Genomic DNA, 144,179 nt, shown 5'->3' with positions numbered 1-144,179 from the left:
TCAAATGTGTGTGCGTGTGTGTGCGCGTGTGTGCGTGTGTGTGTAATTGTGTGATTTATCTAAATGTGGTCCATGTCCAATATATATATTGTGTGTGTGTGTGTGTGTGTGTGTGTGTGTGTGTGTGTGTGTGTGAGAGAGAGAGAGAGAGAGAGAGAGAGAGAGAGAGATTTCATACACTGCAAGGATATTTTAAGAAACGAGAGGCTGCTTTACGATGCAAATAAAGGCTTCTTCATGCACAATCGTGTATGCACGATTGTGCATGAAGAAGCCTTTATTTGCATCGTAAAGCAGCCTCTCGTTTCTTAAAATATCCTTGCAGTGTATGAAATCTCTCTCTCTCTCTCTCTCTCTCTCTCTCTCTCTCACACACACACACACACACACACACACACACACACACACACATCCGACCGATATAATGTACAATTGTATTTTTTCTTCTATCTATAGAGGACTATAGCTATAGGTAGGGCAAAAACTTGTTATTTAGGGTTTTCAAGTCTATGATCTACAATTTTTATATCGTGAACAAGGTAAACATCTCATACATTGCTACCTAAGGAAGCATTGATGTCGAAGCAAGTAGCTAGAGTTTTTGTTTGTTTCATCTACCGTTTGATGTATTCTGAAGAAGCACACCTTGTAGCTTCAAAACCTTGTTCTTAAGGATAAACAATAAGCACACATTGTAGCTTCAAAACCTTGTTCCTAAGGATACAATTAGCTAATTGACAGTTATCACTTGATTCATCCATTATTTGTTGGAATTTGAATAAAGCAAAAAATTGTACCCATAAAGCCTTGTGTTTAATGATAAACAATCAACCTCAAGGGACTTTTGATATAGCTATCAACTTGACACGGTGATGTTTTGGTCACAGGGTTTGCTTTATTTTCAACGAGTTTCCTTGGCATATAAGCACATTAGAAGCAAAATCAATGGAAACATCTATGGAGCCTCCTAAAGCCTCTCATCTCATTTGCATTATCTATTTAAACCCAGATTGTAGCTAATTTATAACTTGCAAATAAAAATCTTGTAATTGGTGCGCTAATTAAACATGATAATTGAATGATGTAGACATTCAAAACAAGAAAATTTAGACATTGACACAATGTATAGGGTCAGACTTTCTAAGGCCAGCCCCCCCTTGAAAGGACTTTTTCATTATGATGAGAATTACAAGGACATGCTGCATACAAGAAATATTCATTTACTGAGCTCTTCATTACTAAGGCGCTTTATGAAGGCTTCAAACTTTGCATTTGAAGCAGTTTGATGTAGGCAATCCTGACCCTGCTACCTTCTTTCCATAAGCTTCTTCATTAGAAACATTGTATTTGATGCACTCTTACCATCCCATGCTAAGCATAAAGTCTCCCACAATTCTTTAGCACTGGTCTTGTCCATAATAATGAAGAGCATAGACTCACCAAGGTGCAATCTTATAGTTCAATTCAGGAGCATCAAGCTCCTCCCACTAATCATCAGTGTACAAACCCTCTCTATGCTCTTTCAATGGTGATGCAAGTCCTTTGTTGATTAGCACATCAAGCACACTCTATTTCCATATAGTGAAATTTGTGCCATCAAATTTCTTAATGTGATAATCTTCTTTCTTAGAAGATCTAGCCATACTGACGAGAGTTAACTGCAAGAGAAAACACAAAGAACTTATGGCTTTTTTTAAAAGATAACAAATATTCAAGCGTGCGAAACGACACTATAAGATTAGCCAAAAAATGATGGATGTCAAAATCAGCTGGCAATAATTAGGGGGGGGGGGGGGGCGGGGTTTACCACCAAACGCGTTTGGCTCTTGTGAGCTCATCAATGGTGGTGTTAGCGGATTGTGTTTGTAAAAGAGGAGGAGGTAGGGGTTTATAAAGGGAGCTTTGAGGATTATTTTTGAGGCTTATATCTTGGGGGACATCATTTTTTGGGAGGAGTGGAATTAAAGGCCAAGTACTAGGGTACATGGAGAGGAGTTATGGTGAGTTAGGTGTGGATGTAAGCTAAGAGACAAGGTTCCAAAGTACAATTTTTGGGAATGAGAGGTTGGGGTAGAGGTGTGAATAAAAGGGAGGCTAAAAAGAAAGGAAAAGGAGAGGGAGAGGTTAAAAGCAAGCTCAATAAGGATTTGGTAAAGGTGTAATGAAGTGTCCAAAGGATAATTCAAGGGGAGGGAGAAAAGTTTCTCCAAAAAATTATGCTCTAGATGGTGCTAGCATAAAAAAAGGGGGGGGGGGGGAATCTCAATAAACTATAATTTTTTAAAGATTGTGTAGGATAGATGTACAAAAATGGTTTGGGGTTGGCTTGGGAGCTTAAGAAAGAGAGGGTGTGGGAGGTGAAAAAGCAAGTCAAGGGGGGTGTGAACTATGCACCAGAAGGCTGTGGATGTTGGGGCCTAAAGTCCAACAAATAGTAGGCCTAGGGAGGTGGGAAAGGTTAGCATCCAGCTGGCAAGCTTTGGAAATGGGATTGCTAATACATTGAGAGGGTAGTAATTTTCTAGAGGTAGGTGTGAAGGGGATTTTGAACACGGTGGGTGGATTTTTTGTTATCTTCTGCAAGGGAAGGAGGAGAGAGGTGCGATTAAGGTAAGAGACCTTGCTGAAAACTTTTAGGAGGAAGCTGGGAGGGTAGCCCTTCGCCCGAAGGCATAAGTAGAAGAGGTTGCGGAGATCGACGTATCCCTTCAAGGTTGATTCTCTAATACTGTACCTTTTGAGCTCTGAGATGATGAAAGCAACCTTTTGATGTGTAGGGTGCCATGAGATCCAAGGGATGTAGTTGTAGGCATTTAAGGGTTTTTGATAGCAATGGGAGTCCAAGAGGCCAGATGAAGTGAAGTGGGCCCCTTTAAAAAATTCAATGTCAAAGATAATGGCATGGGTATGGGAGATGGTACTTGAGATTTTAATGTGCTCTTGCAGAGGTTCACCATAAGAGTTTAAGAGGTGTGTAAGGGTATTGAAGGATCCCTTCCATAGTCCAAAAGAATCGTCCACATAGCGCTTAAAGTAGAGGAGGTTAGGGTTGAGTAAGAGAGGGCAAGAGGCTTCCAAGTGACAAAGGAAGAGACCAGCATAAACCACAGCAAAGTTTGAACCCATGGCAGTGCCTTTGGTTTGTTTTCAAAAATTTCCTTTGAAGGTGATGTAATGATGAGAAAGGATAAGGGAGGCAAGGGAGAGGACAAAATGGGTTTTGTGAGAGTCAAAAAAGTTAGTAATGGTAGATTTGAGAGCAATGAGGCCTTGATTAATAGGAATGCTAGGTAGGGTATAAAGTAGGGCGTTTGGTGGAAGGCGTTTGGTATAAACTTTTCCTTGCTCATTTCACAAAGCTACTCAAACCCATTGCTTTGAGATCTGGCTCTACATCATTCACTTAACCCCTTAAAATCCTCCATATAACCAAATTCAAGATTGAGATACCTAGAGCTCCTTCAGAACCCTACAAAACTTGGTGATAACTTGAAAATCTCTCTCTCTCTCTCTCTCTCTCTCTCGCCCGCGCATGCGTGCGCGCCATACCGAAGCCAATTTAGTAATGTGGAAACTATCTGAAGTCAACATTGTTTGCAAGATTCCTCATCTTTAGGATCCCATTATTGTTGGATTTTCTATCCATAGTATTGGAATTTCCTATTGCAACTAATCTACATCTTGTAACTCAGACCAATCCAAAACAACCCCTGATATAACCCCCTTACAATTACACTGAGCCTCTGAGGTCCCAATCATGCCTACATTTTTTTAGTATAGTTCTCAAGCACCCCAACCCCCATTATTTCAAGCTTGTTGAAACCTTGGGTTTATTCATTCTTAAACCTATGGATCTAGATTTCTTCCCCCTAGTATTTAAACCCAAACTTTTTCCCTCAATTTTAGAACCTTAAAACAGACTCCCTTAAAAAATTGGTAGCACTCACCCTCCTAACCTTGAAAAACTACAAACTTTCACTTTCACTTTCAATTTATGGTACCCCACACTTGAAAGTTGGTAGTAGTCACTTTCTTTACCTTGAAAACTGATGGAATTATGAAACCCATGGTATTATTTTCTTGAAAACAATCCTCAAGAGCTAAGTCCTTACATATTTTTCCACACTCTACCTACCCATCGTTAATTCCAACCCCGCCCCCCCCCCCCCCCTTCCCTCCTTGCCCCATTCTATATAAATCCACCAAGAGATTGTATTGTTTGCCCTGATGAGACCTATAATGGTCGAAACGCGTTGGCCATGTCAAATGCAATCTCTTTAATCAATTTGTGAACTTTTCCCTCTTCCCTTATTTTTTCGCTCTATTTCCTTAGAAAGTTTCGCACGCTTGGCTTATTGTATTATATGGTAAGGGAGTTTTGTAGGTGTTGTTTTTGGCGAAGGAGAATTGGATAGAGTTCCAAATGGAGACAAATAGAAGCCTTCTCAAAGAGGTAACCCTTATAGGAACATATAGATCGAGAGACGATGGATGGCTTATGTATTTTAGGGATGAAGTAGATAGGACAAGGTTTAGGGGGTTTGTTAAGGGGGAAGAGGATAAAGTTGCGTTCCAAAGAGGGAAGAGCGGAGTAGCGGAGGGTGATAGAGGAAAGAAGGGAAGCTAAGAAGGTAAAGGGAATGTTAAGGCAAAGCTCATAGGTGGAGTGGTCATTGAGATGTGAGAGGGCATCTTTCTCATACTGATCTAATGGTAGGATTACTACACCTAGGTTTTTGTCAGCGGGTTTTATGATTATTGAAGGGTCTATAAGGAGAGGCTAGCTAAAGCTTCAATGACAAAATGAGGTTACTTTGAGAGGGGGGAATTGCAAGCATTCAGAATGAGGTTAAAGTTATGCCGATTAGTAGACAATATCTAACTTTACCAAATTATTTTCTCATATTAAACTGATCATTTAATGTGGGAGAATAAATGGGAACAAGAGTTAGAATAGAGACATGTGCTTCTAGACCTATCTCAACACAGGACCAAAAGGAGAGATGGTTGCATCTCAATAGGGGTCCAAAAAAGAGAAGGTCTATCAAAGAACAATGTGCAATAAGTGCTTCTAGGCTTACCTCAGCAAGGGACCAAGAGGAGAGATGGTTACATCTCAATAAGGGTCTAAAAGGAGGAGTCTATCAAAGAGCAATGTGCATCTAATGGAGCTTAAAAGACCTTAGGGTTAGCTTCATTAAAGACCTCCAATGAGTCTATTGCCTTTAGTCAGAACAACAAAAACATACACAGGCTAAGTGAGGGGCAAGGTGCGCCCTCACCTTATTTATAGAGTTTTGAGCTGCATTTCCATGAGCGTGATCGATGAGAGGCAAGCCACCTTGCTGTGTAGCGTCTTCAAGAGATGCACAGAAAGCCTTGCTAGGGAGATCCATACCCAAGATGCGCACGCCGCCTACCATTTACAATGAGAGCTCAACGTTTTACTCACGCCCAATTCTAGGAGAGATTTGTTATGCAAGGGCATAGTCCCATAAGTTGAATGTAATAAGTTATTATCCCATGAGTGCTTCAAGGTGGGGGGGGGGGGATATAAGAGGAGGAAAAAACTAAAGCCTTAATAGTACCACAGTGTGTGTGTATATACCCGCCCTAACCCAGGCACCACACACAATGGGTCGGTAGTAGGCCTATTGTGTATGGGCCTACTAACTTATCAGAGAGATGAGACTCTCTTTATGAAATAATAATCCCGGCCAATTATGTCGAATGAGAGGTTGAATGATGGTGTTACGGATATGGTTTTGATTAAATCCGTCATTGCAGTATTTTTTAATTAGTACAGAGATTTCTTCCCATGCCATGGAGGGTGTAGATGAAGAGTTGCAGATTAGGTAAAGAAGGCCCATACATGAGCAAATAGAGGCTTTGTATGGCCTATTGCTATTTCTTTTGATGAATTCTATGTGAAGCAGCTTAAGAAGATCCTTTCTCCATATAAATCTAAGGTCGTATCCACCTGTAGATGGGGAGTGAAGTGATATTGAAAGATTAAGAAATTGGGCTGATTTGCAAAAGTTCCCAAGAGTCGAAATATATGGGATGGAAGTAGGCTCAATTTTTAGGCAGTGGGGGTATATTTGATCAATCTCAATAGAGAACAATCTGTTGTTAATACTAAGCAGGTCAATTATATATCTAAAAGTATGATTGAACAGTGGAAGTTTTTTATGGTTGGCTTCCATGTTCTTAAGACACCATTTGTATTCAAAAAAAGCCAGGTAGATGTTACACATCAGTGGTGAGCAAGAGAAGCCCATAGGAATGCCAAGGCATTGATTAAAGCAACAACCGTCTGCAATAATAGTGCAGTTATTCAACAGCCAAAAAAATATATGAGCAAAGTTTTGTTTCATTGAAGTGTAGAGGGTGTACGGAGTAAGAAGCATGAATCCATCTGGGTTTCTTGGCTAGGGAGATATAATGATGCTTTTTTTTTATAGCATTGGTAAAGGCTAAGTTAATAACCTTGGCTAAAACCGTCTTAAGGCCAAGATCCCCACTAAGTGGGATGTTTTCGTAGCATTGTGTAATATCAGCTGTAAAAATGTGGAAAATATGTCGAGGAAGGTTAAGTGTGACTACTGTGGCATTTTTTGCCAGCTAGAAGGGATTGTATTGGATATTTAGGAAGTCCTTGCAGATTTTTTGCTTCTCAATACAAATGAGTTCTAATTCTGTGAGAATAATATCAAGGCAAAGAGTAATATCTTTGGTGATATCTGTGAAGATATAGTTAGAGGCATCAGATATCCATCTGAATTTATGTTTGTGGAATTTATATGTAGGAAATAGTACTGGTAACTTGGTGTTGCTAATAGAGTAACCAAGCTGTTCTAAATGTTTAGAGATCTTGTTAGAGATATCTTGCGGCGTTTTGTTGGTATGATAGAATTATTTTTCTGATACTCGATCCCGAGCTGCTTTCCAAGCAAGGTATTTGCACATAATAGTAGGGTAGTTAGAGCTTTTGTCAAGCCCGAACACAAACCATTTATCTTAGATTAGTTGAAAGTCAAAAGCTAGCTGAGGTGTAAGCCAAGAACTCTCAGAAGAAAGCCACTTTCTAGGAAGTAGAGAAATTTTGTAAAGGAAGCATTCCTTCACTAATTCCTTTAAGTCCGGTAGGACTGTCATCTCCAGTCGGAGAGCACTGGCAAGGTCAGTGAGGCAGCTAAGTAAAGCTGATAGTGCAAGGTAAGGGTTTTTTGGATAGTTGGGTATGTGATTGAGTCCTTTGGCCAATACCTTACGTATTGTGACATTATCTATAATACTAAGGTCCTGAGTACAGACATGGTTCCCAAATCCTTCAAAATCCTTGCAGAATGAGGTAAATTGTATGCATGTATGTTGAAGATGATGAAACAGGAAACAGAAGGAAGACAGCAACTCAGAGTAGGAAGAAGATGGAGAAGGAGAAGACACAGAGCTTGTGTACGAGATCTCTGTAGTCTCTCTCTCTGTATTGGAATAATAATTTGTGTATACAAACTCAGAGCTACAAAGCTTATATGAAACCCTAAGAGATAAGGTGTCCTTTCACACCAGATGTCCAGGGGGAAAAACCCAGTGGGAGAAAAGTGCCCCTGGTGAAGCGCGTATACACACTAACACTACTACATGTCTACAAATCCCCCCTGTAGTGATAGTGTGAATCCGTACAAGGTAGCAGATCATCATGTGTATGAGAGTAAGCCCAAAGCTTTTCGGAAAGCTTCAAACTTTTCTCGTGATAACGCCTTCGTAAATAGATCTGCAATGTTATCCTGTGTAGGACAGTAAGTTAGTGTGATCTCCCCTGCATGTAGCCTTTCCCTGACATAGTGGTAGTGAACCTCTATGTGCTTTGTTCTTGCATGAAATACTGGATTCCTTGCAACTGCCATAGCACTCTGACTGTCAGTGAAAATGGTAGTGGGTGCCTGTTGACACTCACAAAGATCTGCCAATAACCTGCGTATCCATACACAATCAATTGTTGCCATGAAAGCTGCCCTGTACTCAGCTTCACAAGTTGATGTAGCCACTGTGGGTTGCTTCTTGCTTAGCCAAGATATACATGCATTTCCCAAGAAAAAACAATTGCCACTTGTGGAATGTCGTGTGTCAAAATCACCAGCCCAATCTGAATCGCTGTAACCAAGAAGCTGCATAGAATTGTGCTTTCCATACATATCCCCCCTTGGAAAGAACATGGCAAGATTAGGGGTACTTGAAAGGTAACGAAGTATGCGCTTCACAGCCTGCCAATGATGCATACCTGGGCTGTGCATAAATCTGCTTGCTTGTGAAACCCCAAATTGAATGTCTGGACGAGTGTTGCCTGCCAAATATATCAAGCAACCAACCGCTGCTGCATAAGTATGTACATCAAAAGTTTCTCCAGCATCATGCATGCTCAACTTTGATCCAGTTTCTACGGGTGTAGAGATTGGCTTACAATTTTGCATACCAAACTTGTCCAAAATTTTATGCAAATATTTTGCCTGCAACATGTATATGCCATCCTCTGATTGCACAAACTGAATACCCAAGTAATAATGTAGCAAACCAAGATCAGACATCTCAAAGGTTTTTCTCAAAGCATCTTTAAACGCTTCAATTTCATTTGCATTATTTCCTGTAAGAAGCATATCATCCACATAAAGTGTTAGCATAATGAGAACTCCATCTCTCTTTTTGACATACAAAGTACTTTCTGTTGGACTATTCTGAAATCCCTGGCCAATCAAATAAGTATGTATCTTCTCATACCATGCTCTTGGAGCATGTTTGAGACCATACAAAGCTTTACGCAATCTACATACCTTTTGCTCTTGACCTTTTACAACAAAACCACTTGGTTGAATTACATAAACTTCTTCCTGCAAATCACCATTCAAAAAAGCAGTTTTGATATCCAACTGATGCACTTTCCAACCATGATGAGCAGCAATTGCAACTAGTGATCTAACTGTGGACGCACGAGAAGTAGGAGCAAAGGTTTCATCATAATCTATGCCTTTCTGTTGCGCATAGCCTTTTGCCACAAGCCTTGCTTTGTACCTGTCAACAGTACCATCTTGTTTCCTTTTTACCTTAAAAACCCACTTTGTACCAATAGGCTTTTTACCTGTAGGCAAGTCCACTAGATCCCATGTATGATTCTTATGAATAGAATCAATTTCTTGCTGCATAGCATCTTTCCACTGAACACACTCTAAAGCTTGTTCAAATGAATCAGGCTCATCTGCATCACAAAGAGTACTAAAGCAAGCCAAATCTACTTGCTCTCTGCCAAAAGTAGTACCAGCACGTGTTTTTCGTGGCAACGGTGCATCCAACTTGCTATCCTGCAAAGTTTTCTGAACCCATTTAGGTAAGGTTCTTTCTTCCCTGAGAACTTCTTGCTCTTCACGCACAATTTCCTCTACATCATGAGGTGTCACATGCTGATCAAAAGATTGATCAAGATTATCAACCTGTTGTGATTCTTGATTCTCCACAAAAGAAGGAAGCAAACCTTCAAATACATCATGTGTCTGCATATGAGGTACATCAAAAGCAACCATAGGTTGAGCAGTAGTTTCTGCAAAAATTACATCACGACTTTCAAAAATCTTGTTTGTAGCAGGATTGTAAAGTCTATAACCTTTACTTCCACTACTGTACCCCACAAATATACATTTGATTGCCTTATCATCAAGCTTCCCACGTAACTGCTGAGGGATGTGAGCATAAGCAAGACAACCAAAAACACGAAGATAACTGACTGAAGGTTTTTTGTCATACCAAGCTTCATATGCAGTAATGGTCTTCAAGGCACGAGTAGGACACCTGTTCAAAACATGTGCTGCACAAGCAACTGCCTCCATCCATAGCTTATGAGGCAAACTCTTAGCTTTGAGCATACATCTAGCTGTCTCCATTAAAGACCTGTTCTTCCTTTCTGCAACACCATTCTGTTGTGGTGTGTATGGCATAGTGCATTGGTGTTTAATGCCTTTCTTTCCCAAAAAATCCTTAAATGCACCTGACATGTATTCACCTCCTCGATCGGTACGAAGAGTCTGTACTTTGCAACCTGTTTCATTTTCAACCATGGCGACATAATGTTGAAAAACTGCAAACACGTCTGACTTTGCTTTGAGTGGATACACCCAACAAAACCTGGAAAAGTCATCAATGAAGGTCACAAAATAAAGGCTGTTTCCTATAGATGGCGTCCTCATAGGACCACATACATCACTGTGTACAAGTTGCAACTTTCGAGTCGCTCTAACTGAACCATCCTGCGAAAATGCAAATCTGTGCATCTTTCCAAGAACGCAACCTTCACATACATGTCTTGGTGGCATCTCCAATAAAGACAAATCATGCACCATATTATGACGTTGTAAAGTCATCAAACTGCCATAACTAACATGCCCAAATCTAGCATGCCACAACTCAGCATCCTGCATGGCCTGAGTCTTTGTTTCTGCAATACATACCTGAATCTGCTTTTCATAACGATCTAGCACAAATAGTCCATTTTCCAGCGTACCTGTAGTGATAAGAGAATAACCATTCTCTCGATCTCGTACAACACATCTGTCATCCTCAAAAATGACCCGAAGACCATTTTTTGCAAGAGAGGATACAGACAACAAATTCTTCTTGATCCCTGGAACATATAAGACATCTGGCAAGCATAAATCTGAACCATCTGAAATGGTAATCAAAATCTTACCAACACCTTTGATTGGATAAGAAGCATTATTTGCACATGTCACCTTCTTTCCTGCTGGAGCTGCATCCAATGAACAAAACAAATCCTTCCTTGAAGTAATATGCCTGGATGCACCACTATCAAAGTACCAAATCATTTGTGTCTTGTCAACACTGTAAGCAGAAAAATCTGAACATACTACAAAAGCATAAGAATCCTGCACAAAGTTTGCAGACTCTTCTTTAGCTGTAGAAGAATCACCAGAAGCTGAAACAACCAAACTTGACTCTTTCTTCTTTTCTTTAGTAATTCGCTTTTTACACTCACTAATGTAGTGACCAGGTTTCTTGCAGTAGTGACATTTACCTTTCTTCTTGGACTTGTCGTAATCACCTTTAGACTTCTCAGAAGATTGTCCTGCACTAGACTTGGAGTGATGAGCACTCTCTTTACCCCTGTTTTTGTTCTGTACAACAAGAGCATGATCCATACCATCCACCTGTAAAGACTTGTTCTTACGTGATTGATCCTCCTGCAATAGCAAAGCCACTAACTCTTCAAAATGAAGAGGGTCAGGATTAGCTCGCAAAGACAGAGTCAAAGAAGTCTGAAAAGTCAAATAAGATGGTGGTAGTGAATTGAGTGTTTTGGAAACCAAGTCCTTCTCTGGAATCACTTCATCAATGCTAAGCAATTGCTCTTTAAGATCCCTGATTTTTGTAAGATGCTCGACAATATCGTCACCTTCGTCCATCTGTATTTTGTCAAGTTGTTTCTTCAAAAACTCTATTCTGGCAGCGTTTCTTCCTCCAAACATAGCTTGCAGAGTGTTCCAAGCATTCTCAGAAGTTCTGCAAGATCTGATATGTGGTGTGATTTTCCTCTTTATGGTTAAGGCAATCACAGCCATAGCCTGTGCATCTTTAGTATCCCATCTCTTTTGCTCTGGAGTGACTTATGAGGGTCCTGCACCAACAGCTGCACCACGACCAGGCATGGCAGGTGCAATGCTACCTGGACGAACTTCATCTCCAGATACATAATCCCACAATCCTTTACCAACCAAAACATTTTTGGCCATAAAAGACCAAAGAGAATAGTTGGTACCATCCAATTTGTCTTCGGATGTAAACGCACCAAAAATCTCTTTCTCCGTAGATTGAGCCATACTGTAGATGCACACAAGAGAGCAAAAGAACCTCCAAGAGATTCACAAATCTCCTCTCCAATCCAAGCAAAACTCTACACAAAATCTCAGCACAAAGCTAAGACAAGCTGCTTCCCAAAAGAACTGTTTACCTGAAGAAAATCTGTCAAAAAGCACACCCTCTTGATCTAAATGCCTCGGAAAAGTAACTTCTGCTACGCTGCTCAGAACGAAATTCTGAGGGCTCGAACGGCTTCGAAAGGGGGGTAAAACCCGAGGTCACCTGATCAGAATACTCCCGGAACGTCGAAGATGCTCCCACGAACAAATTTTCCGAAAACTGCCTGAAAACTGCGATTGCGCGCGCGGACGCGAAAACGCAAGTAGAGGCTCTGGAAATCACCTCGCTCTGATACCAATTGTTGAAGATGATGAAACAGGAAACAGAAGGAAGACAGCAACTCAGAGTAGGAAGAAGATGGAGAAGGAGAAGACACAGAGCTTGTGTACGAGATCTCTGTAGTCTCTCTCTCTGTATTGGAATAATAATTTGTGTATACAAACTCAGAGCTACAAAGCTTATATGAAACCCTAAGAGATAAGGTGTCCTTTCACACCAGATGTCCAGGGGGAAAAACCCAGTGGGAGAAAAGTGCCCCTGGTGAAGCGCGTATACACACTAACACTACTACATGTCTACAATGTACAATAAGGGATTGTTTCTTGTCTAAGAAAGTCATTATTTAAAACTAATCCTTTTATAGGATGATGATATTTCCATCCAATGAGAATATTGTCAAGCAATTTATGATTCCCAAAAAATAAGTCAAAGCACTCACAAAAAAGACTTTTTGGTAAGATCCAATCGAGAAGTATGTTGTGAAACAAACAGTGTATGTAGATAGCACCACAATTCGAATCATCTTTGCTGAGGACTTTTCTTCCACATGGGTTTGTAGAGACCTGCAATATATTCAGGGGTTAGATTTCAGGGAAGTTTTTGATTGCAGGGAATCTGCCTCTCCCTCTTGTAAAGCTACGAGACTTTCCTCGATTAGATGAGGAGCTAGGTGTGAAAAAAGAGGTGAAGGAGTTGGGAGAAGCTAAAGAGTTAGCTCTTTTTAGAGCAGGAGAATCATCATCTTCAATACAAGGTTTAAGCAGATTTGTGATGTATTTGACTCCTTTGTAGTTAGCATAAGTTGTGAGGTATAGACCGGGCTCATCAACTTTAAGTTCTTTCAGAATATCATGCATCAGACCTCGGAAGATATTGAAGGCGATTTGTGCAATCACAATCTGCTTAGCCTGTCCACCTAGCCATGAGCAAATTAGGGATAGATGAAAGTCAACTGGTTTCTCTGGGAACAATAGATCCAAATGGTTGAGGATATACCATATTGCATGATCAAACCACATGATACTTGATTCACAGGTAGCTTTTGGGTCAAGAAATCTGCAGGCACATTTTACATAGGGGCGGAAGATATTCCAGATTGACTCTGTGTAGAAATCTGGGTTACTTTTTGCGAATTCCATGCTACCCTTAGTACGTATGTACAATCCAGCATTTGAGGGGCATTTGGAGTGGTTGATAAGATGAAGGTTAAAGGGGGCTTTAATCAGTTCTCCCTTGTCCAAGAATTGCCCACCTTTAAGAATCTTAAGCTTACAATCTTCCACTGTAGAGGTGGGGAGGTTGGACAAGTATACCCAGGTTTCACTAAGAATAGGAGCCAGGAAGGCTTTGTTTGGTAGAACCCATAGTTGATGGTCTACTCCGAGAGATTCAATTTCTATTTGTCTGATTGGTAAGACATGAAAGACTTTTGAGATTTTAGGTACCATCTCAAGGAGGTTAACATCATTGAGAGAGCAAAGATTATTTTGAAACTCTTTTACTGCTTCTAGAGCTGCACTATCTTGATAGAAGATGCCACTAGTAGGAGGGATGGAGAGGGTATTTGGGGTGCAGACAAACGAGGGGTTAAGCCCACAGAGTTTTCTAAGGAAATTTGACAGTTTAGCTCCAGATCAAGAGAACAGGGCAAGCTCTTGCTGATATTGTGAAGCAAGGACAGGAAGTTGGGCAATATATAGGGATAGCAGATTAACACCTTCTAGGGGGTCTTTGTCCAATGAAGCCAGAATTTTTACCCAATCATTAAATGACAACATATGCAAGACAGAATTTCTTTTGTCCGAAACAAGAGCTGAATCATAAATAAGTTGTGAAGCATCCAAACTGTTAATACATCTAAGGACCAAAGAGGAGGCAACAGAGAGGGGCTCCGCGGTAAGTTCCAATCCTTGAGATAAAGCAAGAGTCTGCAAAAAGAGTGAGGTCAGGTTTATTTTTTCTTGCCATAGTATGTGATACATAATTTGGTTTTCCTAGCAAGGAAAGGTCTAGTTCTAGCAGCTAATTGGTGTACGGTCTTTAAGGTAGAGCTTAATCTGATCAAGAATCTTTGCATGATTCTCAGGGTTGTGATTAGTACTCATGCGAGCTGTCATTCTATAACGTGAGCAGTCCTAGAACAGAGGTGATATAAAAAATTAGCAAAGTGTTCTAGAATGTAAAGTCTTTTTGGTCCTCAACCCTTCAACCAGCAAAGTCTGAGACTATGGTAGCCGTGAGCAGGGAACCAGAAGAGAGTCTAAAAGGGGCCACCTAACACCAGTCTACCAATGAAGGATTTAACGACTGTGGGTCCAATTTAGAGCTCCATTCCTACGATAATTTCCTAGGCCAGCATCCCAGTTTCCCCGAAGAGGAGAAACCTTATGTATAGGATGTGTGTGTAGTTGTTTAAATCTTAACTAATAAGACATAATTGAATTTTTCCATTCAAAAGACAGCTGGCCAAGGAACAATGAACTGATATGTACAAAAATAACTCAGTATCAGAATTATTTAGGTACAATGATTGTAGGAAAGAGGTCCTCTTTCAGTAGGGTTGGAAAAAAAGACTTCCCCTTTCCTCAGTGGGTATTTCATCATAGTAATGTTGCTTGCCAAAGAAAAGAAAACCCTCCAAGATAAGATAGAGTCCTTACCTGCATCCATCCAAACAAAACAACAATTCAGTTAGCCTTGAATGTGTTTTACAGGTATCAATGGACTATATCAGTTTTTATCCGTGTCCATCTTACATAATTTACTTACTTTAGACAAGCTTTTAGGTTTATCAGTTTTTAGCACTCTTTACATATTCCTTCCAAAATCAGTGGTATAATATACTTTTCTACTATGAGTGGTGAAGTCCATCATCAAAAAAAGTTTTTAAGAATAGTGAGGTTTACTTGTTAAGCCATAGCTTGGTAGCTATGCTTGAGCCCATAATAACAACCATCTACTTACTAAGCACTAAAGTAAAAAAACACCATTTTTTACCAGTGGAACCTCATTTCTCGAGCCATATCTCGGTATTTATGCCAAGTTTTGAGGGTACCAGCCATATACTTACCTTCAATCTCCAAAGATTTCTTCATAGCTTGGTAGTTATGCTTTGTACTAACATTAGCAACCATATACTTACCAATCAAGTGGAACCTTATGTCATGAACCAAAGGCCTGTTTTTTTTGTTGAGAGTATATACTTACCTTCAAAAAACTTCAAGTTTTAAGTATTCAATACAGTTCGGCAGATTTCAGCCCTATTTTTCTCCAAGATACCTCCATTGTCCTGGGTGCTAAATAACCTTAACACCTTCTCCCCATATGAAATCATGAGGGAAGGTATTATGCCAAAGTCCTAGAGTTGCCATATTTCTTAACACAGAAGAGCCAGACATCTCCTTGTTGGTGTTTAGACAGAGTTTTATTACCAAAACAATCATAAGATTTCAGAAAACTCAAGGTTCCATTCACTTCTCATGCGGTCACTAGCTTTAGCTATAGGCCAGAGCAAAAGTGTATTAGCTATATACTTACCCCCCCTTTTCCTAACAAAAGCCAAGTGATTAGTCATCATCCAGAACACTGTAATGTTCGGTTACTATCAGGCTTGAACAAAGAAAAAAAGACCAGAGTCGGCTTAAAATAGAGCCCCAAAAAAACCAGTGTCGCCAAAAACAACGCCTAGCAAAAAAGCATGTATCAGCTAAAAAACAGAGCCATCTTTTTTGAACACACTTTAGTTAGGTTGGTAAACGACAGGACTTGCAGCGGCTTAAGCCAAGCCAAGATACCCAATGATGCATATTTTTCTCAACAAGATCAGTCAGCAAATCCCCCAATCCTTCTACTAAATCCCATTAGTATACATTGCTACCATTTTTAAGGGCTACAACAGTTTTTATGAAAAAAACCAGTCTACGCAAAGTATTTCCAAAACCACTTCGTAAAGAAAAAAGCCTTAATGAATGTCATTTAGTTCTGTGTTATGCTATGAGAACTACTGCAAGTAGTATTAACTAACTGTTTTCGAAGCAACAAATAACCAAAAGATTTTTTTCTCAAAAAAGATTAGAGAAAAACCTGAGTGTTTTGAGCGGCGAGCTCCATAGCTCGGACAGTGAAACAGACAGTCTATTGCCTTTAGTCAGAACAACAAAAACATACACAGGCTAAGTGAGGGGCAAGGTGCGTCCTCACCTTATTTATAGAGTTTTGAGCTGCATTTCCATGAGCGTGATCGATGAGAGAGGCAAGCCGACCTGCTGTGTAGCATCTTCAAGAGATGCACAAAAAGCCTTGCTAGGGAGATCCATACCCAAGATGCGCACGCCGCCTACCATTTACAATGAGAGCTCGACGTTTTACTCACGCCCAATTCTAGGAGAGATTTGTTATGCAAGGGCATAGTCCCATAAGTTGAATGTAATAAGTTATTATCCCATGAGTGCTTCAAGGTGGGGGGGGGAGGGGAACATAGGAGGGAAAAACTAAAGCCTAAATAGTACCACAGTGTGTGTGTTGTTAAGTATGGAGCCTGATTTACCCTTGTAATTTTCTGTGGTACAAGCACACATTTGTAAGCCCCCATTATGAGGAGAAGCCATCGTGCGTGAAGGAAAATCACTCATCGGAAACCAAAATTTTCACGGACAAGAATCAGGGACAACTTTAGAGGCCTCGGGGGCGGAGGCCCCCGAGACTTTTTTTGTCGGAATATTCCTTTTCGCCGAAATATTATGGCCGGACGGCGGCCGGAAAGTGGTTGGAAAACAATCGGTTGATTGGCCGGTGGTCGGAAGTCAATGGCCGGTGGCCGGTGGCCGAATTCAAAAGCGGACTTGTCTTCTCAAGGGCGGCCACACATGGGCGGATTGGAGGGTCCGATTTGGACTTATTCGCACAAGGGCGGCTACACATGGCTGTCTCTCATAAGAGAAGGCAACCCTTTTGGCCTATAAAAGGAGGCCATTTCTACACACATTTCATAGTGTGAAGTTGATGCAACAAGGTGAGTGTGAGGTGGTGAGAGTGAAGCAAGGCGGGAGCTCTATCAAGGGTTTAATCCCTTTGTAAACTACTTCTTCTTTTGAAGTGCTAAAGCCATTGAGTGGCTGCTTTCCCGTGGACGTAGCCCACATTGGGTGAACCACGTATATCGTGTGTACTCTCTCTTTCTCTCTACTCTATAATCTCTTGTGTGTGAAATCTATCTCTCTCCATTAAGTAATCTACTCAAAAATCTATTTAGCTACGTCTTATTTTCTATCAACTGGTATCAGAGCAAGGTTTGCTCGTAGCTAAATTATCTCAAGGAAAGGATTCCTTGAATTGAGTGGGAGTTATGGCGGAGGAAGGGAAGCTCAAGATTGAGAAGTTCAACGGCAAAAACTACCAACACTGGAAGATGCAGATTGAAGACTATCTCTACCAGAAGGACCTCTATTTGCCACTAGGCGGTCTTGCGAAGAAGCCCGCAACAATGGCAGATGAAGCATGGATTGTCCTTGATCGAAAGGCACTGGGAACAATCCGGTTAAGCTTGGCGTCAACGGTGGCCTTCAATGTTTCGGAGATGAAGACCACGGAGGACTTGATGAAGTCACTTGACGACTTCTACGAGAAACCAGCGGCATCCAATAAGGTATTTCTTATGAAGCGCTTGTTCAATCTAAAGATGGCAGAGAATGGTTCAGTTGCAGAACACCTAAATGACTTTAACACAAACATAAGTCAACTTCGATCAATGAAAATCAATTTCGATGACGAAGTGCGAGCTCTCCTTATACTATCATCTCTACCGAATAGTTGGGACAGCCTTGTGATGGCTGTAAGTAATTCTATCTCTGGCACAAATACTCTTAAGTTTGATGATGTTGTGAGTGTTCTCCTAAGTGAGGAAATGCGAAGGAGAAGCACAGGAGAATCATCAAGTGCTGCACTATCAGTGGAAACAAGAGGAAGGCCTAAGGAGAGGTTCAAAAAACCAAAAGGGTCGTGATCGCTCAAGGCAGAGCAAGTCACGCACAAAGTCAGTTCTTGAATGTTGGAACTGCGGCAAGAAGGGCCACATCAAGAAGGATTGCTAGTCCAAGAAGAAGAAGGAGACAGAGTCTCAAGACAACAAGCCAACATCGGAGGCCAATGTGGCAGGTAAAGTAGAGCAAGATGCTCTAATTCTCTCATTAGACAACGTGTCTAATTCCTGGATAGTAGATTCCGGGGCTTCATTCCATGCGACACCACACAAGCAACATTTCCAAGACTACACCAAAGGTAATTTTGGGTATGTATACTTGGGAGATGATGAAGCTTGTGAGATTGTCGGCAAAGGTACAGTTTCTGTCAAAACTGCTAACGGAAATGAATGGAAGCTTAAAGATGTTAGGCATGTTCCTTCTCTTCGCAAAAATTTGATCTCTACAGGACAATTGGACGATGAAGGTCACAACATTGCATTCGGAAACAAACGGTGGAAGATCTCAAAGGAATCTTTGGTGGTTGCCAAGGGAGAAAAAGTCGATACACTTTACTTGTGTACTGTTAGCACGCAACCTTCAGCTTGTGCAGCAACTACAGAAGTTGACAGTGCGGTGTGGCACTACCGACTTGGGCATATGAGTGCCAAAGGAATGCAAATCCTTCAAACAAAGAAGCTTCTACCAGGTTTGAAAGAAGTGGACTTAGAGTTCTGTGAAGATTGTGTTTATGGTAAACAAAAGAGGGTAAAATTTCAAAAATCAGGAAATGAAAGAAAAAATAAAAAACTTGAGTTGGTTCATTCTGATGTTTGGGGTCCTGCAAGTACACCATCACTTGGTGGCTCATTGTACTATGTAACATTCATAGACGATGCCACTAGAAAAACATGGGTTTATGTCATGAAGAATAAATCCGATGTATTTTCCATATTTCAAAGGTGGAAAGCCTTTGTGGAGAATGAAACAGGTACCAAGGTTAAATGCCTCAGATCCGACAATGAAGGCGAATATTGCAGCTAAGCTTTTGAAAGCTTTTTTGCTAGAAATGGCATTCGGAGGCAAAGGACAACCCCAAGGACACCTCAACAAAATGGGATTTCGGAAAGGATGAACAGGACAATCATGGAACGAGCACGAAGCATGCGGCTACATGCAGGCCTACCGCTTGAGCTTTGGGCGGAAGCTATAAGTACGCCTGTGTACTTAATCAATTGGTCACCCTCAACGGCATTGGATGGGGGAGTTCCAGAAGAGGCATGGACAGGTAAACCGGTGAATTATGCATTTCTCAAAGTGTTTGGGTGTGAGGCTTTCATGCACATAGATAGAAGCTTAAGATCAAAGCTAGATACAAAGTCCAAAAAGTGTTTCTTCATTGGCTATGGAGAAGGAGACTTTGGTTATCGCCTATGGAATCCTGAAGATGGTAAAATCTTAAGGAGTAGGGATGTAATTTTTAACGAACAAAATATGTACAAAGATTACTTGGAAAGAAAACAAACAAAAGAAACAGGTGATGAGTACATGGAGCTTCAGGACGGTGAAGACTCAAGGACTGCAAACGGTGACAATGTGCAACAACGTCAACCAAATGAAGATCCTCAACCTATTCCCCGAAGATCTACAAGAGCAAGTAGACCTCCAAAAAGGTTTGTTCCTTCCTTCAACCATCTCTTGATCTCAGATTCTGGAGAGCCGGAATCATACGAAGAAGCTATGCAACATGAATCCAAAGAAGAATGGACGAAGAGCATGCAAGTGGAGATGGACTCACTACATCGCAACCAAACATGGGAGTTGGTTGAGTTGCCTAAAGGTAAGCGGGCACTTCAAAACAAATGGGTATACAAGCTGAAGGAAGAAGAAGGTGGGAAGAAAAGGTACAAGTCTAGGCTTGTGGTAAAAGGTTTTTCTCAAAAGAAAGGTATCGACTTCAATGAAATATTTTCTCCTGTTGTAAAAATGAACTCAATTAGGCTTGTCTTAAGCCTTGTGGCTGCTCATGATCTAAATCTCGAGCAAATGGATGTAAATACGGCATTCCCTCACGGTGGCTTAGAGGAGGAAATCTACATGCTTCAACCAAAGGGGTATGAAGTAAAAGGTAAGGAGAAAATGGTTTGCAGATTAAAGAAGAGCTTGTATGGTTTAAAGCAAGCATCAAGACAATGGTACTTGAACTTTGATCGATGGATGTTGGATCATGGATTCACAAGATGCAACTCGGATCACTGCGTCTACACGAAGAATTTGGGAGATGGGAAATTCATCATCCTAATGTTGTATGTTGATGACATGTTGATTGCAAGTGCTAACATGCAGGACATCAAAGACCTAAAAGAGGAGCTTTCCAAATCTTTTTCAATGAAAGATTTAGGTGCTGCAAAGAGGATACTTGGTATGAAAATATCAAGGGACAGGACGAAGAAGACAATAAAGCTATCTCAAGAAGATTACATCAAGAAGGTACTAGAAAGGTTTGCAATGCAAAATGCAAAACCAGTTTCTACACCTTTGGCTGGTCATTTTAAACTAACGAAGGATATGTGTCCAAAGACACAAGAGGAGATAGCCTATATGTCTAAAGTTCCATATGATGCAGCGGTAGGTTCTCTAATGTATGCTATGCTCTGGACAAGGCCAGACATTGCACATGCAGTGGGAGTTGTGAGTAGGTTCATGGACAACCCAGGTAAAGAGCATTGGCAAGTTGTGAAGTGGATACTGAGGTATCTAAAAGAGACAACAACAAATGCTTTGTATTTTGGAGGAACTGATATTTTTCTAGAAGGGTATGCTGATGCAGATATGGCAGGTGACAAAGATACTCGAAGGAGCACTACTGGCTATGTGTTCACGGTTGGAGGCACAGCAGTAAGCTGGGCTTCAAAGCTACAGAAAGTGGTTTCACTTTCTACCACAGAAGCAGAGTATGTAGCAATGACGGAGGTGAAGGGGATCGGGGAGCACCACAGACGGAGAGTGTGAGAGAGAGAAGGAGACACACACACGATCTGGGTGGGGAGACTCAAAAGAGTGAGCATCCCCCTATACACTTATGCTATGTATAAGGTATACAAGTCAGTGGGCACCCAGACTCTGGGCGGCCGGGCAAGGCACAGACGCCTATACCCCAACAACCTCCCACTTAAAGGCGACTGTGCCTTTAAGCAAGGGAACCTAGTCTAAAGACTAAAAAAGGTGAGAGAAAACCACTCTCAACCGATGCCCACTGGCTGGCTGTGATCGTGTGCATCCGACTGTCCTGCTCCCGTGTAAGTCCATACACCACCAGACGTACCGCACACGTACTGCAAGTATGTACGCAATACCTGCAAACCTCCCCTATGCTCTATGCCGAGATCAGTCATCGAACGACTAATCAACCCTGCTGCAAATGCTCCCACTGCAGCTGCTATGTCGGGCCTCGAGATCAGCATCTCGCACATAAGGACACCGAACGTTGATGCAACCCTGGCAACCTCTGCCACCTCCAACTCATAACTCAACACATGGCAATCCTGTCCCCTATCATAGAGACCATGGCACTCTGACTCCGAGCTCTGGAGTGACTCCTCGTGCCCACCACATATCACATGTGTACCAAGTGTATCCATATGTCCTGAATCTGCATCAAGCTCTGGCATAAGCATATCAAGAAATGACTCCACAATAGTCGACATCTCAACATCCATGTGAGTCATCTCTGTCATCACCTCTGATGACTCATCCTGTTGTGACTCACTAGAGCTGTCCCGCTCTACCTGTGCATCCGTAGACGCAACCTGCACAACAAGGTCACTGCTCTGCACTCCATGCAAAGCATCCTGCAACCCACAAGCAAAAGAGACTCGCCTGCTCTCTCGCTCTCTACCTGGCTGCGTGATCACAGAGACAACACCGTCTCTCGTGTGATCCACATGCAATGGGTAACGTGTACCACTCCTGGCACCTCTCGCAATCACTAGCAAACCCAAATGCATCACAAAATCTCGCTCTCGTAGCGAAATCTGACATCCACAATCTCTTAGCTGACCAATCGAGATCAAACTCATTGTCAAATCTGGTACATAGCGCACATGTCGTAACAAGTAAGATGCACCACTCGGTAATGACAGTCTCACATCTCCTGCACCTGCTATCGCATGCATCGATCCATCGGTCAAACGTACACTCCCAAGCATCCCGCTAGAATAGCTACAAAACCATGCACGATGCGGCGTGACATGAAACATAGCATCTGCGTCTAGCAACCACTGCGAAGGGAGTGCACTATCCACATGTATAGCATCTCGTGCATAGCTCGAGGTAAAAGTGACATCCCCGTCACTAGTATACTCCGACACTACATCTGCATCAACTGTCAAAGCAACTGAGTCCATGGCATCACTACATACATCTCTGAGACTGCCATGTCTCCCACGATGTCGCATACGACGAAAACAGCGCCGTCTAACGTGTCCAGAATGACCACAATACCAACATGTTACCTGTCGGCGTGCTCGTGAATGTACATGTCTCACACGAGTCCGTGATGACTCAGATCTATCATACATATCATGTAATCTGCGCCAAAGTGCTCTCGAAGTAGTCTCATACATAACAAGAGCATATACAGATTCCGCAAGGTGCAAAGAGAGCGTAGATAGTGCCATCTCCTCTAGCTCCTGCCACTGATCGTCAGACATGTTTGAAGGTCTACCTGCATCACCACTCAATGGTCGATGCAACCCTCGTTGTGTCAATGCATCAAGCATACACTCTCTCCATGCCACAAAGTCTGACCCATCAAACATGCGCATCTGTGAGAGGTCACAATCTGATCGATCACCTGTCTCTGTCATGAGCACAATGTAGCAAACTAGAAAGCAAAACCACCTCACCAACAACACCTGGAAATTGTCTACAAATATGGCCAGAAACACAATGTAAAACCTGTGAGACACATTCCAAAATAGAGCTCCCGCAATGTCAATACAAGCCTCGCCTGCTCTAGTATCACACTGCAATCTGTGAGCTAATCACCAAGCCCACACTGTGCGGTATCGATGCATACACACGCACAAATCTCCCACCAAGCCCACCTGCAGAGAACACCGCACACAAATGCTGAGTGCAACCCGCAATCTCTACCTAGATCGCATAAATGATGCGCATAAAACTCCTGGGAAAATTTCGCCAGAGTTTCGTCAGTAAAACGGCCACAAAACCAGTAACCAAACTGACTGCACGCTCAAAACCATGAGCAACCAAAGCGCGTCAAATCACACTCCAAATGCATGCACCAATCTCCACATTTTGCATACATCATTGCAAACACCTGCAAATCTAGTACACAAATATCTGCTCTACCTGTGACTGCCAAAAAACATGCTCGAGGCATACATTGCCGAGCTCAAAATGCAATCACATTAGTCTCCCTGAGCATCAAACCACATAAGGCATACATCGTATCCTCCCACCTGTGAGGAAACTTGCAGCAAATATCACTCTCACATCTGAGAGCAAACCATGTGTGGAATCCTCGACACACAATAAACAACTGCTGCTGCAAAAAATTCAGCATTCAGAATTTTATAATTCTGATATGACAAGTGCGTCCGGAGCGTGCCAAAACCCCAAGGTAGACTCCTGGATCATATGTATCCGAGTCCGGGTGTGAAAGCTATGCCAAAAACAGTGTTTTTGGGACCCGAAAGTGCATAAATAAACTTGCTGCTGTACCTGCTATAATTCAAAGCATAATTTCAGCAAATAGACATCACCATCGCGTCCGGAGCGTGCCAAAACCCTAACCTAGACTCCTGGATCATGTAGATCTGACTCTGTATGACGAAGCTACGCAAAAAACTGCGTTTTAGAGCCCGAAAATGGCAAAAACGAGCTGCACATAGTCTTGAACCTGCTCCTGCTCCTGCTCCACTCTGCGTGATGCAATGTCCTCTCAATGCAAGCTCCAACACAAGAGCTCTGCCACAACAGCATCCAAGCACTCGAATGTCAAGCTCTCCTCCGCCGAGCACTTCTCTAACGAGCTCCACTGAGGTCAAAAGCTCCTCTCACCAAGGAAGCCGCAACCGCCTCCTCGACCAAGCTTGACCACACCAAGCTCCTAAGCTCCAAAGACAATGCTCCTCAAGCTAAAATCGCTCTCCGTGAAACTCCGCGATCGAACTCCACCGTCGAGAGCGAGCGAGCTATCGCCTCGAAGCTCTCAAAGCCGTCGTGCTCTCCGCGATCACCATAGCTCTGATACCAATTGAAGGGGATCGGGGAGCTCGGGGAGCACCACAAACGGAGAGTGTGAGAGAGAGAAGGAGACACACACACGATCTGGGTGGGGAGACTCAAAAGAGTGAGCAGTCCCCTATACACTTATGCTATGTATAAGGTATACAAGTCAGTGGGTGCCCAGACTCTGGGCGGCCGGGCAAGGCACAGACGCCTATACCCCAACAGGAGGCAAGCAAAGAAATTCTGTGGCTTCACAGATTCTTAGAAGAGCTTGGATTAAAACAAAACAATTGTGTCTTGTACAGTGATAGCCAAAGCGCTATCCATCTTGCGAAGAACTCAGCCTTTCATTCAAGGACAAAGCACATTGAGGTGAGATATCACTTCATATGCACTCTTTTGGAAGAGGGACAACTAAAGTTAGGAAACGTGCATACAAGTGAAAATCCTGCAGACATGTTTACAAAGGTGGTCAACAAGGAGAAGTTGAGCTTTTGCTCATCTTTAATCGGCATTCAAGGATAAGAAGCCAGAATGGAAAGCAGTCACAGGTTTGGTTTGGAGATCAGTCTCCAAGTGGGAGATTGTTAAGTATGGAGCCTGATTTACCCTTGTAATTTTCTGTGGTAAAAGCACACATTTGTAAGGCCCCCATTATGAGGAGAAGCCATCGTGGGTGAAGGAAAATCACTCACCGGAAACCAAAATTTTCACGGACAAGAATTAGGGGCAACTTTAGAGGCCTGGGGGGCGGAGGCCCCTGCGACTTTTTTTTTTTGCCGAAATATTCCTTTTCGCCGGAATATTATGGTCAGCCGGCGGCCGAAAAGTGGTCGGAAAACAACCGGTCGGTTGGCCGGTGGCCGGTAGTCAATGGGCGATGGCCGGTGGTCGGAAGTCAATGGCCGGTGGCCGGTGGCCGAATTCAAAAGCGGACTTGTCTTCTCAAGGGCGGCCACACATGGGCGGATTGGAGGGTCCGATTTGAACTTATTCGCACAAGGGCGGCTACACATGGCTGTCTCTCATAAGAGAGGGCAACCCTTTTGGCCTATAAAAGGAGGCCATTTCTACACACATTTCATAGTGTGAAGTTGATGCAACAAGGTGAGTGTGAGGTGGTGAGAGTGAAGCAAGGCGGAGCTCTATCAAGGGTTTAATCCCTTTGTAAACTACTTCTTCTTTTGAAGTGCTAAAGCCATTGAGTGACTGCTTTCCCGTGGACGTAGCTCACATTGGGTGAACCACGTATATCGTGTGTACTCTCTTTTTCTCTCTACTCTATAATCTCTTGTGTGTGAAATCTATCTCTCTCCATTAAGTAATCTACTCAAAAATCTATTTAGCTACGTCTTATTTTTTATCATGTGTGTGTGTGTATACCCGCCCTAACCCAGGCACCACGCACTCGCAAAGTATGGGCACAATAAAAGAAAATTTATAGTTGCCAATTCAGATGCATCTAAAAAACCCAAGGGGTCCAGGGATCCTCTCTCTCCTGAGGATTTTGATAAAGCCAAGAAGAGGCCAAGAAAGAGAAATTATGTTTTCAATGTTTAGGAAGAGGTCATGGAAAAAAGGATTGTCCCAAGGGGAAATCTGCTGCTCAGGGGAAGGAGAAAGCAGTGCACACGGTGCAACTGCTACCTCTTGAGTCTTCCTCAAGATTCTCTATAGTGGAAGTAACACACACTGAGGTGGTGCATGAATGCTGTCTCACAGCTTCCATGTGGCAACCAACCTTTGGACCACATGAGTTAGTACGTATGCACGGATATCTGCAAGGGCACAAGGTGCGCATCTTGGTAGATGACGGTGCTACTCACAATTTCATCAAATACGGATTGGTGAAAAAACTCAAACTGCCTCAAACTCCAAGTACCCACTGCTACAAGGTAGCAATGATGAATGAACATAATACTAAAATATGGGATACTCAATGCCGAGTTGTTCCATTGGAAGTACAAGGTACTCTACATGTTTGGATTTTCAGGTTATGAACATGGAAAGGGCTGAGGTGGTTCTTGGTAGGGAGTGGTTGCATAGCCTAGGACCATCACTGAAGCGTAGCTATGAGCACAACAGCTTGATGTTTGAATCCCATGGCGCACATGTGTTGTTGTTAGGAGAAAAAGATATACCTTCATCACCACTAATTTGTACCGCTGAGCTTATGCAGCTCGTTTCTGATAATGAAATAGATCAGGTTTTCCTGTGTTACTCACTGTCTCATTTTCTTTCTAACATTGAGTCTGTTGAACATTCCTCAACGCCGCATGCTTCTCTCTCCTCTATTCCACCAATTGCTAATTCTAAACAAGCAAACGTTGCTAGTCAATTACAAAAATTATTAAAGGAATTTCAAGATGTATTTCTTAATGATTTGCCATCAGGATTACCGCCGACACGATCAGTACAACATTGCATTGACGTGGCTGCATACTGTAAACCTGTTAGTAAACCACCTTACCGTATGAGTTATTCAGAGGCTGCTGAGGTGGAACATAAGCTTGCTGATTACCTTAGCAGAGGGTTTATACAACCCAGTTCTTCACCATGAGCTTCGTCTATCCTCTTAGTGAAGAAAAAGGACGACAGTATGCGCATGTGCGTAGACTACCATGGCTTAAATGCGGTTACAGTTAAGAACAAATACCCATTGCCAAGAGTAGATGAGTTGTTTGATAAGCTCACTCATGCTCATATTTTTACGAAAATAGACTTGCGGTCAGGATATCATCAAGTCCTTATTCGACTTGCCGATATACCTAAAACTGCATTCTGAACAAGGTTTGGACACTACGAGTTTTTGGTGATGCACTTTGGGTTAACCAATGCGCCCGCAACATTCATGACACTTATGGATAGTGTCTTGAAGCCATATTTGGGCAAAATTTGTCATTGTTTTCCTCGATGACATCCTAGTCTATAGTGCTTCTGAAGAAGAGCACTTGCAACATCTCAGGCAAGTGTTTGACTTGTTACGCGCAAACAAGTTATATGCCAAGGAATCTAAATGTGATTTTCTAAAAGATGAAATTCATTATTTAGGGCATGTTATTTCAGCTAACGGGCTATACATGGATCAATCCAAAGTGGATACCATCCGGAAATGGCCTCCTCCTAAAAATCTTGAAGAATTACAGATATTTTTAGGATTTGCAGGTTTTTACCGTAGGTTCGTTAAAAACTATGCTCAAATTGTTGTTCCTATGACGGATCAACTAAAAGACAAAGGTAAAGCTTTTCAGTGGAGATCCGCTCAACAATACAGTTTTGATACGCTCAAGGAGGCATTAGCTACAGCTCCTATACTGGCTATTGTAGATCCTTTGAAACCATTCATTTTGGAAACGGATGCCAGTGACTGTGCTATTGGAGCAGTCCTATTACAAGACGGATGGCCGATTGTATTTGAAAGCGAGAAGCTTGATGCAGCTCAGCATAACTATTCTGCTTACGAATGCGAACTCTTTGCAATAGTGTCTGCCTTAAAAACATGGCGGCATTATCTGTATGGTGCTCAGTTTGAGATTGTGTTTGACCATGAAAGCATCAAATGGTTTACACAACAAACGGATTTAAAGGGTCGAAAAGCCAGGTGGGCCGATATCCTTCAGGAATATGATGCCAAGCTAAGGTATTGCAAAGGCCGATACAATGTAGTGGCAGACGCTCTAAGTCGAATGCCAGAGATCAATTCGCTCTTGTTCATGGAACTTCGTAGTGAATTTTTAGATTCTCTCAAGGGCAAATATGAGCATGATGAAGCATATTCCAAAGTGTGGAGCCATGTTCAAAAGAGGGATCCTTCTCACTCCAATGACGGTAGTGTACATTTAACCTCCACACCTAGTTCTCCTTTATCAAGTGATGAACTACATCGATGGAAGCATTTTACCATCGACAATGGGTACCTACTCCACAAGGGGAGAGTTTGTGTACCGACAGACACAGACATTCGACGCCAAATTCTTTATGAATGTCATGATAGTCCAAGTGCAGGGCACCCGGGGATTAGAAAAACTTATGCTCTCGTACGACGACAGTTTTACTGGCCAGGTCTACATGGCTTTGTTCAAGCTTATGTCTTGCATTGCCAAAAAAATGTCAAGTTAAGAAGGCAGAGCGCTTGAAATCAGGAGGACTCTTACATCCTTTGGAGATCCCCAATGGAAAATGGGAAAGCATCTCTATGGATTTTATTGTAGGTTACCAACTACTGTACGAGGTCATGACTCAGTATGGGTGGTCGTAGACAGGTTGACTAAACTATGTAAGTTTATTCCGACCAAATCAATGGTTAAGACACCAGAACTAGCCAAGTTATTTGTGGACAATCTATACAAATTGTATGGTTTGCCGAGTAACATTGTTAGCAACCATGATCCCAAGTTTAATAGCCACTTTTGGAGAGCTGTATTTAAACGATTGGGTACACAACTAAACCTCAGTACAACTGATCATCCAGAAACGGATGGTCAAACGGAACGGGTTAACCAGGTGCTACAGGAATATGCTAAGAGCATATGTCAGCAAAAAATAGTCAGACTGGGAAGAATACTTACCTATTCTCGAGTTTGCCTACAACAGTGCTAAGCATGTCACAACAGGTTTTAGTCCTTTCATGCTCATGTACGGGTTTCAACTTAGGTCACCAGTTACGGTGGGGTTGGTAACCAAAAAACTCCAACAGGTTAAGGATTTTCTCCAAGACCACATGGATATGCTGAAACTTGCTCGTCAGAATGTCCGGCAAGCACAGGATCTCTATAAGAAGTACGCTGATGAGAAACGTCGGCAAGTTACCTTCGAAGAAGGGGAGGAAGTACTTTTACGTGGGCCAGAACATTCAGAAAGTCTGAAAACTGGGCCGACACCTAAATTATCTCCCCGATATTGTGGGCCTTTCAAAATACTCAAGCGAGTAGGTGATCGTGCCTACAAATTATTACTACCTTCACATTCTCGCATTCATCCGGTGTTTCATGTAAGCCGTTTACGTAAGCGGTTACATGGGGACGACAATGTCATTGACCAACAAGTTTTGGTTGATTTCATTGAACCTCCTACCCTACCACATGAACCTGAACGTGTTCTTGATTATCATGAGTTGCGTACACGTCATCATGTACGTCAACAAGCCTTAATCAAGTGGAAAGACCGACCTGAAGAAGGTGCCACTTGGGAAAACATTAGTGTTCTTAAGAAGAAGTTCCCCACTTTTGTTTTCGAGGACGAAAACTCTTCTTAAGGGGGGAGTAATGTCAGGACACCGGCAAGGTCGGACCAGACAAGGGCAGGGCCGGGCTAGGTGGTGTGAAACGGGGAGTCCAACTAGAGCAAAGGGCTAGGGGCTTGCCTATATAATGGGTGGTTGGGTGGTGAACTCTCAGTCTCTAGCTTCCCTTGTCTTACAATGTTAGCACTTATAGTAAATCAAGCATGAAATTGAAGGTCATGTGCAGAGAACAGAGATTGGGAATTACAAGCTCTTGTAGCGCTACTACAAAGAGGGCAAATTGAAGATCTGGAGCTTGGGGGCGTGCACACACACACACACACACACACACACACACACACACACACACACACAAATTGGGCAAGCAACCACAATAGCGTTGCTTTTATGTAGGTGGGCAGCCATAGCAACTTGCGATAAAACAGGCAAAATCGAGATCTTCAAGAGCAAGGCAAGTGTGTGTAAAAGTGCTCACAAGTAGCGCTTTTAGTTGTTGCATAAGCTCCATATCTTTCACTCTCTAATATGCGTGTGTGTGTGTGTGTGTGTGTGTGTGTGTGTGTGAGAGAGAGAGAGAGAGAGAGAGAGAGAGAGAGAGAGAGAGAGAGAGAGAGAGAGAGAGAGAGCAGATAGGCACCTGCACACAATATGACCACTAGCTTCACGCTGCCACCGATAACCCCATCGCTAATATCATCTTTATTTCTGATGTGACCTCGGTTCCACAATGCAATGCATCATGGGCCACTTGAGGTCGATTGTGATGCATTGGGGAACCACACTCCCTAAACACCCTCCCACCTTCAAGATCGCTTTGGTGGCGGTGACACCCCTACCTTTGGTGAGACGCATTACTAATCGTCCTGCTCTCCCTCCTGCAGTCATGCCTGCGCCGAGCGGGAGGTTTTTGAGGTGGGTCAACGGACCAAAAAAATGTGTGGTCCATGCCCATGAGGCAAATCGAACCCGTGAATTGCCCGATGGCAAGCGTATGCTCTAACCATGTGGACGCATAGCTTTTGATGGCATCCAAGGCGAAACATACCCTTATATGGTAAACACAAACATGCAAAAGTAAACTCAGCAAACAAAATAAACTCGGACACCATCTGACGGTGCATGTCGATTTTGGATTCCGCACTCTGGTTGCTAGTAGTCGACCCCATTGCTCGGTCTTATTCAAGACTCCGTGTGAGCCCCGTGTGATATAGTGCTGAGGGTAAGAAAATGCACTCATTGTTTGAAGAAAAGTACTAGTGTAATAATAAGATGTTGAAATAATTTGGTGTTGAAGTTCTGACTGTATAAACTAATCTTGAGGTGAAAAGAGTGTGCTGGGCGCTGTCAGCTTGGAGAAAGCAAAAGCTCCTCCGCTTGAGAGAGAGGGAGAAAACACCCACGGGCCACGAGCTCCTAAAGAGAGAGAGAGAGAGAGCCCAGTGCCCACGAGTTCCCATTTACACACAGACAAGCGGGGGAGAGATCTACTCGCAGAGTGTCGCACCCCCTCCCACGAGCGCTTCTTCCCCCAAAACACACATGCGTGCAGACACAACTTACAGGCAGGCACAAAAGACAAGACACTCTCGCGGGCGCGCACACACACACACACGCTGCTAAGATCAGTAGCTAAAATTGGAGCTTCTCGCCTGCTTTTTCTGCTTTCGTCCTATCACCATATGCCATTGAGCTCCCCTCTCCATTTTTCTCATTCTGCCGAAGCTGCCGTGATCGAGTGTGGGGGAAACTTTCTTTCTCTGTTGCATTGTAGATCTGCAAGGTAGGATTCTTGTCTTAACAGCGGCTGCTCTCATTTTACTTGTTCGTTTCCAAAAGTGAAGACGAAGAGCTCTTCTATTTCTTCCTTGTTCCAGGTATACCTTCTGTATCTGCTTGTGGGCTGTTTCTTGTCCTCCTCAAGGTCCTTAGTTGCTTTTCCTTTTTTGTCTCGCTTCCAATTGTTACCATCTCTCTCTCTCTCTCTCACAGTTTTTTTGTGATCCTCACCTCGTGCGCGCGCACTCGCACTCCTCTAGAACAATCTCTCTCTCTCTCTCTCTCTCTCTCTCTCTCTCTCTCTCTCTATACTCACACACAGAGCTTGCAACTTGGAAACAAAAAAATTTGGGGTGTAGGGAATTTCTCTTTAGATGATTTTGATTTTCTGATAAACACGATTTCAATCCCAAATCTCATTGTGCACTGTTCTTCCTGCTTGATTTGATTTTTATCAATGATTACGTGAAAGCTGATATCCAATATTCCATTTTGGACAGATGTTCTATTCTCATGAGTACGGCAGCACATATACTTATCCCTGCCTCACTAGAAAGGAAGCACCCACAACCACATTGTGCCTTTGTATTGAAGACGTCGAACGAGTAACATATACTTCCAATTCTTGATTGATCTGGGGTGCGTTATGCATGGAGTTAGCTTCACAGAACTAATTTTATTAGACCTACTGTCCATGTCACAGCCAAGCCTAAGCTGAAAGCATTGGATATGAAAGGTTTCAAACGCTCGCCATGGGTTTTGGACATAGGAGGATGGATGTGGAGGCTTGTGGAAGTGGAACTAGTGGAGATGCAGATGACAAAGTAGAGGTCATCACTAATCCTCTTATCATTGAACAAAAAGCGAAGAAAGAGAGGTCAAGGGAGAAGGAAAAAGAGAAAACCAAGCTCAGAGAACGGCATCGCCGCTCTATCACTTCTAACATTTTGGCTGGTTTGAGACGCTACGGAAATTATAACTTGCCTATCCGTGCTGACATAAATGACGTCATCAAAGCACTTGCAAGAGAAGCAGGTTGGACAGTTGAAGCTGATGGAACAACTTTTCGGTCAAAGGTTAGCTACAATGCCATGTTTATCTTGTTCAAGGGTTGATTTTCTGTGTTCCTTTTTGCACCCATAGTATGTGGCCATATAGGATGATTGGAATAGTGCTTTGCCTCGCCACTCAACTCTGGTTGACTAAGCCCTTTAGCCCATTCTCTGAGAATGCTGAACACTCAGTATGCTTCAGATTCAATCGATAGGACTATTGGTGTTACTTTCTTTTGGCATTAAGGTTTTTAGATGGCTCTTAACACATTGTAGAGTGAGGTAGTAGATATTCTAGAGTTCCTTACTCGTAACTTTTTGTAAGCTATCCACTAGTGCTTTATAAAGGATCCTCCATGTTGGTGATTTTTTAAGAACTCAATGTGGCTTGTATGGCTTCGGTACTTGCTTTTGTCATGTTTTCTTTCTTTTGCAAAGATAGTGTGCTGAATCCCATTGCTTAAATAGTCCGTTAAAAAAAATAAAATTTGTTCTCAAAACAGACGGGGAATTTTTTTGGTACTAGCACTACGGCTTTATAAGTAGACACATCCTCATCTCTATTCTTCCATACCTTTGTGAGTCACAATCCCTAATTCTAGTATCCTTTTAGTTTCATGTGTGCCTCAACTCAATAGACAAAGATTTTGTATCCTTTTTCTAATAATGCTTATATTTTTGCATTTAAAAATTGCTTTCTCAATCTTCATGACTTGCTTTTGAATTAAACAGATCAGCATCAGCAACCCTTCTTTTTTTGAATAATTTAATTCTTTTTCGCGCAATGGGAATTTTCATTTCTGTCCCATCTAACTTACGCAAGATATAAGATGCATTCCCATGCACATGCTTAACAACATAAGGGCCAAACCATCTCTTTGCAAGCTTCCTTATTATAGAGTGCTTGTTATCAAGACTACTATCATACACCAACACCCAATCACCTTCCTCAATAGCTTTTGGTCTTCTGAGCCTAAGCCTCTTATCAAACCTGTGTTTATTTTTCAACCTTGCATCTTTTAATCTTGATATAACAAGTTCAACATCTTCAAGCCTTCTCTTCAATTGTTGTATTTGCAAAGCAAGGTCTTCCCTACTCATTCCATCTAGTACATTCCATGTAGGAATTACATTCTCAAGTGGCATTATAGGTTTTTGATCACACATCTACTCAAAAGGCATATAAATTATAAGTGAGCTATGAGTTGTACGATCAACCCATAAAGCATAAGACAATAATCTAGGCCACTCTCCTAGTTTACCTTTGTAAGCGTTACTTTAATGATAGGAGGATGGCTACGCTCTGATTTACCATTTCCTTCAGGATTGTAAGCAATAGTGAGAGCAATTTTGAAAACTGAACCCCAACTGTTTTTATTTTTCCAACACAACCATAGTGGCAAATTACATCTTCTAAAAGGTGTCACGATTGTGACGTATTCTTTATCTTTGTATTACCTTCCTCGCTTGATTTTCTTGCAGATACGAAGACGCCCCATATCAGAGACCCCGTTCTTGAAAGGATGTGCCTCTTCGCCAAAGAGTCGCACCTGTTCGGCGAATAGCCATGCCTCTTCAGTGAATGGCTGTACCTTTACACCACCGAAGGGTCACGACTCTACAGCAGAGGGACACGACTATTGACCTAGAGTCATGTCTCTTGACCTATGGTCATGTCTTTTCATCGCGTCTCTTGAGTTTCTATATAAGAACACCCTTGTAACACATTTAAAGCATTGAATCAATCAAACATAGAGTCTTCTAAGTCTTGTCGTTGAGTCAAGTTCAAGTTTTCTAAGTCTTAATCATAAATTTAAGTACTTAATTAAGGATTAGTAACTAAAATCCTTACAGTGGTATCATAGCAAATATTTTCCCGAGACCCAAAGGTTGTGAGCCTCTTACCCTCGCTGTTACACTCTACCCCCTTCCCGGAATTGTATGGAAGCAGAAGAAAGGTGGTATACGCACGTATACAAGAGCATGAGGTAACTCTTACCCTACACTACCTGTAATATATAAATAATGCAGCATTATGGAGGGATGGCGTATCTATCCGATGTGCGTGCTGAAATTCCTTGATGGAAACCAAGCGATGCACCTCTTCAACGGGCTGTGTCTCTTCATAGCCGCCCTTGCCTCCTCTGTGAGAGTGCGCGTGTGCGGAAGCGTTAGAGGAGAGAGAGAGACAGTAGACACAAACGCTGGATATTGTGAAGAGGGGACGATCAGCCCCCCATGACTACCATGAGAAGACCCTATACAATCAGATGTGTGATCTCTGTGAGATGAGATGTGGAAGTGGGTACCCCCCTGCCCCTATAAATAGTGTCCAAGGGGAGGTAGGGTAAGGCCTGATAAAAATCCCCACGATCCAATAGAAAAATGATATATGGAAATATATGTGGGCGCCCGGACAAAAGTGGACAGCCGGCCCCAAACTCGGGCGCCGGACAAGGTACAACCTAGACTATGGGTGGCCAGCCCGAAGACATACTAGCCGTACAAGTATGCCCTAGACCTGAGAAGCAGCAGAGTGGTGTAAGTCTAACATCCTCGAGCTGTCTCTTCGCCGTGTCCCTTCAACGAAGCATCATGTCTCCTTACCAAGCGCTGGCTCCAAGGGTCACACTCTTTTCTCCATGCGTTGCCAGGCTGTAGCACAGAAAAAAAAAAAAACCTTTCGTTGGCTGAATTCAACGCTGGCTGCCACTTCATGCAACCATTGCGCACCCTTCCACTGCTGAATATCTCTCCCTCGCTTGCACCCCTTCTGGAGGGTCACACCCTTTCACCAAGCGCTGAATTCTGGATTTGCTGGGCTCTGGCTGAAAAGTTGCATTGGCTGTTCTGACTATCTCCGTTGGTTGTTTTTCCGTAAGAAGGATCAGCAACATAGAATTTTTCTACATTAATCGATTGCCTTGGTTTTAATGCCAAGTGGCTGCCCAACCCCAAAATTTTTAAATGTCATGTGAACTCAGCCCTTCGAAAATTTCTTCAACTTAAGCAAAGATGCCTACAAGTCAACGATACCAAACATTGTACTCTACTCTCCCTCCTAGCACTGGATTTCTGGGGCTTCTATGCGCACGAGCCACATGGCCGATGTAGAATTCAACGTACCCGTCCTGTTTCTCTCGTACGTAGATGAGATTCCGGACGAAGTCCTTCTGGAACGCGAAGTGATCATTATACCCGACACTTCCGAACTCCAAGTAATTGTGATTTCCGATACCTCGGAGCCTGAACCCATTCGAGATACCGTTCTTGTTCTCGGAATACTCGTTCCGAAACCTGTTCTTGCAGCAGCACCTACTCCTGCACAGGTTCCAGTTCTCGAGCCTTGGTGTGAGCTTATTCCAAGTTATCAATTACTCCCTCTAAGCAATCGGCATGGCCGAATCACAAGATGGCAACGACTCTATTCCACTCGAGGATCGGATAGCAGTTTTCAAAAAGCAGATGACAGCAATTTCAACAAGCCTCACATCGATTCACAATCTCTTGGATTAGATGCATATGCAAACCACTTCTCAGAATCATCCTACAACTTCTCGGATGACTAATGTTGCTTCTCCACCATCTTCTTTCGAAGCTTCAGTGGTGGACTAGGAAGACCCACTCAAACCAAAGGCTTCGGAACTCAAATTTTCTCACCCAAAGCATGGTTTCTCAGAGACAACTAGACACAAAGTACCTTCATGCGAGCAATAGAAGTATTATCATGAGTATTCTTGGAAATGTTACAGTTCTAAGCAACCAACTTCTTATTGGAATCATTAGCAACAAAAGCAGCAACATGAAGCTTCCAAAGGATCTTATCTTAAAAAGCAATTAACCATATCAAGATGGGATTACTTAGTGGCATATATATGTGACCCTAGTCGAGTACCGAGTCGTGAATGCCGTGACGTTGCACAAGTTTCTCCTCGCGAGCCATGCCCTACATTTAAGTCTTTCTTATTTGATGTTGGTAAAGGCGAAGATTTATTGATCCTTTCCTTGTGCAAGAGGATTCTTTAGAGGTCTAAGAGGTAACAACTCCCTCAACCTCTCCCTTCTCATAAGGAAGCCTTAATACCCGCTGAGAAAGCTGAAGATTTAGAAGATTCCTCTTCTTGTGTGACAACGGACAAGCACAAAACCCCTTCTTTGGTCGTGATCTAGGCAGAAAAACTTGCCTCGTCACCGCCCTTGCAGAATAAAGCCTCTCTCTCTGAACAGATACCAAATGCAGTGGTGAATGATAATTCTTCCAACTTGAAGACTCCATTCCTTGCCTTCAATGGTGCAAAGGATAAATCAGATGCAGACTCTTGTAGCACGACTTTAGTCGCTGCAATTGAATCTTTGATGGTGCAAAGGATAAATCAGATGTATACTCTTGCAGCATGACTTTAGTCGCTGCAATTGAATCTTTGGACACAACTTGTTCCACAGGTAAACCTTTACAAATGGATGTATCTTCAAACACTACTCTATCTCAGTCTACGACATCCCTTCAAAAGGATTTTAATGTTCCAGATAAACTAATGAAATACCTTGCAGATTTCCAACCAGTAGTCATCACTCAACAGAAAAGTTTACCAATAATTTCACTGGAAGCAGATAAAGATTCAATTCTTTTCTTGGACAAAGCTCGAAGTTACAAATGACTTTGACCAAAGCACTAATCTAGTTGCAGATGTGATACTGATACTTTTGACAAAGATGAGACAAGTTGCATATATGATTAGTTTTCAGTTTGGCAAAATAGTTATGGTCAATAATAGTGCCATGACGTGGGACTTAACAGAAAGAGCTCTGGATGTAGAAGCACAACAACAATACATTTCCTTCTCCCGGAGTTTCTACAACTACCTTGGGTTTTATTTTAAATGGGAGGGAATGTCACGATTGTGACATATTCTTTATCTTTGTATTACCTTCCTAGCTTGGTTCTCTTGCAGATACGAAGACATACGAGATCAGAGACCCGTGTTCTCGAAAGGATGTGCCTCTTCGCCCAAGAGTTGCACCTGTTCGGCGAATAGCCATGCCTTCAGCGAATGGCTGCACCTTTATGCCGAAGGGTCATGACTCTACAGCAGAGGGACACGACTATTGTTCTAGAGTCATGTCTCTTGACCTATGGTCATGTCTTTTCATGGTGTTTCTTCAATTTTTATATAAGAACACTCTTGTAACACATTCAAAGCATTGAATTAATCAAACATAGAGTCTTCTAAGTCTTGTCTCTGAGTCAAGTTCAAGTTTCTTAAGTCTTAATCATGAATTTAAGTACTTAATTAAGGATTAGTAACTAGAATCCTCACAAAAGGAACTTGCACATTGCTTCAATAGTTTTGTTTTCAATGCACGATCTTCCACTTGGTTTGATAAATCTTCTCTTGCAAGAAGTGTATATCTCATTTGCCATAATCCCAAAGGCATAGTTACCAAACCTACCACCCATTTGTATTGCATTGCTAATGGGTAAGTAGGGTGCAACTTATCACGGTGCCTTATATTTGAATACATTTGACAAGTTACACAAGACTCTACGTATTGAGATACATCTTTTTACATTCCTTTCCACCAATACCTTTCTTTCAATTTGGCAAAGGTTGCTTATACACCTCAATGACTAGGCCATATACTCTCATTAAACTCTTTGACTAGCTTCATTTTAGTATCCTTGTTGCATACTACCCTTTTTGGATTCTTCCAAAAGTATTTGTTTTTCAAAAAGTACCCATATGCCTTGCTTCTTATTCTCTTGAATTCTTGTTCAGACCAATCTTCTTGTTTTTCTAAAGTGCTCAAGTAACATCCAATAAGGTGCCATTCACCCAAAAGTTTTAAGAAACATGTAGGTACAAAGTTATACTCCATTGCTCAAGCACCCAAAATCTTTACACTTCACTTCACTTATTATTGTACATGTTTCTTTCATGTTTTTGATTGCATCTACCTTTGTTGGATAGGGCCTTCTACCATAAGGACCACATGTATGCCCCACAATCAACACTTCACTGACTCTAAATACAGACTTTTGCCTTGACAGGGTAAGATTGACTTCTTTCAACCTTGTCAAAATCTTCTCACAATCTCCAATATTGTCAGCAACAAATTTACGGCACCCCCTCGAATCCATAGCTTTATCTTTGTCTTTGTCTTCACATCCTTTGATAGGCACATCATCAAGAAATGGAATTGTAATTTGAGATATGAAGTCACATAGAATCCTATTCATCTCGTTCATCATATGTGCGATTGAATTAGTTGCTCCTTGAGGTAAGGTACACATCCTTACCAATCCCAAAGGTTTTTTCATTGTTGTCAAATCTCTGCTTTCAATAGCTAGCTGAAATTTGATCATACCCTCAATAGAGATCTCCCATTGAGTAAATTGCCCTTTCTGCAAATACCTTTGTAAATTCGTTCACAATTGGTCTAGTACCCACGTTTCTAGTAGTAACCTTGTTAACATGTTGCATATCTTGTATGAAATGCAAAGCTTCATTCTTCTTTAACACAAGGATTCACTTGTTTGAACATGGTGGGTAAGAAGGCTCTAAAATACCCATTTTAATTTTCTCATTGAGTAACTCTATTAGCTTTGACAAATGTGCTTTTGGGAATAGAATTGGATGTAAATTCCAAGGTACATGAGGGATAGTGAAGATCACCATAGATGCCACGACACTAGGATTAACACATCCTATTATCTATCTCATGCCGTTGAAAAGCAAAAGCTTTACCATGTTTTGAAAGGCATTTCGTACATTTCTAGAGTGCACACTTCCACAACTTGGCTTCCATACTGCATCGTAGAATCCGTTACAACCTCAAGCTCATACATAGTATCAACATAAGAAACCTCCTCAAAGGAACCCGAAGGCTGAAATACATTCACTATCCTCTATAAAACCCATTTTTCTCATCTCATTCTGTACATTAGATACGTGTTGACGTTCGGTTCTCTTTATATCTTCAAGCTTCGTGAAACATATCGACCCATGCTCTGCTAGCCATTGAAAGCCCATGCTCTGTTAGCTTTTTTCTCCGTTTGGGTCAGACTAGAACATTTTCTTTTTATATCATTGCAATCTCGCTTCACAATGGTACATGGCCAAAATTGTTAAAGGTGGCAAAGAAAGATGCAATGAAGGCAAGAACTGGCTCGTGATCCGGTGGACACCTCGACTCCAGAACACTTGCAATGCCAAACACATGAATGACGCACCCGTGGAGAAGAGAGATCACTGAGGTAGAAAGGGATAGGACATCTGTGTTTGTGTGTGTGTGTGTGTGTGTGAGAGAGAGAGAGAGAGAGAGAGAGAGAGAGAGAGAGAGAGAGAGAGAGAGAGAGAGAGAGAGAGAGAGAGAGAGGAAGGAAAGGCTCTTGTCACGTGACACATCCAACCCTATGTGTCCGTGGACAAGCTACAGCATGATCAGGGTTCAGTCAGTCCAGTCAGTCTAGATTAGAAGTGATCTGGCACTTTTGTGAGTCTATTCGTAGACCGTGCATGCCCAGTCACTTAGTGTAGATGCATATCCTCTGGTTGCACACAACATGATTATTAGTATTCCCACCAAAATCTATCAGATTCCATCAAGGGAATTTTCCAATGCATTTAGCCTATTTAACCTATTTTTGGCATTTTTCACTTATTAATTTAAGTGACTTTCCAACAAAAGTAGGTAGGGCAATTTGGGTAAGAAATATATAAGCAAACCAAAGCCAGCACTAAATGGCAGAAGAGGCAACTGGAGCGAAGTTCAGCAGGCAACTTCTCAAGCAAGACCTTGGTGGACTTTCCCTCCAAGCAAGACCATCTCTCCCCCCTAGCGTTTTCTCATCAAGGAGATCATCGCCAGAAGCAAGCCCAAGCCTGGCGTTTTGCATCAGCATCATCGCCACAGAAACCCCCATGCCTAGCGTTTTTGATCCCAACATACCTAGCGTTTTGGAGATCCCTGATCTAGCGTTTTTAGCCTTTACAGATTTCAGCATGTAGCGTTTTTCAACCATGAAGAACCTGCAAGTTCAGACCTAAAGAGTAGCAGATTCAGCCCGAAAGGACGAGCAGTTTTCAGCCCTTAAGAACCTCAGTTTTCAGCCCTAAAACCTGCAGATTTTCAACGTCAAAGACCTACAGAAACAGCCCCAGAATCAGCGTTTTTGGACTAGCCGCAGATTTCAGCCCATAGCGTTTTTGGACAACAGATAAAAGATTGCAGATTTCAGCCCTTAGGTCGGTGTCGTCATCCCCGTCGTCATTGTCGACATAGCCTAGACTTGCATCAGCACATGCATTCGGTTTGTACCAGATTGTGCAATCATAAGTAGACCACTCTCGCCGACAAGAGTGGGGCCTTCAAAGGAGGGTTTTACAACGTCTGTGGTGTCGTATCTCTCTTCTCTCTCTATCTCTCAGTCTCATACACTTGCACGCACAGTGTCCACTCACTTTGTTCGTAATCATAGCACTCTCTCATTAAGAACGGAAGGCTCTACCTTCCATAAGAACGAAAAGGAACCTTGAGCACAGTTCGGAGCACTCATCTTGAGCAAAGTGCGAACATTCATTCCGCTGCACCTTACATTGGTATCAGAGCTTTGGCAGTGTTCTGTATCACTCAAGGAAAGAACCACAAGAACCACATAATCTCTTTTGCTTGTTGAGGTGGCACGAACCCAAGTTCGCTTGGGCGTGTCGATTTCTAATCGTGTTTCTGAAGAGTTATAGGAATCCCAAGAAAGAAGGGCTTGTCTAGCCTCCCCTTGTGCCTCTTTTCACTCATTGAGAGCGGACTGTGCACTTAGCGGCCGGCCAATCGACGTGAGGTGGGAAAAAGCAACCTTGGTGTGAGCGCAAGGCCGCCAAGGGGTGTGCCCGTGGAAAGGAGTAGAACTCGGGTGAAGAGAAGATTCTTCTCAAACACAGATTGCAAGCGAAGGAAACCCTCAAGAACCTCAAGAACCTCAAGAACCTCAAGACCCGCAAGACCCTCAAGACCCTCAAGAACCCAAGAACCCAAGACCCCCAAGAACCCAAGTTCCTCGTGAACTTAAGAACCCAAGAACCCACAAGAACCCACGACTTCAGTGGATGGTAATCACTCGAAGCGGAATGGATACTTCGCTTGGTGGTGATGAGCATGAGAGAGGCGAAGAAGAATTTTCCCCACCAGGAGGTTTTTCCGACCCTCCCCCTTCCCCATCTACGTCAAGGATTGCGCTAACTCCTATGGAGGAGTTGGACCAAGAAAGAGAAGCAGACATAAAGGCCTACGAAGAAGAAATGGCAGCCATAGATCGTGACTATGAAAAAGAAATAGCAACCATAGAACGTAAGTACAACTTGGAAGAAAAAGAAAGTCAAGACAAATTTGATCGCGAGACCAAAGCAAGAATGCAAGAGATGTTGCGACTCTTTTCTCAAATGCAGGCACAGATGCAAGAGATTCGGGAAAAGGAGACTCTCTCAGTCTCTTCTTCTCCCAAGCATGACACACAGGATTTGAATGATAATGATAAGCATGATGATTTGGATGACAATGACAAGCATGATGATTTGCATGATCAGGATGTGATTTCTCACAAAGCATGGTGATTTGCATGATCAAGATGTGATTTCTCACAAGCATGATGAGCTGCATGAAGAAGATGTGATTGTTCACAGGAAGGATGAGTTAGTGGATACTTTTTCTAGCGAAGCTAACCTCGTCGCAGATTCGATCAATCACGAAGGATCGATCTTGGCTCTCGAGCATAGGTCCAAAGAACCCCCTCAGGAAGAACCGATCTTGGCTCTCGAGCCTAGGTCTCAAGAACCCTCACAAGAAGTATTATGTATTCGCATGATTGATACGCACGCATTTTGAGTGTTTCATTCGTGATCGTTTCTTGTATTTTAGTTAGCGTCTTTATGTGATCCCTTTTCCTAGGCATGACATATTGTACGTTGAGCACGATTCACTCATGAATGAGCACGGATGTATGTGGATTTTTCATGAAAAGCTGAAAAGTATGTATGTAAGGAAGTCACATTCCATGTCTCTTCCTTGGCATAACACATTTGTAGAACGAGCACATAAAAGTATAAGCACCACACATGGGCATTTCCGTTGTGATTTGCCACAGTTGATTGATTTCGATCAAATAGAAAAGATTCGATCTCATTGTTTGCATGTGTTTGATGAACGGTTTGGCATTCCGTCTCTTTTTTCATCTACATTGCACGCACAGTCTTTGAGGAAGACAAGGATTTTTCCACTCACTTTACATAGAATAGGTATGTTCATGGTTTGTGTTGGAAATGGGTTCAGGAATTTTTAGCCATGGAGATTCTTGAAGAAGAAAGAAGCATGACTCTCGACAAAGTTGAAGCATTGAAGGAGCCACAGAAGACTTTGTGTCGCTTTTGGCACGGCCCAAAGAAGCAAGCGTTGCAGACCTTTATGAAGTTCAAGTACCGCACGACCCACACATCAGAGTGAGCCGGCAAAGAGTCCCTTCCAGGATTCTGGATGCTATTGGCGATCTCCCTCGACGCCATACAGTTCGGTACCAGTATCTCACTTTGAAAAAGGAGAGGATATCACGTGACACATCCAACCCTATGTGTTCGTGGACAAGCTACAACATGATCAGGGTTCAGTCAGTCCAGTTAGTCTAGATTAGAAGTGATTTGGCACTTTTGTGAGTCTATTCGTAGACCGTGCATGCCCAGTCACTTAGTGTAGATGCATATCCTCTGGTTGCACAGAGCATGATCATTAGTATTCCCACCAAAATCCATTAGATTCCATCAAGGGAATTTTCCAGTGCATTTAGCCTATTTTACCTATTTTTGGCATTTTTCACTTATTAATCTAAGTGACTTTCCAACAAAAGTAGGTAGGGCACTTTGGGTAAGAAAATATATAAGCAAACCAAAGTTAGCACTAAATGGCAGAAGAGGCAACACGAGCGAAGCTCAGCAGGCAACTTCTCAAGCAAGACCTTGGTGGACTTTCCCTCCAAGCAAGACCATCCCTCCCCCCTAGCGTTTTCTCATCAAGGAGATCATCGCCAGAAGCAAGCCCAAGCCTAGCGTATTGCATCAGCATCATCACCACAGAAACCCCCATGCCTAGCGTTTTTGATCCCAACATACCTAGCGTTTTGGAGATCCCTGACCTGGCGTTTTCAGCCTTTACAGATTTCAGCATGCAACGTTTTTCAGCCATGAAGAACCTGTAACAGACTTGGACACTCCAAGTCAAGAATCAACCGCGACAACACCAAATAACCACTTCAAAACAAGTCACAGATCACAATAGATGTACACTGGCTCGGCGGAGTTCTGTGCCTAGAGATATTGGCCCCAAAGACTGGCGTCCCTTTCGGTATTTCTTTTTGTATTAATCAATCATCAAAGTACAAGAGAGCGGTTAGGGTTTCACTCTCAGACTCTGCATCCAGATGCTCTGAGAAGTGAAGCCCTCACCACTTATTTAAAGATACAAGGGATGCCCAAAAGCAGAGCCCCAAAAGCTTTTAAAATAAAAAGCATAAGAGCTCAAAAGCTCTTCTCTCTCAAGTTCTCCTTTCTTTTTGTTAAAAAAAAGCATTCTCTTCAAAAGTGAAATTCGTGTCGCTCATCATTTTTTTAATTATTATTATTATTATTTTTTAAGCCTCCGCGATTTTCGGAAATTAGGGTTTCTGGCAGAAATTAGGGTTTGAAGGAATTTTAGGGTTTCTGCTATCCGCCACGTCATCACTTTGTGACATACCCCCCTCTTGAAAGCATTGTAATCGACCGCGATTACGTCTGCAAAACCAACAAAAGCTGACAAAAGCCATAAACCGTCTTAGCAGACACTGATTGTTAGTAACTACGTACTAGGAACACACATCTAGCACATGTACAAAATCGACAGTCACATCGCACGACATCACAGGACATCACCAGGCATCACAGGACATCACATGACATTCAACATTCATTCGGATCTTAGACCATGATTTATCGGCAATGTAGCTAGCAATCACATCTAGGTCCAATCGGGACCTCAACGATGTCCGATTGACTAACCCCTATTGCAACCATGTCTATTCGAGATCAATTTGACCAAAATGCTGCAGTCATTTCGGCTATCAGTTCCTGCACTCACAAGAAGTCAAGAACAAATCAGTATCATTATCAGGAATTCCATTTCATAAAGTCATCCAGCAGAATACTGTCAGCTCTTAGTATCCCTGAAGCTCAAAGAGACATCCGTGACTTTAGTATCAAAATCGAGGCATCTGCTGACAAAGCAGTGGAGTGACTCCCCTCTTGTGCATCCCACTGCGCCAGATCTCCGGCCAAGCTGAATTCTAGGTTTCGTTTGGAGTAGACTATGCTAAACCAAAACATCGAGTAAAGTTTCACAATCTAAGGAGTATCTGCTAGGTCCTCCTCCTCCATCCACTTCGCATCAAATGCAGGAAAGTTCTTGAACTTAACCAAGAACCGTCTTCGGACTTTACCTTTCTTCGTATCGTTAAGTGCCAAAATTTGTTCAGGAACAAGGATCTCCTCCTTTTCTTCCACGTCGGGTTGCTCATCAGGCTCCCCATCATCAGGCACATCACCCTAAACAGGTTTCAAGAGACTCACATGCAATGTAGTGTGAATCCTCCAAGTATCTGGCAGTTTCAATCGGAAGGAGACATCATTTATCTTGTCAGTGATCTGGAAAGGTCCGTAGTATCGCATACTAAGCTTTGGAAAAAGCCTCTCCTTTCCCTTTTTCTTTCGTAGGTGTGCCTTCTCAAAACGTAAGAGCACCCAATCATCCTCCTTCAATTTCAAGTCGTGACGATGGCGATCCGCTGCCTTTTTCTGTCGTTCTTGAGACTCTTGCAAAGTCTCGCGAACCTTGGCAGAAGCCGTACCCAAATCTCGCGAATATTCATCCGCTTCAAATATCTAATCTTCGTGCTCAGGAAGGATGGAACCTTTCAGCACTTTCAACAATCTCACATGGCGTCTTCCCCGTCGAAGAGTGTATCGTGTTATTGTAGGCAAATTCCACCAAAGGTAAGTTCTTTTTCCATTGAGTCTTCTGATCCAAGATACAAGACTTCAATAAATCTAAAATCACTGAATTGGCAATCTCAAATTGCCCGTCAGTCTGCAAGTGGAACGATGACGAGAACTGCAACTGCGTGCCAATGTTCTCCCAAATTGCCTTCCAAAACAAACTCATAAATCTGGGGTCTCTGTCGGAGATAATCGTCTCAGGCGTGCCATGTAATCGGAAAATCATTGTGATCATTCTGTGTAATCGGGAGATCAAAAATGAAATCCATTTCAATACTTTCCCAAGGGCGGGTGGGTATGGGTACAGGGTGTAACAATCCCTGTGCCTTATGCCTGTCAAACTTGACCTTCTGGCATACTACGCACAACTCTTCCACGTTCTTTTTGAGTCACGGCCAAAAGAAGTATCTCTCTACCCCTTTCATGGTGGTAGCAATGCCGCGGTGACCCGTAAAAGGTGGACAGTGGCATTCAGTCATAACCTTTTCCCTCAACGGCTGTGTAACGCACAACATAGTCTTTTTCATCAAGTAGCCTTCCCGAAGGGAGTATCTAGCTACTGTCTGCCCATCCCGTATCCGTGTGAAAATATCTGCAAAATCTGTATCTCTGGCATACTGATCGACCATATCCTCGAAGCTCCTATGATGTATCGCGGAAATAGCCAGAACCAACGGTTTCCGAGACAAAGCATCTGCCACCACATTCTTCTGTCCCTACATATGGACAATCTGGAAGTGGAACTATGACAAGATGTTCGCCCACCGCATCTGCTTTTCCGAAAGCTGCTTCTGTGACAAGAAGTAGCGCAAACTCTGATGGTCTGTAAAGACAGAAAAATCTGCTCTGAGTAGGTAATGCCGCCACTGAGTAAGAGCATGGATAACCGCCAAAAGCTCTTTCTGATAAATCTGTGCTGTCATCTCTGGCCTAGAGAACAAACGGCTCTCGTAAGCTATGACATGGCCTTCTTGCGTCAAGACCGTACCCAGACTACGACCACAACCATCACAATATACTTCAAATGACTTTTGCAAGTCCGACAAAGTCAAAATAGGTCCCGTAGTCAATTTCTCTTTCAATGTCTGAAAGGCAGTCACCTCTGTGGGTCCCCACGAGAAAGGTACTCCTTTCTGTGTCAAGATATGCAAAGGGGAAGCAACCTCTGCAAACTTTCGTATGAACCGCCTGTAGTACGAACACAATCCCAAGAAGCTTCTAACTTCATGGACATTCCTCAAATCAGGCCAATCACGGATAGTCTCTATCTTGGCCGGGTCCATTTGCACTCCTGCTCATGCTGACACATTGTGTCCCAAAAAGTGTATCTTTGGTAGGAAAAATTCACTTTTCTTTGCATTAATCACTAACTTGTGATCTCGTAATGCCTGAAAGACTTGAAGCAGATGATCTCTGTGTTCTGCCTCATTCTTGGAGAAAACAATGATGTCGTCAAAGAAAGTGCCAACAAATAGCCTGTACTCTCAAAAAATACTGTCCATCATCCGGTTAAATGTCGCAGGAGCATTGGTTAAGCCAAAAGGAATCAACAAAAACTCAAATAACCCAAAAGTCGTCCAAAAAGCTGTCTTGTAGACATCTCCTGGCGCTATCTTGATCTGATGATATCCACTCTTCAAGTCAATCCTGCTAAAGCACGAGGATCCCTGGAACCTGTCGAGTATATCATCGATCCTAGGAGTCGGAAATCTGTTCTTGATGGTGATTTCGTTGAGAGTGCTATAATCGATGCACATTCTCCAAGATCCGTCTTTCTTCAAAACCAACACCACTAGAGAGCAATACTGTGAAGTACTAGGCTGGACAAGACTTCAGTGGTCTTTCATTGGGTTCATAATCTTTTCATTCTGTACTCGGCTCACACGGTAAGGTGGCCGATTTGGTGGCGTGCTTCCAGGTATCAGATCAATGGTTTGATCTTCAGGCCCTTTGAAAAGCAATCGGCATGAGTGTGGAGAAAAATCTTGGCGTTCTTTTGATCATGTCAAAACATATTCAACCTTTATCCATCGTTCAGTTCTCCCCTAAAAGAATGAGTAAGAAACTGAAGTTCATGAAGTACAATCTCTAAGCCCTTCATTTATCAAAGTCACTTTCTCGGCCCGGTAGTCAACCACGGCGTAGTTCTTGTGGTACCAAGGGATCCTGAGTAGAACGTCACTCGCGTGCCCTGAACACCCCTGTCATTGCAAATGAAGTTTGCCAATGCTCGGTGTAATGGCAACATCCCATCCGGGTGCCAGTGAACTACCTCCGCCTGTGGCGTCAGTCTGTTGGGCGTAATTCCAAATCGAGCCACCAATTCCAAGTGAAAAGAAGTTGGCCTTGGCTCCTTCAAAAGAGCTTCCTGATCCTACACTTTGCCCCAAAAGCGGCAAAGTTTGTACTTTCATTCATTAGATTCGGTGCAGGTCCCACGCCATGTGGTGCCAGTTCTGCTTTTCTATCTGCCTTTTCTGCCACATTCCTCAGCTGCTCTCGAACTCTCAGGCCTGTCGTCGTCTTTATCATTTTGTTCTTTTGTGCCTTTCTAGGGCACTTCGCGGAGATATGTCCATGTTCCCCGCATCCAAAGCACTTCCCCTCTCTGATGAAGAGAGCTCTCTCCTCAGGAGTAAGCTTGGGTTGTGCATCCTTTTTCTCTAGGTTGCTCTTTTTCTTTCTACTTTCATTCCCAGAAGTCTGTTCGGCTCGTTGTGTCATGGTCTCATCTGTGGGGTAGGTCAGACTGCCAGAGTGAATGGCAAAGCCCCGCTTCGCATGACTCATCAACTCCTAAATAGAAGCTGACTTCTATTCCAAGCAGTGATCTCGGATCTCTGTAGGTAGACCCAAGGTAAACCGCGCAATCTGTTCTTTGAACGAGATCTTCTTGAATGAAGAGGCGGGTAGAAAAGAGCTCCAGAATCTTTCACAATAAGCATTGATTGTGTCTTTCTCGGTCATCCGAAGATGGTTCCAAGCAGCTCGTATATCTCATTCATATTCTTGCGTTAACCAAGAAGAAATAAAAAGCTTCTTAAATTTCAGCCATTTAACTGGCGCAGTCTTGTTTAAAAGAAGCGTGGACCACCAAGTATGAGCATTCCTCTTCGAGTAAGAGGCAGCTCTCCGAATCTTGGAGTGCTTTGAATAGCGTCCTCCCGCGAAAGCGATGTCAAACTCCTGTATAAAAGACAAAGCCTTCGAAGCATCTGAGTGTCCTGAAAAAGTATCAAACTTGATCGAGTGGCCAGCTTCCTTAAACTCTCGGACTTTCTTGCTTTTATCTTCGAGAAAGTCATACTGATTAGCTTTGTAAAAATTCTTCTTGTTCGCATAAAACTTTCCATCATCGGAATCTGAGCTGTCTGTAGACGAGTCCTCAGTAGAACTGTCAGTCTCTGGGCGAGATGTAGCCTTGTCTTTGCCTTTTTCTTGCCCTTTCCGAAGCTTTGTGTCTTGCTTTGCTTTTTGCTTTTTCTGTCTTCTTCGCTCGAGTCTGAAGAGCTGAAGAAATGTCAGAAGAAGAAGAACTGAGTGAGCCTTCAAACTTGACGCGCTTCTTCTATTTCTTTGCCTTATCAAAAGTTGACTGACGACCCAAATATCCTGGAAAGTCAGTGCTTTTCTTCTGCTTTTTGCCTTTCTTCTGCTTTTTGCCGTGCTTTTTGCCTTTCATTTGCACGTCGAAAAGCTGAGCAATCCGTGCATCAACCACGTTTTCCAATTGCTTCTTCGTATATTTCTTGGAGGCAGAAGGTTTCTTGAGAGCGGGTTTCGGGAGTGGTGTTGTGGTTCTTTGCCACTCCATTTGTACCTCTTCCAAAGAGGTTTGATTCATATATTTTGCCATCTTCGGGTCCTTGGCAAAATTGAGCATCATCTTTGTTGCATCGCCAATCAATTGACGACGCTCCATCTCTCTTTGCTCCGCCTGAGTAGGCCGAGGCGGGCCATACTCTGTCTGAATCTTCGTTGTGATCCCAGCCCGCATCTCCAGATGCAGAGGGAGTCGACTGATCATTGCCTGAAGCCATAGGTGCCGCGGAAAAAAAAATTCAGGGATCGGATTTCCCGTAGAAGAGAAATCGGCCGTGCTCTGATACCACTGTAACAGACTTGGACACTCCAAGTCAAGAATCAACCGCGACAGCACCAAATAACCACTTCAAAACAAGTCACAGATCACAATAGATGTACACTGGCCCGGCGAAGTTCTGTGCCTAGAGATATTGGCCCCAAAGACTGGCGCCCCTTTCGGTATTTCGTTTTGTATTAATCAATCATCAAAGTACAAGAGAGCGGTTAGGGTTTCACTCTCAGACTCTGCGTCCAAATGCTTTGAGAAGTGAAGCACTCACCACTTATTTAAAGATACAAGGGATGCCCAAAAGCAGAGCCCCAAAAGCTTTTAAAATAAAAAGCATAAGAGCTCAAAAGCTCTTCTCTCTCAAGTTCTCCTTTTTTTTTTGTTAAAAAAAAGCATTCTCTTCAAAAGCGAAATTCGCGTCGCTCATCATTTAAAAAAAATTATAAATAAATAAATAAATAAATATATTTAGCCTTTGCGATTTTCGGAAATTAGGGCTTCTGGTAGAAATTAGGGTTTGCAGGAATTTTAGGGTTTCTGCTATCTGCCACGTCATCACTTTGTGACAGAACCTGCAAGTTCAGACCTAAAGAGTAGCAGATTCAGCCCGAAAGGACCAGCAGTTTTCAGCCCTTAAGAACCTCAGTTTTCAGCCCTAAAACCTGTAGATTTTCAGCGTCAAAGACCTACAAAAACAGCCCCAGAATCAGCGTTTTTGGACTAGCCACAGATTTCAGCCCATAGCGTTTTTGGACAGCAGATAAAAGATTGCAGATTTGAGCCCTTAGGTCGGTGTCATCATCCCCGTCGTCATCGTCGACATAGCCTAGACTTGCATCAGCACGTGCATTCAGTTTGTACCAGATTGTGCAATCATAAGTAGACCACTCTCCCCGACGAGAGTGGGGCCTTCGGAGGAGGGTTTTACAACGTCTCTGGTGTCGTATCTCTCTTCTCTCTATCTCTGAGTCTCATACACTTGCACGCACAGTGTCCACTCACTTTGTTCGTGATCATAGCACTCTCTCATTAAGAACGGAAGGCTCTACCTTCCATAAGAACGAAAAGGAACCTTGAGCACAATTCGGAGCACTCATCTTGAGCAAAGCGCAAACATTCATTCCGCTGCACCTTACAGCTCTCCATGCTGATAACAAGCTGCTCATACAAGTGACCAAGGATAGTCCGACATAGATCTGTCATGCCCTAATGTATAGACCGGAGGTACACACAATTGCGATTGCTAGTGACACTGCCAACCGTTCCTGGACATGAGACTACTGTCACGGTCTCTATGTGGGCTCACTTCTAAACTGATCCTCCTCCTAGGATCAAGAGAGATGGAGAAAGAGAGGTATATGTCTCAAGGCTACAAGCATGGTTGCCATCTAGAGGACTTGAAAGTCTCTGCACTCCTAGGCCTACACCGAGAGCTAGGTGCTTTGCCTTTGCACTAAATGCCCACGGGACGGGTTGCCCTGAGGAGGAAACAAGGAGAGATCACAATGTTGCCCATAGTTTCCCAACAAAAGTCACTTAAAAATAATAAGTGAAAAATGGCTAAAATAGGGAAAATAGGTTTTCTGCACTTTAAAATGCTCTTGATGGGTTCTGACTGAAATCTGATGGTCATGTTGTATGCAACCAAAGGATGTGCATTTACTCTGAGTGCTTGGACATGCATGGTTTGCGAACAGACTCACAAAAGTGCCAGAACACTTCCGAAACTAGGCTAACTGAACTAAACTGAACCCTTGTCATGAAGTAGCTTGTCCACGTACACATAGGGTTAGATGTGCACGTGACAGTAAGCTTTCACGGGACCAAGGCTGGATCAAAACGTACGTACTGATCCGTTCTGTACCGTACGGACGTTATGTACGGATCCGTACCGTACGGAACGATCCGTACGCCTCCCCCCCCCCCCCCTTTTTTTTTTTTGGTGTGGGAAGCCCGTACAGTGCTGCTTTAAAATAAAAATCCAAATTTCTTGCAATAGTTACACAGTAGATGGTTGTCTTTAAGTTGTTGGCTTCTCTCTTGTTTTTTATTGGGAAATGTCCTAGAAAATTTAGTACTTGGCAGTTTTTTTTACAAGAGTACGTATTTTTACGTACGTAAAATTTTTTCCTGTACGGAACAACGTACAGTACGTACAGATATGCCACGTACAGTACGTTTGGTACCTTGCATGGGATTGCTGGCTCCCACATGTGCCAACCACATCCCAATAAATGGGATAACTGTGGAATATGAAAGGTCAAAGCCCATAAATGGGTTGCCCCCTCACAATGGCTAGAAACAAGATCTCAAAACAAGATTCTCTCCTTATGAGGCCTTGCACAACAACAAAGAAGTCTTCTTCCTAGATCTTGGCAGGAAACCAAGGAGACACCCTAAAAACTCCTAACACTCCTCTTGGATGTTGGGTGCATACAAGGTTTATGGATTTGGAGGCCATAGAGAGTGACGAAAGAATCTATCAAGGCGAGTTGTCACTAGCAAAGACCGCAACATCATCAAATACACTGCGTGTAAAAGAACAACAGCTAATATACCACATCTAAGAAGAAACTTGCAAGGCATTAGGATAGACAATCTCCTCCACTAATGGAAAATTTGTAGTTATGGGGACTTCATCATTAAGATATTTTGGAAAAACTTATTTGACATGTTACTATGGGTCCGGCAAACATTAGAAACCCTTGTGTCCAACCTAAATACATCTGATTCATTGCTAGAGATGAGTCGGCTCAATTTTGACTTTTTATCTCTCGCATATCTCTCTACGCTTTTGCATTGCACACCTTGACATGGTAAAAGCTTCCTAGCTGTTGATCTTTGAAATGGTTATTTGTCTAGGGATTGCTAAATTAAAAGGTAAGGACAAAGCATTTTTGAAAGGCAAGGGCAAACTTAATGACGACAGCAATGACAATAATTTCACCAATGACTCCATGAAGTCTGCCGGCATAGTGAAGACCATATTGGCAAATGCTCTAGTCTTCCTAGTTTATTGGTAGGTGTGCAACATACTTGAGCCAGTGAGAGGCATGTGAGTGGCAAAGAGGGGTAAGTGGTGTTCCCAAGACCTGATTTGTACCTTTATGTCGGAGCTATTTGGACCCATAATGTACATACTACATAACACTCAAGCCGTAGCTAATCTATCATACAATTCTATTTGCATGATACACTGCCAATCACAAAACTATTTACATTCTAGGGCAAATTACCAAAATACCCCTCTAATTTGTGGAAATTCCCAAAATACCCTTCAAATTTTGAAAATTCCCAATATACCCCTCATATTTTGTCATAAATTCCCAAAATACCCTTCAAATTTTCCAAAATTCCCAAAATACCCCTAGTTGTGAGAAGAAATTTATCCAGAGATAAAAAAAAATTATAGCTTTCATAAGAAGACTGATTGTCTATCAATACAAGATACTAAAACTAGAATTTGAGCTGGTTATGTACGCTTTGGAGATGAATTGCTTCATTAATTTTAGACGTAATTGTCTTTTTTGGGGAGGTAATTTGTGACAAATTACATGCTAAGCACTAAAAAATGGATCTCCATTGTCAGAAAAGAATAAAGATTAGGAAATCGTAAACATTCCAGCTAAAATAGATACAAGGGTATTTTGGGAATTTTTGAAATTTGAGGGGTATTTTGGGAATTTCCACAAATTAGAGGGGTATTTTGGTAATTTTCCCTACATTCTATGTCTCCTTCATTGCATGAATAACCTAGAGAATCCTCCACCTGGTTTTCAATGGGCTGGTTCTTGTTAGCTGCAAAGTAAGGGTTTGAAGTTCTCTTCTTTTAGTGTCTTCAGTTTTTGTTGTGAGAATTTATGAAGGCATATATTCTTCACTTTGTTTGCTAACATTCCTTAAATGCAACTCTTTGTCCCTTCCATGTCTATCCTTTCTAGATTGTCATGTGTGTATCACTCGTGAGCTGTGCACCCTTTGTCACATGGAGTCTTTACCCCGTCACCTGCCAATCATAGGAGACCCTAGCTACTCCAACTCTTCTATATAAAGTTCCATCTCTGCAGTGCTGCACACATCAAAAGAAAGTGTTGTATATAGTTTATGAGTTAATCAAGTTATGTTTTGTGTCATCATCTTGGCTGACTCTCATTAGTACTTGATTAATGTGTTTAAGCTATGACATTAATACTATAAATGCAACCCTAATCTATCCGCTGTAAATGTAAATGACCAAAATTAAAAGGGTACACTGCTATTAGATGTATAAATTGAAGACAAGCTGTGTGAAAAAGTTTAAATTAGGGGTTTTCTTGACTGATAACATGAATGAATGGTACAAAAGTGTTTTAAAGTCAAGTTTAGTCATCAACTATCTGTCTCTTCCATGCTTTTCTATGACTTTCTACGTTGTAGGCACATTCTGCCTGGATGTCATCTGCTAGTGGAAGTGCTTTCTCTCCTGGAAACTTCAATTATCCGCAGAAAGTGCTTCTGTCAGACATGTCTGATGGAGACATGAAGCCTGCTGAACTGGTCATGATGAAAGACAATTATTTGAGCAAGTCTCAGGCTCAGTATAATATGGCGAGTCTTGATCGCAGCTGTGGGGAGTACAAGGCAGATATTAATGGGAAATTCTGGCAGGAAGAGCAGGTGTTTACTCGAATACAACTGTCAGTATTTTGCTTCAGTTGAATTCATTATGATTTCAAGTCCAAGATTCTGAAATAAATTACTTCTGCTGCAGATGAAACACTTAACTGGCACATTCTCCAGCAGAGACTTCTTAGGGACTCCATACATACCTGTGTATGTAACTTTACCTGTAAGTGAGGTTGTTTCTGCATTTAAGTTCTCCTAGTGTGTTTTCATTGTTCGTTCCACAAACCCTAGTGTATTTACTGTTTGCAAGATGCAGTTATACATTGGCAGAGATCATTTTAAGAGACCAGACAGGTGAAGGAGTGCACGCATGGATGCACTTACATGCGTGTGCCCTCACGCACATAATCCCCACTCTTTCCTTTTTCTGCAAAACTTCTTCTGTGTTAGCAGGATGAAGTTCAAGATAACACTATTCATAGATCCTAGGAATGCTGGTAAATTGGTGATCATCCTACAACTTCGAAGGGACTGTTTGAGTTTGGTACAGAAGGAGCCATTTGTGTCAAGAGAAGATTGATGATGCATATAATATGCCAAACCTCACCATGGCTCGTAGGGCCCAATCCTTCATTTAGGGAGAAAACATTTGGCAGTCACATTTACAGGGAGGCAAGTTTGCAGATGGAGGGGAAATAATTATTCCAATGGAGGTTGCACACTTAGCATTGTGCCCAGCAGAAGATAATGAGAATGATGATCTGTCAACACCCAGTCCTACCCAACACATTCAACACAATAATGCATTCAAAAGGCAACAACATAGTTCTTGTGGTTTTTGAGGCTCCCCAGATCTATCTACAATGATGGCCTGAACAATGTTTGAGGCAATCTTGAGGAAATACGATTTCTATTATAGAGAATCAGTTACATTATTTAGTATCTCCAGTGTTGGCATTGAAGGATACATGAGCATGGCCATATCTCGTGTGAACTCCTTTGATGAGTGCATAGGTGTGTCCAAAACAAACCACAAGTCACCACCCCCTCTGGAGTGCGCAACCGCTGAATGATGGCTGGAATGAATGGATCTCCCAAGGATCATACGCCCGTAGATGATCAAGCTGATGTCGAAGATAATACCGTGTACTACAGCAGACTGAGAGACCGCTTGGACCACCATTGGATGGTGTCCTGGCAGGAGGTAACTTCATTCTCTGTGAAAAACACAGGCCAAGAGGCTGCTGTTGTCCACCCAAAAACGCAAGTGCGAGATGATGAAAACGCTGCTGTCCAGAGATTTTCAGCGTGCTCGTACGCTCCCGGCAGGGTCCGGAGCTGTGTAGAGTGTGTAGGGGAGGGTGGATAATCAAAGTCACAACCCCAAGTGGGCTGAAAACAGAGAAAACAGCAGTGGATATACGGCTAAAATCTGATCATATGAAAGGAATGTCACCGGCAATGCACTGGATACAAAACCAGTGAGGAAGGCAAGATCTGTAGAGGGCAAGGCCCAACGCCCCCTCTGCTGAAAACGTTGCTGTTTTGTCCAGAAAACGCAGGTACTGGCTGCCCAAAATGCAGGTAGGAGGAGGCAATTCTCGCGATGAAAAGCCTGGGAATGGCCAGCGCTGCCTGCCGATCTGGTGATCGCCATGTTGATAGCAGAAAACGCAGGTTGAGAAGGTGAATTTCCGCGATGAAAACTCTCCAGATTTCATTGCTTGCCTGGCTTTGCAAAATGCTGGCAGATTTTTACTCCATTTGCAGAAACACTGCTGATTTGATCCCTTGGGAGGAGTACCTGATGCGGATGGTGACGCGCCCAAACCATGAAGAGCATGAAGCTACTGATACCATGTCAGAGTGTGCGTGTGCGGAAGCGTAAGAGAGGAGAGGGGAGCAAGGTGGAATCCATACGTACGTACCTAACGATTCCAGACGGTACATCCGTACGGTACGGTACAATACGTACTGTACGGGAAGATTTTTTTTTTTTTTTGGGGCGTTTTCTCCACAGACCAAGCGTGCTAGGGGCGCTTTCAGATTGGGATAATAGGGTGAAGGGGAGAGAGCCTTAGGCTTTTTTAATCGACGAGGATTACAAAAGACTCTCTGTTGTGTTACGGAGAAGTGCACAGATACTTGCAGAGAAGTGCACAGAGACCTGTAGAGCCGAGCTACGCGCGTGAAAAGATATTGCTTCTGCCACCATGCACTCCGTACTCTTCTCGCATTCCGTGCTCCTCATATGTGTGCACTCTTTTGCATTTGCAATGTGCAGAATTCATTATGCCGTGTGAAACCAACCCCAACTGGTCGCTCCACACCAATGTGTTGAGCATCATCATGACCACTTCTCAGCAAGGTTCCGGCACACGCTTATGGCAATGCAAGTATTGTGGGGACCAGTACACCAACACCATTACGCGAGTCAAAAAGCACTTGACGGGCATTGTAAAGTGTGAGCTTTGTCCTAAGGTGTGAGTCAAGGAGAGGAGAGCTGATTTATCCCACATATTGTGGAGCAAGGCTGTAGAGCTACTTAAAGCTCATTTCATGAATGAATAAACAACAACTCCATTTTGCACTACATGCTTGTCTATGGTGAGCTTGTGCTAAGCTAAGTCAATACTCAAGATTGTGTTTATGATTCCAAGCTAATTCTATCTTGGAACCTAATTCACTTGAGTGATAACCTTGCTTACACACACGCTCACACATTGAAGCTATGTTTCTCTTTCATCCACCATAGCTAGCACGATCCAATTCCTAACATTTGGTATCAGAGCCATGGTGTGCTAGCTAGGATTGTCATTATGCATTACTGTGTGTTAATTATTAGCATCTCCATTAGATCGATTAGCATTCCATAATTATTGTTACGGCCCATTGACATTTTCATAACTAGTTGCATCTCTCACTAATTAAGCATTAATCTAGCTATGTGTGGGCATGTCCTTGGCACACCCAAGAGGCTACTACCCTCCATGGCTAGGTAAGCTTGATTGGGGAGAGAATTAGCACCTATTATTGCATTTCTAGTCATTTTTGTGTCAATTTTCTAGTTGTTTGCATCTTCAATTAATCTTCCCGATTTTGTACTTATCAAGCTTTAATCATCTCATCTTGAAGCTTTCCTCACAAGCTTCCCATAGAGCCTTCAAGCTCTGCAATCCGAGCCCGAGAACTCCATTAAACTCACCCTCAAAATTGCCTATATTTAGGGGTGTGTGTGTGTATGAAAGCCTGCTAGCTCGAGTTTAATTTCCTATCTTTAGGAACTCCTTCACAAGCTAGCTCGTGGGCTTTGTTGGTTAGTGCACCAAAATTGGGGTGTTGACTCGTGGGGTCCAAGGCTCAATTTGAATAGGCTTAATTCGGGCAAACTGGGCGGATTTTAAACGGCAGTCAAATGCGCCTTTTGAATGCTGGCAGGTCCGCTGGGGAGTGCTCACCTGCATAAGCCTTTTTTTTTTTTCGACTGGCTGCTCGGACTGCCCCCGCCTGCCTAATCGGCTGCCCGCCTGCCCGCGCTTGCACGGGAATCTGCCCGCCGCCCGATCTGCTCTGACCACAAAGGAGCCCTTACCCGCGCGCTCAACTCTTTTTAAAAAGGTTTTCGGGTCCGCCCTTGTTGGCCCCCCCCTTCCCACGCTGCTCCCGGCCTCAAAAGCTTCAAGCCTCCAAAGCCTCTGAGAGTCCTTTAAGGGCTTGCTCCCACCAAAGCTGTAGCAAGGCTTTCAAAGCCTTCCAAAAGGCATTCAAAGGCGGACCTCAAGATCTCATCAGCTTCAAAGGGCATTTCCAAGCAATTTAAGGGAGGGTGAAAATTCAAACCGTTATCGGGCACTCTAAGGGCTACCAAGCTTACGGCATTACAACAACAAATTTATTACCAAGCTTCAAGGAATTCTTTCGAGCATCAAAAGCAAAACAAGAGTTATTTTCCCTATCTGTGAAGAGGGGCTTCACCGACGGTGAAGAGGTGCTTCACATAGGGATTTCTCTCTCTCTCTCTCTCTCTCTCTCTCTCTCTCTCTCTCTCAACTTGCAATGAAATGAACCCAACCAAGCACAATAACTTGCAAATAAATAATCATCTTTCTTTCTTTGTGCGCCGTGTAAAGAGGTAGACACTGGCTAGGAGAGTCTCTTAAGCTAAGATCCCTCTATCAACACAAATGGGGGACAAGGGAATAGAGAAATTCAACGGGAAAGGATTTCACACTTGGCAAACGAAGTTAAGAGGCTACCTTATGAAAAAATGTTTGTGGTCTGTCATCACCACTGCCTTAGAGCAACAAGCCAAACCCGATGGAGTGCACACTAGGGCATCTACACTCATAGCAAGTGCACAGAATTTGGCCAAAGACGAACAAGCATTGGGAATCATCATCACCTCCTTGCATGACAACTACGTGCATTTCATAGATGAATGTAAGCATGCACATGATACCTGGCATGTCCTAGAAAGTAATTTTGGAGCTAGGGCCAAAAGAAGCAAAGTTAGTCTTAAAAGACAGCTTTACAAAGTTACTATGATTGAAGGGGAGGACATTGCTAGCCTAGTGAATAGGCTTAAGAGCATTGCCACGCAGCTCACTTACATCCAGGTTGAAGTATTAGAAGATAACAAAGTGGCCATACTATTAAGTGCACTTCCACCTTCTTATGACCACTTTGTCACAATTCTTGAAGAAAAAGAACCAACGCAACCATTTCAAGATGTCATCAACTCAGTCCAAGCAGAAGAAAGAAAGCAAAGAGGTTCACTCACCTCATCAGGAGGAGTTTTTATCGCAACATCTTCAAGGGGAAGATATTCACCATCGACATCAATAAACAGAAGAAAATGTTATGAATGTGGAAGAATGGAACACGTAGCGAAAGACTGCTACACAAACAAACCTTGCAACAAATGTTGTAGGAAGGGACACCCTCCTTCTTGGTGCTACTCAAATGGAGGCAGTAGTAGCATTGGAGAAAGCAGCAACAGTAGAAGCAACAGCAGAAGCAACGAAGGCAAGAGACCTGGCAGAGGATCAACTCACATAGTAGAAGACAAAAAGGATGAAGACGAGAGCAACATTGTCTTTTATGAAGATCTATTTTGAAGATGTAGACTCTCTACTTGTAGGGGAGAACTTTTTCCTGTGTGGATCTTATCATCCTGTGTCGACATCACCATCCTTTGTGGATTTTTGTTGTGTGGATTTTACCATCCTGTGTGGATATCACTATCCTTTGTGGACTTCATTTTCCTGTGTGGATATCACCATCCTATGTGGATTTTGTTAGCCTGTGTGGATCATGCATCTTCAATATCTTGTCTTAGTCCAAACCTCAAGGGGAGGATTGTAAAGTGTGAGCTTTGTCCTAAGGTGTGAGTCAAAGAGAGGAGAATGGATTTATCCCACAGTATACATACCGTGGAGCAAGGCTGTATAGCTACTTAAAGCTCATTTCATGAATGAATAAACAACAACTCCATTTTGCACTACATGCTTGTCTATGGTGAGCTTGTGCTAAGCTAAGTCAATACTCAAGATTGTCTTTATGAGTCCAAGCTAATTCTATCTTGGAACCTAATTCACTTGAGTGATAACCTTGCTTACACACACGCTCACACATTGAAGCTATGTTTCTCTTTCATCCACCATAGCTAGCACGATCCAATTCCTAACAGGCATCGGGTGCATTGATCAGATTGGTACATGTGAGAAAATACCACCATCTTTGAGGGAGCAGCTTATTGAAGACTATTTTCTTGTTGGTGCTCCTGGTTTGAGAGGTGCTCCGAGCCATAGGATGCTTTACATGATGCTTTTGTTGGAGAGCTGGAGACTTTAGGTGCGGAGACAAAGGTTGGAGGAGGTTCGGCCTCCATGCAACCCCCTACTTCCAGGAAGAGAGCACGTGTTGGCGATGAAGATGAGGATTCCTTGCCACATAAAAAAGGTACATCTGAAACACCAACGCAACCCACTTTGCCTAGTCGCATCTCTTCTCAGGCTTGGGTCAAAGAGCGTCAAAGGGTGGCAGAGATGGAGATATGTCGCACTCTTATTGAGTGCAACATATCTTTCAATGTTTTGGGCACAGATCAGTGGAAAAGAATGGTAAAAGCCATTGCACAGGTTGGGCGTACTGAGACATGGACAGGTCTTGATTACACCAAGATGCGCACCACTATGTTAGATGAACAAAAGGTTTTAATTGACAAGGCACTTACGCCTGTGAAAGCTGGATGGAAGGAGTTTGGATGCACCATTATCTCAGATGGTTGGGCAGACATACGCAGACGACACATAATCAATATCCTAGTGTCTTCTGCTTTGGGCACCTATTTCTTGCGTGCTGTGGATGCAGGGAAAGCAGGGGAAAAGATCACGGCTGAGTTTATATTTGGTCACATCAAAACAGCCATAGAGGAGGTTGGCAAGGATAATGTTGTGCAGGTGGTGACAGATAATGCAGCTAATTGCAAGGTAGTGGGATTTATGGTTGAGCAACAGTTTCCTTGCATAGTATGGACTCCATGTGCTGCACATTGTTTGGATTTGCTCATGGAGGATATTGGCAAACTTTCATGGGTGCAGCCCATAGTTGCAGATGTAGTCAAGGTCACCACATTCTTTCGCGAAACATTAGGCTCTTGCTATCTTCCGCAGCCATAGCACTTTGGATATGGTGCGACCTTCAAAAACCAGGTTTGCCTATATTTACTTGGTTTTACAGAGGCTCTACAAACTTAGAGATCCACTACTCCAGACAGTGGTGGATCCAAAATGGCGAGACATGTCAAGATCGCAGGATGAATCTACAAAATACTTGCAGAGGCGGATCCTTGATGAGAGCTTTTGGCAGGAAGTGCACGCTCTTTTAGTGGCACTCAAGCTAGTCTACGTCCTCCTTCGATTGACGGATATGGAGGGATCGACCTTGGGACTAGTCTATCATCTGTTTATGCAGATGAAAGACCACGTTTCCAAATGCTCTCTGTTGACTATTGATCGGTAAGGGGTTCCTCATGTTCTAATGGTTATCTGTTTTAATCATCAAGTCTAAGTTCTAACTTGTATTGACAAGTTGTTTTGATATTTCAGCCGATCAGATTTATTGGGATGTGTTGAGAGCCGCTGGACTTTCATGAGCCGTCCCATACATGCGATGACTGCCATGCTTCATCCTCTCTACAGGTCGCCAGAGCTATGGAGTGATACCTTGCTCAACACAAAACAATCAGAGTATGTTGGGCTCATGTTTTCAGAGGATGATCAGCTTGGGATAGACAAGGAATTCACCAACTACATGAATGGCATTGGCGCTTCTTTCTCGAAAGCAGTTTCTTTGAGGAAGGAAGCCACAAAGTATCCTTTGACGTGGTGGCACTCGTATGGGAGAGTTGGTCTGTCCAACCTCTCACGCCTTGCTCTTCGTATCCTTTCTCAGGTTAGCATCCTGCCATCCATGATTCCATTGTATATACTACTTTTAACTTCTTTTTATCTTTATATTACTTTTCACTCTCCTAATTTTGTGTGCATTGATGATTGTGCTCTCCTGCTTGAGCACTGAGCAGGATTGCTCGGCTGGAGCATGTGAGCGCAATTGGAGTGCTTACTCTCTCATACACATGAAGATTCGAAATCGCCTTAGCACTTCTCAGTTGGAGAAGTTGGTGTATTGCAGAGCTTACATGAGGCTCATGCGGAGTTACCATTCTTTGGGGCAACCCAAACCGGTAAATTATCTCGATGTTGGCCACTTTAAACTCAACCTGCAAGCATATGCCATAAATAAGTCATTTAAACTTTATTTTACTCTTCAATAGGTGGATACGACAGAGTTGAAAATGGTAGATGATCCTAGACCAGAGGAGGTGGATCGACAGATCAGAGACGAGCAGGAGCAAATTCTCAGGGAGTTGCATAGAGAGCTTGAGAGCATGGATCGTCGTGTGACTAGATTACGTGCACGAGCTCTTAGCCTTTCTCTACGCACGGTGGAAGGAGATCCAGACACTGTGAGACGAGAGAGTATTCGCAAGGGGAAGCTTCCTATTCGCTCAAATCGTAGGCGAGCGAATGAAGCTGTCCGGCTCATCCATGCAGAGATTGCCGATATGCGTGAGGAGGCTTGCGGTGCAGAGGTGCTTGTACCAGAGTTGACATATGCTGAGCTTGACCCCGAGTTTGATGAGGAGGGCAATGTCCTTGATGATGGGGGCTTACTCTCTATCGATGATTCATCTTCCGCACCTGACACAGTCTTTTGAGGCTGCACGTCTTAGTGCACACTGCATGCTTTGGAGGACAAGCTGCAACAGACTTTTATTGTTATTATGGCATTGTAGTACTTCACAGTACTTTGTTTTGGATCTTGATTCAGTTTGTATGGTATATGCCGACTTCTGGTTGATGCCATGGACATGATGTTTGTAGTTGTTATTTGGTTTTATGATTTATGGTCATTGGTTTTCTCATTCAGTATTGAGTCTTGAGTCATTAAGTTTTATGATCAATATGTTCATTTTAAGCATTGCATTTTTAGTTTGTTAATGAGGCTGAATTTTGAAAGGTATTTGAACTTAATTTTAGTGTAATTTTCTTTTTTTACAAATGGTACGTATCTATCACGTACCTAAAGGTTGGTTCAGTACGGAAGTACGTTCCGTACGTACCTAAACCGTACCGTACACTACTTACCTTTCCACCTTGGAGGGGAGAGAGAGACACAATAGACCACAGAACGCTAGTGTAGGGAAGAGGGGGCGAATGCAGCCTATATGCATATGCAAAGGGTGGCCAGCCCAAAGACACTAGCTGTACAAGGAAGTGCCCTAGACGTGTGAAGCTGCACAGTGGTGTAAATCTAACAAGTATGAGCTTCTTCAAGTCTTTTGTTTTAGTCACTAGTGATATCGCCGCACAAGTAGCTTGGTGGGGACATAGGTATGCATTACGAATCCCCATAGGTACGCATTACGAACGAAAAATTTCTTTCATGTCTATAAGTTGGCCTATAGAAGCAAAATTAGAATCAACAAGATATATCTTAGGAAAAGATTCTAGTTCTTGGTGATAGGGCGTGTAGAGAGGGCATCTCCTGTTACATTTTTGTTACACGATATATGAAGAATCTGGAGGTTGAACATAAGAGAAGTTAGCCCAAGTCATCTACTTTTCTGATAGTTATCTTTGGGTGAGAAAGTATTTTAGACTTTAGTAATTAGTCTCAACAAAATCAGAAGGTAATGCTTCTAAATAGAAGGTCCATGTATCACAACAATAAGTTTTTTCTCATAAATAGAAGCATTTCAAAGGCTATTGCATGTCCATCTTGATAGTACTGCCCCAATGCAATCACCGGAAGCATTGCGGTAAAGTTCAAAACGCTTTCATAGATCAAGAATTATTAAAATAGGTCTATGGCTTAAAAAATACTTAAGCTTGTTGAAAGCTTTTTTTTTGGGCGTTTCCCAGGTGAAAGGGATCTTGTTCGATCATATAGAGAAGCGGCTACATTAGGAAACCATCATATGAATCTCCCGTAGTATGAACAAAGGTCTAGAATACTGCGTACGTCAAGTATCATAGTTGTTTTTGGCCAATCTTTGAATACCTCAATCTTAGCGGTGTCCATTCTCACTTGGTTGTGAGAGACTATATTGCCCAAATAATGAATCTCCGATTAGAAGACTGTTTGTGGCACTAATATAAAGCTTATAATCACGTAACTCATAGAAGACTATGTCTAAGTGCTTTTGATGTTCTTCTCCAATCACTAAAAAGACTAATATGCTATTCAAGAATACTCCTATAAAGTGTCTGTGATACCTAAATATGTGATATGTAATCAAAGGTCGTTAGTACATTGGTTAATTATCAAAAACTCATAGAGTCCGAAGGTTGTGCAGAAAATAGTCTTATGCACATCTTCAAGAATTATGTGTATTTATTAGATCTTCTTTTGAGATATGCTCGGCTAAAGATACGAGCACCTTGCATGTAAGGTGCAGCAAATGAGAATGTTGAACTTTGCTCAAGATGAGTGCTCCGAACTGTGCTCAAGGGTTCCTTTTACTTACGAAAGGGAGAGCCTTCCGTTCCTTTAGTGAGAGAGTGCAAATGATCACAAACAAAGTGGAAGACACTGTGAATGAAGGTGCTGAGACTGAGGGATAGAGAGAGAAGAATACGACACCAAAATGTTGTCAAACCCTTCTCCAAAGGCCCCACTCTCTATGGCGAGAGCGGTCTACTATTGATTGCACAAATCTCTTCAATGCAATGGACTTGCCGATGATGAGGAGGACGACGAGATGGGTTGAAATCTGAAAATGTTAAGGGCTGAAATCTGCAAATTTTGTATCTGTTGAATTCTGACTCTATGTCGGTGACGACGGCAATGACGACGACATGATGAAAATGTAGGCGCTGAAATCTGCGTTTTCCGGGCTGAAACTGCAAACGCTCGCTGATTTGACAGTGCGGCGAGGATGTGCTGCGGGAAGGTGAGATCTGCAAGGTTCGGGACTTTTTGTACGGTGTCTTGATGCTGAAAACTGAAAACACTGATGCTACCTGTGGTCTTGTCGTGACAAATCTGCAAAAACGCTAGGGTGCTTGCTGATTCAAAAATGCTAGGGGCTGATCTGGGTCCTGCTGCAAAAACGCTAGGCTTCTGTTGATGCAATCTGCTAATGCCAAGCTTGATCTGATGTGTGCAAAATGCTGCAAAAACGCTAGGGTGCTTGCTGATTCAAAAACGCTAGGGGCTGATCTGGGTCCTGCTACAAAAACGCTAGGCTTCTGTTGATGCAATCTGCTAATGCCAAGCTTGATCTGATGTCTGCAAAACGCTGGCTGATCTTGATTAAAAATGCTAGGCTTTTCTTGGTCTGTTGGCTGAAAGCGCTATGTCTCCTACCAAGGGGTCTTGCTGAGAAGGTGCACTGTCGAACACGCGGTTCCTGCTGCCTCTTCTGCCAGAAAGTGCTAGCGCTAGGGTTTCTTATATACTTGGCTTGCTAAATTGCCCTACCCAGTTTCCCAACAAAAGTCACTTAAAAATAATAAGTGAAAATTGGCTAAAATAGGAAAAATAGGTCTATGCACTGTAAAAATGCTCTTGATGGGTTGTGATGGTAATTTGATGATCATGTTGTGTGCAACTAGAGGATATGCATCTACTCTAAGTGTCTGGACATGCACGGTCTGCGAACAAACTCACAAAGGAGCCAGATCACTTCCTAGGCTAGATTGACTGAACTGAACTGAACTGAACTGAACCCATGTTGTGAAGTAGCTTGTCCACGTACACACAGGGTTGTTGGTGCACGTGACATCCCCTCCTTTTCAAAGTGAGGTACTGGTACCGAACTGTATGGCGTCGAGGGAGATCGCCAACAACGTCTGGATGAATCGTGGGAAGGACTCCTCGCCGGCCCACTCTGATGTGTGGGTCGTGCGATACTTGAACTTCATAAAGGTCTACAACGCTTGCTTCTTTGGGCCGTGCCAAAAGCGACACAAAGTCATTTGTGGCTGCGTCAATGCTTCAACTTTGTCTATAGTCATGCGTCTACCTTCTTGAAGAATCTCCGAGGATGAAAATTCCTGAAACCACTTCCAACACAAAAAGATGAACATACCCGTTCCACGTAAAGTGATTGGAAAAATTCTAGTCTTCTCTATAGACTGTGCATGCAATGTAGATGAACATAGAGATGGAGTGCCAAACGGTTCATCAAGCACACGCAAACAATGGAATCGAAATGTGTCTTTCTGATCTAAATCAATCAACTAAGGCAAATTACAATGGAAATGCGGATGCTTGATGCTCAATCCTTCTTGTGCTCTTTCTGATGCTATGTCATGCCAAAGAAGAGACATGGAATGTGAATTCGTTGAATGCAAACATGTCATCTTTCCATGAGTAATCCGCATACATCCGTGCTCATTCATGAGGGATCGTGCTCATCGTACAATATGTCATGCCTATGAAAAGGGATCACATAAGGACGGTGACTAAAATATAGGAAAGCATCACGAATGAAACACTCGAACAATGCGTGTTGACTAAGCATTCGAACACATAATACTTCTTGTGGGAGTTCTTTGGACCTTGACTCAAGAGCCAAGATCGGTTCTTCGTGATTGATCGAATCTTCTTGTGGGGGCTCTTTGGACCTCGACTTGAGAGCCAAGATCGGTTCTTCGTGATTGGTCGAATCTGGAATGAGGTTAACTTCACTAGAAAAAGCATCAACTAAACCATCATTCTTGTGAACAATCGCAGTTTCTTCCTCCAATCATCATGCTTGTGAGTAATCACATCTAGATCATGCAAATCATCATGCTTATCATCTCGCTTATCATTATCATGCAAATCATGTGTCGTGCTGTGGAAAAGAAGAGACTTAGAGAGTCTCCGAGACTTAGAGAATCTCCTTCTCCTGATTCTTTTCAATCTTCGCCTGCACATTAGAAATGAGAGATGAAGAATGAACAACTCGCTCTCTACGAATGACAATGAAAGAGTCACTTTTGGCATTGAAAGTGAATGTATTTTCCGCCCAATCAATGAGAGGGTTATGCTCACGAAACCATCGAATGCCCAAAAGCATATCACATCCTGAAAGAGGAGAGACTGAAATTTTCTGCGGAAGGACGCTTTGTTGAACAGTGAACAAAACATCAAGGCACTCGTGTGTGATGAGAGAGTCCATATCAGAAGAGACACCTGACACCTCGAAAGGAGATGTCTTGCTAACCTCCAAGCGGACTCTTTCGACAAGAGAGTCACTAATCAAATCATGCATACTGCTTGGGTCAAACAATATGACAAAACATTGACCCTTCACATGACCATAACACTTAATGTGAGACTCATCAATGGGAGGATCATGAGAAGCTTGGGTCACACTCGTGTTCTCATTTATTGCATTGACAGAGGATGTGGGTTCTGTTGGTTCTTTAAATTCATTAGAGTCAAGCTTAGAACATGTTCTTTTTATGTGACCCTTGATGTGACAATGATAACAACGACCTTCTTAGAATAAATGCTATGTTCTTCCGACGTGATGTATTCTCCTAGAATTCCTTGTTCTGCCTTTTCATCTGGGGTGAGCTTAGGTTTAGCAATTGTGTTTGCTTTACCCTTAGGTTTATTTTGGGAGTTCTTTTATGAGACTATTGGAAGATTGGTTAGAAGAGTTACCGTTCTTACCATTCTTACGGTTCTTACCGTTGTGAGGTATTTTGAGAAGTCTGGGAGGTACTTGTGGAAGTCTTGTTTTCCTTGGGCTTTCCCTTGTTGTGCTTCATCTCTTGTGCAAGAGCAATCGCTACCGCCTTGTTGAGATTGATTGGGTCGAGGACTTCGACATCAAACTTGATATAGTCGTCCAACCCGAAAATAAAAGCCTCCGTGCGCTCATCATCCGATTTGTGTAATTGGGTGCCAAGCTGCAAAACACGATTAGAGAAAAACATAAGTGGCATACCATTTTGCTTGAGACTGCGCCAATCGTCTTTCAACCGTGCTAGGTACTGTGGTGGCATAAACGCGCCTTGAGCTTGTCTTGGAAGTCGGCCCAATTGAAAGAAAGGGACGTGCCTTCCTCGGCTTCCTCTAGGTGCGCGGTCAACTGTGCTTCTTGCCATGCGTGGTACCAATTAACGCCATCACCGGCAAGGTACATAGCTGCCATCAAAACCTTGCTATTTCCTGTCTTCTTAGTTGTCGCAAAATAAGTATTAAATTGATGCAACCAAGAATGAATAATCGTAGCATCCATCTTATCATCGTACTTACTGAACTTGATCTTCTCTGTGACGGGGTTGTTGGAGTCCGAATCTCGGCTTGCGCCACTTGATGAACTACCAACATCTTTGGTCGGCTTGAACTTCGAGGTGATAACCTGTCGGACCAACTCTTGCATGCGTTGGTCTCTCTATGCCTCACGCTCTGCCTCCAAAGCCGCTCGTCTCTCTTCGGCCTCCAAGCGCGCTTGCTCACGCTCACGCTCAATAGCTGCCTTTCTTTTTGCTTTTCTTTCTTTTCGTTCCTCAATCGCCGAGCGCGATTGCTTACGCTCACGATCCAAGGATGCCTGTCGTTCTTCGTGGTCTTGTTCCATGGATTTCTGTCTTTCTTGGCGTTCATGCTCCAAGGTATCGCGTCGCGCTTCTTGGTGTAACATCATGTCCATCATCGATTTGACCAAAGCCTCCATGGGATTTGGTGCAATCCTTGGCGTAGATGGGGAAGGGGGAGGGTCAGAAAAACCTCCTAGTGGGGAAAATTCTTCTTCGCCACTGCCATGCTCATCACCTCCATGTGAAGTATCCATTCCACTTCGGATAATGCCCATACACTGAAGTCTTGGGTTCTTAAGTTCACGAGGAACTTGGGTTCTTGTGGGTCTTGGGTTCTTGGTTCTTGAGTCTTGAGGTTCTTCTTTCGCTTGCAATCTATGTTAGAGAAGGATCTTCTCTTACCCGAGCTCTACTCTTTTCCGCAGGCGCACCGAAGGCCTTGCGCTTGCACCAAGGTTGCTTTTTCCCACCTCGCGTCGATTGGCCGGCCGCTAAGTGCACGGTCCGCTCTCAATGAGTAAAAAGAGGCACAAGGGAAGGCTGGACAAGCCCTTCTTTCTTGGGTTTCCTGTCACTCTTCAAAAACACGATTAGGAATCGACACGCCCAAGAGGACTTGGATTACGTGCGACCGCAACAAGCAAAAAAAAATCCGTGGTTCTTTCCTTGAGTGATACAGAACACTGCCAAAGCTCTGATACCAATGTAAGGTGCAGCGGATGAGAAAGTTGAACTTTGCTGAAGATGAGTGCTCCGAACTGTGCTCAAGGGTTTCTTTTACTTACGGAAGGGAGAGCCTTTCGTTCCTTTAGTGAGAGAGTGCAAATGATCACAAACAAAGTGGAAGACACTGTGAATGAAGGTGCTGAGACTGAGAGATAGAGAGAGAAGAATACGACACTAGAATGTTGTCAAACCCTCCTACGAAGGCCCCAGTCTCTATGGCGAGAGCGGTCTACTATTGATTGCACAAATCTCTTCAATGCAATGAACTTGCCGACGATGTCGACGACAATGAGGATGACGACGAGACGGGCTGAAATCTGAAAATGCCAAGGGCTGAAATCTCCAAATCTTGTATGCTGAATTCTGACTCTATGTCGGTGACGACGATGCGACGACGACATGCTGAAAACGTAGGCGCTGAAATCTGCGTTTTCCGGGCTGAAACTGCAAACGCTCGCTGATTTGACCGTGCGGCGAGGATCTGCTGCTACGGAAAGGCGAGATCTGCGAGGTTCGGGACTTTTTCTGCGGTGTCTTGATGCTGAAAACTGAAAACACTGATGCTACTTGTGGTCTTGTCGTGACGAATCTGCAAAAACGCTAGGGTGCTTGCTAATTCAAAAACGCTAGGGGCGGATCTGGGTCCTGTTGCAAAAACGCTAGGCTTCTGCTGATGCAATCTGCTAATGCCAAGCTTGATCTGATGTCTGCAAAACATTGGCTGATCTTGATGAAAAACGGTAGGCTCTTCTTGGTCTGTTGGCTGAAAACGCTATGTCTCCTGCCAAGGGGTCTTGCTGAGAAGGTACACTGTCGAACACGCGGTTCCTGCTGCCTCTTCTGCCAGAAAGTGCTAGCGCTAGGGTTTCTTATATACTTGGCTTGCTAATTGCCCTACCCAGTTTCCCAACAAAAGTCACTTAAAAATAATATGTGAAAATTGGCTAAAATAGGGAAAATAGGTCTATGCACTGTAAAAATGCTCATGATGGGTGGTGATGGTAATCTGATGATCATGCTGTGTGCAACCAGAGGATATGCATCTACTCTAAGTGTCTGGACATGCACAGTCTACGAACAGACTCACATAGGTGCCATATCACTTCCTAGGCTAGATTGACTGAACTGAACTCAACTGAACCCATGTTGTGAAGTAGCTTGTCCACGTACACATAGGGTTAGATGTGCACGTGACATTGCAACTTATCCATAAAGTTATTAGTCTGTGGAACCAAAAAGCGATTCTTAATGTTGATCTTGTCAAAGATTGATAATCGATGCACATACGAAATGTACTGCCTTTCTTTTGTATTAAAAGTACAAGTGAGCAATAAGGAGAAGTGCTTGGTTGTATGAAACCCTTCCCTAAAAGCTGCTTGGCTTAGTATCTCTTCTTGTTAACTTAGGCTAACCCTGATAAGGGTTTTTCGTTTGGAGGAGAACTATCGAGGGCATTTAGGAGGTAACTCATCTGATAGAGAGTTGGTGTGACAATCTTTATACTTATCAAAGAAACTTAATCCTCCTTTGATCCATACTTAAGGCACACTTTTATGAGAGACACATCTCTCTCTCTCTCTCTCTCTCTCTCTCTCTCTCTCTCTCTCTCTCTCTCACAGGCAAAATTACGTACGTTGAAACACACTTCTTCATTTCCGTCCTTGTTATGAAGTCGTGAATCAAATAATGATTTCCTTTTTCTAATCCACCTTGGATGTTTCCCTGGTGAAGAATATGATCTAATGTGTGATTGATGTGTGTTGGCTAGTGGGGATGTCGTGGTATTTAGTCAATACTATGCATGATGGAGCTGATGGTTATATTGTCTCGTGGGTAACTACCATGGGTCTATACCTTGCATTTTCCTTCAAGGGTGAATCTGGGCTTATCCTGGATTCATCTATGTATATATATATGTGCTGGCAGATGAGTAGATGTGGAGTACGAGGACTCATTTATCTCAAATAGCTACTATTTCTACAATAAAGAGCAAGTCTATTTAGCTCTTAGTTCGTAGGAAACCCCTCTTGAACCATGCAATATCTATTTTCAATAAAACAATTTATTTTTCACCCGAAGTGGAATATACCTCTCTTTTTTACATCGTTTTTCGATTTAACTAATAGAATCAAATGACAAATACATGTATGGGGAGGAGCTCACTCATGCATGGGAACAACATGCTCGAGTGAGCTCCTCCTTGATGCACGTATTTGGTTCTATTAGTTAACTCGAAAAGCGAGCCAAAAAAGGTACATTCTACTTCGAGTAAAAATAAACCACTAAATTGAGAAATATGGTTTGTATGGTTTAAGAGGGGTTCCTTACAAACTAAGAGCTAAATAAAATTATAGAAGTAGAGACCATTCGAAGTAAATGACTCCTCTTAATCCGTATCTACTTATCTATCAACACACAATGACTCACACATTCATATTTCTCACAAGCAGAATGTCTAAGGTGGATTAAGATTTAAAATCATTATTTAGCTCACATTTTCATGATAGTCTTAATGGAGATGTGACTTACAATGTAAATTTGCTATTCAATGGCATAAATAAAAAACTTTTTGCCCTCTACTTGAAAAGAGAGGGTGTTTTAAACAAAATCTAGAGTCAAATTTATATGGTAATACCAACACACGTCCAGGATGACGTTGTATCCTTTTATGGATGTCATTGGAAAAGATTCATGATCCTTAGTGTCGCCAATGCACAAATTGAGATTTGCTTGGACTGGAGTTGACTGTGGCCAATCCTTCAATGGGAGAGCCAAATGTAACTTGAGTGCCTAGTTGATCGGGAGTGAGGTGTAGTTGTTCAATAGTGTTGAGGGAGATGAAATTTAAAGGTTGGCGCTTTCCTTTCTCTTGCTAAGTGCTACCTTGCACATCAAGGACAAGGACAAAATTGAAACTTTGAGGAACTGGATCTTTCTTGCGGAGGAGGAAAACCTGAAAAAACAGATTGGAGTGAGGCAAATCTCACAAGAGAACATCACCTGACAAATTGTGGATGTAGAATCGTCACGTGGTCTTGCACTCGCTTGAAAAATAACTTTGGTAGAGCTCTCTTTTGTCACCGGGCACAAGAATCTAATGCCAGAAGTGAGGGGGGAGAGCACTTTTTCTGCAAAAAGTAGGAGGGGCTGTTGGGGCGCCTAGAGAGAGAGAGAAGGGGTTGATTTGGAAGGGCTGTTTTTTGCAGCACCAAAAATAGAGGAAGGGAAGAAGGGTTGAATCTTGATAGTTGTCTTTCGGAGAGGAGTTGCTATTTGTGCGGGTGCCCAGATTTTGGCTTCCTTGTTTTTATATGTGGGCTGCCCACTTATTTATAAGTAGGTGGTCGACTTTCCACTCTATTAAAACCTTACAAAATCTAAAAGCTTAGGTTGATTGTTTGTATACACAGGGTCCCTGGATGTAATCTCATGCACAAATGGAATTCCAACATAGACTTCTCTATGGAAAAGCTATTCCTTTCCCGAAAAGCAACTAGAAAGCAACTTGCTTTTTTCGGGAAGCAATCGCTTTTCCAAAAAGTTTTCTAAGAACCCATCTGCATTCATGTGCCTAGTACTTAGCGCCCCACCTTACTTAGTCCGGAATCTACTGAGACCATCATGAAATATTCCTAGTCATTCCCCTAGAATGACACACTAGAAATATCTGTTTTAGGATGGCGAATGCGTATTCTGTCTATGATGCTTTATGTCATTCCCCTAATGATGCATCTAAAATATTCCCTTTTTGTGGATCCACTACACACTAGCACTACAAATGTGCACGCATTTAAACACAATGTAGATTTAGTCATTGACTATAATTGCATAGAAATAGCGAATTCAGCAACACACGCGCGCGCACACTGTCACTCACATAGAACAAAGAAGGGAAGAGGATAGAAAAGCTTTATCAAAGCCTTAATAAGACGTCCTCACTTGTGAAATTTCAATAAGAAAGATCAAGCTATGAGACCAGTGATAAGTAATAGTGCTGCTGTATAATCTCAAAATGTTGCATTATATGAGGATTGGAGTAAATAAGGTCAAGTTTGACAAACACTGGATGATACCATGTAGAGATTGACCCCCATATCGCATATGCTTTTCTTTTCTTTTCTCCCTGGGAACTCACAAGTCTGTTTTATTTGGCATGATTCCAGTAGTATGTTTCGTGAACGTTTCAATTGGCTGTGTGGATCACTTAACATATGTGCACTTTTGTCAGCTTTCAGTATTCAGCGATCGGAATCAATTGTTTGATCCAGTGGGGTTAAGACAGAACTTGATTGAGCTGAAGTCTGCAAGCGTTGATGGTATAATGGTTGAGTGCTGCTGGGGTCGTGTGGAGAATGACAGTCCACATAAATATGACTGGTCAGGGTATGTGAAGTTGTTTCAGATTGTGCGGGAAGTGGACCTCAAGTTACAGGTGATGCTTGTGAATGAAGTATGAAGAATGTTCAAGTTGGAGCTTTACTACAGTTTTAATTGGGAATTTAGCTCATTACATGCCATAGCAATCTGGGTATTCGTTTACCTCTGCAGGTGTCTATGTCTTTCCACGAGTGCGTTGACAGTGATTTGGATATTCTTATTCCTCTTCCAACATGGATATTAGATGTTGGAAAAGAAAACCCTGACATCTTCTTCACAGATCAACAAGGGAGGAGAAATCGGCAGTGTTTGTCTTGGGGTGTGGACAGGGAGCGAGTTCTAAAAGGAAGAAATGCATTAGAGGTATGGTCGTGTCAATGCTTTATCTCAAGCTTGCATTTTCAGAAGAGGAGCTCTGTGAAAAACTTCTCGTATGCAGGTTTATTATGATTTCATGAGAAGCTTTCGGCAAACTTTTGAATGCTTTTTTGAGGATAAAACAATTGTTTCTGTGGAGATTGGTCTTGGAGTAAGGGGAGAACTCCAATATCCTTCTCATTCTAAAGCACATGGTTGGATATATCCTGGAATCGGTGAATTTCAGGTAGCGTAGACATTCTATCATGATTGCTTGCAGGCCTTCTTTTCTAAAAGCATTGTTGAGTTTTTTATGTAAAACTTGTGTAGTGCTTCGACAAATTTATGCTAAAGCAGTTGAAGGCAGCTGCTGAGGCTAGGGGATGTCCAGAATGGGGCAGGGCACCCCAAAATACTGGCAATTATAATTCGTCTCCACAGGACGCGTTTTTCTTCTGTGATGGTGGTGAATACAACAGGTTCTATGGGCGTTTTTTTCTCAACTGGTATTCACAAATGCTGCTTGAGCATGGTGAACAAGTACTCTCTGTTGCCCATATTGTGTTTGAGGGTACCAAGTTACTTGTTAAGGTGAGAATGTGTCTGAAAGTTGCTTGTTCAGAGATCTTGGTTTTGCATAATGTAATGTTAAACTGTACAAGTTTGATTTTGCAGATATCGGGAGTCCATTGGTCCTACAAGACACCTAGCCATGCAGCTGAACTAACAGCAGGATTTTACAATGTCGCAAATCGCGATGGCTATGCTTCTATTGTCAAAATGCTAGCCAAGCAAAATACTGGCTTGAATTTTGTGACATTTGAGCCTTCTCAGCAAGAGAATTTTTTCAACGGATTGGTCAATCCTGCAGGCTTACAGTGGCAGGTAGGTTCAAGTTCTCTCTTGAGACCTAGGGCTATGTTTTTTTAATAAAATTTCCGAGGCACCGGAGGGCCCACAGGAGGAGGTGCTTATCCCTTCCAAGTATTTATTAGCCATGAAACATGCTCGGGCTTGGGCTGCCACCTAATTGATGCACCATGTGTTGGGAACGACGGAGAGAACTCGTAGCAACCAGCTAGGAACCACCTCCTCGGGTGGGGTCACCCGAGGAGGAGGATGCACTCGAGTGTCCAAGGGCAAGAGCCCTAGCAACTTGAACACCAGGTGAGCACAAGGTGTTCCTCTAGAGGTGACCCAACGGGGGATTTGAACCCACAACCGGTAGGTTGAGTGTCAAAAGCCTTACCGTTAGACCAATTCTTGTGGGGACCCTAGGGCTATGCCTTTAAAATGCAAACGTTTTGATTAATTAGAATCACATCAAAAGCTCTTGTAAATGTTCAAAAAGCGTATTGGTGAATAAAATAGAGGAGAATCTTCCTAAATTCTCTCTCTCTCTCTCTCTCTCTCTCTCTCTCTCTCTCTCTCTCTGCCGGCCTTGCAAGAGGGGAGAATCCATGATGCGCTAACTGGTCCAGTCAAGGGCTGTTGGAGGGACACGTTTTTCTTGGAGGTGCTTTTGGCGGGTTCTTGATAACGAGCGGAGTGAACAGGAGATGGCGCTGACAAGGGAAATTGAAGGGGTGGACATGTAGGCAGCATGCAATCTAGAACGAAACCTCAATCCTGCTTGTGTTCTCTCTCTCTCTCTCTCTCTCTCTCTCTCTCTCTCTCTCTCTCAGATGAGGGCCGACCCGACAGCTTTCATCCGGGTAGCCTTGGCACCAGCCCCCCCCATGTACCACATCTTACATCCCCCCATTAGTACAGGATGGAGCTAGATAGCTTGATGCATTCTCATGATTGTACTACCTTGAGCATATAGACATGCATATACCCCTAGAGATAGAGCTCCATCCCTCCTCAGATACTCCACTACCTACATTCAGTTCAGTTTTGTATCAGTTTTGTTTCATTTGTCTTTCCGATAGACGGATGACATACATACCATGTACATTTGATTTGTCTCATAGGCCGATTTCGGCCTGACATAGACGTTAAAAATCTTTCTTTCTTTCTTTCTTTCTCTCTCTCTCTCTCTCTCTCATGGAATCTCGAGATCAGAGACAGCTCGGACGTTTCTTACTAGAGATACAGAGCCATCGGGACACACTACTACAGCCACACACAGCTACACAGACAGAGGGGAGACAATCGCAGCTCACAGACTTCTTTCAGAGGATTTCCGCCCCCCCCTCACCAGACACTCAGAGGGGAGTGACACTCCCACAGGCGGAGGTGAACCGAGCTAGACGACGACCACGAGTCACAGGCTACAGGGGCGCGAGCTCCCACCACCGACAGATCGAGGAGATCCGAGCCCGGGAGCGCCGTGCCACTGAGGAGCGAGTGGCTCAGATGAGGGCTGACCCGACCGCTTTCATCCGGGTAGCCTTGGCACCAGACCCACCCATGTACCACATCTTACACCCCCCCATTAGTACAGGATGGAGCTAGATAGCTTGATGCATTCTCATGATTGTACTACCTTGAGCATACAGACATGCATATACCCCTAGAGATAGAGCTCCATCCCTCCTCAGATACTCCACTACCTACTTTCAGCTCAGTTTTGTATCAATTTTGTTTCATTTGTCTTTCCGATAGACGGATGACATACACACAATGTACATTTGATTTGTCTCATAGGCCGATTTCGGCCTGACATAGACGTTAAAAATCTTTCTTTCTTTCTTTCTTTCTTTTCTCTCTCTCTCTCTCTCTCTCTCTCTCTCTCTCTCTCTCTCCTGCTCCTGTGTGCAATGGGCAGTCGCTTCGAGCCCCCAAGTCTTGACTCATACTCAAAGCTCCAGCCCTGACACACTATGTGTCCGCATGTACAACCTATCTGTCGGTGCTATCTTGCTGCTATTTTTTATATCGCATGCAAATTCCAATCATATTGCCTACTCCGGTCTCCTCCAGTCTCCATTGTTGTGTATAAAAACAGAATAGATAGGGGATACCGGCATCCCTGGGTACTCATAACGGCATCAAAGCCGTGGACCTCTCAAACAATTCATTCGCTGGCTCCATACCATGGGAAATTGGAGATGCATGCCCTACCCTAGTGCAGCTGGGTATCTCCATCAACAAACCTCTCCGGTACCATTCCAGCTCCTCCAACTCCCTTCGACACCTCAACTTAGCCAGCAACAAGCTCTCCAAGAGCTTCTCAGAAGTTGTCACTCGTTTTTGCAGCTTGGAGAGCTTGCTTCTCACCGTCATTGCCTTCACAGGCCCACTACCTGCAGTGGCAATCACGAACTTGAACGCTTTGAAGGTTTTGGACCGAGCTCCAACAAGCTGAGTGGCCCTATTCCATCTAAATTATGCTCTCCATACTCTACCTTGGAGAAGTTGATGCTCCCTAACAATGGGTTTGTAGGAGAAATTCTAGTAGCTCTTTCTAATTTCTGCAATCTCAAGGTGTTGGACCTCAGCTTCAATCATCTGTGTGGGGAGAAACGTCTTGGGATTGGGTGCCTATCAAACTTGGAGGGCTTGTCAATGTTGTACAAGGTGTTCATAGGATAGATTTCAAAAGAGATAGGGCTACTGTCCAAACTGAGAGTTCTCCTTCTAAACTTGAGCTTCAAATAACAACTTACTTTTGGGTCTGTTACCTGTTGATTTCTCCAATGGCACCGAAATGCAATGGGTCCTACTCTCCAACAAGAGGTTTTGAACACAACCCATGTCTATTTAGTGATCCCCTGCCACCTGCTGCCTATGTGTCAAAAGATAACAAGACGTCTGAGAGATGCATTGGTGGTGGTGGGGGTGGGGGTGGTGTATGCATCAATCATAACATCTTTACTATGTTTTCATGGGCCAATAATAGCATTGTTATAGCATTGCAGAATCATGCCATGGAAACAACAACCAGAACATAGTCGAGGAAAGGGCAGTCCCTTGGAGGACTTTTTAGGATAATGTGAAGTATTTAAGTTTCTAGGAGGGTTCTAGTGTAGTGCTTGGTGTGTTGGTTTATATATGGCTTTGATAGATTTGGAAAATTTTGGTGTTGCTCCATGGATTATTAGGCATGTCCTGCAATGACAATTCCATTGGTGCTGTGAAGTTCCTAATGCGATGAGCTAAGGGAGAACGGCGATGCTGTAGCTGATGGATTTAAAGTCTTGGAATGATGAATATTTGTGCCTTGCTTTCTCTTTTGGATAAATTTGGTGCTAGTTGAAAATGTTTTCTTGCAAGAGTGGGGTAAGATTTACTTGTGGGCGTAACAAATTTGTCTCAAGAAAACACTTCACTTTTTGGAGTTAAAATAACCAAAGCTTTCTTTTGGAGCCAAGAACAACTAGATCATAAAACTTTTGTCTACAAGTCACCAAAGGCTCTTCCTATATCTCTACTTGCACAACTGAAAACGCGAGGAGATAAGCTTAAGACTCTATCCTTACTATCATCATTCGAGACTTCACCCATGTTGACCCCGTTTCAAGCTATGCTTTTGCAAAGAAATTGCAATCAAAGGATCCAAGACACTAGCTTAAGAAGGATCTTCAGCACCACCCTTTCTTCCCTGAAAAATGCTTGCCAGGTTGTCTTGCTTTTCCCTCATTCCCATACTTGATAAATATAAGTCTCCTTCCTTTTGGTAAACCATCAATATGCAATTAATTTTGCAAGAATTAAATTCGACCTTACTTTTTGTTGCCTCAATTGTGCTTATTTGCTTTGTTCATATTTCAAAAATTGTTTCTTGTTACTTCATCTAGTGTTGCACTTGCAATTATATTGTATTCTCAGTGCCTACAATAGGTTTTCAAGCTCATTTGTCCTTATGCAAGCAATTTTTGTGTCATGAAGGTCAAAATTCTCATGAGTATGCCATTATAAGAGCTTGTTTAAAAATTGGCCTTTTTTAAGAGGGGAATAAAATAAGGTACCTGCTAATGGAAGTCTGAAGGGGAGTAGATTAAGATGCCCTTTTCATGATTTGGAAAACAAAGTCATGCCCCATAGCATTGAATCAAGAATTGGCCATGTTCAAAAGAGGAGAGTCTCTTCTAGTTTTCTATGTTTTCCAACCTCTAGTGAAGAATTTTTTAACTTAGATGAAGGCTTGTATACTGAAGTGTTAAAAAAAGATATTACCTACTCATATTCTTCACCAAACATGTCTCCAAGTTACAAGATTTGAAGTACAATTCTAGTGAAGTGTTTATAAAAGATGTTACCTACTCATATCCTTCACCAAACACGTCTCCAAGTTACAAGATTTGACTAACAATTTCTGTGATATTTCATCATGAGAAGGGCAATATGAAAATATGCCCTTCCATAGGGAAGGATGCTACTAGTGTTAGGAAAAAAACAAGGGGTCCCGTGTATTTTAACCAGTTTGATTTGAGTTTGCCTCAAAGAAAACTAGGAACTTTACACAAGTTTTAGTGTAAATACCAACAAAAGCTGCAAATTTTGAGTTGAAAACCTTCTTATTTTCTTCGGTTAGGGAAAGTGTATTTTCTAGCCCTCGATACTACTTATTCTAGGGAAAATGTATTTTCTAGCCGTGGATACTAGCGATTGCCTATAGCTTTTGAAAGAAAGAATAGTTTAATCATAGCACTTATTCTAACTAGGAGGTAGTTATGTTTGATTAACATGCCTTGTGATTTTATCATTCATTGGCATTGTTTGCTTGCAAAAAGTGATATAGGCGTGGTGCCTATGAAATGTTGTACACAACTTTTAGGCTTTTTGAAGCTATTTTTCAGCGTTTCTTTGGAGCCATGCTTGTTGTAGTAAAAATAGCACGCATTTTAAAAATTGCGCAATTCTCTCTCTCTCTCTCTCTCTCTCTCTCTCTCTCTCTCTCTCTCTCTCTCGGCGTGCGCACATGCAGGGCGCTCGACGTCTCAAATGGTGAAAATGGGGTCATGGTCCACTGCCAGCACTGCACGCATCTGCCCGTTTGAATCGCAGAAGCCATCGGCGGCTCACCCTCGCCATCGGAACTGAGAGGAGCTGGTCCTAATGGTCACTGTCGGTGAAGCACCGATTGCTTGGCGGGAAGATCCTCCATTGGGCTACAATGTTTTGCTATGTCAGAAGGCACTTTTAGCTCTCTCTCTTACTTTCTCTCACTACGACACCACAAAGGCGCTTGCATGTGCTTGATATGCCTTGATATGCGACGGTAGCCATCGAGAGTGTTGGCAACCGTTTTGATGCCAGTTTAGGGTGTATGTGCGTAGTCTATCTATCTCTCTCTCTCTCTCTCTCTCACATCAGGCAGTGCCGCCGTCGTCAAGTTAGTGACGGCCTTGTTTGATATCGTGCACACGGTGGATTGCCGTACTTAACCCTTCACCAAACTAGGCTTACTAATGACTTAAGTCTCTCCAAACGTTTAACGTAGCCTGGATCCGTGCCTTGCGCTTAGGCCTGCCGCTACCAGCTCCCCTGTCTTCGCCCAGATGTCTTCCTTGGTCGCGTCCGCTGCCCTGCAATCACTCTTCTTCGTGCTGCCACTCTGCCTGCCTTGGGGGTGCCGAAGCTGCACCTATCCTTTGCTATGTTTTGCACCCTCGACAACAGCATCCCGCCTTCTTCTTGCACTAACAGTCGTTTTGCTCTTCTTGCCACAACCCATGGTGTTTCTGCCACAAATGGCCTCAGCGAGTTCTCTCCTTTGGCCAAGAAGGGAGCCACCCTTACAAGCTTCGGAGCCCTACATCGGGGTGCCTTCATTGTCCTCGTGGTGCTGAAGGCGAATGAAGTTGCCCCGCGGGGTAGCTTTTCCATTTGTGGGTATCCACCTCTTGGAAGGCCTCCCCCAGTCCGCTTGGCAAAGGCTACAATGAATCTTGCGAGCATAGGAGCCCTACGCGAGATGTGTTGAGGGTCCTTGTGGTGCTGAAGACGAATGAAGTTGCCTCTCCCCTTTTCTTGTAGCAGGCTAGCTTTTACTTCTGTGGGTATTTTGTTTGTTTGTCTTGTTTCCTTTTGTTTTGGTTTTAGCATGTAGTTCTTTGCTTCAGAGGGTTAGGGTGTGTGTGTTTTTATGTTTATGTGTGTAAGGGAGTGGAGAAATTTTTGTATGCTTTGTTTTTGTACTGTCTAAGATTTACTTTTGGGTCTTTCTTTGTTTTTTTTTCTTCGAGTTTTTTGGTTTTTGTTTTTGCGTTTGTCTTGTTTGTTTGATTTGAGATGTGAGACTTTGGGTTGCTGCACCGCTCTTTTACTAAGATTCTACAGTAGACTATCACATGGTCATCAACAAAGCCTCCTTCACTGTCTTCTTGCAGTTCCCTCTCCAGCTATGGAATTTAGAAGTGACTGTCAGCAAATTGACTGGTCTTTATCCTGGCTGACAGCTTCTTGTGCGCATCAGTGCAGTGCTCTGCTCATCATTTTGTGGCCTTCTTCGTAGTTATCTTGGTGATGTCAGGTGCTCCTTCGCTATCATCTTCGTCATTGACTGCTCGTTCCCTCTTGTTGTTTCCCTGCTTTTCTCGGACGTGGTTTGATTTAGTTTGCTACGCCTTAGACCAAAGAGTCGAAGTGCATTTCGGCGAAACTTTGAGGATGTAAATTACCTTTCTATCTACTAAAGCAGTCCCTTTGAGGATGTAAATTACCTTTCTATCTACTAAATACTCCTTGGGTGGATTGGCTACCACTCGGATGTGTGCTGAGGAATGTACGCATTGAACCCACACCATCTCGGGGATGGTTTGATTTAGTTCACTACTTTTTAGACCAAAGAGTTGAAGTGCGTTTTGGCGAAAGGGCAATCCCTTCGAGGACTTAAATCACCCTTCCACCTACTAAGCATTCCTCTGGTGGATTGGCTATCACTCGGACCCGTGCTTTTGTTATTCCCCTAGTGGGCATTTGTCACAAATAGGAGTGCATAACAATATCAAATATACTCTAATAAATAGAATTTATCACTTAATACTGAAGCAATTGTGTGTGTGTGTGTGTGTGTGTGTGTGTGTGTGTGTGTGAGAGAGAGAGAGAGAGAGAGAGAGAGAGAGAGAGAGAGAGAGAGAGAGAGAGAGAGAGAGAGAAATGAAATGAAATGTAATATTAACGTCTTCAAAAGGCCAAAATGACATATGAGACCAAAAGGTTACATGTGGTGAATCTAATACCAAGTCTGGGTTAAAAAAGTACAAAGAGCTGAAAAGAAAATAGTGGGTAGGGGTGGGATGAAAGCTGAAACAAGGGGAATACAAAGGGGTGAGCTGATACAATGGAGCTCTCTGATAGTCGAGGCATCATATACATATACATATACATCAATATCCAAAAGGCTATAGAGATTCAATGTCCTCCAAGGTAGGCACTTTGTCGAGAAGGCTCCTATGTTGCGCCAGTATGGTATGGATCCTCTGTCGCGTCGATGTCGAGAGGGCCCCCTCATCCGTGGGTGACGGGACCGCCCCAACTCTATCGCCCGATCAAGCAGAGTGCCTCTGGTGTTGTTATGGTGTTGGGATTGCTCGGACTCCTCTATCTTAGACTGAAAGAAATCTGTAATCTTTCGTTGTTAATGGATCTCTCTCATTGTGCCCCTCTTCAAGAGGTCCTCTCTGTGTTTGCGAATCTTCAGTAAGTATAATCCGAGGCATCTCTGATCCTGGTATCTCATGACTCTGGAAAGTGGCCCAAAAGCCTATCTGAATAGACAGTGAAAGCGGCCTCGTATCTCATAGTATACTGGGCAGTGACATATGTAATGTAGCTCTGTCTCTGGCTCTATCTGACACACCTGACAAATCTTGGACTCAACGGGTACTCCTCTAAATCTTTCTGTCTCGATTTCTAGTTGATGTGAGGATGTGCGTATCTGACCAATAGCACATCGGATCCCGTGGGATAGATGAGTGTCCATGTATCCTGGTCTAATCACAAAACCATCCTCCGTAAGTTGGAGAAGATGCTCTCTATAGAAAGTCATCTTCGTACCTAGCTCATGTGTAGTTTGTATCCATGTCCTCTTCGTATCCAGCTGAATCAGGTCCTGTTTGATGAGCCTAGTAATCTCTGCCCTAGTGAGGGAGATGGAGGGTGCATCCATAGAGTACTGAAATGGGGGTGGCCGATCCATACTAAAGCCCGATCCATACTTAAGCCATGTAACTGAAACCAAGTGCCATCTCTGCATACCAACATGATCTATCTCCCTGCAATGCCACTGTTGCGAAGATTCTAGTGCTAATCGAGCATATCTATCTTTGGGGAGAGCCCAAGTGCTATGCATAAATGAAACTGATCCAGTGAGTGCCTCCACTACCAATGGAGGAGTAGCGAGCTCCGCCCTAACAATGTCATGTGGTATTGAGGCCTTGGTCCTAATCATCCGAGAAATCATAGACACCAAGGGCTTCTCCATACATCTCCATCCATCAGTACTGTCAGCTTTGCTATGGTGATCAATTGAGGGGCCCCATATCTCCACTCCGTACAGCATGGCTGAAGTGACCAAAGTGTCAAAGAGCCAAAGCTTTGTCCGAGGTTCTTGGAACTGAAACTGTGAACATATCCTCTCAAGTCTCCCCAATGCTGCATAGGCTCTGGTCAATCGCGTGTCTGCCGCACGCCTCAGGGAAAATACTGGACCACTAAAAACCGCCCCAAGATAAGTGTATGTATCTGCATACTCCACATTCTCTCGACTATATGTAAAAGTGGGGACAGACCTCCTTACCCACTGCGCTGTGGTGCTAAACACCATTAGCTTGGTCTTACCAAGGTTCACAGACAATCCACTGTCCTGTGCAAATCCATGCAATGCATCCAAATGACGTTGCATCCCCTTTGGAGAATCGGAGATCAACACAATATCATCAGCATATAATAGCAACAGAATCCATGTCCTTGCAAGCTGGGCACCTCTATCACCCTCTGTATGTACATAATCTGAACACTCATCTACATATATCCCAAAGAGAGTCAGAGATAGGGGACAACCCTGCTTCACCCCAATGGTGGAGTGAACCATGTTTGACATGCCCTGAGTAGTGCGTAGTTGTCCTACCACTGTCGTGTATAAAGCTAAGATCCCCTAGATCACGTCTGTGGGCATCCCCATGCAAAGTTACTTGGAACGAGAACGGGGAAAGGGAATGGGGGGCTCCGGAACGGTGCTGGAACGTGTAGGCGGGGACCAAAACGGGAACGCCGGAAGGTCTACAAAAAAACGTTGAAATTATCCTCAAAACAGCCTATAAGTTAGGAAACAACTATAAGCCAAGCTTCTAACACCTAGTTGGACAATTAGAATCTTGTTCAAGCATGTTTCAAGTTTCAACATGTCGCTTGTGCGTGTTAGTGGTTGTGGACGTAAATTCAATTTACCGGAGGTGTAGACACCTCACAACATCTTAAGCGCATCACAAATAACAATATCTAGGAAGTGCAAAGATTGAAGAGCTCAATAGACAGAAAGACGGAATAAAAAGACCATGACTATAAGTTCAAGTGTGGCTTATAAGGGCAGCCAAGGCGCTACAAAAAGGTAAGCACTGAGAACTCAAAGAAAAGATAATAGTCGAGGCTCAAGAGTCAAGACTAGCCACTAGGGACTCAAGAGCTCAATACATAGATGCCAAAATGGAAACATGTCAAGGGCCAAGGCTCAAGGACCAGTGGCAGTAGAGCCAACCTGCCAATTTGTAGCGGTGTCGTGGAGATCATGGATGTCATCCCAATCCTCATCCCCGATAGGCTCGTCTGCATCATCCACTTCATGTAAAACTTTTGTAGATCCACCCTCCCCAAGTATCTCCGTCTCTGCCTCCATCTCCCACTGTAGAAAGGGATCTGATACTTTGGATGCTGACTTGCAAAGCATATGCAAGTTTGCACTCACAATACAAGGTCGTTTGCTTTCTCCACGGCAAGTCGGTTACTCTTCCAGGACGCAACGTGGCTGTAAACATTCCACAATTGCTCCAAGCAAGAGGAGCTAACCGCTTGGGTGAGGATGCGGATAGCGAGTCGCTGAAGCTCTGGCCCATTTGAGCCATAGTCCTGCCACCACAAAACTAAGGAGATCTTGGTGCGATCAACTTGGGCATCGGCAAGCTCAAATGATCCTCGCATACCCGTGTACATAGCAAGTTGATCCTTGATTTTGCGGCGTTCTTCTCGATCAGGGTGAAACATGGTCAAGATCTCGTTCCATTGCTTGGTCATCTCCCCATCATGCTACTGTCCTGCACCTTGACACTTTGGATCTAGCACAAAAGCTGCACCATGGAAAGGGGAAGCATAGGAGTCCCATCTGCTCTGACAAAGCAGGCTAATCTCCTCAAACCTGTCTGCATCTGGCTCAAGTGTTTGGAGGGCCTCCACCATGCGATCCATGGCCTCATAAACCTTGCCAATTCAAGGTTGCATGCCATCAACTACTCAAAGCAAGTGGAGTACCGGCTGCACCATTTGGTCTATAGTCTTTAGTAACTCCCAAAACTGGGGATCCTCTGACTTGCCTACACATAAGATCCCTGCGACTGAACCTGCGTAGGATGAGGAAGTGTACTCTGTATTGATGAGGGTTTGCGGTGCACTCTGACATTCGTATAGGCGATGAATCATTAGGTAGTTGCTTCAAGCAGGCAGCCGGTGCCATTTTGGAAGGCATGTATCCCCTTATCAAAGTGTCATTTTGTATGGCACATTGCCTTAACAACCTTTTAAAAGATATAGGGCGCCTACCTTGGATTGAACCTCTCATTACAAGTGCGTCCAAGCTAGTGTCCTTCATCAACAATCACAATCTCCTTCGTGCTGCATTCTTGAAGCGATCAGGGTCCCCATCCGTGACAAGCTGCAACACCATCTCTGGGCCAATGATCTCTATGGCAGACGCCCACTCTTCTGCAAGCACATCGGCGGATTTTCCTGTTTCTGTGGGGTCATGTGAGTGGGCAAAGTACATCTCTCCCTTGCAATAAGCCACAAGCCCATGAATGGATCTCCTCCTGGTGTCGCTCCATCCATCTGCAATGAGTGTCACTCCCTACTTGGCCCATTGTCGCTTTATGTTTACAGTTGCCATCTCCACAACGGACTTCTCTCTATCAAGAAGAGTAGTACAGAGGGCCTCTGAAGTGGGTGGCACGTAGCGTGGCCCGTAATCTCCAATCCTTGTGCACATTGCCTTGAAGTAGTCCAACCTATACGATGTACATGTCACAAAGGTCAAAAGTGAAGACAATGTTAAATGAAATACGAACATACTAGTTATGGTCATAATATGAAAGCACATTGAGAACTTGGAACTTACCGAGCCTTTATGAAAGGGATATGGTCGTGATAAAACAAGCGGGCAACGACGGCATCCACATCCTCCTTTCTTTTTGGATCCCATGACATCTAGAGTTCGTTGACGATGGGTGGGAAGAGAGGGAGTAATCGTTTGAAATGATGTTTGAGCCGCCGCACTACTACCTCATGGAAGCTTGCGAATGAGTGGTAGAAGAAGGAAAAACCAAGTGATTGGAGTCAATGGCTTGCCGCTTGGGTGGATCATTTGCTTTGGCTCTCATGATGGCATCCTTGATCTCAAGCTCCTTCTTCTCGGCCGTCACATTCTTGCAGTGCTTCACTTGCTTCCCCACTATGTGAAGGAGGTGTGCTCGAACCTTGCTTGTCCCGGATTTGCGTTGGAAGCTACATAGTTTGCACGTCCATGATCTTGCACCGCCTTCTTTGCCCAAGACTTCGGAGTGCACCTCATCCCACCATGAAGGCTCATCCTTCTTTCCTCTCTTACCAACCGAGGGACCTTCATGTGATGCGGAAGCTTGTGCCATACCGATGGCGCTTGAGGCTTGAGGATTGAAACTTGAGAGAGGGATGGAGGGATGGAGCTTGAAAGTTGAGAGAGGGATGGAGCTTGAGAGAGGGATGCGATGAAGGAATGGAGCTTGCGAGAGGGATGAAGCTTCAAGCTTGAGAGAGAGGGTGAGAGTGGATTGAAGCTTCAAGATTGAGAGAGGGTGTGAGAGTGAAACTCGAGAGTGGCTTCAAGCTTCAAGCTTGAGAGGGAGGGTGAACCGTGAGACGCGAGAGAGTGGCTTCAAGCTTGAGACTCGAGAATGAGGGAGGGCTATGAAAGTGTGAGGGGTGAGGGCGAGCTTTTATAGGAAAAAAGCCCCCCCCCCCCCCCCCCCCCCCCCCCCCGGTCCCCCCCCCCCCACACACGCCTCTAGTGTGAACCACCCCCAAATTTCAAATGAAAAGGTGCTGCCCTAAAACTGCCGCCCGTTTTTCAAATTTCAAATTTGTCGCCGTTTTTCAAAGTTCAAATCTGCCGCCCCGTTCCGCCCGGCTGGAACGTTGTTTCCCTATTACGTTCCGGTTCAAATTTGTCGCCGTTTTTCAAAGTTCAAATCTGCCGCCCCGTTCCGCCCGGCTGGAACGTTGTTTCCCTATTACGTTTCGAAACCGGAACGCTATTCCGTTCCCGCGACCGTTTCTCCGATTGGAAATGCTCAAAACGCTGTTATGGTACGTATACCCTCTGTTCCGCCCGTTCCTTGTTATTGTGCTCCCATGTCTTGCAATCTGCATACGAGTGTGGCTCGTGGCACTGTATCAAAGGCTTTGCAGAAATCCACAAAGCTACAATATATCCTCCTGTCAATGGTGTCTACCCTCCTCAATAATGGCTCTGAGTGTCAAAATCTGGTCAAGAGTGGAGAAACCTCTCCTGAACCCTGCCTGTCCTGCTGCCCATATGCCCTCCCTCTCTGTCCATCCACTCGGCTCATGCTCAAGAATTGATGCATATAGCCTAGCCAGAGTGTGACCAACCATGATGGTTGAGTAATTCCCAGGAAGCATAGGATCTCTCGACTTGAAGATAGGCACGATAGTGGACATATTCCATGTCTTAGGGAAACCCTTATACATGGCTCTATTAAACATCATAGCAAGAGGCTTTGCAAGCATATCTCTGGCATGGATAAAGTACTCTGCTACCAGACCATCATGATCCTGTGCTCTTCCTGTCTTCATCTTGTCAATGGCTTTCCTTACCCTCTTAGCAGTAAAGAAAGTACATGTTTCTGGGCATGCCTTTGGAGGGTCAGGCAAAGGTGGCTGCTCCGATGTTGTGTAGAGAGATGTGGCATATTCCCCCCATGTCTCTGTGGAAGTGATGGTTGGCGGTGGAGAGTGCTCATTGAAAAGCCTCCATGCTTCACTAGAGTCTTGACTCATAAACAATTGGTACAGATCACGCTCTAATTGAGATAGGTAAGCCCTCTTCTTTCGTCGCACTAGGCGGCGGAAGATAATCCGTGACTGTCTATGTGTAGTATTGCCCATGAGCACCTCTCTCTGTAATATGATCCTCATCTCTCTACACTCCTCATCATACCAACTATTCTGAGGCATGCTCCCAGATCGTCTGTGTGTAGGCTGGCTATGGAGATATGCCTCCGAGGCTGCATCATGTAGCATCTCTGTCTGGGTGAGCTCATCTAGTGGTCGTCGTGGCACCTGAGTGCATAGCTGCCTGTATATCTCATCAGTGTACACGTGACCTCGTGAAGGTATACTGAGTATGTGTGGAGGCCTCTCCCAATGGAGCTGTGCTGAACTGGAATGATAAAGTGAAAGACAAGATAGCATGATCGACTGCTATCCCAACTGGCCTAGTTCCCACCACAAAATCCTGAAAGGAAGGAATGAGTCCTGGCGGAGCCATAACATAATCCACTGTACTAGCGCCATGTTGGTGTGGAAAGCATGTAAAACCACCAGCTACAGGGAATCTCTGTAAGCCATTCAAATGGCCAATCCATGTGCAGTTCCCATATCAGTCAAGTATCTGCCATACTCAGTGTGCTCTTCATCCTGTGATAATCTAGACAGGCCCATTTCTGTAATATCAAGCTTCTGCATCAACTCCTCTGAGGTATCATAGAAGACTGTCTGGTGATGGACGGTCATAGCATTGAAATCCCCCAAGATAAGAATGTCGCCATCTCTGGAAAACTCCCATATATCATCATCTAAAATAGAGAAGGGGGACTGTCCTCTAGGTGATGCATAAACTGGCGTACTAGGAGGAAAATAGCAAATAGCGATGTAGAGATATCTGCCTGTCTTTGCCTTCAGTCTCATCCACATGTACCTAGCATGCTCATCCCTACGGGCTATATGTATCAGGGACTGTAGCTCCTCCCTGAATAAGACTGCCACTCCTCCTGAACCTCGTCCTTTGCGCTCTGATCGAGTCTCCTGTCTGCAAGTTGTCTCCCATCTGTATCCGCTCACATGGAGCATGGACTACCCGAGGCCTGATGCGTCTTAGAGTAGAAAATGATCTCTCTCCCTGTGAAACTACTCAAAGGCCCCTACATCAAGGCGCAAAGATCCATTACAATTCCATGTAGCCATTTTGAGTGTGGTACCATAGGTCTCGCACCGTCATGCGGGACGCTACTCCAGAATAACCACTCGTCCATCCCTGTAGAAGGCCACTTTCCTCTTCTCTCGAGCTGTCATTATCTCGGGCATAACTTCTTTCATATGAGCAAGTTGTGTGAGTGTGAGGTCATCTCCAAGGAATATGCCCGTTTTCTTTAGTGCAGGACGCTTCTTCAAGAAGTCCTTTGCCTCCATGGATGGGAAGCGCATGATTAGAGCTCTTTCTTTTGAAGTCTCCCCATTTCCTTGTGTCTTCTTCCCTACCCTTCATGCCTTTGTATGAGTAGCCTCATGCGGAGAAGTTCTTTGACTTCCCTTCCACATCATCTCGGTCTTTTAGACCGGTTACTCGTATGTGCAAAGCTCTAGTCTTCCTTCGTTGCTCTTCTTCTAGAGTCATGTTGATGATTGTAGGAGTGAGGATAGATGTGGTTTCTAGAGAGAGAGAGAGAGAGCTTTTTTATAGCTCTCGGAAGCCAGCATAAATTGTCACAAGACGGGCACCACGTGCCAATAGAAAAGAATAGATTGAACAGACTTTTAGCACTTCAATAACAACTGAACTGAATGAAAGAGAGAACACATGCGACACAGAGTTGCGAAATTCCACCCGAGAGAGTATCAACCCCAAACCTTGGCGCCCCTTTTCGGTATTTCTTTATATTACTTGAACTCATTACAATGCCGATACTCACGCTCTACACCTTCTCATCGAAGCGTGCCAGAGAATTAGCGCTCTGCACATATTTAAAGGGCCCTTGGCCTATGAAAGCAGTTTACATGAAAAGCCTTCAAACTCAAAAGCAACTGGCCCAAAAGCAGATTCCCTAAAGCTGCCATCGCAAAAGCTGAAATCCGTACAACTCTCCCACGTCATTATTCAACGTAAAATGCGGAAACCTGTACAGCTCTGCCACGGCAGCAAGCCAACGCAAATCCGGAAATTCGTATAGAGGGGGAAAGGGAGTACTAAGTTTTTTTGCTTTTCTATAATCTTCAGCTGCCCACTTATGAAGTGGGTAGCGAGACACTCTTAGAATTGGTTTGAATCAGCAAAAACTCAGAAAATCCTTATAAGCTGAAAACAATGCTTACACAATTACAATTTGTGCTTCTGTGGATGCAGTCTCATGCACAGTACGATGTGAACATACTCATACTCCTTTAGCAACTAGCTTTCTTAGAAAGCAACTTTATTTTCTCAAAGTTTCCTCTAAACCCATCTTCATTCAAGTGCTTGCCTCATTTCTTTTGCACCATTCAAACTCCGTGCGGAATTCCCCCTAACTATGGAATATTCCCTTTTCGATGCTCTCGTCACCCACCATGTGATGCATCAAGAATACCCATCACCTAATCCTTTCTCACTGAACTTACGGTACAATCCCCTTCGTGATGTTTTGTCACCCATTTCATGACGCATTAGAGATGTCCGTTCCGGATGGTCGAATACTTCTTCTCGATGCTCTATGTCACCCATCCCATGACGCATCATAGATGTTCGTTCCGGATGGTCAAATACTTCCTCTAGATGCTCTATGTCACTCATCCAATGTGACACATCATTACTCTGAATGACGCACTATGAAATATTTGTACTTAGATGTCTGAAGCGAGAAAAACCCTCTCAATTATAAATCCAATAATTTTATTCTTTTAGAATTATTTTTCATGTTGTCTCAAAGAAGAAAATCCCTCGCTTAAAAATCCAATAATTCATTCAGAATTATATTTCCTTTAGATATTGCCCTACATCGAGCTACTGCCAATGCAAATGTTCCTCTTTGGTAGTTTTGGCTTATATGCTATGTAGTAGCTAAGAGAGCTTTAGGTGTTGTTTAGAGGTTGTTGTAATCCTTTCTCTTTTTAGTTTGCCAAGGCACTTTTTACTCTGTTAGGAGAGGTTTTTTCCCCTAGCTTTTGAGTTTTACATTTCAACATTATGGTTAGTTGTATATATGTTTTTTAGATATGGCCTCCGGGCTTGCGTTTTAATCAGCCTTGTAGTTTCTTGTCCGTGCATATAGTTCTGACCAGTGAGCCACATCCACCCCTATCGTGAGGCCCCCTAAATGAGCAACAAATAATACGACGTCTACATCTCAAAATGGGAGGTGGTAAGATCCAAACAAGTAGCTTGTAATGCTACTAAAGACCCCGTTCCACCGTGACAAAAGGTCCTGGCTGCTTTAGACTAAGTAATAGCGTCTCTCAACGCTATACTAGACGCGCTATTATACTCTTATACTCATACTCTAACATTTTTATTTGTTACAGTTCTGTCCAGTGAGCCACATCCACCCCTATCGTGAGGCCCCCAAAATGAGTGACAAAAAATACGACGTCTACATCTCAAAATGGGAGGTGGAAAGAGCCAAATGAGTAGCTTGTAATGCTACTGAAGACCCTGCTCCACTGTGACAAAAGGTCTTGGTTGCTTTAGACTAAGGAATGTCTGTGAGCGTCTCTCAATACTATTACTAGGCGCGCTATTATACTCTTATACTCATACTCTCACGTACTGGCATATCAATAAAGAAATTTAGTTCCTTCATGGATTCTGCTCGAGTATATATCCCCCCCCCCCCCAAAAAAAAATAAAAATAAAAAATAAAAATAAAAAATCCACGCGAGCCCTTCCGCGAGCGAGTGACAGAGAGATCTCAGAGCTCTAGCTTCGTGCCACCTCTATGCGACAAAGAATCTCTGCTGCTCCTTGCGCGCATGTGAACGCATGACTCGAGATGGCTGCTCGTGACCCAGCAGCTCTCCTCATAGCCAGTAAGAGAGAGGGAGAGAGAGAGAGAGAAATGAAATGCTATATTAACGTCTTCAAAAGGCCAGAGTGACCTATGAGACCAAACTAATACAAAAGTGGTGAATCTGGTACAATGTCTGAAAAGTGTGAAAATAAATGCGAAAAACTAAATAAAGTATTAGATAAACTTCTTAGGAGCATTTTGGGTGTCTGGCTAGAATGCTTCTAATCCTTTGTTGTAGTCTCCTCCGGTGAAGTGTGCTTTTGCATCTCGGTCATGGTCGTCTCGATTTCCTAAGCTCAATCGCCTTGTCAATGAGGGTGCCTTTGGTATGAATGTGGGTACTCCTTTGTGCTCGCTACTGGCCTCTTGCTTCTCCTTCCATTCCTGCTTCTCTCGATCCGAAGAAATCTGTGATCTGCCTCTGAGGCTGTAGTGCTCTTTGTCTTCTCATTAGATTATCCCTGTGCCGATGTAGTTCCAGTAGGTACAAGCCTAAGCACCTTTGATCTTGGTATTGCATGACTCTACCTAGAGGACCAAAGCCTTCTTTAAATAGGCAATGGAAACGCCCATGTATCTCATAGTATACGGTGCAATGGCATATGTAGAGTGTAATTCTGTCTCCGCCTCCATTCCGCATAACTTGCAAATTCTGCTCTCAGGTGGGATTCCCCTAAATCTGCCAAATTCAATTTTCAGCTGGAGAGAGAGAGAGAGAGAGAGAGAGAGAGAGAGAGAGAGAGAGAGAGAGAGAGAGAGAGAGAGAGAGAGAGTTGTGTTAACGTCCTTGTCGAGGCAAAAGCTAGCCTATAGGACAAATCAGATACATCTTTGATTACAATCCACTTCGGGTATCACCAAAAAAGAAATGTGCAAATAGTCGTATTGCCTTGTCTCCGCGAGAGAGAGAGAGAGAGAGAGAGAGAGAGAGAGAGAGAGAGAGAGAGAGAGAGAGAGAGAGAGAGAGAGAGAGATGAAATGAAATGAAATGTTATATTAACGTCTTCAAAAGGCCAAAGTGACCTATGAGACCAGAAAGCTATAGTGCGGTGAATCTTATACAAAGTCAGATTAACAAAATAAATTAAACTAGGATAACAAAATATAAATACTGGGAATCCTAAACTAAGCTGATAGGTGTGAAAGGTGAAAGGCGTGAAATGTGTGAACTAAGCAGTACAATGTGTAGACAATATGGAGGGAAGCAGAGATCCATCTTCATCTGCACTCTGGACAACGAAAAAGTATGGCTCGAATCCTTTGCTGTAGCCTCCTTCGAAACTGTGTAGCTCCTCTTCTCCATCGGGGTCGTCTAGATCTCCCTAGCTCCAATGCTCAGTCTATGAGAATGCCAGTAGTGTGGGCAGACCTCTCCACTGTTGGCTGCTCCTCTGTCTGTTCTTTTGGGTGTACAATATCTAGTGTAAAGAAATCTGTGATCTGTCTCTGGGGTTGTCTCTCTCCAGCTCTCCTCAGTAAAGTTTCTCTATGCCTGTGTAACTCAAGTAGATATAGCCCAAGACATCTCTGATCCTCATAACTCGTGACCCTAGATAGAGGCCCAAAACCTTATCGGAATAGACAATGAAAACGGCCTCGTATCTCATAGTACACTGTGCAATGACATATGTAATATACCTCTGTCTCTGGCTCTAGATGGCATAAGCGGCATATCCTGCTATATGCTGGTGTCCCTCTGAATCTGCCAGTCTCAATCTCGAGCTCAATCTCGAGCTGATGTGAGGTCGTGCATATTTGCCCAATGGCACAACGCAAACTATGAGAAAGATGCGTGTCCATATAGCTAGGTCGAATCACAAACCCATCCCCCGTGAGGTGGAAAAGATGCTCTCTATAGAAAGCCATCTTTGTGCCCAACTCCTGTATCGGCTCTATCCATGCCCTCCTCGTGTCCAGCTAGATCAGATCCTGACGAATGAGTCCATTGATCTGTGCCCGCGTCAGAGACCTCAAGGGTGCCTGTAGAGAGTATTGAAAAGGAGGCAACCTGTCCATGGTGAAACTATGTGTCTGAAACCATGATGCCATCTGTGCATACCAGCATGATGTATCCCCATTAAGAGCTAATTGTCTGGAGGACTCTAGAGCCACCCTGGCGTATCTGTCTTTGGTAGTATCCCATAGACTGTGTACAAAGGAGACTGATCTGGTAAGCGCCTCAATCTCCATAGGGGGGGCAGCTAATTCCGCTCGAATGATATCATGTGGTACGAAAGCCTTGGCTCTAATCAGCCGAGAGATCATAGATACGAGGGGCTTCTCCGTACGCCTCCAACCATCCTGGCCTACCGAAGGTCCCCAAACATGCGCCCCATATAACATAGTGGGTGGAGAGAGAGAGAGAGAGAGAGAGAGAGAGAGAGAGAGAGAGAGAGAGAGAGAGAGAGAGTTCTATTAACGTCCTTGTCGAGGCAAAGTTGTCCTTTAGGACAAATCAGATACATCTTCGATTACAATCCACTTTGGGTATCACCAAAAAAGAAATGTGCAAATAGTCATACTGGGCGTCTCCCATGTCGTGCTAGAATAGTCCTGATTCTTTGGTGGATCCTCCGTTGATGTCGTGGTTGCCCCGGTAGACGTGGGCGTTTAGCTCTTCCGAGCTCAATGGCTCTATCCACTAATATACCTCTTGTAGAAGTGGGCTCTAAAGTCTGTTGTGAAGCATGCTCATCTGGCTGTTGAGTCCCTGCTCTAAAGTAGTCAGTGATCTCCCTCTGTGAATGTCTCCCACTCACCCCGGTAGACGTGGGCATTTAGCTCTCCCGAGCTCAGTGACTCTATCCACTAATATACCTCTTGTAGAAGTGGGCTCTAAAGTCTACTGTGAAGCATGCTCATCCGGCTGTTGAGTCCCTGCTCTAAAGTAGTCCCCACTACGTGGTCTCCTCAAGAGACTTTCCCTGTGTCTACGCAGCTCTAGCAAAACGACTCTAGCCAACAGTCCAAAGCCCTCTCTGAATAGATAGTGAAAGCGGCCTCGTATCTCATAGTATACCGGACAATGACAAATGTGATGTAACTGTGTCTGGCTCGACACAACTGGCATATGCTGGCTTTTGTCGGTACTCTCCTAAATTTGCCAGTCTCAATCTCTAGCTGATGCGATGATGTGCGGATCTGACCAAGTATCCCATAGGATAAATGAGTGTCCATATAGGCCGGTTTGATCACATATCCATCCTTTGTTAGTTGAAGTAGATGCTCTCTATAGAAAGCCATCTTCGTGCCCAACTCTTGTACTGGCTATATCCATGTGCTTCTGGTATTCAGCTGAATCAAATCCTGACGTATTAGTCTAGTGGTCTCTGTCCGTGTAAGAGAAAGGGAGAGTGCATCCAAGGAGTATTGGAATGGAGGCAGTCTATCCATGCTGAAGCCATGTGATTGAAACCATGATGCCATCTGTCCATACCAACACGCTGTGTCCCCCTGTGGCTAGCCAAGCATATCTGTCTCTGGGAAGGTCCCATAATTATGCATGAAGGAAACTGATCTAGTAAGGGCCTCAACTATGAGAGGGGGGGCAGCTAGCTCAACTCAAATAATCTCATGTGGCACTGAGGCCTTAGCCCGAATCATCCGTGAGATCATAGAGACTAGAGGCCTCTCCATACATCTCCATACATCTCCATCCATCAGTGCTACCAGATCTGCCCGTGTGGTCCACTAAGGGCCCCCAAATCTGAACCCCATAGAGCATAGCTGAAGCCACTAGAGTGTCAAAAAGCCACAGCTTTGTTTTAGGTTCCTAAAATTGAACTTGCAAACACATATTCTCCAAACCTCCCAAGGTTGCATAAGCTCTCGTCAATCTAGTCTTTGCTGCTCTCCTCAATAAAAACGCCGGTCCACTGAAGGCTACCCCAAGATAGGTGTATGCATGTGTTCGAGATTCCTAAAACTGAACTTGCGAACCATCTTCGCCAAACCTCCTAAGGCTGCATAAGCTCTCGTCAATCTAGTCTCTATTGCTCTCCTCAATAAAAACGCAGGTCCATTGAAGACTACCCCAAGATAGGTGTATGCATGTGTATACTCCACCGTCTCCTGGTCATATGTAAAAGTAGGTGCTGACCTCCTGACCCATTGTGGTGTGGTGTTAAACACCATAACCTGGTTTTCCCTAGGCTAACAGACAATCCACTATTGTGGGCAAATGTGTACAAAGCATCTAAATGACGTTGCATCCTCTCCGGGGAGTCGGAAATCAGCACAATATCATCAGCATATAACAATAGTGGGATCCATGTCCGTGCCAACTGTGCTCCTCTATCACCATCCCTCTCAATGTAGTCAGCAACCTCATCCACATACATGCCAAATAGTGTAGGAGATAGCGGGCAGCCCTGTTTCACCCCAATAGTGGAGTGAACCAAATCAGAAATTCCCTGTCGAGTGTGTACATGCCCCACTATTGACTTGTATAGAGTCATGATCCCCCAAATCAACTTCCATATCTTGTAGTCTGCGCATCAATCTAGCTCTGGGCATTGTATCGAAGGCTTTGCAGAGTCCGCAAAGCAACAATAGAGCCGTCTCCCATGTGATCTCCCCTCCTCAATAATGGCTTTGAGTGTCAGAATATGATCAAGAGTAGAGAAACCTCTCCTGAAACCTGCCTGTCTTGTTGCCCGTACACCCTCTCTCTCTGCCCATCTACTCAATTGTTGAAGGATGGATGTGTACAACCGTGCCAATGTGTGTCCAATCATGATAGTGCGGTAGTTCCCAGGCTCCATAGGGCCCCCCGACTTGAAGATAGGTACAATCGTGGACAAACTCCAAGTATCATGTAGGCCCTCATAGATGGCACGGTTGAACATCACTACTAGAAGCTCTGCAAGTAAATCTCTGGCATGTATAAAATGCTCTGCTGCCAGGCTATCGTGATCATATGCTCTTATAGTCTTCATCCTGTCAATGGGTTTCTTTACCATCTCAGCAGTAAAGAAAGCACATGTGTGTGGGCATGGCTCTGGTGGATCTGGAAGAGGTGCCTGCCCCGGGGCTGTGTAGAGAGATGATGCATATTGACCCCATACCTCCGTAGAAGTGACGAACGGTTGGGGGGGGGGTACTCTTGGAAGTGTCACCATGCCTCGCTTGAATCCTGGCTAAAAAAAAAAATGATGTAAATCCTGCTCTAGCCGAGCTAGAAACGCCCTCTTCTTTCGTCGTACCACGTGCTTCCCTCGCCGCCCCCTCCTATCACTGCGAGCATCCTTTGCATTTTTTAAACGCATCCTCTACATACTCGCCTTTCTAACGACTTCTCTAAAATTCCCTTGGAAACTTGGAAACAACTTAGTACAAACCAATGACGAAGACTGCGCTAATCAAAGAACGTCTTTGTTGAGAAATCAGGTGCAGGGCACTGCTGAAGCCTAGCAGCCTGGCTACCTGGCTCCGTCGCATAGCCAAGGGCCGGACCAATGATGGCTGGCCATGCCGCTGTCCCCCAAGTGAAGGTCATATCTGAGAGGATGGAGGCCATCGCGCAAAGAATCGTGAGCCAGACTACTTGTGCGTGTACATAGTCTCATAAGCAGGGTCACAGAGTCACCACTAGATGCCCACTACAGGCAAACTAGACATACCCCTGGCGACCCTCTCTATGCGACCAACATCTGGAACACAGTCCAAGCCCACTGTCCTTGAAGAACGGCACCCTAGGGGGGTGCAGAGAGATTCAGAGGGATTACTCCGCAGCCACTCCTTAGGGTCCCGTGTTCACAAGCTCCAATCCCCCTCTGACTACTTTGTGAAGAGTTGGGTCAAGAATTCACTGACGGCAAGAACTCTATTTCTCTTGAAAGTGTACTCTGACACTAGGGAAGACTCACACATTTATACATGCTCTTAACAACAATGAACACCTCTAAATGTGTCAAGGCACCCATCCACACCAAGGCGTGGATCTCAAAGGGAATTTGCCAATCCGTTGGTATCACTGCCTTAGAGGCCTTTTGCATAGTTAACCCCCTCCTGTCATCATAAGGCTCAATTTGTTCATCTGTATATCCTCTGGCAAGCTTCTGAACTGAATCCAGCTATCCAAAACCTTTGAGCTCAATGTGCACCATGGGACCCAACTGAATACATACAATCAACTGCCTATGTGCTCTGTGCATAGCAAGGGATTCCAAATCACAGGTTGCCAAACTCCCAGGCCCTCATAATACTCAAACCATACCGTATGTCCCATTCTCTCCTCCATCCGATTCTGTATTTCTTTGTGAAAATTCATTTGAGTCTCTATGGGTCACTTGCTAGCGAGCCCCTCATTGGAAGGCAAGGTCAATAAGCCCGAGTCCATCCTGAGAGGTGGGTGTGTTGGTGCTCCCCTAAAATTCATTCTCCACATGACATTGCACAAGCCAAACATGCACATAAAACAACACAAGGGATAGACTTTCGACTCATCTCCCAGCCATAGAGCCTAACTAGCTCATCCTCGAGCAATGGAGCCTACGGCTACTCCAGGAGCTACTTGGACTTAGTGCCACGTCTCAAGGACTGGCGTCCCATACCACTGGCCCACACCGTAGCTTAGATGTCTGGCAGACACTGCAGAGGGTTATTGTCCAATCCTCCCTGCCAAAGAAAGACACATCAAACCCCAGTGAAGAAGTTCCTTTGAATGCTTGGGAGAAGAGGCACATTTTGCTGCTCAAGTGTCAAGTCAGTCTCACATGGCAGCCCACTACTCAAGTGAGAGTGATGACCAACCCAAAAAGCCTCACATCTTCTGTCAATGGATCAGTGCATCTGAAGATGCAGAAAACGTCGCAAGAACGTGATGACCTCTCTGTGAATTGGCCTCCTGCCCTGTGAGCGTAACCTGCTGTCATGTGCAAACTCAGTATCCAACAGGCTTATGTGAACCTCTCAGCCCAACTTCTTGAGCCGTGAGATAGCTAGTTATGGCATCTGCAATGAACAACAGCAGATAGGGTGCAAGGGGGCAGCCTTATCTGACAGATCTGAAGAATGCCAATTCAGTTGCACCCTTCTGCAACCAGCAACCGAATCATTAGCAGTGGTGTACAGCCAAGGAGCACTAGCTGAGGAACTCTAGCTTGGATACCATGCAACAAGAGTCCCCTTCCGTGGCTCGTTGCATCGAAGTATTTTGGGTACAATGAGCTTCTCCAGTAGAACTGGGTTTTGACAAGCGGGAGTGGACAATCCCAAAGCCACCCTTGGGGGCTGACACAATGAGAACTTTGATGACTAATACGCGAGCTTGAGAAGACCCAACACTAGGTGATATACCATACCATACCTTTACCAAATACACTTGGTTAGCCACCACCACCCTTCCAATTAGGGATGGAGGGCCAGAAGTAAGCTTGTCTAAATATTCTTGACGAGTGGCACAAGTTGGTCTTCTAGTGCAAGTTCAAGGCCCAGCTACCAGGCTAAGTTACGAACCGGAGACATTTGGCAAAGTCCATCAGAAGCCATTTCAAAGGAACTACTCTAGAGAGGAAGAAGAAGAAGAAGAAGAAGAAGAAGAAAACTTTAAACGTCGTAGGAACGATCCCAAGAGACCTCATAGATCTATCCGAGGCGTCACAAAAAAACGGTAGGTGCAAGCTAGTCCCGACATAAATTGATCACTTGGCTGTGCAAGAATAACACCTTACCATCAGATCTTGTGGGAGTGTTAAGGGCCCAGTATCTGGCCCCGAACTGACCCAGACAAAAGTTTGTACTGTTTCTATGTCCATTTGCATTCTTGATCCGGTTCCCTGTTTCGTATTACTATGATGAACATACTATGCTCTGAACAGCTTTCAGTTTTGGCAGCAAAATTAACTGTCCCCAGTAATGCTCCTTTGTCTAAATAGATCATGCTGATGTCAATTATGCAGGTATTAAATGCTGCTTGGGAAGCAGGCATAACTGTTTCAAGCGGCAATACACGACTTTGTCATGACAGAGATTACTACATCAAAGTTCTCACCGATGCAAAGCCCTTTGATGACCCTGATGGACACCATTTGGCCTCCTTTACATACTCAAAGCTTTCATCACCTTTACTGGAGAGATCAAATTTTGAAGAGTTCAAACATTTTGTATCATGTATGCATGGTAAGAGGTGACTTCAATTGATGTGCTTTCTTAAGTTGCTGATATATTTTTTATTCCAAAAGTCTGAGGAATATTGTAGGATATACAAAATCTTTTGTTTCTTTGGGTGCAAAAAGTGGGGCTTGTGACCCTTTGCATTACATAAAATCAACCATATACAAAATCATTTGTTTCTTTGGGTGCAAAAAGTAGGACTTGTGATCCCAACCCAAGTTGTTTGATGTTTACTTGCAAATGTTTTCACATGCTTTAATTGAAAAGAATCTTTCTTAAATGGCTCTTTAGTTGATTGTAAGCTTCATCTCCCTCTCTAGCAGAGGCCCACAGACCCTCGGAAATTGTCCAATTTCAACGAAAAATGCAGTATGTGTTCATCCTGAGTATTTCCAATACTTGGAGCCAGATCAATCACAAAGAGTTGTTTGTGTCCAATGCTTACCTCTTGTTGTTGGCGCAATGATATTTTATGATGTAAATGCTTACCTCTTGTTCTTTGAACAGGCTTTGGTTTAGTATAGATTTTTCTCTGGAGTATCCAAGGTAGAATTTGGATAGTCCAATACAACAGAAAAGCAAGAATATTATTCTTAACATATCTAAAGCTTTAGGGTGCCGCACCAACAGACCAATGGTATTTTCAATGGGGCTCATAGTGCTTGTTGAGGTCCATTGTTGCCGATTGTACCATAATCGTGCCACTTTGAAGGCATGTAATTCATCAGATTGGCAGGTAAAGTGCTTATGCAGCTTATTGCAAAATTCTGAAGGCTTTATTTTCTTCTTTATTGAGGATTGTGTATTGATATGATTGCTGCTTCTTTGTCCAGGTCTGATGCACCGCCCCATCGGACACTGTACACTTACACTTCAGCTTCAACCAAAATTTTAATTGTAAGAGTATCATATAATTTGATTTGCTTGTAGACAATCTTTACAAAATGGTTCATGAATGAGAACATTTGAAAGGAGAATTGTTGCTTTAATTGCAATGAGGTCGAGCACACGAAGGCTGAGTGTCAAAAAGTGCCCATTGCATTCTATTGATATCATTGTGTAGTATACAAGCAGTCCATGAAATCGGCTTTTGTCTGAAAACTTGATTTCCCAATGCCCATTGGATCTTTCCATTCAAAATGACCATTGACTGTGGATCCATGTCTAGACAGGCAGAGGGTTCCTGCATTGGCTCGCAACCATGCCATCAATTTATATCATTGAAAGGATTTCTGCGAGTAAATGGTAACATGCATAAGAGGACGAGGAAGATTGTGTGTGACCCACTACTCAAGGTCTCTTGGGAATGTTCCTACGACGTTAAAATCTCTCCTCATGTGTGTGTTTGTGTGGGTGTGTGTGTGTGTGTGTGTGTGTGAGAGAGAGAGAGAGAGAGAGAGAGAGAGAGAGAGAGAGAGAGAGAGAGAGAGGAAACTGGAATAACCTTTCTATCACCCAAGTCTGGTAGATTTAATATTAGGTCTTGAGTTCCTGACTTATCATCAGATAGATCTTTGAGGTCTCTTGGGAATGTTCCTACAACGTTAAAATCTCTCTTCTTGTCTTCTCTCTCCAAATACGGAAAAAAAATGTCGACTCTCCCTCACATGGGCCTACATAGACATGAAGATGACGCTTAGTTAATGCCCCTCAAGGTTTGCCATCAACTAATCAACAAGGTTTATGCAATGATCCATAGTTGCTCCCAAGAATTTCATCCTTTCCCAAGGCCTTCTGTTGGCCAAAAACAATGTATGTAGGTACCCTTTTGTGAAGTTGCCCAATATTGCTTTGAAGAGCAGGACAACTTTCGATTGAGCTATGGAAACCTTCATGAAGCTATCCACCACTCCTTGACCTAAGCAATTGACAAATGTTGCAGTGAATCCATTTTAACTAGAGTGGGTACCCTCTCTAGGCCCTAATGAGTTTTTTTTCAAGAAAATGTTGGATTGGGCATTGTAAATACAACTTTTATATATGGCCATTCTCTCAAAAATGTAAACGTCACCATAGACAACCAAGCTAATGTGCCTTTTGTCTAGTTTTGATTAACTACTTACCTCATGCAAAAGTTGCAAACTCTTGTGAGCTACTTCTTTGTTAGTAATTGTTGTTTGCAACTTTCCCTACTCACAAAAAATGGATGAAGTGATAGAATTGAGTAGCCAATTGAAATATGGAAAAGAATGGCAATGGACTTGTAGCCTAGAGGTCAATGTGGATGTGTGCCGATCCCCTGCGACACCTCTGAAAATCTTTCAAATTCAGTTGTGCCTCAAGGAAAGAAAATAGCACCCAATAATCTTTGCATGTGTTACACTAGTGGGATGGCTTGTTTCGAGACATGGCAAACATGTGCCAGGGTGAAGATTGTTACCTAAAAACAGTAATAACTCTTGTTTTAAACATGAGGGGTGAGTTTGAAAGCTTTTTTGAGATCATTGATTATACCTGGACTCCTTATACATTGGAAACAGTTAGCATAGCAAAATTGTGATTCCCTACTAAAACTGAAAAATCTCGGTTGTAATTTCATTGGCCCTTATATTTTAAGGTTAAAAATTTGACATTTTAGTTTTAAATCCTTGTACATTCCTTAGTTTTTGGGATAAATTATGGTGGCATTTCAGATTGACCTCGAAATAAAGGCAATGAAAGTTCCTTTTTTTTTATATGTCAATCAATGATGTTACTATGAGACACAAGTGTTGTGTGTCTTGAGCAACATCTTGATTTTTTTTATCACAATCAAAAATTTCCACATAGGTTTCCAAATCCTCTACAAGGACAAGGCACGGATTGATTTATACTTCTATAGCATAAAAAGGGAACAAATGGTCCTCATATAGTACCCCTTTGCAACAAATCTTGTTATAAAAAAAGAAGCTTCCATTGCCAACCTTGTTGTGTGTTGAATTGCAGTGTGAGTTTACACTTGGGACAATAGTTGGTCAGTTGTATGAAGAGTAACAAGAAGAGGCTTTGGCCATAACTTAAAATATGAAGTTAATATTTTATACAAAGTTGGTGTTGACATTGCGAAAACTATATATTCTATGTTTGTGGTGATGTAGTTTGCCGAGGACTTCATGGACATTACTACTTGTGAGGATCCAAATTCACTATCGGTTGATGTGAGAAATTGATGGGCAAATCAGCATCCCAAAGCTAAGTTTAGTTGAGAAAATACGCTTGAAGACCTAGTTTGACATGTTGAACAATTATAGTGGGTCCTCAAAGCATTTTAGAGTGTTCCGAGCTATGGTCTTTGACAAATTGCTACACATTGAGATTTGCTTCCTTTCCTTCTATCACATTTGTTGATTATTGCCATCTCTCTCTCTCTCTCTCTCTCTCTCTCTCTCTCTCTCTCTCTCTCTCTCTCTCTCTCTCTCTCTCTCTCTGTGGTATAACCTTTCTATCAACCAAGTGTGGTAGATTGGTTATGCCATTTCCCTCTTGAATAACAGGTCTCGAGTTCAACTCTCCTCATTGGACAGATCTTTAAGGTCTCTTGGGATAGTTCCCTACGACGTTAAAATACTGTTCTTCTTCTTCTTCACACACACACACACACACACACACACCATAGGCACGCCATTTTCAAATACTTGATTTTGCTACTATACTTGACTTTCCTAATGTGGTTGTGAAGAGAATTAAGAGAAAGAGGGGTGAAGAGATGATGGCTATCACCTAAAATGTCTAAAAGCATGTCTAAAACTATGGTTTATGCATCCTTTTCATAAGGAATTGCTCTAATTTTCCCGGTAAAGTTAATGACATATCTGAAACACTTAGGAATAAATGTTTTCCATAGCAAGATGTAAGGTCCATTCAAACCATACACTCTTATACAATAGGGGTGCAAACATATACATAGATTTGAAGCCACTTGCTCCTTATTGGATGTGAATCATTATCATTTTGTCATAATCAATATAGTTAGTGAAGATTTTGGAGTAATCTGTTGAGACCTATCATGTATTACAAGTCTCTTTACCTTTCATAACAACACTGGATGTTGTTCTTTATGATGATTGCACAAAACAAGAAAACAAGAAAACATTTCTAATTGCAATACATTTCTCAAGTTATCTACTTGTCTTGCGGTTTGTCACTATAAGGTGGTTGGTATACAATGTTGTTTTCCTTGTTCATACACCTCAACAATTCATCACCAAGTATAACGTGGGAAAAGGATGGGTGGGATGCAAAAGCCATGGCTTTCAAAAAAAGGAAAAGTCAGCATTATGAACTTTATGAATTGAAGTGTAATCAAACACACCAAATGCTAAATGGGTGAGAATCTTCCAAGACTTGAAAGAAGAGCTATGATTAGAATGCAAGAAATGTTAGATAGACTTTTGAGTACTATATAGCTTTATGTACACTGGCTCGTATTAGTGCTTCCACCTCGAATTCACTGAACATTTTGAGACATTTTATCTATTGCATACCCTCAACTCTAACTACCACAGACATAAGGGACTGGGATCTAGGGCCCCTAGTTTAAACCAGGTGTTGACAACAATCCCATGTTGTAGATCTTGTCGGCATGGCCTCGAGATTAGTTTTGTATCCAAGATTACTCTACCATGGAATCTCCACCCTAGATCTTGATGGGCACGATAACCATCCTTGATCCCTTCCCCATATGCCCGTGCTAGTTAGTTGGGAGGATTGCATACCATACCTTCTCAAAATTTACAATTCTTGTAATGACATAAGTTTATTTATCTTTGTGTTGACATATATTTATCTATCTCTTCACAACATAGATGCAAATAGGATTACAAACCGACCTACTAGACGATATTGTCCATGAAAAAACTATAAGATTGGATGTTGTATTTATAGGTCATTCAAAGCCTACAAATCAAACTATGGTAACAAGTTGATCAGTGCATTGATAGCAAGCAAAGACAGCAAGCTAATATTCAAACATTCTTGTAGTCCAGATGCTATGATACCAAGATAACTTGTAGAGGCCAATAAAAATGTGAGGCAGCATCCAATATTGTTGCAATTAGAGAAATTACTAAAATCCAATCAAATCGACTAGATTATAATTATACCCATTACCTCAAGACATCATAGTGTTCTCAAACTTGCATGAATGTCCATGCCAAAGCATGCTGACTCCATTGCGATGGATCTACCAAAGACAGTAAAGCATAGGTTTTCATAATATAAATCTATTTCTTGTGAAGTAGAGATAAAAAAATTACCTTGCTTAAACTCTAGTTTCTCACCAGCAGTGGAGAGCTTGCACTCTAATCTTCCATTTGTCACCACAATATAAATTACACTTAAATATATATGCATATTCTATTGATAATACATCAACAACATCAAGAGACTCATATTAGCATGGAGATATCATCATTCAATTTCTTGTTGTTTCCATTTGTATCGACAATATATGGTGTTCTAGCCTTTATAATGACAACATCTAGTTGCTTGAAAGAGATGCTAAATATAGTCCCAAGAGTCCAAGAGCTTGTCTTTTGCTTTATTTATTGTCATTCCAAACGCAAGCTTTATAGGAAATTGCCTATGTTTCATCTCAGAACGGTAGTCCCAGAGAGCTTGATGTAATGAAATTTATTCATGGTATAAGCTCTCTATCTTTGGAATTCTTACCATGATTGTTTTTAGCACTTATCACTTTGTCAAAAAGTGCTTGGCATATAAGCCTTTTTCTAATACATAGAATGCGTTTAGGATTCAAATTGTGAAGTAGCATGATCTGAAAACTTTCTTTTAAGAATAGTACATGCAATGGGAGACCACCACCAAGATCCAAGCTATTTAATAATTCTAAAGAATAGAATTGGTGAATCTGATCATTAGGGAAACAAATTGAGTCTACACTTAGATACTCTTTGCATAGAGTTTGGACTCTATAAAATGCCAAACTTTTTACTACAACTATTGGGAATGGTGATTTTGGCAAAAATGTGAGTGAGTTGAGAGTTAATTACACAAGACATTAGAGAGATATTGACACTAATACAAGTAGAAAATCATAAGTAGATTAAGATGCAAATGAGTACAAAGTGATGGCTAGTGCATAGGGTACAAAGTGCATACAAAGTCTGTAGCTTTGGGCTTCTTTTATAGAGTTGAGAGTGGGAGAGGGCATCTTGTGACCTAATCCATTATGTCAAGTGTGTAGGCTTCCAAAGTAGAGGGCGTTCTCACTTGTGATGGTGCAGATGTGTGACACAACCCAACAAGCCTTCCCGTGTGTAATATAGTAGCACCCAAAAGTACAAAGTTGTCCTCCCCAAAGAATTGTCAACTGGATGTAAGACCAAAGTCACAACATCCACCCCAGAGAATTGTCCAATTGGGTGTAGGATCAAAGTGTGCACCTCCGCTAGAGAATGGTAGGCAACTAGGTGGTAGGCCAAATCAAAATACAAATGGGGCTTTTATTAAAGGTGAAGTCCTCCTGCAAATTGTCAAAGTTTGCAGATGTTGGTTGCACATTGTCATCATCATTGATGCTCCTCCCCTTCAAATAAGTCCTCAAAATATTGAAATCAAATGCCAATGTTGGTGTGGGATGAGTATCATAGTTCTATGCAAATGTGTGTAAGGATGGTCTTACCCAATGTCGCGCAGTGTCTAATCCTACAAAGTTGATTTTCATGAAGCCAAATGTGATATGCTTTGTTTCAATGCAAAAAGTGTGAATGTAGAGAGCTTGTGCAAATGCAAAGACAAATTTGTGCATGGTGTTGGTGCTTTGTGGGGTTTTTACAATCATGAAATTGGATATTCCATACACATTAAGTTGTGCACTTGAGCTTGTATAGTGGCTCATGGAGCAAGGTTGGTGACCAAAAGGGGGCTGCAAGAATAAACCCTTGGGTACAAAGGTTGAGACTTCCTTGGGGTTCTTGCTCAAAAGCAGTACATAGGAAGCTGCTCTTATGGCGGGATTTTGGGCTTTGGAGCTCAAAAGGAAGTTATTGCTTTCTAGTGTGGGAAAAGACCCTAGCAAAGATCTCAAAGGAGAGACCCTTGGAGCTGGCTCCAATGTGAGAAGGGGGGCTCATTAAGGGCAAGCCCGAAAGCTTCTTTAAAAGGAGTTGAGTGTTGTGGGCTAAAGTCTGCCGATCGGACGACATTGAAGCCAACTCGCATTGAACATTCGATCGGCAAGTAGCAGCTTCTTGGAAGCAATCGGACAAAGAATAGGCACAATCGATCGGTTGATATCTATTTGAACCCAAAAAAAGAAAAACATTTTGCTTGATCGCGTGCTTGAGTTCTGCCTTGATGTCTTTGTGTGTGTGGGCACCCAAACTTGAGATATGCCTTGTGGCCTTTGACTTGAGCTCCTATAATTAGGAGATTCTTCACATGCCCTTGAGACTTGAAAACTTCTTATTCTCCCAAAAAATGCTATGAGCATTAAGTGCCACAAACGCCCCACACACACACACACACACACACACACACACACACACACACACACACACACACACACACACACACCTTCTTCAACTGCAGTTTTGCAGGTATTCCAGAGAGAAAAAGAAGCAAAAAATCTTGCCATTCCACTTAGCAATAATAAGACTCAATCCCTTGCAAAAATATCGTGCCGGGCTCAATGGAAAGCTCTTGAAGAGCACTTGCTCCACACACAAGTAATTCAATGTAATGCGAGGAGCTAAAAATTTACAAATTAAAGACGATAACTATGCAAAAATTACACTAAATGAAAGGGCTTATCATGCAAGGATTCAATGCTAAATGCGACTTTCGCTTCTCTTAGTCACACTAAAGGGTAGTGGAGCATGCTCTTGCCCAAATGATGATTAGAGAGTAGATTTGTTAGGAATGCAATCAATTATGCCGCTAAATAATGATGTAATGCTGGAGTTAATTAGGCCTAGGTGTAAACCATGATACCACATGTTGGGAACGGTGATTATGGCAAAAACGTGAGTGAGCCATTCATGATATGATTAGCGAGTTAATTACACAAGAGATTAGAGAGAGATTGACACTAATATAGATGCAAATGAGTACAAAGTGATGGCTAGTGCATAGGGTGCAAAGTGGATACAAAATGTTCCAGCTTCGGGCTTCTTTTATAAAGTTAGGAGAGGGCGTCTAGTGCCCTATCGATGATGTCAAATGTGTAGGCTTCCAAAGTAGAGAGTGTTCTCACTTGTGGTCTTGCGGATGTGTCACACACCCCAACATCAACATCCTTGTTTTTTGTGCAAGTTCCCTCAAGAAGCATGCTTGAAAGGAATATCACTCAAGAAGAATTCTTGAAAGGAATATCACTCAAGAAGCATTCTTGAAGTCAATTTAACATCATAACCTTATTTTTTTGTATGCACATCACCGTTGTTGATATCAAGAATTCATTTTGCAAATGCTCTTTTTCTCTATACCCTTCTACGTTGTACCAAACATATTTTTTGTTAATCTCAAAACTTGAGTATGATTCCAAATGTCTAAATGGCATAATGAGCCATCTATAATATTATTGTGACATCCTTGGGACATAAATAGTAATCTTGTCTAAAATCACCCTTAAACAATAATATTATATCACCAAACAACGCACCACTTTGCATTTTGTCTCTCATAGTCCTATCTAAGTCCTCAATAGAATATTAATGGATCATATGAGACTCATTATAGACAATCAATAACAAGATTAAAAAAAAACATCCTTCAAGTGTACAAGATGTACTTGTCTGTGGAGGTAATTGTAAACAACCAGCAACATGAGTGAGAGGGCACCTCATAAACCTTGCTCCACACTATCTAAACCAAACTCCAAGACCATATTGCTCCTCTTGTGACTACAGGTGCCAAACCAAACCCTACCATGTAGGTCCATAACTGCATAATGCAAAAATGTATGTGGGATACTACAACCCCAAAATTCTTTGCTCCTACCTTGTCATGTCTTTGAAGAGCAAAATGGATGAAAGCATTGAAGCTTATACATCCTACTTATCAAAGTAGATCAAAGCCTATGCAAAAATTTAATAGAACCAAATCATATGCATACCTAGAGATTGAACATAGTGTTCAGTTAAATTCACATGACCAAATCTTCTACCTGAAAAGGACTAGTAATACTAATTGAAAGATTTGTGAAAATCAAGTTATACTGCAATGGTAACCCCGGGTGTTGCCTTTGTAATCCAAACCTCTTGGTTAAAATCTATAATGTCAAATTTCTTGGTTAGACTCTGTATAAAAACTACTCAAACCAGCAGTCAACTATGACCAACACAGTCTACCATGTCCTATAGTGATGGGAATCAACTTGGGAAGTTGAACTTGTCGACTATCTGTAATGGAAATGGGTATGAACTTTGAGAGTAGCAGAATTAGGAAATTAAAGAAAGCACTTCTGTGAGAATAATTTGTGAGCATAGCAGGTGAACTTAATTGATGGTAGCAACATAAATATAGTATTTAGTTAACTTGGCATGAAAAATACTTTTGCAAGAGAGAGAGTTTAGAGAACATGACCACAGTTGAGGACCAGATTTATGCGGAGCCGGTCCCCCCTCCAATAGGCATTTGTATTATAGATTCTCCCATCAAGAGAGACTTGGTACAATACAATCTTTGTGTTCCTTGTGATCTAGGTGATGCAATGAAGATGGAAAGCTTCATCCATCACAAGCACAACATAAACTTTGCAAAAAGCAATAACTATCCCAAGCCTCAGTCCGAAGGCTTCAAACACCTTTGAAGGTGGAGAGAGCTAGCACGGAATGAGGGTAGGGAAGAGGAAGAAGAAACTTTCCATAGAAAAAAGAAGAAGTTCATCACTTATCATCACTCTTCTTGCTAGCATACATAATAGCATAGTAATGAAGATGGCAAGCTTAAGCATTGAAGGATGGTCTTGGTTGGATTTGCATTCCATAGCCAAGAGTGTTGGTGTAGGCTCTCAACTTCTCTACTACCTTGGAGAAGGAGATGGAGCTCTTGTACTTTTCACTTTTCACAATGAGAGTGCATGTGAGTGTATGGGAGAGTATACCCCCCAAGCTAGCCCCCTTCTTGCTTTGGTCGACCCCCCCCCCCTTGTAGCTCATGCTTGAAGCGCATTGGACCCCTACAAGCCTGGCCAATCACATGCAGGATATATCACAAGCAACAATTGTAGTCTTGGGACAAGTGTCCCCCTTTCCCATTTGAGAGAGGGGGCTTGATAAATTTAAAAAAATTAATTAAATTAACTAATTTATAATTGGACCCCTTGGGAGGCCAAACCAATAGGCTTTAGGAACACTGTGAGGGCAACATGAAGAGGAGCTTGAAAAGTTTCCTAAATGCTTTCTTTGTACACCAAGCTTGACTTATGTGAGGGTGTGTGTCTCTCTCATTTGGGCCCCTTTACCATTGGCCTCGTGTCGAGATAGACCCGAAAGCACATGTCTATATTCTAACCCTTGTTCCCGTCTATTCTCCCACATTAAATGATCAGTTTAATATGAGAAAATCATTTGGGTTGGTTAGATATTAGATTTTTATGACATTACCTCTCTCTTGAAATCATAGTCGTCCTTGACTATGAGGTAGAAGAGATAAAGCCTTAATCATTAGTCAATGTGTCTTAGCGGGTAAATGACCCCTTTTTACCCTACGACATCATTCCAAGATGGATGACTAATCCATTTGGTGCTTGGGAGACATAGTTGCTGCAAGCATGTCTGCTCTTTAGTCCATTTCATTCTCTCAAAGTAGAGTGACAAATTCTACTTGGTTTTTGAGAGACGTCGTCATCACAAAAATGATTCTAAGTATGCATACTACTTAAATTTGTGCACAATAAAAAGAGAACTAGTCTTATAAGACAAAAACATTGGTCATTCGAGAGATATTTGTACATTTTCTTACTCTAATGTAGCATTGTAAGCATTGACAAGGTTCATACTATCCTTAAGCTGTATTCCTTGCATTCATCTAGCATCTTCAAAAGGATAATTTTTGAACTTCATAAGATATCGTCAGATAATCTTACCATGTCGTAGTACCTTGTCTTCATGCTGAAGGATAGCTTCGGGTTGTAGCACCTCTTTTTGGTCTTAGATTTCGGGAGGGTCTTCAATGATTGGTTCACTTGGTGGCTCTCCTTTGTAGGGCTTAAGTAGGCTCACATGAAAAGCATTGTGTATGAGCCAATGGATGAGCAACTTGAGTTGATAAACCATCTCATTGATGGGCTTCAAGATTTGAAAAGGACCATAGTATCTGTTTGCTAGTTTAGCATAATACTTTTGATGGCCTGTAAGATTTTTGCTCGTCGTTTGCCTTAATCGAGCCTTGGGAAACTTAAGTAAGACCCAATCGTTTTCTTTGAACGTTAAGGCCCTTTTGTGCTTGTTAGCAACAGCTTTTTTCCTTTGTTGTGACAGATGTATATAGCCTCCTTAATCTTTTGAAAAGATTCTTGTAGGTCATGACTATACTCATCGGGAACAAAGATCTTCCCATATACTTTAAGTAGCAAGGGACTTTTAGGTCTTCCCTCAATGATTTCAAAAGGTGTTTTTCCCATAGAAGTATGTACATTATTATTGTATGCTTACTCTACAAGAGGTAAGTACTTTTCCCATTGTGAGCGTTGATCTAATTCAGTAACATAAGTCTTTAGTAGATGGAGTATCGTAAGATTGGCTATCTCACTTTGGCCATCCGTTTGTGAATAGGCCGAAGAGAAATTCAATCTTGTTCCTAGATTTTCAAAGAGACCTTTCCAAAAATTACTGATTATTCTAGGATCTCTAGCTGGCACGATTGATGTTGACAATCCATGGTGTTTGAAAATCTGTGATATGAAGAGAGTTGCCATTTGGTGTGCCTTAATAGTCTTTTTGACAAGTATAAAGTGTGCTTGCTTGCTAAACCTATTGAGTATTGTCCAAATTCTCGTATTCCCATGGATAGACTTGGGTAATCCAAAGATAAAACCCATGGATATACTCTTCCATGGTGAATTTGAGATAGGCAATGGCTGGAGTAATCAAGGTTGCTTCCCTCTATCATACTTGGTCTTTTGGCATACTACACATTTTGAGACATAATCTTGTATGTCCACTTTCATGGTAGGCCAATAATACGTTTCTACTCCTCGAAGAGTAGGTTAAATGCCTCTATGCCCCGCATAGGGAGGAGCATGGGATTCATACATGACTTTCTCACGAAGGGAGTGGGTAACACATAGCCTATTGCCGTGGAGAAGATAACCATCTTGAAAGGTGAATGGTTCCACTTTCTTCGCCAAAGAAAGGGCTGACATTATGTCTCTAAAGTTTGTGTCAGTAGCATACTCATCTGTCATAGAAGATAGATCATTGTGAGTTGCTATAGACACCACATTAACTTTTGGTCGTCGTGAAAGTGCATCGGCCACTTGATTGTGCTTACCAGCAATGTGAGCAATATGGAAATTAGATTGCAAAAGAAAATTTTCCCACCTTGTTTGTTTGTCGAAAAGATTGGTTTGCGTCATGAAGTACTTGAGACTTTGATGGTCGGTTCATAGAATAAATGGAGCCCCCAATAGATAGTGCTTCCATGTGTCTAGGACATGTAGAACAACTAAAAGCTCTTTCTCATAAATGCCTGAGACCCGTTCATTTGTATGGAGCCTTCGGCTCTCATATGCTATGGCATGCCCTTCTTGAAGCAAGACAGCTCCAAGGCAATCACCACAAGCATCACATTGGACCCAATGGCTTTGAGAGATCCAGAAGCATGAGGAATGGTTGGGAGGTAAGCTTCTATTTGAGCTTGTCAAAAGCATTTTTCTCCTTAGCAGTCCATGAATAATTAACATTATTCTTTGTTAAGTCATGTAATGGTCCTGCTATTTGAGAGAATTTTGCTATGAAACATCTATAGTATGTACACATACCAATAAAGATCCTTAGCTCATGTAGATTCCTTGGATTAGGCCATGCTTTTATTGCCTCCAATTTTGATGGATCCATTTAAATACCATCTTGGGAGATAATATGACCTAAGTATTGAATCTCTTGAAAGAAAAATTCGCTTTTCTTTTGGTTGAGAAAAAGCTTGTTCTCTTTCAATGCTTGAAAAATTACTTGGAGATATTGCTCGTGTTCCTCCAAGGACTTGGAGTAGTTGATGATATCATCAAAGAACACTCGAGTGAATTTGCGATAGGTTCTAAAGATTTTTTCCATTAGACGATTTCAAACGTGGCTGGTGCATTAGTCAAGCCAAAAGGCATGACTGGATATTCGTAAAGGCCAAACGTTGTACGAAACCCGATCTTTCAAATATCTTCATCCACTATCCTTATTTGATGATAGCCACCTTTAAATTCAATCCTACTGAAGTAGGTAGAGCCTTGTAGCTTATCAAACAGATCGTCTACCCGAGGCATGGGAAATCTATTTTTGATAGTGATATGGTTTAGTGCTCGATAGTCCACACATATACGATATGTACCATCTTTCTTTTGCAATAAAAGGACTGGAGAACAAAAGGGAGAGGAGCTAGGCCTCACCATCCCTTTGTCAACCAATTCTTGTACTTGCCTCATGATCTCCTCTTGTTGAGCTTGGGAAACTCGATAAGGAGGCTTGTTAGGCAGTGAGCCTCCTGGTAGGAACTCAATTCGATGGTCATCATCCCCTCGTTTTGGAGGTAAGTCCATAGTAATATCATCGATGAACACATCTTGGAATCCTTTTAGAAAATTAGACAAATCTTCTTGATTCCTACCATTTACATTTGATGAAACATTAGGACCTTTTAGAGACTCTTTAACAAAAATCATGTACGCAAAAACTGAGCTCTTCATTGATTTATCAAAAGCAGGAGGATTTACAAGTGGTATAGTATGACCAAACTCACTAGCATCTATATACATGTTCTTTCCCCTATAGGTGAAGTAGATTCTCCTTTCAGGGAACTTCATGTTGGCAGCCATGCGGTTGAACCATGGTGCCCCTAGGATAGCATCCTCATGTTGGAGAGGAGAGATGAAAAAGTCTTCTTTGTTGACATAGCTTTGGACATGAAGCCTCAACTTCCCAATCAAGGGAGTAACGGAGGCTTGTTGTCCCTTGAAAGCGATGTCAATCGTTACAACATCTTCCATCTCGAAAGCTTGAATGCCCAGTTTGGTGGCCAACTCCGTTGATATGAAGTTGTGAGTAGATCTAGGGTCAAACAAGATGAAGGCATTATGTTCCCTTACCTTTCCCCAAGCATAGGAGAGAGGTGATCCTTTGCAATGACCATTCTCTTTTGGAGCTTAAATGATGAAAGCTCTAGGAATCTCATTGTGAACATTTCTCTTGGGGCAAGAATGATACCCATGTCCTTGCTCCCCATACTTAAAACACTTATGGTCCTTGCAAAAAGCTTCAAGATCTTCAGGAGAGAGTTTGATTTTACCTTTGTAAACTCCCTTCTCCTTGGACCGATTGTTGTTGTTGTTGTTGTTGTTGTTGGAATTGCCTTGGAAAGAATTTTGGGCATTGGTTTTTCCCTTGGCATTACTTTTGTCTTTACTTTACATGGGCTTGACATTCCGTCTAGCCCCTTGTTGGAAATTGATGTGCAAAGCAACTATGGTGTGGTGGATTACTTCGGTGATAGAACTAGGCCATTGAGAGTTGACGTACTCGGCCATCTCTTCGGGTAATCCCGCACAAAATTATTGCTTTTTCTCGGTGAAGTCTATATTTTGGAAGACGGTATCCTTGAGATATAAATCCCAAAACTTGTCTACATATTTGTGGATAAACTCATTGGAGAGAATCTTCAAAATACGCCATTTGGTAAGCACTTTGTCCTTTGCATCGCTTGCAAGGAATTCATGATGGAAACTCGTAGAGTTTTCCATGTCTTTGGGACTTCACCATTGCCAGAAAGGCGGCTTAGCCCACCATTTACGAGCCAATTTTTGGAAGTGCTTAGCTACATGGCGTAGCTTGGAGGATTCCATGAAGCCCTCGTCTCCAAAGGCTGCATCAAATTGCTGGATGAAGGCAAACACTTTGTCAGTATCACCAAAGGTGCCATCATAGGTGAGAAAAGAGATACTCTTTCCTCCCTCTTTGAACTTCTTGAGCTTTTGTGACCTTCGCCATTTAGGGTATGATTTGCGATGTCCTCCCCTCTTGTATTCTCTAGGAAAATAGCCATAGCTTTTGTCGGAAGAGGAGGAAGGTGAAGAAGGAGAAGAGGGTGACCTCTTTCTTGCCCTTTTCTTCCTTTGTTTCCTCTCTTCCCTTTCAGGGTGACGAGGAGAAGGACTATGGGTTGATTGTTTTCTCTTGGGAGGAGTTGGCGATCGTTTAGACCGTTGTCTTCGTGGAGCCACATCTTCAAAGGAACTTAAAGATTCATTACTTTCTTGCTCTTTGGATTCCTCCTCTCGTATGGGAGAGAGTCTTCTTTTGGGGGTCTCATCAAGAGGCCTCCTAAGGTCTCATTTTTCTTGGAGAGGAAGGGAAATCCCATAAGCATAAAGTTGTTAACTTTGGCTTGCAAAGCAAGGTTGCCCATAGCTTGCTCCAAGCTAGTAACAAGATAATTGACAAACATGGGGGCATCATCATTAGCACCTTCATGTGAAAAATAAAAGCTATCAATGTTCATTCTACTCTCTTGGTTATTGTCAGCCATGTTAAAAAAATTTGAGTACTTACTTAGTGTATGCTTTGGCAATTCAAAACCTTAGTTGCTACTCCTCTTAGCCTCAAATGAAAATCGGCACTTAAGTATCTACATCCATGGCTCAAATTGGTTAATTATAGATAGTAGTGGAGTGGGTCTAATATTGTAGAGTTGCCGAGGGCTAGCTCCTTTCGGACTTCTTATGGCTCAATAATGGTAAAGCCGTAGGCAAGTTTAAAAAGACCCCATTATTAAGACCAAAGCTCCCGAGGTGTGCACCATATCCCACATAGTGGGCTCAACAAAATCGATAATAGATCAAAATCAACCACTAATAGGCTACTTAAAGACCTCTCTTCTTAAGCAAGAAAAGAAAACCCAAATGCTTTGATACCAATGTAATGATAATGGCCTATGAACTTTGAGAGTAGCAAAATTAGGAAATTAAAGAAAGCACTTCTGTGAGAATACTTTGTGAGCATAGAGGGTGAACTTAATTGATGGTAGCAACTTAAACATAGTAATTAGTTAACTTGGCATGAACAATACTTTTGCAAGAGAGAGAGAGAGTTTAGAGAACATGACAACATTTGAGGACCGGATTTATGTGGAGCCGCGGTCCCCCCTCCAATAGGCATTTGTATTATAGATTGTCCCATCAAGAGAGACTTGGTACAATACAATCTTTGTGTTCCTTGTGACCTAGGTGATGCAATGAACATGGAAAGCTTCATGCATCACGAGCATAACATAAACTTTGTAAAAAGCATTAAATATCACAAGCCTCAATCCCAAGGCCTCAAACACCTTTGAAGGTGGAGAGAGCTAGCAGGGAATGAGGGTAGGGAAGAGGAATAAGGAACATTCCATAGGAGAGAGAAGGAGTCCCTTACTTATCATCACTCTTCTTGCTAGCATACATAATAGCATAGTAATGAATATGGAGAAGAGGGAAATCTTAAGCATTGAAGCATGGCTCTTGGTTGGATTTGCATTCCATAGCCAAGAGTGTTGGTGTAGGCTCTCAACTTCTCTACCAGCTTGAAGAAGGAGATGGAGCTCTTGCACTTTTCACTTTTCACAATGAGAGTGTGAGTGAGTGTGTGTGGGAGAGTATACCCCCCAAGCTAGCCCCCTTCTTGCTTTGGTTGACCCCCACTTGTAGCTCATACTTGAAGCACATTGGACCCCTACAAGCCTGGCCAATCACATGTAGGATATATTACAAGCAACAAGGGTAGTCTTGGGACAAGTGTCCCCCTTTCCCCTTTGAGAAAGGGGGCTTGATAAATTAAAAAACAATTAAATTAACTAAACTAATTTATCATTGGACCCCTTGGGAGGCCAAACCAATAGGCTTTAGGAACACCGTGAGGGCAACATGAAGAGGATCTTGACAAGTGTCCTAAATTCTTTCTTTGTACACCAAGCTTGCCTTATGTGAGGGTGTGTGTGTTCTCTCTCTAGCCCCTTCTTGTAGGGCTCGCCCCCTCCTTGTAGGCATATTTGTTGACTTTGTGGAGCACCTTAGTCGGCAAGCATGAAAAAGCACCTCAAGCTTGGGTAATGTTCCCACAAGCATCTCAAGCTCCCTAGTTGGCAAGCACGACAAACACCTTAGTCATCAAGCATAACAAGCACCTCAAGCTTGGCCCGGGTTCCCACCTCAAGCTCAGCCCTAGCTTACCTAAGGTCAAAGGGCTTTTAACACTAACCTTTGGAGGTCTTTAATGAAGCTAACCCTAAGGTCTTTTAAGTTCCATTGGCTAACCTTGCTCTTTGATAGATCATCTCTCATTTGGACCCCTTTACCATTGGCCCCGTGTCGAGATAGACCCAAAAGCACATGTTTAAATTATAACCCTTGTTCCCGTCTATTCTCCCACATGAAATGATCAGTTTAATATGAGAAAATCATTTGGGTTGGTTAGATGTTATATTTTTATGACACTATCTCGTGGCATATTGTAGACTTATTTCCTTGAAATTGCAACTGTGATGAGATCAAACTGTGACCCTCAAAACACTAGCGGAGTGATTGTGTATTAGCTGGGTCATATCTCGTGAGATATCACTCCTAAAGACACAATTAGTGCTACAACTAAGCAATAGATATTCTCAAGTTGGAATCTTATTCACAATTGGATTGTGAAAGAATGTTATCTCTCCATGAACAGAAGAGAAAGATGTCTAAAACCCCAACGAAGGTAATCCTACTAAATTTTATTGGGTGTTCAAACAAGAGATCGCCTACTTTGAGGCTCTTTTAGCCTATTCATGTCGTCCCATTAATTATTTACTTGATAGTGAGGACATGCCTGCTTGCTATCTACAAAATGCATCATCTACATTAGATGCACCTTGTGCATGGAACCAATGATGTAAAGTGTTTGCCTTTGTAGACAAATACAACAATCACAAGCCAATCTACCCTCAATTCTTCCTTAACAGAGTAGTTGATGTTATAACTGAAGCATAAACCATGCTTTAGTGAAATGAGTCCATTATAATGACATGTCATGCATGCATGTGAGAATAATAGTGTAATAAGCCCTTGGCTTCAATGATGGTCTCAAAATTTTGATATGATGATGGAATACATGTCTTGCATGATTTGTAGTTGTATGGATACATCACATGTGATCATTGCCAACCATAATTGTAAGCTTATATCTTGTTATTGCCTCTTTACTAAACCTGTGTGTCGTTATCCTTGATCTCAAGTCAATGAATAGTACTTTCGTTATCCTTGATCTCAAGTCAATGAATAGTACTTTGGAACAGAATAGAAGCCTTGCTTCTCATTAAAACTGTCAAATCACTAGCTTTGCACATCAAAAAAATCATGTCCAATTTAAAGGTTAAACACAAAAAATAGGAATAACTTGGATTGACTAACCTTGTCGCCCCTCCATGGCCCATTATTCTGAAATTCAGAAGGAGATACTCATATGAGAGTGAATTTCAGTCTGCTTTTTGCATCCTTGTGCTTGAAGTTGGCTCATAGCCATCTATATTGAGGAATCTATCTCATAGCTTTGTATACTAAGAAAATTAGAGTTGTTGGTTGTACCCTGTATGCTCTCATGGCTTGGTTCATACTGACCTCCAAGCTAACATCAGGTAGATATGTTGCCAAGTTTTCCAAGATTGTTTGTTAATATCATATTCCAAGCTTTGGAAACTTCTATGCAAGATGCCCAAATGTGAAGCCTTGCTTTGCAAAAGTCCATCATAAATATGAGACAGAAGCAGTCCGAGTGCTCATAGGTAACAAGTGCTCCCGATGTCAGAGCACAAGAAAATCGACCTTGTTGAACTTGCATAGAGAAGCAACCTTGCCAAAGCGTACATCTTATTGAGAAACTTTAGATTCCCCAATATTGTGACAATTGAAGAACTGTAGCTATCAAACTTCATATAATAACTTCCAAACTCTGCTTGACCGAAGAAAACTTTGCTTGACAAGTTGGCATGGTAAAGTACTTCCACAAGATGAAATAAGTTCAAAATTTGAAACTTAAATTTAATGTACTTATTGTTGTTTTATAATCTCCACCCCTTGGCATCAGAATGCGTATTCTCCACGTATTCCCCTTGGACCATTGTCTTGATCAACTAAAATGTAGAAACATTTGTCTACAAGCCATGCCCTTATCAAAAATTCAAACCCCAAACTCGAAGATGAAGAAAGAGAGAGTCTTGTCACCTTCGTGAATTGTAACAAATGGTCGGTCATGCCGTGCACCCTTCCTATCTTATCGGCCATGCCAAACACCTTTGCCTCCTTCAAAAAACAAAGAAAATTGGCCCTGTCACACATACAAGCCTTGCTCCGCGACCGTGTCGATCAATTGGGTTTGTCCTTCTCTAGGCAATGCTTGGTTATGTGCTCCATAGTCAAAACATGACCCATGTAGCTTGGTTGTATGAAACCGTTCTCTGTAGTGAAACATACCCAATCAACTGGGCCGATCTTATGGCCCTTGCCGTGATGATGCACACATGTGCTACCTTGCGTCTCTGTTCAAAGTCAAAATAGAGTGTAAAGAAAATTGAGCTTATTGGTACACGACTTGGGTTCCCCAACACACATTTACATGCAACCATTGCCTTTGCCAACCTCTTATCGTAATTTTTCATTGGCTATGGTTGCACATGGGACCTTTTCTTCAGGATTTGGCACCTTTCTGATTGTGTATTCTACCTTTGCTCAACCATTACATGCGGCCCTGAGGGCCTTCACCAACATTGCAGGGCCTTGGTTTTAGCCATGTGGAAGACCATGCTTAAAGATGGTTGACGTGATATTAGTCCCTGTAGGAATCAATTCCATGTGAATCCTCGTTCGGCCCCTTGCACGCCACTACCACCACCCTGTCTTGCATGGATTTTTGAAACTGTGATTCGCGGTTTGAATCCGGTAAGTTAAAAACTCTTTGTTGGGTCAAAATCGGTTGCAATAGAGCTACTATGAATGCCGCCAATCACCGAGCATCCATGTGTTAAATCATGACTACCTTGTGAGGATGAAGATCCCAAACTGGAGCATAAGATTTAACATGCACTCATTTTCAGGGTGGGAATCATCCTTTCTGTAAAACCTAGTATGAACTCAAAAAAAAAACCCTTCATGGAAGTGATGTTGGTCGTCTCTAGTAGAGGTTCAAAAGGAAGAAGATGGTCCAACAACCTAACGGCGCCTCCTTGTGAGCCAATGCAGAAGCATAAATTGCTAAGGACGGCAGGGTGCTCTCTTCAAGCCAAAAAAATGCCAAATAGTGCTATGCACCTTCGTCCCCTTGTGTATGCAAGGGGAGATTCCTGCCACCCACGGCTTGGAGTTCCTCCCCCTTATATGAACCGGAGCAATTTCTTGCCATGTAGCACTTTTGAGAAGCCACTTCTATGTATGGAACCCATGCACACACCATGCAAGGTCCTCCATGCCTTGCTACCCTTCTCCTCTAAGCTATGATACCAATTTGAGACCTAGGGGATTGGCACATGCAAATAACCACCCAGCCATGCCCTATATAGCCTTGTCCCTAATAATTCTAGGACCCCCTTTACGGCATGTCTATTGGCCCTTGGCCTGCCCAGTCTTACCCTAGGCCTGACATTTATCTTAGTAGCTATGCAAGGTTACTATTAAACTTTATGCTGCATGTTGGCTCATTGATGATTTCTATTGATATTTTGAATCCAAAAGGAGCGATTCTACCATTAATAAGGAGCAATAAAGCAAAACTTGAGGAAGCACATGCAAGAGAAATTTGTGTCGATCCCAAATTCTACCAAGCAATGCATTGTAATGAAAGGCCTTTCTAGACCCATTTGCTCCATCCAAGGAGAATATAGCTCCAAATTATGTTCAATTCCTTGTAGCATTGTGTTGTAGGCTTCATGTTGATGCCAATGCATTGCTCTCCATTTGCAAGAAAACATTTATCTACTCCTCTACATCAAGCAATATCCCGTCCACAAGCAGAGTGTTTTGAAGCAAGTGTATGTGGATCAATTGATTTGAGGCATACCAAGAAAGTCACTCAAAATTTTTCCAAGCCTCTCAACAGAATATCTAATTTTTCCAATGCTTTATTCTCTGCCATGTCACCACAAATTTGTACATTATGTTCACACTTAATGTGTGGCATGAAAGTAACGCTCTGAAAGTTCTACAAAAAAACCTCAGGCTCCCACACCTATTTAAGAGGGATTGGTTTACAATAGACCAACATGAACGCAAAGAGTCATGTAGTTACAAACTAGTTCATACCGAAGAGGCTTCTTCCAAGCACAAGCACATCATTCCCTCCCCATCACTTTGAAACATTCCTATAGGATTTCAAGCATCCTTAAAAGTTGGATATGTGCATCCTTTAAAAGTACAGAGATCCTCAAATGAGTTATAACCATTATAAACATTATGTAGCATTTGCAAAAAAACACAAATGCCCAACGGTTGGTACAACATTATACATTTCACGGATAAAGTGCCCCTTTGACCATCATGTTTCAAACCCATTTTTCTAGAAAATTTGTATGCAAAAGATCATTTGTATCATTAAAAGGTGTTTGCTTGATGCAAAACCATTTTGTGACGATTGTCTTTTGATTACTCTAATTCTCTACAACATTTTGCAAATCCTCAAAATCACAAACATTCACCTTATTTTTCCCTAGGAGGTGAATATGTAGCCGACGCCTTTCCACAAGTATGTTAAAGACCATGAGAGTCCAGGCTCATATCCATGATGATCTGGATGAAAAAGCATTGCATACACACATGCCTTACACTTCAAATGCACATGTATATCATAGTCAAAATAAGAGCAAATTTGTGGTAGCCTCATTTGATGCATCCAGCAAGACCAAGGGACCTAGAAGCCCTCTGTCAAGTAAGGAATTTGAAAAGTAAAAGAAGGATAAACTATGTTTAAATTGCTTGAGAAGTGGGCATGGTAAAAAAGATTTTCCCATTAAAAAATATGGTGTCCAAAGCAAGGTGAAATTTGTGCACATGGTAAAATTGCTTTCCCTAAAATCCTCTTCTCTTCAGTCTCTAATGTGGAAGTAGCACATACTGAAGCAATTCATGAGTATTGTATTATGGCCTATATGTGGCAATCAAATTTCGGACCACATGAGCTTGTGAGAATACATGGCTCTATCCAAGGTCACAAGGTGAGAATTGTGGTATATGATAAAGCCTGTCACAATTTCATTAACTACAAGTTGTGAAACCACAATGTGAATATAGCAAGTGGTGGAGAAGATAAACTACTCAACAGTTTCTCTTTAATGAGGGACCGACACTTCAGTGAGTGCTGGCAAGGGGCAAGGCTGTTGCGATACAGGGGAGTTGACTTCAAGAATGTGTCAAATCCTCCCCTCTTCATCACAAGTCTCTGGGTACATGATGGAAATGACCATGCATAAAAATTCCCATGTCTCCAAAAAGTAAGGAATTGCTTCGCATGAATGTGGCACTTGGTAACTGTAGCAGGCTATGATCAATCAAGGAAGACACATGTTGTCATCTTCGATATTCTTTCAATGGCTTTCCCTCATTCACAACTTCTGTTTTTATTCCCAGTGGACATAGAAGGTTGTAATACACACATTCATGGTAACTTGCTGCAAGCTTCCTTTGTAACCATCCTCTATTTTTAAGCAAAAAAAGTCTGCAGGTCTATTTCTTTACAAACTAAAATAAGTATCAATGTAAGTCTGTTGATGTCATCTGCCCAAAAACACCTTTGACAAACACCACCTTGGACAGCAATCATATAATCAATATAACATCACAATCATCATGTAAAGCAAGACAGAAAACTACGAACAACACACTTTTCATGCTCCTGCACAAACATATACTGACGCAACAACTCCTGGCAATGAATTGAATGTATTCATTTACAATGGTTGCCATCAGCAATAAATGTGTACAGAGATGACAAATGATGCGCCTAACTGTACATGGAAAGCTGACCATAAAATACAAAACAAAAGAGTTCACCCATAATTGGGATGAAGTAAATACAGTCCAATCAAGACTGTCTCTGATTAGGAAAGGAAAACATACAAATGATGTGCAAGTCATGCATGTCATACCCCCTTTGAAATGATGAAGTAGAGGTAAGCTATTGATAATATCCAGAAGCTTTTCTGGTGAGAAGTGCCATGAAGTGGCCCCCGCCATGGACTCTGCCTTCAGGATCCTCATGAAGAGGAGTAAGGTCAATTGAATCACCAAACTGCTGCAATGCATTAGGGCCCATTGTCTGCATCTGAATCTGTGACGATGGTGCAGCAAATTCCCTTTGCAAACAAGCTTTAGAGGTCTGAAGCATGAGCTCAAAAGGAATGGGAAGAGTACTACTTGCAGCTCTATTACAGAGATATGGGTCTTCCCCTGGTATCTGGCATGTCGAATACTCATTGGAAGGGGAATTTTCCAAAGCAAAGCCATCCGCAGTATCTTGCCAAGAAGCATCAGTAGCAACGCATCTCCTTGATGCAGATTGAGCTTTGAATACCACAGGGCTCGATACTTGCTGCTGAGCTTTGAATACCACAGGGCTCGATACTTGCTGCTGAGATCTCCAAGAACCCTCTCCAATGCTCCCAAGCTGATGCTCAACAAAGGAGGAGTGCTGCTCCTCATCCAGCTGTGAGGTTTGCTCACTTAATTCAGAGTGTGGCTGTTTAGGGTGCAATTGCTCAGAAATTGAGCCTTGTAAGCTTGTTGTAGATGACAAGCCATTTTGATATTGCTCTAGAAGATTGCTGTGTGCAGAACAAAGACCCGCCTTCCCTCTTGCAAACTTGTCGCATGAGGTTTGAAGTCCATGTATAGAACCCTCATCCAGCATGCTTCCATCATATACAGAACCTTCTTGGCCCCACAAACATCGCTTCCCCCCTCCATGAGCCTTACAATAGTCTGTGCTACCTTGTGCACTCTTATTGCAGTCTTCAAATTTGCACCTCTTACCACCCCCATGTCTTACACAAAAATCTGTTCTCCCTCTTGCGCTCTTCGTGCACCCGGGGACAGAGCACCGCTTACCGCCTCCATGAGCAACACAAAATGATGTACCTCCGTGGACACTCTTAGTACATATCCCTCCTCCAAACATGCATCTCTTCCCACCACCATGAGCTTTGCAAAAAGGTGTACTACCCTCTGCTCCTTTTGTGCATCCTTCAAACTCACATCTTCGTCCACCTCCATGGCCTTTACAAAACTTGGTGCTTCCTTGCGCACCCTTACCGCAATCTGGATACTGACAACGCCGACCACCTCCATGAGAAATGCAAAGTCCAGAAAAACCCTCTGCACTCTTGGTACACCCATCTCTTTGGCATCTCTTACCTCCACCATGGCGTATACACAAGCCAGATCTGCCCCTTGCAGCTTTACTACATCCGTCAAACGTGCACCTACGACCCCCACCATGTGCTATGCAGAAATCTGTTCTGCCCTCTGCGCTCTTTATGCAGCCTAAGGTTTGACATCTTCGACCACCACCATGTGCCTTGCAGAACATAGTACGCCCTTCTGCCCCTTTATTGCAGTTAAACCTTTGGCAGCGGCGTCCGCCACCATGTGCAATACAAAGTCCAGATGCACCTCGAGCACCCTTTGAGCACCCTTTGAACTTGCACGTCTTTGTGGACCGTTCAGCTGTAGGACAAGATGCATTGGAGTTCCCTGTGGCATGCATGTGTAGCCTTACAGATGCATCAACCCTGGAAAAAGAGACGTTTTTGCTCCCCTCCAATGCAACAGCCGAATCCCCATCATCTACTGGCACCATGCTTGAAGTCTGCAGCATCACAGTGTCCGTTTCCAGAGCTCGTGCAGACATCATGCATGCTTGCATATGGGAACTACTTGGGGTTTCTGTAGCAAGTCTACATCCCAAAAAAGGGACCACATTGCCTCCGGACTTCATCAGCCTTGCAGAAGTGGAGCCCTCATCTACAACAGGAATATGGCCGAAATTTGCAGCATCTACTCGTGCCTCTTGCACATCAAGTGATGCACAATCTGAGTCCAAAGACAGAGAGCTCCCTGATAATCCAAGCTGAAGATCAATCTCTTCGGGGTCATTACAAGGAAGACTGCTGAGGACACCCTCATGAGCAGAACCTTTGCCAAGCACTCCACCTTCTTGGGCAGAACCAAGCACTCCGGCTCCATATGAGGCGTCCTGCCAACCTTCAGGAGTTTCCCTGTTGATTGTTGACGTGGCCCCCTCCCTAGCAAGTGGCCCAATATTCAACTGGAATCCCCTGTTTGTTCCTAGGCCCAGACCCAGATCCACATACGTATGTCCCCTCTCATCACCGTTTAAACTTTTACCCCTATCTTGAGTGTAACCGCCACATTTTGATGAGCTCAGTCCACTTGCAAAAGCATTGGCGAACCCCAAGGTCAGGCTGAGACCTTCCTCAGGCACAGTCACATTTTGAAACTGGGAGCTTATTGCATAACTCTGCCCTTGGCCTATTGAAGACTCAAAGAAAAAGGAAGAGCCATGATTAGTCTTGCCTGGGTCGAAACAAGTCTGATGAGCTGTCTGACTCCAAGACTTCAGCTGTAAACTTAACATGTCTTCATCTGCCGTATTCTTAGTTGCAACTTGACCAAGTCCACCAAGAGACAAGGACAAGCGCCCCACATGGTGAGCAGCATATGAATGTTGTGGCTCCGATTCCATTATGCCAACAGTCTACCCCGCAAAAGATTGCAGAATAAGCTTCTGTACCTAATTTCAGGAAAAATAAACCTTTCAAATGCTTCTTACAGCATCCTACAACAAAAAAATCAAGTGGTCAGTGTCGTGCTTCTCCACTTGAAATTTGCAAAATTAAAACATACCTTTATTCCTTCCACCAACGTACAAAACAATAACTACGGACCGACCACAGAACTATGGATTGACCACCATTGCTGAGGAAGAACAATCATGACACAACCCATGTGAACCTGCTGACAAATCAGTCCTTGCTGAGCACAATTCCATTGTATCATCTTCACAAAAAATGAAAGCTTAGAACTTTGACATAGATCGCAAAATATTCGCAACTAATATGTACAGTCTTCCTACCCAAATACATATTGATCAGAACACTGAATATCCCCTGCACAGCAACTATTCCATAACCTCCAAACCATATGAAGTCCATTAGCCAGGCTCAATTTGAATGCCATACCTTGACACATCAAAAGCCTGTCTCTGCTACAGAAACTCACTTTTGTTTGATTTTGGCCAACTGAAAACTTTTTGGTATGAGGCCACAAGTGCTGGCTCCAAAATGCAAACCCTTGATTGACCAATATCACAAAAATTAATGTTCTGAATACCTAGATTGCTCTATGATAGGCTTCAACCTGCCCCCTGACTGACAACAGCAGCATTGGTGACATTGCCAAAAAAATGGTGTGTAAACCAAACACATAAGCCACGTTCAAGGACATCAAAACAAAAATTCAAGACAAGCAAAGCAACCGGCAGATGTTCATTGTACATGCACCAGATTTGATACGATCAGCTCAATATAAAAGCAATGCTTTGTCTTCCATTAAGGAACAACAGATCTGTCAGTTTGCCTGCAGATAAAGTCGGGCAAAGGATCCAGGTGATGTCAGAACACCCTAGAATGCAAGCTCATCAGGATCATGTATAACATCCGATGATGAGCTCATACTGGGTGCCAATTGCGACTGAGGTCTCCAGACGTATAGAATCAATGTGTCCAAGAGACAGTGCAAGTCCAGATATCATATCTAGTCATTTATCATGCAGAGAACTGTATCCCAAATCAATGTGTGCAAGGACAGCATAGCCCATAAGCTATGATCTGCAACATGAAGGCGCCTTCAAAGCTATATTACCTGCTGGAGCAAGCACACCCACACAGAGCAGACCACTCAAGCTGCAGAGAAGCTGAGAAACCACAGTCACAGCCCTAGTTTTCGGTCTAGCTCGCGCATAAGAGGGGAAGAAGAAAAAGGCGAAGAACCAGACCATCGATCTAAATCCATACAATCGCTAGAAACTTCCTATCCTCGGTTGCTAGCTAAGAATTAGATCAAGCACGCATGCAAATAGATAGGTAGGCAAAGATAAGGGGTAAAAAACCCTGATTCTTCTCAAAGAAGTATCAGGCGAATGGACAAAGCAAAATGTTCATAAATTCAAGCAAGAGCAGCACATACATTTTATCGGCTCAACAATATGAAGCATTGAGCTAAGGCAGATCCTTGAGAGCCCAACAAGAGACAAGAGAGAAGTGCGCAAAATGCAAGGTTTCTGTGCTGAGGGGAGAAGAGAGCGCACGCGCACGCGCACAGAGAGAGAGAGAGAGAGAGAGAGAGAGAGAGAGAGAGAGAGAGACCCACCTGCTGGATATCTGCGAACTCGAAGCTAAAGGCCCCCTCCTAACCATCTATGCGGCCTGCCATTTTCTGTGTACACAAAACAACGAGAAAAGGAAGGAACCCATTTCATATATGACTCGTGTTACCCCTTTTGGGGCTTGTTAACAAAGGACTAACTAATTTTTAAAGAAATGATTTTTTTTTGTTAGTGTCAAGGCTCTCGATGAGCTCGTCTTCTATGCACCAAAGAGACATAGAAGTTATTATGCTATGTTGTTTGAGCCCTTAGGCCTCATTGTACTTGCCACCTATACTCGCGGAAGAAAATTAGTGAGGGGACGGCACGGCTAGTTTGCTACCGCAAGGTGTTTTCTTCAAACAATAGAGTCTTACATAGAGTTCTTAGCATGATGAATGAGAATGAAGAGTTATGCAAATAGCAGAACAGGATGTGAGGACCCATGTGTGCAAGCGAAAGAATTAGCTTACTATCACAAACCCTGAAGCTTCATCAAGGAAAAGGGAACGCTAGCTCTTGTTATTCTCAGAAAGACAATGATTGCATGAAAAGGAAAGAATGAGGCTTTCAACGAAATTTGGAGTAGAGTATCGTAATCTTCCTTATATGAAGCATGCTAATCAAGTTTAATAAGGAATTGTGCAAGTTCTAAAGCAAGGGTACTAATTTTTATGAGTAGAGCTAAGATTGAAGAGAGACTTCATAGCTTTGGATGGGTTTTACTTAGGAGGCTTCATGTTTTTACTAAGGCACACAATTCTAAAACAAGAAACTGCAAAGGAGTTCTCATAACCAGTGAATTTTTGCACAAAGTGTCGTTGGCATATGCATGATTATCAAGAAATATCGGTACGTAACAATAATGTATCTGTTTTAGCAATACACGAGGTAGTAACTCAGCTCAAAGAAGATTTATAGGTATGCCTTCCAAGGCTAATTAATCTTAGTATGGTTAGTGAGATAATTTTTGCAAAGCTGTATAATCAATCCAAGTAATCTTACTTATAGGCATGCCTTGTGCAGGGATTAACCTATAATGGAAGTTGATATCATCCAACTTTTATCTTATCAATGATGAGCTTAAGCCGTCCATATACCTATAAAATCCTTAGGACAATCTCATCATGGTCAAGATTAAACTTTTTGTGTCTATTGCTCTTGTTTTTTGGGAATAAAATTACTGCCTTGTGGAATAAAGCATTGTATGGAGGCCTAACAACCTATTCTTTTCTTGGCATACCTTTAAACTTTGTCTTTTATAATGAGCTTTTTTCCTCAACTTACTTTAAACTCTAGTACCCTACATGATAGTGTGGTCCTTCCTGAGCACCACTCATATTTTACTCACCACCTTTTCGACGCCATTGATTCCTTCTCTTGTTTTTCTCAGCTACTACGTCATGCAAACACCGTCACGCAGAAACCCCGTTGCTCGCCTCGTTTGCGTGGGTTGTAGTCCTCTCTCCTTGCTCCCACAATCCTTTTCCTCGTAGTAGTTCCTTACTACCTTCCCCTCGTACCGTTATATGTTGTCGAATATCTTACTCCACAGATTGATGTGGAATAGTTAGATTCTCTCTCTCTCTCTCTCTCTCTCTCTCTCTCTCTCTCTATTATTTGCCTATCAAACACATATACACTATTGCACATGGTAACATGCATGTTGACAATTATTCGAAGTATCCCTTTTGTAAAAATTTAGCCAAGATCTTGTACGTTTGCTTGTTGGTTTCCATCCTACTTTTTTAATTTGCGAATCATCAAAGAATAATATCCTAAAGCTTTTATGGAAAACATGTTCATAATGTGCAAAAAAGTGGACTTTTTAGGTTAATGTGATTAGGCTTATTCTCATAGCCTTAAGTTGGATAAAAGTGACTTCACTAGCATGTAAAATATACGTAAGCTTGAGCAGTTAGAAGGTAGTTTAGTAGGGTTACTTTCCACATTTGGACATATTGCTACTTTTTGAGTGCATGCAAGCCAACCGCTACGTATACATCTTCTTCTTCTCATGCACTCGTGGAGATAGAAGTTGGTTTGGGATACAAACTGCACATCTCAAAGGATTTGCTCAAAAATTTTATTTAAAAAAATGACATGTTTTTTATTTGTATTTCTTGGTCTTCAATGTAATAAGTGTGCTTCAAATATTATGTTTTTAAGAATTTTGAGGTGCTAATATGGACACTTGGGCGCAAGCATCACTCGGAGGATTGGTCTAGGACTACTTGTGCCTTGTTGTCAGCAGATGGAATGCCTAGGATGGGGGCGAATCTTGACCATCAATAAATAAAAGATCTCAGAATGACAAGATTATGGACCTTGTGTATCAAGGATGAGGGGGCGGTTGGTAGGGGTGGCTACCCTGATAGCCGATGTAATTATGGTCTCTGGATGTTGTCATGGCTTAACATGAGCATGACAAGACCTTGTAATTTTTTGGGATGTTCAATTTAATTCACTCACAATTGTGAGTTTTTCTATAAAAAAAAGGAAAAGAATTTGAGGTGCATCTCGAACACTATGAGGTTAAAAGGAAAATTCACCCGTGCTTTTCTTATAACTATCCTCAAGAGAGCACATTGAGTTCGAAGTTTAGGCTACAAGGATTTCATTAGCAAGTCTCAATTTGATAGTTTTAAAACTCTATTCTAATCTTGCTAATCTCAACTTCTAATCTTTTTTTTTTCTAAACTCACAATAGTGAGTGGATGTATGATTGTCCAAGAAAAAATGCACAGAGAGACCTCAAGCTCGTGACGAGCCTTGAGGGATATCATATTACATCGACAGTCCCAGGCCTCATAAAGAGGCAGTCTCAATTTCTAATCTTACTAGTCTTGGTCATTTCTGCAAATGTTTTGGGAACATTGCAAAAAATTTGTGCATTAGCAATGCACAAAACACAATTTGCAAGTTCTTAGATACCCATTAATAAACCCACAATCTAGAATTGTAGCCACATACTTTGAGCTTTTTTTGTGCAGAGTTTAGGCACTTTGTCCAATGTACACACCCAACATACAAAGCTACCACCCCGTGCATGCAACTTTGCAAGCTTCTCTCTTGGAAACATATGATCCAAGCCATGGAAGGCCCTCTCACATCATTCTTGAGCTTAAGAGGCAGCAAAGGCACGTCATTTTGAAAACCATTTATTAAACACTTTTGTTGTTTGTGATTCCTTCTTATGCTAAACTTTTGTTACATTCCTACATGATCTCTAGCTACCACAATGCCATACAAATGTCTATAGATATCACTTTGTTAAGAAGCCCTCATCCGTGGGTTTTCTTTTCCAAACGAAAGGGGGCAATGGGGGGGTGTCATCTTCAGAGACTTTGCTAAGAATGGATATAGCCGGTGTTCTGACGGTCGCTCTAAATTGTGAGTTTGGAAAAAACAAATAATGGATACAACCACACAAATACCTAATCAAGCACTTTCATATCTCGTTGGTAAGATTGATCTCTTCTTGAAAATGGCCAAAAGAATGATAGGAGAAAGTCATGGAGAACATCTAGAAGCCAAAGTGGCCGCAGTTTATGAAGATATTTTTGTGGAAGGTGATGTGGGCTGCTCTACCGACGGGCGTAAAGATCCATGAAAGAGGAACCGGGTCCAATCTTTGCTTGGGGTTCATGATAGCTAGTGAAGATGTAGCCCACCTTTTTATGGAATGTTAGGTGATCAAAGGCTTCGCAGGGAAAATATGAAAGTGGATCCAAAGGACATGGTAGATCAAGTTCTTCAAGACTGATCTGTTCCTTGGTGGCAAGAAGCTGGGAAGCCCTACTCTTCTTATGTACACTCAAACTGTCAGGTACTTCTTCTTTCACCGTATATGGCAAGTGAGGAATCGCCGTTTGTTTGAGGGAGACCTTGATGTAGCAAGCTTATCAAAGATTATACAAGAAAGCAGAGTAATAATATACACGCTCGGAAGCAAGCAAGACTCAAGAGACTGGTCTAGGGCTACCCATGTTGTCAACTTGCGAGAAGTAAAAGTCTAGAGCTATAGTTCATCGGTTATGATTAGCCTCGGTGAGAGGCAGTAGACATCCCAATTGTTAATCTTGAGCACCTCAAGGATCGACTTGAGCTTGAGGTTGTTTTGTAAATTATATGCTGTGTTTAATACAATCCACTCACAAATTGTGAGTTTTGGAAAAAAAAAGATTGATCTCTTCTTGATTGGGGAACTACTTGGAAAGCGAGTCTAATCTTTTTTCGGGGTCTTATTAAGTGGAATCATAGTAGATTCTTGTATGCTTTTGAGGGGGAAAGTGGAGACATGGAACGTGTGTGTGTGTGTGTGTGTGTGAGAGTGAGAGAGAGAGAGAGAGAGAGAGAGAGAGAGAGAGAGAGAGAGATAGAGAGAGAGATGTCGTCCGTCACGAGCAACATGGAGAGAGGGGGAGGTTTTTCTCTTCTGTAGGAAATGGATCACGATGAGAGAGAGAGAGAGAGAGAGAGAGAGAGAGAGAGAGAGAGAGAGAGAGAGAGAGAGAGAGAGAGAGAGAGAGAGAGAGAAGTTTTTTCTTGGTTCACTGGTTGGGATAGGATCATGATAAGTAGTGCACCACGGTGCTCTGCTCATTGGTGTGGCACCTAGTCTTGTCGAGGGAGATATGCAAGCCACAACACACATAATAGTAGAGGGAATCCTCAACGGTGTGCCCGCCCCTTTCCGTGTTGTTGCATTCGCGTGGGGGAGTTACAAACCATATCGTACATACCAGTAAAGATAATGAAGAGATGTAGAGTAGATAGAATCGGCTATAGTGCACTTACTATGTAGTATGTGCCTATGATTTTGGAAGCATTTCTTTAAGGCGTATCATTTTTTAAAAAGTATTCAGTTGAGTTGGATTTGCATTAATCATAGAAAGTTACAAAGAGCCCTAGCATATCCTTTGCACACTGTTATCCCAAAAAAGAATACATCAAAGGGGCGAACCCCCCCAACTAATCTTACTAGTGTAGCTTGTAGATTTGGTTCCTATTACAATGGAGCTTCCACCAACATGTTCTAGAACAACATTTGTGTCAAGAGTATCACACTTCTTTTGAAAGAGCAACACATTTCTGGGTTGCCACATAGCTCTTAATACAGTGGCTCTTACTATGCATATGTCAGATAGAAGATCCAGATTGTCAATGTGTCTAGAGCCCATAGCAAGGTTGTGTCTAAAGAAGGGAGTTCCCAAATGTGTGTAGACCTTTCTGTAGATTGTGCCCATAAACACTCTGATTTCTGAAACATCCCCATAATAGGTGCATGAGGGTCTCAATTCGGTGCTTGCATCTAACACAGGTACCTTCGCCTAAACCTCTAGCTTTGGCTTTAACTATGGTTGGGATGAGACCAAAAAGTATTCTCCAAAGGAAGACTTTGTCTCTCTCTTCACATTTGGCCTTGTAGATGTTACCAACTACTTGACTCCATTTGCATGTAGTCCAATTTTTGGACCAGATCCTGTTGAGGTGTTCGATCCACACCTCCATAGAGCAGAGCTTTTCATAGATATTTTTAGTCTTAGGCGAGCAGAAAAGCCTTTCTCCAGGCCACTTCCAAGCTTTCAAATCAAGCGGTGTGGAGTAGGGAGGAAGGGTTAGATTGGACCAGATCCTGTTGAGGTGTTCGATCCACACCTCCGTAGAGCAAAGCTTTTCACAGATATTTTTAGTCTTTGGGCGAGCAGAAAAGCCTTTCTCTAGGCCACTTCCAAGCTTTCCAATCAAGCGGTGTGGAGCAGGGAGGAAGGGTTAGGTTTGAGATTTTTCCCAGTAGTCTTTTGATGAGGATCTCCTCTTGGACCAAGAGATTGATGCAAAGCTTTAGATGCTCCAAGGATTGCCAATCCTCTGTTTGATAATTCCAAAGAGAATCCAAGGTGTCAAAGCCCTTGTTGTTGAGATTCCTAGCTATTTCAGTCCAATGGTTATAAAGGCCCAAGCCTTCCACTATGGGGCCCCACAGAGAACAGTGCCTAGGCATACCTTTCCAGTATCTAATCTCTTCCTTTCAATTTTTTAAAGCCGAATCTTAAAGAGATGCCTTTGTGGTCTTAAGGAAAAGTGAATAAGAGGAGAAATGTATGTCTCTTTGTCTTTTTTTCCTTCTTTCTAGGCTTGCATGCATTGCAAAGAAATTAATGAAATGCATTTTGTGAAATCTCAAAAGATGCCCTTTGGCAAAGTAACTGACAAGCAAAAGAAGAGAAAAAAATCTTTCTCTCTCTCTCTCTCTCCCCTCTTGGCATGTCTGTGTAGTGCTATCAATTCTCTCTCTTGCTACATTCCAAAGCAAAGAAGAGAAGGAAAAAATTCTCTCTCTCTCTCTCTCTCTCTCTCTCTCTCTCTCTCTCTCTCTCAGTTGTCTGCATGTGGCAATCTCTCTTGCTATAGTCGGTAGGGGACAAATATCTTGCTACAATTTCCATATTGGGGTGCGTGATAGACGTGACACAAGCCGTTGTCGTGCATGATCTCTTGGAATTGGTCTTGCGTACATGATAGCCATGGGGAAGGAGACAACATGCGGGGTCAAGCAAGACAGGGGCCCATGCAAAGCTGAAGATGAGGAGGGTAGGGGTGTGGGGAGGCGGGGGAAACAAGGAGGGCAGGGAGATGGAGAGGTGGGGAGGGGAGGGTATGCAGGGTGAAGCGAGAGAGGGAGCCAGGCAACAATGAAGATGATGAGGATAGGGAGATGGAGAGGGGACAAAGACGCAAGAGGTGGGAGAGCAAAACAAAGCACATAGCACGATGCAAGAGGTTTAATATTTGAAATCTAAGAAAGATTCCACCACACAAATCAACCATGGAAATGTATTATGTACCATGCCTGTGTAAAAGCTTTTGAAAAGCTACATGTAAGTGTACAAGTTATGGGTAGACCCAAATAAGTTCCCTTTTGAATTGTGAGGGAGAAGTTAAGTATAAACTTCTAAGGAACTTCAAAAGGGGAGGGGGAGGCAATATAACAAATAAAGTACATTCTCTTCCAATTTCTACTACTTTATGGAGTTTAGAAAGAGAGCACCTCCCGTGTGACACATTGAATGAGTATACAATATATTATAAGGTATTCTTAATGAGTTCAAAACAAGGTGAGAAGGCATGAAGGCTTGCTGAGTGCTTGCAATCACATGGAATTTTTATTGTGTTTTAATATAAAATTATATTATCTATTATACATACATAATCACAAATGGTTTATTTATGGAAGTAACTTTAACTGAGTGTCTACAATCACATTGATTTTTTATTGCTTTTAATATAAAATTATATCATTAATTATACATAATCCAAAATGGTTTATATATTAAGAAAGACTCCACTTAAATAATAAGGTGTAAGGTACACATTGCACATTATGATTTGAAAATAAAATAAAATAAAAACATAAATATTATTTAGTATACATACATAATCACAAATGGTTTATATATCAAAAAAGACTCCACTTAAATAATAAGGTGAAAGATACAAATTGCACATTATTATTTGAAAACAAAACAAAATAAAAAAGAAATAAAATAAAAACAATAAAATATAAAGATACATTGAAAAACTAAAACAAAAGAAAGCAGGGGGGCAATAATCGTCCGTTAGGAAAGAGATGAACTGTCGTGTTGAGTGGAACAGGGCCTTGGACTTCGAATTGGTGGGTTGCTAGGATAAAGGTGTGGACTCTTTCCTATTTTAGAGATGATGCCCTTGACAATCGGCGTATTTAGATCCTTTGCAGCTGTCATTGCTCGTCACAAGCATGGCAAAAAATTGTATTTTTTGGTTATGTTTATGTAATCCACTAACAATTGTTCCTTTCGCAAAAATAAAAATAAAAAATTAATGCTTTCATAAAAAGATAAATGTAATAAACATAAAAAATAATAAATCAATTTAATGATATGAATCTTTGTTAAATCCTTAAATGGAACGACTCTTTATACATCAAAATATTAAAAAATTTTATTGAATCAATACTTCACGTTGTTAATCAAACTCCGATGATTACACTCTTTAATCTTTTATTCTCTAAGATTTTTTCTTTTTCAGTATGCCAATTTCCAAATAAATAAATGGAGCTTTGGGAAATACCATTTGAAAGGACATAAGAGAAAGACTTTTAAGCTTTTTTGAGAGACACATGTCAAACAACCAAAATTGAAGGACCGTCACCCATATGGATAGTACATAGTGTAAGGACACTTTAAAGAAAAGAAAATGCTAAAGAAAATATTAAGGAGAAGAAAAACATAAATGCACCTGTGTGTGAAGTCTACCACCTTTTATATGGTCACAAAAAGTCTTTTTACTTTCCACCTTCATAGGTCTTTTCATTTCCTAAACTCACCCTTCCCTTACACACTTAAAGATGTTTTAAAAGGTTTTTTTTTTTTTCCGATATTGGGGAGACCTACTTGGTTCTCTTTAAAAAAACCTTTATAAAACATTTTACCTAATAAAAAATGAAGGTCCTTACAAAACATCTAATTTAATCAAAAGTGAAGGGTAAAAAAGAGAGAAATGGGGGCTTTTTCTATATTCACAATCCATCATGGAAGGCAGCAAATGGGAGCCGACTAGTAGGACAGTTTGAAACCACTAGTGTATCTTTATTTGTTCTACTCCCTCCCCCTCCCCCTCCCCTTTTGAAGTTCTTTCAAAATTCCCCCGTTCTCGCTACCCTTACATGTTTTTTCCTCCACCAAAGAGCTTGCTCTCACATGGAGAGTTGTTCTAGCTTCTCTACAACAGGGATAAACGGTTGAAGGTTGTGGATCATGAGAATAGAGAGTGTAGTCTTGTAGTGGGAGTGTAGTTTTTGCTCTCAAAGAGTCTCTCTCTCTCTCTCTCTCTCTCTCTCTCATGTTTTCCTGAGCACATTGCTTGGAGGCGGAGTTTTTTGCATCGACATCACAAGTGGTGTTAGAGTTGGAGTTTCAACCGAGGTCTGCATTCTGGTCAAGAAGAGATTTTTGCAAACGACTTTACAGATGGAGTTTATTTGCCGTGGATAGCCACTTTTGCATACACAAGTGTATTGTGCTCTCTATGCATGTTGAGAGTAGTTTATATTGCCATATGTATTTGTTGGCACTCATGTATACACTTGTGGGTTCTCATTGAGTTTATTTTCCATGGATAGCTACTTTTTCATACACAAGTGTGTTGTGCTCTCTATGCATTGAGCCCTTTTAGAGAAGATATCTATGCAGGGATTTGATATATTGCTTGCATTAGTTTTTGGCACTTGTTTGTGCATGATTCTTTATTCATGTAGGTTGAGTTGCGGACACTACCTACTGTATATCGTGTGGAGCCATTTTTTGTAGTTTCTCGACCGTTTCTAAGACTCAGATTGGAAGAGTCCTTTTTGAAACTATGGCTAGTGTCTTGTGTTTGCTTAGCCTTTTGGAGGGTATTACACGTGAGGTTTTATTGAATTGGGATATTCATGAATGTTGAGGTACCTTCAATGATACATGTTGGTGGAGTTTCCAATTTTGGTATCCTCATCATAGGCCATGTATAGAGGGGTATAGGTGCTTTGACACCACTTTGGCAGTCACTTCTGAGTGATATTTATAGTTTATGCACAGTTCATAGTCTCTCACATGATATATTGCTGAATTTTTGTTGAGAATTTGTTCTCTATGCAAAGGAGACTCTACCAATATTTATGTGGAAACTTTGCCATAAATTCAAAGTTTGATTCTCTTATATTTTCTCTTGGTAGCTATGGCTTGTTCTTCTAAGAAAGATGAATATTTTATCAAGAAGTTTGATGGCACAAACTTCATGATTTGGAAACAACACATGTTAGACGTGTGGATCAATAAGGGTCTTGCAGCGCCATTGAAAGAGCGCAAAGAGAATACATACACTGATGATCAGTGGGATGGTCTTGATGCTTGTGCTAGAGAAACTATTTGCTCACACCTTGGTGAATCTATATTCTTCACTATTATGGACAAGACCAATGCAAAGGATTTATGGGAGCCTTTATGCCCAGCATGGGATAGTAAAAGTGCCTTGAATAAAGTGTTTCTTATGAATAAACGTATATGTTCAAACATGAAAGAGGGTAGTAGTGCCAGTTTACATTTAAATGAGTTCAATAGCTTTTTTACACCGCGTACTTTGAAGGGATTGAATTTTGATGATGAGATGGAATCCATCTTCTTGCTATGTTCTTTGTCATCATTATGGGATACATTTAGCATAGACATAAGTAACTGCTTTGCTCAGCGAAGAGATAGGACTTCAATCTCTTGATTCTAGTGGGCATGGAGATGCGTATATGACTAGTGGTGATTATCATAGGGAAAGAGGTCGTTGTCACAATTGTGATCATTCTAAAGATCGCCAAAATTGTCATAGCAAGAGTTGTGGATGTGACATGCATCATGTGGAGTGCTACCATTTCCACAAGAAGGGCCATAAAGCCTTTGCCATATTTTGATGCATGAAGAGGGGAAATCCATTGTGACATTTGATCTTTCAAAGAGCATTGTGTGAAGATTGAAGAGCTCAATGTAGTTGAGTCTCCACCTGTTGAGGTTGTTCTTGATGTGCTGCAACCATTAGATGTGTTGATTTTCACAACTGATTTGAGCCTATATGCATTGTTGGCTTTAGATGAGTGTTATGTACAAAAATGGATCATTGAATCAGGGGATTTTTTTCATGTTACTCCGCATAGGGAGTGGTTCTCTAGTTATGCTCCCACACATGGTTTGGTCAAGCTTAGTGATTCCTATTAGATTGAGGTTTGTTGCATTAGAGATGTGAAACTATGTATGCATAATGGCATTGAGTTTATGCTTTGAGGTGTCAGACATGTGCCAAAGTTGACTAAAAGTTTTCTTTTAGCCCAATCACCTTGATGATTTGGGCTACACTAATGTCTTTGGAAATGGATCTTGGATGTGGGCTACTTACCTATGTTAAATTATTTTGATTTTAGTTTATTTTCACATTGTTATATGGCAAGAAAACTAAGTTTACTTCTTTGCCATTCAATAAAGAGTTAAGGAACCCACTAGACTTCGTAAATAGTGATCTATGTGGGCCTATGCCAAATAAGTCTCTAGAGGGGGCACTAACACTCATAGATTAGGCTACTAAGAAGGTGGTCTAACTCAAGAAGAGGAAAGTCGAGATCTTTGCTACTTTCCAAAAATTCATCGCGTTTTTTATAACTAGTCTAAGAAAGAAGCTTAATGATTTGAGGACTGACAATGGGGGAGAATATATCTTCACAAAGTTCAAGGGTCTCTATATAAAATGAGGCATTATGCAATAGTACATTGTACCATGTACAACTTCTCAGAATGATGTAGAAGAGCATATGAACAGGACCATACAAGAGAGAGTCACAACAATGTTATCTATGGCAAACTTGCCCCTCATAGAGTTTTGGGGAGAGGTTATTCTCATAGCGGTCTACATTATCAACAAATTGCCTAGTATGCCATTGAATTACAAGATTCCAAAGGAGATGTGGGCTGGCAAAAAGCCAAACTATGACAAAATTTTGTATTTGGGTGTGAGACATTCTCACATGTGCCTAAAGATTTAAAGGAGTACGAGCGGAAGTGCGACACGAGAGAGAGTGCGAGAAGAAGAGCACGACGATATGGTGAACTCGCTCTTCTGTAATGTGTAGAGCATAGTGAGTTCTTATTAGGTTTTAACAAAAGAATATGTGTACATACCTGGCGGCCCGCCCACTTACCTGGGCGAACACATTGGGCTTTATACCCCAACAACCTCCCACTTAAAGTCCAATGTGGTACTTTAAGTGTGAGAGAAGCTACTATACAAGCTAATATACAAGAGATGTAGAGAAGTGATGTACTACCCTACACCTAACTGCTTGCGAAAATGCGCAAAGCTCTCTGAGGGAAGTCCTTTTGTAAGTAGATCAACAGGATTTTCTATGGTATGAACTTTGACAAGCTGAAGTTGCTTATCCTCGAGCATTTCCCTGATGAAATGATACTTCACATCCACATGCTTTGTCTTTGAGTGATAAACTGGATTGCGAGCCAATTGTATAGCACTTTGACTATCACAATATAACACATGCATCTCTTCTTTGATTCCCAAGTCTGTTACTAGTCGATTAAGCCAAATTTATTCTTTGCATGCCTCTGATGCTGCAACATATTCAGCCTCTGTAGTAGACTGAGTAACACAATCTTGTAATCTAGAACGCCATGATACTGCTCCACCAGCCAATGTAAAGACATACCCTGACGTAGACCTCCGGTTGTCTAAGTCACCTGCATAATCTGAGTCTGTAAAAACCTTTACACTTAGCTCTTGACTCCCATAGCATATACACATACTCTTTGTAGCTTTCAGGTATCTCAATATTCCTTTCACTGCCTCCCAATGTTTCTTGCCTGGGTTTGACATGTATCGACTTACTACTCCCAATGCAAATGCAATGTCTGGGCGAGTAGCAATCATTGCATACATCAAACTACCCACTGCAAACGCATATGGAATCTTATCCATTTCAGCATGTTCTTCCTCAGACACAGGACAATCTTGTTTGCTAAGTTTCACATATGGTGGCAATGGAACACTCAATGCCTTTCCCTTCTCCATATTGAAACGTTGCAAAACCTTGTCAATATACTCTGTTTGAGATAACCAAATCAACTTCCTTGATCTGTCTCTCTCAATGCGCATACCAAGTATATGACTTGCCTCACCCATGTCTTTCATGTCAAACGATTTTGCCATCTTTGACTTCAAAGCTGAAATTTCTTCCAAGTGCTTGCCAACAATCAACATGTCATCCACATACAAAATAAGGATCAACCAACTACCATCCTTAGCCTTCTTTGTATATAGACAGTGATCGAACTCACTACGTTTGTACCCTTGAGAAAGCATAAACTTGTGGAATTTATGGTACCATGCCCTCGGTGATTGTTTTAAGCCATAAAGACTCTTTAACAACTGGCATACCCAATCTTCCTTGCCTTTCTCAACAAACCCTTCTGGCTGCTGCATGTAAATTTCCACATCTAAATCTCCATGCAAGAACGCTGTCTTGACATCCATTTGGTGCAACACCAAATCTAATATGGCAACCAATGCAAGAAAGCATCTCAATGTAGTCATTTTGACACCGGAGAGAAGACTTCATCAAAGTCAATGCCTTGTTCTTGCTTAAATCCCTTGGCAACAAGCCTTGCTTTATACTTTGGCTGACTATCATGAGTGGTGATCTTATACCTGTAAACCCATTTACAGGGTAGAGCCTTTTTGTCCCGTGGTAATTTAACTAGCTTCCATGTCTTGTTTTTATGCAGAGATGTCATCTCTGACTGCATGGCCAATTGCCAATTCCCGGAGTCCTTCATTTGCACTGCTTCCTTGTAACATGAAGGCTCATTGCAATCAGTCAACATGACATAGTTCATAGATGGAACAAACCTATCAGGAGGTCGCGTGACACGTCCAGATCTACGCACAATAGGTGGCTCAGGCTCACCCACAACCTGTGGTTCCAATCTATCCTGTCCTTGCTCCTCTTGCCCTCTCTGGTTTAGAATGATATTTGGATTCATGAAAGTGAACATCATTGCTGCGGACAACCTTTCTGGATTCGGGATCCCAAAGTCTGTACCCCATCTCACCAGAATTACCATAGCCTAGAAAGATGCACTTTCTACTCTTTGGCTCAAGTTTGTTCCTAAATTCCTTTGGAACGTGAGTATATGCCTCACAGCCAAAGACTCTGAGATGCTTGTATGAGGGCATTTTGCCTGACCATACCATCTCTGGCACTAAATCCTTCTACAAAACCTTGCTAGGAGATCTATTTACAAGATGAACAGCTGTTGATACAGCTTCAGCCCAAAACCCATTTGGCAGCTGTGCATTAGACAACATACTTCTGACCTTCTCTTGTATGGTTTTTGAGTCACAAAAGTCCTGAAAGGCCTTTGAAACATACTCTCCACCATTGTCAATGCGTAAGCATTTAAGCTTCTTGCCACTCTGATTCTCCACAAGTGTCACAAACATTTTGAAAACACTAAACGCTTCATCCTTGTGCTTGAGAAAGTAAACCCATACTTTCCTCGAGTAATCGTCTATAAATGTCATAAAGTAAGAAGCTCCCCCTAGAGATAGGTTAGGCATAGGTCCACACAAATCACTATGAACAAGTGCCAACTGTGTATCTCTTCTACTGCTTCTATGCTTATGTGGCTGCTGTGTTTGCTTACCATACAAACAATGTTCACAGAATTCAAAATCATTAAATGAAAAGCCAGGCAAATAACCAGAACGAGACAAGATTTCCATTCCCTTCTTGGACATATGTCCTAACCGGCTATGCCACAAAGAAACGTTCGGCTGCTCGGTTACATTGATTACATTTTTAGAGACATTTGATACATAAATCATGGAAAGTCCTCCAGACTTTACTCCATGTGCTACTGTCATAGAACCCTTGGATATCATCCACATGTTCTGTCCAAAAGTGGTGACATAGCCAGCATCATCAAGTAAACCTGTGCTGATCAAGCTCTTTGTAATTGCGGGAACATGTCTCACATTCTTCAGCGTGAAAGAAGAGCCATTCTGAAACTTCAATTGGACATCTCCAACACCTAAGATCTCACATGTCTGCCCATTGCCTAGCCGAACATGATCTTTAGTGGTCACATAAGAAGTAAACCACTCCTTGTTTGGAGACACATGAAGTGATGCCCCTGAGTCTATAATCCAGTCACTCAGTGCATCTCCATCAGATGCTGTAAGAAGAGCTGAGTCCATTGTATTCTTCAAGAAGTAGATGTCTCCTAACACTAGACTATCATCCTCTGCAACAGTGTTTGTCACATTTATTTCTTGAATCTTCACCGAGGACTTGTTCTTCTCACCATGGTCTTTAGCTTTCTCTTTGCCTTTTTCTGCTTTCCATTCTCTGCAGTCTCTTTTCATGTGACCTTCTTGCCACAATGGTAGCATTCTATGTCACTCTTGCCTTTAGCACTGCGGGACTTGCTACGAGACTGATTCCTCTTTCCACCTTTGTACTTTTCTTTGGTCCTTCCCCTGACAACTAAGGCTGTTCCTCTGCCTTTGTCCATTGTCTTTCTATTGGTTTCTTCAGTAAGCAGACTTCCTTCTACACCTGCTATGTTCAAACCATCTGGAGGTGCATAATTACTCAAAGCTGTGCGAAAAGTGTCCCAACTTTTCGGCAATGTGATCAACAGGAACATAGCTCTAACAGGTTCATCAAACTTGACACCTTGAGCTGACAACTGACTATAGATTGTGTTGAATTCATTCAGATGATTGGACATAGGTGTCCCTTCTTTCATCTTCAAGTCAACAAGCTTCTTAAGCCAGTATACCTGTGAAGCTGCACTCTGCTTCTCATAAAGATCACTCAGCTTTAACCATGCTTGATAAGCCGACATCTCGTCTGCTACATTGAAGTAAACGCTTTCTGCCAAAGTCAACATGATGGTAGAAAGTGCCAATTCATCCATTTCGCTCCATTCATCTTCGTCCATATCTTCTGGTTTTATCCCCTTGAGCTTTATAGGTTTTATCTGCTTCTTTTGTACCAACGCGTGCCAAATCTGCTGCTTCCACAATGGGAAATTAGTTCCATCCAGCTTCTTGATATTGTAAAGAGCAGTGTCCTATGATCCAGCCATAGCTACGCTTCATAGTAGTTTACTTTCCTGGGAAAAATTTGGTAGAGTTTCCCCTGTAAACTGACCTCTGAACCAATATCAACCTGATGAACTAGTGGATGTCGCCTACAGTCTATGTGTAGATGCGCCCGTGTCATATGTGACACACCTCCAAGAACTGTGAGCCGTCCTTCGACGTGTAGACAGCCACAAATCAACACTCTGGGAGTGTCGATATCCTAAGCACCTGGAGTCGTAGGCCGAAAACCCCAAATTTGCAGAGTCGGATCTGCACCCGCCGAGACCACGTAGTCGAAAATGGCCTACGCAGACCTTTGTCGAAGCCAAACGGTGGCCGGTGTCTTCGCCTGTCGAATTTCACTCCAATCTGAGCTGGTGACTCTAGCCTCCTGCAGTGCTACCTCGAGCCTCGATCTGAGCTCTGATACCAGTTAAAGGAGTACGAGCGGAAGTGCGACGTGAGAGAGAGAGTGCGAGAAGAAGAGCACGACGATATGGTGAACTCGCTCTACTGTAATGTGTAGAGCATAGTGAGTTCTTATTAGGTTTTAACAAAAGAATATGTGTACATACCTGGCGGCCCGCCCACTTACCTGGGCGACCACATTGGGCTTTATACCCCAACAAGATTCACATAGAAAGCTTGACCCCAAATCACACAAATGCATCTTTATTGGTTATGGTGTTGATA

The 144,179-nt window shown here is 42.5% G+C and overlaps 2 protein-coding genes across 12 annotated transcripts; one reads left to right on the top strand and one right to left on the bottom strand.

Annotated features, from left to right (window-relative positions):
• The first annotated feature begins 31,070 nt into the window (after window positions 1-31,070).
• On the top strand, window positions 31,071-101,617 carry LOC147431383 (beta-amylase 2, chloroplastic-like). 2 transcript variants are annotated; one of them, XM_086493999.1, is made up of 13 exons: window positions 31,099-31,592; window positions 31,995-32,099; window positions 32,198-32,570; window positions 54,126-54,365; window positions 54,460-54,537; window positions 73,377-73,580; window positions 73,697-73,888; window positions 73,965-74,129; window positions 74,213-74,473; window positions 74,558-74,767; window positions 99,975-100,194; window positions 100,696-100,924; window positions 101,022-101,617. In XM_086493999.1, the coding sequence occupies exons 3-12, from the start codon at window positions 32,247-32,249 to the stop codon at window positions 100,710-100,712; spliced, it is 1,911 nt and encodes a 636-aa protein (XP_086350125.1). In that variant the 5' UTR covers window positions 31,099-31,592; window positions 31,995-32,099; window positions 32,198-32,246; the 3' UTR covers window positions 100,713-100,924; window positions 101,022-101,617. The 2 variants fall into 2 exon arrangements, with proteins under 2 accessions (XP_086350126.1, XP_086350125.1); XM_086494000.1 differs by lacking the exons at window positions 73,377-73,580; window positions 73,697-73,888; window positions 73,965-74,129; ... (3 more) ...; window positions 100,696-100,924; window positions 101,022-101,617 and adding exons at window positions 61,424-61,769; window positions 61,900-62,061; window positions 62,152-62,628 and having other exon boundaries at window positions 31,071-31,592; window positions 31,995-32,570; window positions 54,460-54,521.
• A 21,614-nt stretch (window positions 101,618-123,231) lies between these two features.
• LOC147431382 (uncharacterized) lies at window positions 123,232-128,762 on the bottom strand. 10 transcript variants are annotated; one of them, XM_086493998.1, is made up of 5 exons: window positions 127,772-128,762; window positions 126,346-126,355; window positions 126,248-126,280; window positions 126,174-126,179; window positions 123,232-126,098 (listed from the first exon to the last, which is right to left on the bottom strand). In XM_086493998.1, the coding sequence occupies exons 1-5, from the start codon at window positions 127,816-127,818 to the stop codon at window positions 123,501-123,503; spliced, it is 2,694 nt and encodes an 897-aa protein (XP_086350124.1). In that variant the 5' UTR covers window positions 127,819-128,762; the 3' UTR covers window positions 123,232-123,500. The 10 variants fall into 10 exon arrangements, with proteins under 10 accessions (XP_086350124.1, XP_086350119.1, XP_086350116.1 ...); XM_086493993.1 differs by lacking the exon at window positions 126,174-126,179 and having other exon boundaries at window positions 123,232-126,134; window positions 126,248-126,355; window positions 127,772-128,759; XM_086493990.1 differs by lacking the exon at window positions 127,772-128,762 and adding an exon at window positions 126,583-127,758 and having other exon boundaries at window positions 123,232-126,179; window positions 126,248-126,355.
• Window positions 128,763-144,179: the final 15,417 nt, after the last annotated feature.

This window comes from Adiantum capillus-veneris, chromosome 21 (genome assembly GCF_014529385.1).
Source record: "Adiantum capillus-veneris isolate H3 chromosome 21, ASM1452938v2, whole genome shotgun sequence".
In the NCBI taxonomy this organism is placed as follows: domain Eukaryota; kingdom Viridiplantae; phylum Streptophyta; class Polypodiopsida; order Polypodiales; family Pteridaceae; genus Adiantum; species Adiantum capillus-veneris.
This window is presented reverse-complemented; position numbering and strand designations above follow the sequence as displayed.

Excerpts from the sequence above, each read along its gene's own strand:
- LOC147431383 (XM_086493999.1), top strand. The coding sequence starts at position 32,247 with ATGGGTTTTGGACATAGGAGGATGGATGTGGAGGCTTGTGGAAGTGGA. Across the intron at positions 54,538-73,376 it reads CTGTGTATGTAACTTTACCT|CTTTCAGTATTCAGCGATCG; the intron begins GTAAGTGAGGTT and ends CACTTTTGTCAG. Across the intron at positions 74,474-74,557 it reads GTACCAAGTTACTTGTTAAG|ATATCGGGAGTCCATTGGTC; the intron begins GTGAGAATGTGT and ends TTGATTTTGCAG.
- LOC147431382 (XM_086493998.1), bottom strand. The coding sequence starts at position 127,818 with ATGGTTAGGAGGGGGCCTTTAGCTTCGAGTTCGCAGATATCCAGCAG.